Below are 144,179 nucleotides of genomic sequence, written 5' to 3' on the forward strand. Positions count from 1 at the left end.
CTCAGCATCGAAATCATCCATTTTGATATGGATCGTTTTCAGCGCTTTCTGTTGAAAAATACTGTACACCTGCATCCAATTTGGGTATGGGATACCTGGCATAAGGAAACAACTGGAATGCCTTAGATTTTTCTTGCTGTGACATGGTGGCTTTTGTCAGATTCCCTCTCCTACCCTTAGTGTTGGTGCCACGGCTCGGGCTGCAGGCAGAGCAGCACGTGGGCACCGTTGACTCCATCCCACCCATGCGAACGGAGTCCCAGAGAATACATTTCCCCCGATAAAAGATTAATGGATACTTTAGTGCTGACAATTCTGCCACACTCTCCTGCGTGAACAGGAGGACAACATGAGTAGCACTTTGAAAAGCACTAATCTGCTTTAGCACACTTCATTAAAATTGAAATCCAGTATGCTGAAATATGCTACATGTTAACAAAAGGAAAAGGACTCGAGGAAAATAAAACATTGTCTCAACTTGTTATTTACTAGTTTGGGTTTGCAAGAAGGAAAAGCCGCCCTATGGGGCATTGGCCCCCCACCCCAGTGAAGCACAGTCCTCGTAGCTCATTCCCTGTGGGAGGCTCTGGTTAGGAAGCCAGATGCAGGACAAGGAGGTATTCTCAATACTCTGCTCACTGCAGAGTTTTCCCGGGATGGGAATCGGCTCCCGCCTCTCACGGTCAGGTGCCTCTCACCGGCACTAGGAAGAAGTGTGCTATGGTCAGGCATGTGGGCAGCTGCTGGCGGCTACAGTTACCAGCTTCTAGCTAAGCCTTGGCCTCGTAAACTGCTATCTAAAAGAAATGGTATTTCTCTGAAGATTTTTAACATTTCAATCACGGGCTTCAAGGCTAGATTGGAAATAGCTCACGCAACGCTTTGCCCTGTGACCTGCCATTCCCACTGCAAAGGCGTAAACAAGCGCTGTGGTCACTCAAGACTCTGGCATTTCAGGGGAGGGGGGGGGCCTTATTACTTAACCAGTTCAAACTTTAGCAGAAATAAAGCTATTTACTTAGGGGTAATTTACCGCAATCATTAATATTAGTTTTAATTCAGAGGAGGTAAAGACAGCAAGTCTTCCTGTCCATTTCAATTTAATTTGTTATGCATGATCCAGTCTCTTAAATTTTGGTAAAAAGTGCTCTATCTAAACAGTCCACAAGCCTTACTGCAAAGCGTTAAAAACCTAATGGTCTTTATCTACTAACTTTTGATTTCTGTTCTGAAATGCAGGGCTTTATAGCAGCTTTGTTTAAATTGTCTGAGTTTAGAGAGCACTTAAATTCAGCCTTGAACTGACCTTGTTGTACAAACTGTAATTTTTTTGGCACCAAAGCCTCAGGCTGCAGTCTGCTCCTTGTTGTGTGCTGCACTGTATCTTTCCAAACACATCCCCTGAATGCATCCCCTAGATATTCTCAGCAAAAGACTTTTTCCTGCTCAAGTGCAGATGCTTGACCAAAAGTTCGTTCTCAAGTAAGCAGTGCAAGGAATTATCCCTTCTTCCAAACGGAATACCAACCACAAAATAATCTACGGGTTAAACCGGGAGCTCTTGGAGCTGTGTGGACGTATGAAAGACTTGGAAGTTCTGCCTTGGAAACATGAGAAAAATGTGACCTTCTAATCACCACGTGATCATACCATGCATGCCTGCAGACATCTGGTTCACCGCATATAGCTGCTTCCTGTAAAAAAGAGTGAAATTAAAACTTGTGAGCCTCAGGAAATTTGAATATTCCAGCATTTTGTTGGTTCCCAAACAGGAGGCAGCTGAAACAATGATCTCTCCTCTTCAGTTTAATGCTGACCCCACTCAAAGTGAGTATCTACACACTCCCTGGCAGTATTTTTGAGACTAAAATGGTAGTTTAATGGAAATAATGGAAATTTCTAATGGAAATATCTTTTTCCACTAGAAAAGAATATTCTGAAGGAAATTTGTGGTCCACTAATTCAGGTGTTGCTTTTAATTTTTTAGCTGCCTTGCACAGACTGTATCTTTAGGCACACTTCTGCCTAATCAATGAGTTTTCACCATTTTTGCCATGCATGCGCTACACTTGTTTATTTTTTTATCTATTTTTAAATAAGTGCTGCCAGTACCTAGACTTTTCATAGGCTTGCCCTCGGAATATCCTCTCCTCTCTCAGGTTTCCTGGGCTCCTGATATCATCCAGAGTCTCCCAGGAGCTTCAAAACCCGCCCAGCAAACCCTGAGCTATAGATAGAGCAGTGAAATTGTAATACTTTCAGGGTAAAAATGTCATCAGGAGCAAACTGCAGAAATGGCACTGTTAAATCCTGGCTGGCAAGTGCAGTGATTCTGTCCTCAGCCACCTTCCCCACCGATGTGGGAACTGCCGCCCCTCTCCCGGTGGAAGGCACATGGTCACCCCACGTCCTGCAATGAAACAGGAGGAGAAAAGGGATAAAAACCAGCTTCAGCTACTTGAAACTCTATCTGTGAATATAAGAAAGCTTAGGAAAAGAAAACAAACCAGGCATCTTTAATTAATGGGAAAAATCTTACATTTTTCCTAATGTGCAAAACAACGCACAGGGCACACTGGCATTTGTATTGTGATCTTATATCAACCTTCTATTTAAAAAGGTCTACATCTCTATACAGAGAGACTTTCTCAAACTGAGCACCTAGCATTACTAAAATCAGGAAATACGTGTGCCGTTTGACAGGGGATTGGGTTTTTTTTAATCTTGAAAAAATGCAAAGCTGAAATGCTCATTTCCATTTCAGGGATAAAAGCACTTCTATTTCCCCTCAGAAGATGACCACTATTACAGAAATGGAGATGTAAAAATGTATACAATATGTTCCTCCCCCTATTTTCTCTTTTTCTTTATATATATACCTATACATGGATCTAACTGATAATGAACATATACATGAAAATTATATTAATATACATATTATCAGATTATGTGTTAGAATAAAGCCTAGATTATCAGTTATGACTGTGTGGCACATGCTGGAGTAAGAAAAATTTGAACTGCAAGGTTTCTAAAAGCCTGGCATTCCAGAACTACTGGTGCGGTGGCACTTTGCCAGACTGATTTGCAGACAAGGCTCATTTTTATTTTTTCAAGCTGTCTTCTGCTATCACTCTGGATACCCAGATGTCATGCATTTATGAGTTCTGAAAGAGCTCAGAAATAAAGATGATGAGCTGCTTGCAAAGATATGCGATCTCTCATTAAAAACAACTACTGTTTCAGAGGGCTGGTGGATAGCTAATGTTTAAAAAAAGAAATCGGAAGTAATGAAAAGCATTAGTGTGGGTAACCCTTACATCTGTACCTTCGAAAATCTGGTTGAAATGTTACTTATAAATGGAATAACAAATTGTCTGGTATTGTACCAGAAGTGAGTTAAACCAATGGTCTTTGCAACGAAAAAAGCATTTAATTTTTTATCATAAGCTTCAAACTGGAAAAATCAAGTAATTCATAAAAGAACTGGATGACACAATCTACTCAGGTTTACCAAAAAATTCCTGTCCTGAAGTGTTTACTACATTAAAGGCAAAGCATTGTGATGAACCAGAAGCCTGGTAGGAAATGGAGTACTGTTCTAGGTTTACTTCTTAAAAGTACTACAAGGCTCTCTGTTAGATTAAATGCTTAATATATTTACTAATGATCTGAATGGAAGGTGAGCAGCGAAATGAGGCTACTTGCTGATGATGGAAAGTTATTACATGAGAAGCAACAAAGTTAATGCCGGAGGGAAATGTTTACTTGCCTATGTCCAAAAGCTTCAGTTTAAGAAAGGGAGCTGAAAATCACTATGCAGCTGTAGTTAATGACACATAAGTATCCTTTTCTTCTGCTTTATGGACATACCCATCCAAAAGTGAAACAATTTAACAAGTGGGTCAGATGATGAAGTACACAGGAAAAAATAATTAGACTTCAGAGTAAGGCTTCAGCTAAAAAAGATGAGTAGAATATTCATTAGGTCATTTTAGAAAAGATATTGCAGATTAAACACATAAGATGTTGAGAGAAGGGCAATAAGAATGGTCAATGGCATGGAAAAACCTCTCGTTTAGAATTACTTTACAACCTTTGGGACTGTTTCCCTTAAAGAAGTTTAACAACACTGGAAAAAGAACAGAAATATTTGAAGTAAGGGGTTGTAGGTAAAGAATTATATGAGAAACTTCTAAATTTTTCTGTGATTATTCAAAGCTATGACAATTTATGAAAATGGAAAACAGAAAATTCAAATTGCACAGAAGAGTATATTGGAAACTTGAATCTGGCAAGGTGGATTGATCATGACATAGGTTAAACAAATATTGGAAATTTTGATAGCAGAGATTTTTTTTTTTTTAAACATTGGAAAAAATACAAGTACTTCAAAGTTTTGGCAATCTCCAAATAGCAGGATGACTAAGATGAGAGCCACCCAGACACTCATAATCCCTCTGAGATGTTTTCTACATGTTCTCATGTATCTGGCTGTAGTTTGACATGCTGATTCTGCATGGCAGTCTCTCTGTTTCTAAACTACCTATTGCCATCAGTGAACGAAAACAAGCAAAAAATCTTCTCTTTCAAGTGTCAAATTTCAGCCTGACTATTAGAATAAAATGACATGAGCTTTACTCAAGGGATATGATGAGGCATCTTCTAATATACTCAACCAGCTCCTTAATCTTGATAAAGATGCTTTTATAAATATGTATATTATTTAGTTATGGGCATTTATTTTTTGGCTCTGTCAGGTAAGAATAAGACTGGAAATCAGGAGCCAACAAAAAATGTTTGTGGGAGGCATCCAGAAATGCATAGCATAATTGATAGGGAGAGCAGGAAATATTGCTGGTTTGGTTTTCTTGTATGAAAGCTGGTCTTATATTCAGTTCTGTTAGGATTTTTAGAACTGGGATGGGTGATCTCATCAAATCACTGGTTTCTTGATTGCTCTTTGGATCACCATCACAAAAGACCTATGGATGGAAGGGTATAGACAGAGGTTCACAGCATGCAACTTTGTAGAGCTAACGTAATTTGAGGAGCAGGGTTCTTCTGGAATTCAGGCTGGAAAAAGTCCAACATAATAAAAATAATATATGCAATGCAGGGGTATTACAGCACAAAGTTTACGCCTGGCAGTATTTTTGAAACTATTTTTCTGTTAACTTATTTAAATATCTGCCAGCTTGAGTTCTTATATACAGTGTCCCGAGGCATTAATCTCCTTAATAAAATGCTATGCATTCCCACAGAAGCCAGCAACACAAAAATAAAAGGGAACCTATGCTCATATTTCACCATAAAAATGATCTTAAAGAATTGCTGAGTGCAAGGTTTAAATTGTGTAAGTTTGCTAGCTAACCCCTTCTCTGGAGATAGAGTAATAATGCGGATGTCCTGTGAAAATAAGAAATCGCAAGACCATGCAAGCTGAAAACATAACTAGAAGAGCTAATGCATGATTATTGATTTTTGGAGTGTTTTTGCAGATTCTCTGCTATTGCAAGTTCCCATTGTCCCATTGCCATCAATATTGCCACCACCGCAGGATCCGTCCTTGTATGGTCAGAGAAAGAGCTCCAACGGATGTACGAGCACTTTTGCACGCACAAAAATTTGGACGTGCTCATGCTGGTATGGCTGTGCCTACAGTGCTACACCAGAAATTCGGCGTTACTGAATATCAAGGAGCCCTGGGGCCAGTTACAGAAATCCCCGTGCCCACGGCAGGCCCCACACGCATTGCTCCCCTGCTTCACCCCTCGCCTCGCCACACCGTGACCTCATCTCAATTAAAACCAGCCCAAAGCTCCTCCTTCCCGACCAAAAAACGCGACTGGTGCGTGGATACGGAGGATCGCTCCCTGCCACGTGCCTTGGTGCTGGACCTCCATCCCAAGCCATTGAGTCTTGCCCTGATGCTGAGGTCTGACAGAGGAAACACCTGGGCTACGTTATCGTGATAAAAGGACGCTGTAGTAAACTCCTCCTGTGGTGGGACAAAGGTACAAAGCTCGTGGGTCAATGGTTTTCCCATTTGTACCTTTTTCCCTGAGGAACTCTTTTTTTTCCTCTCTTTCTGACCATCGCCCCGCTGTATCGCTTAGCCACTTCCAGGCTACAGCAGAAATCCCTTCCAGCACGCAGATAGCAACTGCAGGTAGAAAAACACAGTTTCTGAAGGTGTGAGGAGGCAGCTGGGCCTGGTAAACTAACTTGTCAGACAAAAACGACACGGAGAGCTGCCAACGTGTGCTATGGCCTGCTGAGTACTGCAGGGAGCAAAGAGAGGAGTAGTATTGCGTGAAGGCTTTCTGATGGCTGGGCTCTATTTGTGTTCAGCACCAAGAGCAATGAAGGCATCTTGACACATCTGTCTGGTTCTTGAATCCTTTTGAATATTGCGACAAAGAGAGGAAATACGAACAATCATAAATTATTCATTTCCGAGGCAGACGAATTCCTTACTATCATATGTAAGATGCTATGAGGCGCAGCAGATTTGCTGTCCTTAATTTTATCCTGCCATGCAATCACATTCTGACAGAGACACTCAGAGACTAGTAAGACATATAAAAATGGAATGGGACTTTATGACCTAAACAAGACAAACAAATACAATTGGGTCATAATTTATATTAGATGATAGATCCTATAGTAATTTTCCATCAAATTACTCATTTTTACACTCCCTGGGACAATGCTTGTTTATAGTAGCCTGTCTGTTCTTCCCATCTTTTTTATTGATATAGCAGGAAACACGATAGCGTGGAGATTTGCTTGTGACTGATGTATCTACTGCATATGCAATGTGTGCAGGTCACACACAGTTGCAGAATATACGGTAAAGCATTTTTCTGTAGAATTTAGCAATGCAAAATTTCTTTACAATTCTTTTGCTTCCAAATGCCTTTGGTAGGGATTTGTTGTGGTTGGTGGTGGTTGTTTTTTTTTTTTCCCAAGATTATTTCTGGGCATAGATAACGATGCTATAAGCATTTGAAAGCTGTCATTTCTGGTTAGATGTCCATGCTGAAAAGGTTATTACATATCGGTATCTAGGCAGTTTTTGTCAGTATAATTCAGCTAATCAGGGAGTGGATACTCTAACTCTGCAAATTGTCACAGTCCCTGGACAAGTCACTCTGACTTTAGAGCAGGGTGTTAATAGCTATGGATGTTTGGTTTTAGTAAAATTTTCCTTCCTCTTTTTTTTAAATAAGAGCACATTATTTTCCTTATTTATTTTTTCCATTACAGGATCCCTCCCAGGCCCTACTCCACAAACAATCATTACCTCCAACTTTCAGGGAGTAATTTCACAGGTATTTTCACAGGCAGCCCAGTTCCGACCAAGGAGACAAAATGATCTCAAAAGCTATCATAAGCAGCACTACTCCTGTTAGCTTTGTAAAAAAAAGTGCAGTATCTCTTGCCGCTCTCCTTCCCTCAGGAGAAATGGCAGCTCATACCCACTTTATACATTTAAGTAACAAGCCTCTAAGCTGCAGATTTGTTTCAACCACAAAGCTGCTCAGCTTAGTAATGAAGCGTGGCACTGTCTCGAACAACTGGTCACGTGCAAGAGCACAAGGATGAGTCCAGAAGGACTGGTATCCAGGATTGTTTCATGCAGACAGATATTTGGTGTGACACTTACGTTTGAAGAATCAATAAATATTCATTGATTAGACTTTCCTTTTCGTAACATCCAAATGATTAAAGCTACTCATGTTCTTTGTAGCCCACTATTTTTTCCTCTAAGACATCAAGACACTCATATTTCTCCACCAAGTAAAAATGGCATAATTCCCCAAATGGGTAAAAATTCCCCACAGTTATTGCTAAGATTTCTCATATAAAAAGGGAAATTATGTTTCCAAGAGCCTGGGGATTGAACACAATTTTCTAGAGTCAATCAGGCAATCCTACTTTCCTATAATGCAGTGCTTTTGAAATCAGCCACACAGCATGGTATGTGACAGTATCCTGAATCTAATTATTTTCCCGTTTATAAGGGGGTGTGAAACAAACCTACTATCTCTTCATATTGCACTTACACTTCTAATTATATCTACAGCTTGTTATCAAAAACATAATTAGGCAAGGTGCCCATAGGTCATGGAGCTCGGTTAGTAATTGTGGCGGGCTGGCTAACCGCCTGCAGTTAACGCTCAGGCTTGATGCTCTCAAATCGTAGTTGTTATGGGAAATCCATGCAACCAATGGATGGTTGCTGCTTCCACAGCAGTCTACCATTCTGCTCGTTTCACTTCAAATAAGTTAATACTCTCCTTTGAAAGATAATTAAACAACGGCTTATGGTAACAGTTACCTCTGCTGTAGCCTTCACAGTTTCTTAATTAAAAAAAATACCCCAAATCTTACTTTCTAACAAGTAGGGAGTTCTAGCAAGCTCAAAGTTAGCTACTTGGATTACTGGTCTCTCTGGTAAAAATACAAGGACATGATGCCTGGATGAAAATGTAGGCGCTTATTAATTAGTTCCAACTCATTAATCACATGCATGTTCTGTGTGTGGTTTTTCTATCCAAGAAACGAACACAAAGAGAAGTTAGGGAGTGTGATTCTGCCACCTTTACTCTCCGCAAGCTCTCTCTATACAAGCACTCTTGCTCAACTCAGTGGGATTACTGGTTGAATGATGGGTTTGAGACCTAGATTTCTTTACAGTACATTTTGTAGCTGGAGTTTACCAATTCCTGCCAGAAATCACCTGGCCTTTCCTTGCCTTTTTGCTTTGAACTGAAGTCAAAGCTGCATGCAACCACACATATTTTGGCTAATTCTAAACTTTCCAGATGGGGACTCATATTTCATGAGTGCAATTCAAAGCAATATGTACCTTTGATCAGTTCATTATAGTAAGTAGAATAAAGAACCTCAAATGCAAACTAATTCAAGACAATTTTAACCAACTTAATTCACGCTTTCTTTTTTGATACTGAAACTAAGTCTACTGATGGGCAGGCCAAATCAGGGCTACTTAAATTCAGTCTGTAACCTGGAAAAGCCTGTCTTTATCAGAGATGATACCTTGCCTAACATGATACCTGAACATCTTTAAACCACTGTGCAGTCTGGATTCAGATCTGGAGCTAAACATTATGGGTAGCAAGTAGCTATGTGTAATTCCTGTACAACACCATCCTAGGAGTGAAAGGCATTTCGGAGGCCACCTTGTCCATCTGAGGAAGGCCAATTAGGTTCATATTCATTACATCCAACCTCTTCTTCAAGACGTTCAGTGAGGAGGACTATAATCCTGCCCAGGTGATCTATTTCAGTGCTTCCAAAACTTTACTATTGGCAAGCTTTTCTTACTGCCTGCTGTGACTCATTCTTATTCCAGTTTCAGCCCATTGTTTCTTGTCATAGTGAATCAACTTAAAATTCTGGTTTTTCTGACTTGTTATTATGATTTCAGAAGTAATAAAATGCTGTAATCGAGGACACTATTGTGACTTCTGTTTAAATGTATATTAGTTAGGCCTCTATAATTGTCTATTGATAACTGTGTATCCAGTATATTTTTCTAGGAACTAGCTAAATCATCACTAAATTGTCCTCTGATCTTGTCTCTGAGAATTTTGCATTCTTAAAGTATTGTATGTAAATGTAAGTATTGTCATTACATAAGCAAATGGAAATGTCTTAGTATTGCAGTCCATATTATTATCATATTAATCTCTCTTCTGTAATTGAGGGATCTTTTTCATTGTTAACAATTCCAGTTACAGTAGAATTGATTTGTTGGTCAGAGAATTGATTTTTTGTGTTGTTTTAGCAACTGCTAAAACTGTTTAGCAATTTTAGAGGAATTTTCCAAGTAGAAACATATTGGCTATGTAGTGCAATGTTTAGAGGTATAGCCAAATGTTGTAGTCAGTCAGTAGCTTACACATAACAACATATCTAAGAGAGCACGTAGAAGTAGCTTTTTAAAGATGTTCATGTTATCCAATTAGAAGTGTCTGACAAAATTAACCTTTTTGTTTCTGCAAAAAGCTATGATTCTAATATTGATCAATGAATATCCAAAGGATACATTTTAACTTTCTAAATAATGGGTTATTATATATATATTCAAAATTATAATTTTCACCATAAGATTGGTGAAGTCACTTATAAAATGTTGCTTCTGTTCACCAATTGGATTGATTGAATTTCCTCAAGACTTCTTGTATGTAGAAGTTTAAGTTATGCTAAGCTTTTTAATTATTCAAATCACCTGAGTATACTTAGGAAAAATGAGATTCAAAGTGGACTTCTAATGGATAATGCCGCCGGTGTGAAGACTTTGTTTCTAAATTGCATTTCTCATCACAATATTTTTGCATAACCTCAGCTGAAAATAAAACTTGCTTACCCAAATGTGAACAGACAAATGAGCCATAAGAAAACACATTTTTATACAGAATATCATTATCTAGGCCTAGTTTCAAATCCAGCTGAGATATGTCAGCCTATTCTGAATGTAGAAAGAAACTGCTGAAGATCACCATACATTCCACAAAGATGTCATGCTGCTAGGAAATTGCTTTGAAATACATTCTGAAAGGCAGAAAAATTAAAAAAAAAACAAAAACCACACACACACAAAAAAACCAAAACAAACCACAACCAGAAAAAAAAACCACCAAAACCCCTTGTAAAAAGGAAGTGCAGAGAAATAGCTGAGATTCCACCGATCTCCAAAGAGGGGACCCATCAGCTGGCGCGAGGGTCCTGGCAAACGTCTTGTTTTCCAGGCTCCTTCTCAGAGCTAACAGAAGGGCAGGCAGAGAACTGCCTCCAAAGGATTTTTTTTCCCTTCCAAAGATAATTGCCTAAGCTAAGTGAAATGCCTCTCTCCTGGACATTTCTCTTTACTGAGTGAGCTCAAACAGCTTTAGACAGATCCTAAATGACTGGTTTGGCTGAGGGACTTGCCTTTCAAGTGTATGAACATGCAGGGGAAAGAATATCATTCTCAGTGACAGACTATGAGAATGAAAAATCTGTGCGATAAGATCTATCTGTCTATCTATCCAGAAACACGAATCCCTATAGTCGGGGGCTTGCTTTTTTTTTAATGCAAAAGGCATAAAACCATCTTGGAAGCACAGATCAGGCTCCAGCCTTTTCCTCCTCCAGATGTGTGCCTTCAGTCACGGTTCCCCTCATCTTCTGCCCCACAAATCTCAAGCTATTTTCTTCAACCTCCAAGCTGAAGAATAAAGAACGTTCCCCACCTCCTGTAGGACAGTCTAAGCTGTATCTCAGTGACTGTGGCCCTCTCCTGTGGGGTGGGAGGTGGATCCCACCTCACCATAGCATTTCCAGAGAAAACAGTGAGTTAGTTCCCGGAGAGGTGACTGCAGCTGTGAAGCCGTTTTAGACTCTAACTCAAATTCCCAAAGGCATGTAAGTAAAAGCTATGGGTAAATAGCCAAGATGAGGACAGGGGAGAAGTTTTAGCTATCCTCCTGTCCAGCATTTTACGTCAAACCGACTAAAGTTTCGCTCTGCACAGCACAGAGGCTGTTTTGCATCCTGTGAGGGACTCGCCATATGTTGTTATACAGAGAATTTGGCATCTCACTCTGCATTCTGAAGCCAGGACCCAGTAACCTAACACCCCCGCAGCAGCAAGGCTCCCCGTTGCCATCCCCGTGTTCCCCAGTGGATCTTCGGACCTGCTTTTAAGACTAGTTAAGTATTTTATTAAATAACCCAAGACTGGAGCTGGCAACTGGGTTTGCTGTCTTTTGGCCACCAGCGGAACTTCTCCAGTCCAGCAGAACATTTTATAAGACTCAGCATTTTTCTAAATGGCGTTAATTGTTATTTCCCTTCTCAGCTGTGCACTACGCTTTGTGCTTTTTGTCTGCCAATTTTATACCAGGGCAGCTGCAGTTCACTTTTGCTGTTTGCAAAACAGGTCTGTCAGATGGGGATGGCAGACAGTATATAAATATGAAACGATATTGAAAAGCATACCCGGTTAGCTACTTGTAAAACTACCTGCCAAAGTAATATAACATTCCAGACACACTTGCATGCACATTAAAGGAAAAAACAAAGGAAAAGTGAGAATAAACTCTAAAAATAATGTGTTTAGTTGTTTTTCTTTATTCTTTGACAAATGTACATATATGATTTTTTTTTTGAAGGTAAACAGTTGTTAATCCCAAAACATAGTACAGTAGCATAAATAAGTCTTTAAATAATTAACATTTACTTTTTTCAATTATCATTTACAGTGAAGAACTGGGACTTTATATTCTTCGATCCTCAATTCAGACACTGGAGTATTTATTAAAGAATGAGGATGAGAAAGTTAGGTCTTTTCCATTCCCAAAACAAGTGAACTTGTGGTCCTGTGCCTAAAATTAATACAGAGTGTAAAATACACTTGATTCTGAACATCCTTTGTTTCAATAAATGAACATACAAACCAAATTCATGATGCAGCAGTAGGATAAAATAGACACTGTCATTACAGTCTGCAGAAGGAAAGCTACTTCCATTCTGCACGATTTCACAGTAAACAAATTTTAAGTTACAAAGCTAGTTCAGATGGTACGTGCAAACACGTATTACTCTTCCTATTTTCTCTTGTAGTGTAGCCACATGGTATACAAAATAAACGTGGAAGAAATAATCTTCGATCAACCAGAGGTTTCTCTACCATAGCCTAATCCCAAACCCATTGAAATTCATGGAAAGACTCCTACTAATTTATCTAGGCTGTAGGACAGGATAGTAGAAAATCTGTTTACATCGCTAAACTATTTTACAATGTGCTTAACGAAGGAAGACAGATGAGGATGGAAACAAGAATTCTTCCATTCAGCCTATAAACTCCCCAGGAAACAACACTGACATGAGCTCACTAGCACACATATTTTCAGTGAATCATGATTTTAGCTAGCACATATTTTGTGGGCTGTCTTCAGAGAAGACAGATAATGTAAAAGCCAAAATTGTAAGTTCTTTCTGCTGGGGCACTATTTCTGCTTCCCAAAACTAAACAGAAGGAAAAGCACTATGAACCTACTTTTTGACCAGAATAAGAGTAGATGTCATTATCCAGCCAGAACTAAGGCTTGTTAAATATCTCACACACGAGGACTGTGAACGTTCCTTTGGAAAAGCTTTAAAAAACACCCCAAAACTGTTCAAGATTACTTGGTCAATTATAAAGAATTTATTGACATTATTTATTAGTAATCAAAATTACTTTTCTGGTAATCATAACTTTATCCACTTAACTGCTATTTTGCCCAGAGGAAAGTTCATGGAAAAAATGTTTATGCATATAGAATTGGAGTGGCATGCTAGTGAGTCTCTTCACCAAACCGTAAGAACAAAGAGAATACTAAGAATATTAGACATGAATATAGTAAATCCAACATGACCACAACAAACATGTTTGCACAAATTAGGTAAGTAATATGTAAAAAAGGACAAAATTTGTAAAAAAAAAAAAAGCTGTAACCTCTGTTTGGCAGGAATACAATAATATTTTTCAATGTTTTTTATAGTCATTCAGCCATCTTCAGTCTTTTCTATTGTTCATTTGAGATCCTTACCATCAATGAATAGTGCAGATATGCATCTGAATGGATAGAATACTGTAGACACACAACACTTAAAAGCGACTGTATTTCTTTTGACTCTACTTTTTACATTTTGTATGGGAAAACTAAACTGAACTAAATCACTAGGAACATTGTCAAGGTGCTATGGTAATGCCTTTCATGGCTGTTGTGAGATATATATAATGCAGAATGTCCAGTGAAATGAAAATAGATTTGCTTCGGAAAGCAGAAGCAACGAGCTCCTTTAAGTTCTTTCTGTATTATAAATACAGCAAAGTATCCTCATAGGACCTTGAGATGAAATAAATGGTCCCAGGTGCCCTTAAGACTGTTGGAAATACTGAGAAACTTGAAAGCTTTCATATTGCAGAGCCTACACAAAACTGTCCCTCTGTGCACTCTTGCATCTGCACACAAATACACCTCACCACGTTAAAGTGGACGGAAGATAGATGGTGGGATTATTTGTAATATGATACGTGATTCAGTAATTCACATCACCTTTTCCAGCTGCATGCTATTTTATTCTATGGTCCTCTGAAGCTGGAGAGGAAACTAGAGTACGGAAATAAATTAACCTAAAAAAGATTACGCATTCTGCTAACAGTAAGAAAAGTAAAATGAAACTGCCAATTTTCCTCATTAAATTATCCCTTAAGATTTGTTTGACGACATATCATGAGTTAATTTTTAAGGTTTGTATTTTTTTCTGTGGGAAGTCTATCTGAAAACAAAATACTAATAAATGTGGTGGGAAGTTCCTGAACTTCCAGAACTGCAGCAGGAAATATTTGACCTTAAGAGACCCCTAACTGTGATGTTTTCATCAGGGAAAAATATCACTAAGCAGTGTCTACAGTAAAACTGTCTTACAACAGCAGTGTGGAATTTTAAACAAAATATGTCAAGAGTAATTAAAATCAGAAGAATGATCAAGTCTTAGTTAACATTGCTACATAAACAGCCACTACCAAAACAAGAAGCAAAAACCCCCAAAGATTATAGAGACAGTAAGCATCTTGTTTAAGAAAATTTAGAAGTTTAGAGTTTTTGTCTGAGTACATCCATCATTTATTCCACTTACATTTAAGCTGTTCACATTCACCATTTTGGGGGTCTTTCACAAAGTTTAATTACAGTGCAGTAAATAGAGGGAGATTAAGAGCATTTCTGTTGTGCAATAAAATTCAATTACTGACAGTTTTAAGAGGGATACCTAGACCTGTGGAAAGTTTGGAAGGGAATTTCCTTACACATTTTGCAAAAGCAAAGAATGCCTCTACTTAATCCATGCGAGCACAAAGAGGTTTTCCTGAAGATTAATGATAAATAAATAGATAACAATAAATAAAGTAATATTTCCATTTTGAACTGTCTTACACCTCTCAAGGCCGCATAGCAGCTTTGCTGTCTATGGGTCAAACCACCCTCCAGAAGCGAACGGTCAGAAAAGCCCAGAATATTTTGGAAGGGGCAAAACCGAATGCACGGGATTGCCTTGGAGCCTCGGTGAGCCACTGCTTGTCTGGCAGAACAAGGGCTGGGGCACCAACTTCACGTTACAGGCACAGTTTGTGTTTTACTCTCTTTTCCACGGCTACTACACACTTAGGGCCGATGAGCAACTCAGTGAAAATATGGTTTATTTCTTGTGACTGCCTTCTGGATGGGCCAGAGCAGACCCACAGGATGCAGCAAAGACGACAGTGCTGTGAAGAACAGTCCAAAAGCAGGGGAAAAAAAACTAGAATAAATCACTTTCTCAAGTTTACACAGTTCATATAATTAAACAATCATCTTCCTCACCCTATGAAGCTTTGGCACCAAGTGCCAGTGCCCTGAGATCACTAATAAGCTTTAATTGCCCAAGCAGCCCCACCTGGGACCCCCACCCACCCCCTGCCCCTGGGGGTATTTCAGCCCAGCCCTGGCCTTAGCCCTGGTTTGAGCAGTGCCACTGGGGTGCCTGCTCCCAGGGCTCTTCCCAAATTATTGCTTGGTGCTCCTGAAGCATCGTGTTGAATATCTTGTCTCTAGAAGCTCCTGGGTTTGCCTTCTGGATGTGAGTGTGGTGCATCGTTTCTTCTCAACTCCTCCAGGAAATGAGGAATTTGCTGCCATCGCTGTCCCTTACCTGGGTAAGTCCCAGCAACTGAAATTGGTAGGGGAACTGGAGGTATTTCATATTTGGATCTAAGATCTGTTGTTCTTTTAAAGGGAGTGGCAAACTCTAGGTCCTGATGCAATCCTAGTGTGATATTGAGAGGTCTTTCTGGCTTTGAGGGGCAACACATCTGAAACACCCAGTATTTCTTTCAATTTCTTCTGTTTGCATAAGATTGGCTTGCAAGGCTTTAGAGGTTAAGCATTTCAGGAAGGATAGTTGAAGATATAGTAAAAGTAAATGCTCATTAGATGGTGGAGGAATCATACATGCTGACAGTGTGTAAATTAGTGTGTTTGAATCTTTTTAATATGGCTTTGTTTATACAATAGATAATTCCAGCTTGAACAGTACCATTACAACTTATTTTGTGAAACTTTTTTGAGGAACTAGTGCCCGACTTCCTAAATTAGGATGGCTCCTTAAAAAAGACCTCATAAACAAGCCCCCATCAGAATGAAGTCTTCCTGATGTTCAAGGTGATAAATCCTACAGTTCAATTTTTCTACCTGACAGATCTTCCCAGTGAATAGCCATGTGCCATTTGCTGCTTTGGAAAAATTACTTATTTACTGGCATGAGGAAAAGCTTTCTGGAACCCATACATTGTTTGAGTTCTGCAGCTCCTAGTAGTGACTCTCTGGCTCTCATCTTGGAGTGTGCTGAAGGCAAATTCAAACCACATAGAGACAAATGTTGACAAGTACAAGATCAAATTATTGTTGATATCATTACTCTTCTCACTCCAAAGCATCAAAGGAAAAGTTATGGCTTTGTTGATTATTTTTAAATGCAAGACTGACTAATGAGAAAAATAATCACAACTTACAAAATCTTGTTTATTTGTATTCTAAAGGACAAAAGCTTCTTTAGATGTTTTTTCCAAGGTCAGGCTGAAAGCTTTATTTTGTATGAAAGAGAGAAAGAGCAACCCAAGCTGTGCAGTCTCCAGTACTTGAATTAAATCAAGATTCCACTGGAGATCTTCCAATCTTCTGTCTGGAAAATATGTAGCTTTAAGATCTCGTTCGTTCTCTGTGTGTTTTGTTTTGTTTTCCTTTGACTTGCATTTGCTAATGTAGAACAAAATCATCTTATTGCCATAAATTGCTTTAAGAAGTAATGATCTATGGATGTCATGAACCGGTGAGTCATACTAAGAATTATTTAAAACCTTATGTAGGTATAATGCTTTGCTAGGTCTCATAGAAAAGAACCAAGATTTAGAGGGGAATGTCATCATTTGCTTATCTGAATAAACCATAAGACATGATAAAAGAATTTGAGAGATAAAATATCTAGATTGTGAATGCAGATGGTTGATTAGTACAAAGACAAAAACATGCAGAAAGTGTATTGCAAATATTGCTTTCTTTCAAGATGTTCCTAACACAAAACACTATCAACGGGACATCATTAGGAATACTTTCTGAAAAGGAGACATGGAGATTTAGAAATTAAAATATTTTGTGGTTTTTAAAACATGAGTATTAAACCTAGAACTCATAAAATTTTGGGATATTGTTTCCATAAATAGTGGATGAACTCTTTAATGCAATGGAGCTGATTCAGTGTTGTATATGAGTAAGGGGAGGGTGTTATCAAAAAGAGCTTTGGAGTCCTGATAGCTACGCTGCATATTTATTGCTGCAGCAGTCTTGTTCCTGTATGTTCTGCATTTTTTGAGATGTTACACTTACACACGTGAATGTCCCCATTTAACTATCTTTGCAATGTTTTTCCTGTTGAAAATAAATACATGAAAAGTAGTTGTCAGACATCATGGACCTGTTGGAGCGAGTCCAGAGGAGGGCCACAAAGATGATCAGAGGGCTGGAGCACCTTCTGTATGAAGACAGGCTGAGAGAGTTGGGGTTGTTCAGCCTGGAGAAGAGAAGGCTCTGGGGAGACCTTACAGCAGCCTTCCAGTACCTAAAGGGGGCCTACAGGAAAGATGGGGAGGGACTCTTTAACAGGGAGTGTAGTGATAGGATGAGGGGTAAGAGTCTTAAACTGAAAGTGGGTAGATTTAGATTAGATATTAGGAAGAAATTCTTTACCGTGAGGGTGGTGAGGCACTGGGACACGTTGCCCAGAGAGGTTGTGGATGCCCCATCCCTGGAAGTGTTCAAGGCCAGGTTGCATTGGGGCTTTGAGCACCCTGGTCTAGTGGAAGATGTCCCTGCCCATGGCAGGGGGGTTGGAACTAGGTGATCTTTGAGGTCCCTTCCAATCCAAACCATTCTATGCTTCTATAATTGCATCAGATGGACTAAAAGGTATATGGGAATGCTTGATACTTACAATAGTATTTTGAAAGCTACTGTATTCATTGCTGTAAATGTAAAGCATGGTGCAAAATGATTGGTTGTCATTGACCTGAATTTTCTAGTAAATGGAAGTGCATTCCTGCCATAGCACTTCAGTCATGGCTTGGCCCTTTCCTCATTCATTAGGAGGCTAACCAGCGGACATCAATTTTATTCACTTTCTTGTACACCCATACCTGTGGTAAATTATTGTGTTTCAATAGACAGTAAAACTACATGATAACATCTGTAATGAGTGTCTCCCTCGGCATTCCTCAGGGGAAAATATCTGAGCTTATGTCAGTTGTGTGGCTCTAGGAAGCAAAGGCTGCCAAAAAAACTAAAAAGTGCTTGGACTGGAGAGTGCTGAGGTTTGAAACAGGCTTTAATTCTTCTGTAAATGAATTCCCTGCTCTTTGGACTACCTTCCAAGAAGACTGCAGCCTGAGATCAATGCCTTCAGCTGGCTGCAGTTCTGATGAAAGCCTGTGAGGAGTGGGAGGAATAGCCCATATTACTTCATTCCTCACATGTTTTGAATAGGACGATTGCACTTTGCCATCAGTCCTTCCCCTGGAAGATCTCATTCCCCGCATGGGATGTCAGCATACAGAAAGCTGCTTCAAATTTGAATTTGAGGTAACCCAATCAAAGGAAGCTGGAAGCCAATGAGCAGTGGCTGGTGATTCCTGTGGTGTAGGTGCAGACATGGAGCCAGCCGTGCCTCCCACCAGCACCCAGCCACCCAAATGCTGCCGAGTGCCACCCCCTCTGCAGCAGGCCTGGAAAGGCACCAGCTGTGCCATCACCAAAAAAATGCTGCAAGGCAGCTGGCACAGGGGGAGACCATGGGCTGGGGGAGGCTATGGCCAGAGAGTGGGGAATGAGCACCAAGATGCTTATCTCTGCTCTCTGAACCTGGAGGACCTACCAAACAAGCCTGTCTTCAGCTAATTGCATCTCTCCCTGCCTAGAATATTTCCATTCGGAAAGAGATAACCTGATGCTTTTGGTGACTGCCAGGGAAGGGCTGACTCTCCTTTATGCATACGGAGCTAAAGCAACCGAAGGGCTCATCCTTCCCAAGATCCGATCGTGGATGTAAGAGGTATAAAGGAATGCTTTGCCTCCTGCTTGTGCTCTCCCCTCGCTTCTGCTACAGCCCTGCAAGTAGGGTCAGAGAAGGAGCACATCACGCTTTCTGCTGTCCTCTGAGATGTAATTAAAGTAATTCTTGGTAATTTTGTGATTTCACAGGGTAGATTCAGGCAGCCAAAGAATCAGAAGCAATGCCATATGACATATAATCAGTCCTCTTCAACCTGCCAGATAGGAGTTTTGAAAAAGTAATGTGACTATTCTTCATGTGGTGGGTTTTTTTTGAGATACATCAGCAAGTTTTTTTAATCAAAAGGTAGTTAATTTCACAGGGAGGAATACCTCTTGTCTTCTGAACACAGTGATTCTTTTAAAGAGCAAATGTTCACTTAAAGAGCCTAATCATTGATGTTTCAGCCAGGCATTTCTGAAAATGAAAGACCACATTTGCAAGAGCACTGGGGAACCTAGAAGTTTAAGCAAGTGTTTAATGGGATTCACAGAAACTCCAGAGCAAGCAGGTAACTAATAAGCAAAAGAAATTTTACCAGTCCCACTTTGGATTCACTCATATCTTTTAAATTCTATATAATTTTTAGAAAACTTTAGGTAATATAAAAACCCAATTCTTCTTTTGAAGTCAGTCAGTAATACACCTGCATCTGGTTTACATCATGTACAGGAGATGACTTTCATGAGTTAACCCTTCTAGTGATTATTTGAAAATGGATTGAGAATGTGATTGGTCATGCAGTTTCTCAATAGGATGCAGAAATGCAAACCATTTAGATCTTTGTAGAATTATTTTTATTTACGTTTTGTAACTTCCCTTTTTACTGTCATTTAAAAAGAAGCATTCAAGTGTCTTCATTGCTTTTAATGTGCTCCTTCAAATTACCACAACACTACTTGAGACAGTTTGTGGCTTTTAATTCACTACCCATGGCAAAATTCCAACTCGTAATATAAGTGCTTTTTTAAAATTCCAGGTTTAGAAACCTGAACAGTATTTTGTTTGACATATTGACTGACCAAAGATGAGAAGTATATTGTAATGATGTTTAATTTGCTCCTTTCACATGAGCCATTCAGCATAATCTCTGAAGTTGGAAACCACTCAGAAGGGTACCTCTGAAAATCTGTTATACTAATTACTTATTTATGCTGTTAGTGAAAAAGCCAAACTGATTAACTTGCATTCTGTAGTGATTCTTCAAATTCTCATATTTAATATCCTCTTTAAGTCACTCTAAATTTGAGGTTGGGGTAAGGCCTAACAGCCTGTTCTTACAACCGAGTATATAATATTTTACTCCACTTCAATGGAACCACCTGTAGAATATAATGCAATTTATTGCTAGAAAGGTTATTAAAATCAAACTTTAAGTGCCCTAGTCATGTTCAAGACTTGCTTCTGTAGATAGAGAAGAAAATCTGTTCTCTGAGGTTTTTTTTAGAATCTCAAAACACTTCCTGGATTACTTTTCCAGTGGGCTTTCCAGTATGCCCCTGGAAGATATAAAAGAGCTCAAATACTGGAAATACATAATTCCTAAAGCATATATGAGCATGTAATCTTAATTCACTTATGTTATCATAGGTATTCTCAGACCTACTCTTGAAAAGTGAAACTTTATATTACTACAGGAACAAGACAGGACAAATGGAAAGAAGGAAGGGAATTTTACATTATTCCCTGGGGATTCTTTTCATCCTGGAAAAGGGATTTGCACCATATAATAGTATTAAATCACCTGTCCCTGCAAGTAAACTCATAAACCCAGGCTATTAGCAATGGAGATTGTAGATGTTAAAATAAATGGAAAGAAAAGATTTATTTTTAAATTATTCAGTTAAAAGTAACAAAATTGCTGTAACATTCTGAAATACTTTGTCCCATGTTATGCAAAGGTTCAAGGCAGAAAAGTGCAATTATTCCTATGAATTCCTACTCATTCAGCTGTACATGGCTTTTCCTTAGGAAGAAAGGTCTTTTCCTTGGCAGAAAGTAGTCTTTACCCATCCTTTACCCCTTAAAAACTGCTGGGTATAACTCTACTAGTAAAGCCTGACTTATGACAGCTAAGATTTAAAATGATTTAGCAAGCTCATTTCACTATTGCATTTTGCATGATGTCATTATGATACACTTATTAGAATTAAAGTTTGGTTACTATTTCAAAAAAAGTTGGCATGTCTAATGATGGCGTTAGAAATCTAAGAGGCTTAATTTACATGCTACATAATAACAATTGGATTCAGTTCTTCAGGGGGAAAAGTAATCAAAAGATTTAAGTATGATCTTCAAATCCTGGAAATGTAAAGATCTAAGGATATTTATCTTAGGAACCCTTGACAAGCCAGTAAGTCACATGAAAAAATTATTTCAGAGCAAATGAGTTACCTTATATTTTAATTTTCAAATGGAGAAAATGCAGCAAATCTTAAACTAATGTTCTTTTAAATGCTTCTATCAGTCTTCTATCCATGGCTGCAGACTAGGTATCTCTGGATGGTTGTTTGATATAATGTAATCACATGTTTCTTTAGCCTTATCTTCAGATATTTTATTTACGTTGGAACTGGGTAGTATGTTTTGCTGCTTGTCTTGAAAAGAGGACTGTATTTCTGAAAGTATGTACCTTCTTCCTAATGAGGCCTCCTAAAACAAACATGTCTCATGCAATCGGGCAATCTTAATGTCTGTCTCCAATTCATTATTTGTGAATCCATTTGCCACTTTATATCAGAACTGATGGAAGAGTAATAGCCCTAGAAATGCAAAGTTCTTGCAGGCTCTGTGGAACTAGCCAAATAAAGTATTAGTGACTGTGCTGAAGGAAGGGCTACAGTGTGAACTGAACCCCAGATAGTTAACATGGGAGAAACATGAATGTCTGGCTGATGGGGAAACCTTTGATTATTGCATTTTATTAGAAAGCAAAGCCATAGGAAACCATGTTTTCCTCCTGTTGCTATAATATATGTGCAGTTAGCTACTTGATTAAAGTCTTAAACTCCACATTTGCTAAAGCACATAGGTATCTGCCACTTCGGAGTGATCCAGAGCATACTAACTATCGCTCTGACCGGCGGTGATAGCTTTGCATTCCAGCTCTGTCCCCCACAGTGAAAAAAGGTTTGAAAGAAAGTACTTTTTCAAAGAGAATGGAAAATGTTTGTGGAAAATAGGAGGTACAAGAACATCTGTGCCATCAGATGAGTAGAAATAAAGATCTGAAAGATATATCATTGTAATTGAGATGTGACATAATATCTATGGTTATCTGTAGTGGTCAGTTGTGGGGGATTCCTCAGTGTGGTTTATTCTTGCTGTTTGTGCAGACCAGCACAACTGGGACAAATTAAATGTATGAGTTTTTGATGACTGGAAGAAGGCAACTCATTTTGCTCTCCTGCCTTCCACTCTGACTAAGCATTTTGCTTCAAAGGCTGCAGGAATGTTGTGACTTATTCGCTTCCAGATGTTTGATTCAAAGCATTTTCCCCCAGTAACTAGTAATACCTAACAATGCTTAAAAGAAGACTTTAGCATGTCCTAGAAGTACTTGACTGGTTTCCTGATATGATTTTTTTTTAACACTTAAATGGGTTATAAAATGCTTTCTTGGAAAACATGGAGTCTTCTAACCCTAACTCTATGTCCAGTCAAGTAACTCCTTCTTTCCAAGAATTAAACATACACATCAACACTGAGCAGCCAATCAGACATGTAAGTCAACAAAGAAATTGTGAGCAAATATTGCCATACCACTATCTGATGTTAGATACTACATATAAAACCTTAAATATAGAGGTTACCTTCTTATCTGCAGGTATATAAATGGGGATTTTTTTTTTTTCCTGGTCACACTACTTGCATGGGACAGGACTCAGTGAGAAACAGAAGGTTCATTTTACTGCAGATAGCTGAATTTTTAAGACTGTGACCAAGCACTTTACATGCTTAAAATACTTCATATTCATGAATGACCATAAATTTGTGCAGAGATAGCAAGGTCTTAAATGTACACATTTTTATAACCTTTCCAGACTGAAATGTGTGTGGGAGTATAATAGTTTTATTCCTCTGACCCCCTACAATCTATTTAGAAAGTGCCAAACAACTTTGTATCCTAGAGGTGTGAACAACTGCCTCAGAAAACTGATGCTGGATGTGTGTTCAGAGGTGGAACTGTTCTTTCACCAGTATTTTTGTCACAATCAGCTGTACCACCAACACCATGCATGGGTGGTTTTACTCCAGAGCAGATGTTGAAGGGGGTCTAAAGATTGTGTTCCAGTCACAGTGGACTTGAAATCTTGTGCATATTTTTGTTCTAGTTCTGTTGCGTTCACTGATGGTCAGTGTCTTTCTCATTATTACAGCCTTAACCATGTAACTCTGAGAGATTTAGGATGTGTGGATCATGGGATCTGTCCAGTCTCCTGCTGTCATCACCAGAACTATTTTGTCTTGTCTTGGTCTCATCTGCTTCTCCATCCAAAGTCTGTTCCTGTCATGGTTGGTGTCCTTGAGTAATGGACCACTGGCTACTTCTGACTGTGGTGGTGTCCCATTATATTAGGACAAGGTTCATGAAAAATACTGAATAGAAATATTACTCCAAGGAACAGTGAGATGCAAAGTCCTGACTAGCAAATAACAAGCCTTCGCTATGCTCCCTTTCCTGCCATTTAAATGATGGGCATTTTCAAATGTCATCACCAAGAACCTGTTGTTTCATAGTTGAAAAATAAATGCTTTTGTCAATGCACCTGAAAAGACTCAGTGATGGTTTATCACCGAGAACTCTGTTCAGATATGCTTTTTGCATAAAGATAGTGAACGTACTTTCTGATGTTCTGGCAGACTGCCATTTTAGACCACTTACCACTAAAGGCAGTGGACTAAGAACCCTGGTTAAAGTTAAGTAAGCATGTTTCTGCTCATGTTTATGGATGTAGACACATTTAAACTGTGTGAAGAGTTGGATCAATGCTTTAATTGCGGTTAAGTATGTAACAAGAGCAAGAGAATTAGTCTTTGCATGGGAAGAAAACTGTCCTGAATTGCCAAAAGTAGTGTCTGAGTTTTATCTGAATCAGACCATTAGTCTCCGTTTTCTTTCCAATACCTCACTCCAGACCTGGGGAAAAAATAAACTCCGAGCCTTACACATCAAGATTTTTTAGATTTTTCTTGGATACTGTGAAGTAATTTTAATTTTTTTGTTGCCTTTGGGTTCAACATAAGGACAAGTAGTCCCACTCAGCATCTGTCAAAGTATTTTCCTCAGAGAAATCTGCAGAGCTGTTACCCAAAATTCTGCTCACACATTTACACAGCTCTGCACTTGTCCTTGCCTCCTAGAAATAATGATTGATTTAGAGGGCCAGTTCTGTGTTTAATTAAAGCCTACACTGTCCTCCTTTTCGTATACTGTCTTCCATGTCCCAGAACTCTTTACGGAGTGTATAATTGGTGTTGTAATTAAATTCACCAATTCCAGGATCTTGTTTCTTGCTATTAACCATGTTTTTTCACCTTTAGAACAAAGCTTTGCAAATTCATTCATGTCCTTTAGTATAGACTTCACATTTCCCTATCAAGGCTTCCTAATTTTTCCTCCCCTCTCAATTTTCTGACTCCAAAGACTTTTGGTATATCAACAGCCTCGGCACACTGCTCTTGCCCAGACACCCTTGTAGCACACCTGCTTGTCACTTTGGGACCATAAAAACCACTTTTGCAGATACTCCTGTGTTTGGCTTCTCTATAACTCATCAAAATGCTTGCCTACATCCCTAACAGTAGTCACAGCCTTTCTAGTCTCACGTTTTTAAAGATGCTCTTGCTCTTGATGCTGCACTGCTGTATCGTCCCTTACTGCAGAGCATACCCTCACCGTCTTCTGATGGGATATACTTGTGCTTACCAGCATCTATTTAACAAAGGAGTGTTGGTGTTCACTGAGTGCTGGTTCATAAACATTTTTCAATTTCGCAATGCTGATGTGGGTATGTTAAGGGGCACTCATTCTTAAGCAAGGATTTGCTGGTTAATAATTTTTTTTTTACCAAGAAGTTTGTAAAGTCTTCCTATTTTTATTGTTAATAGACCATGACAGAACAAATTTGACATTAAGTGAAGTCTTAAAGGTCTCCAAATTTCAATGAAAATTCATAGTATTTTATGTATGAATATATTTAATATGTATAAATCTGAATAGAAGCATATACTAAATACCAAAAGAAAAACAGTTCAGCTTTAAGGATCTAATTTTTAATAGGTGTCCAAGTCATCCATGGTATCTTCAGTACAGGTATCCTTTCACAAATAACCTGGGTTCTCATAGGCAGACAGATGTTTTTGTGTGGTAGATAAGCATGCATTAAATTTCTGTCTGCACGTAGTTTCCTCTGGCACAGACATATATACTCACAAATGCTAGATATTACTCCACAGGCAAATATGCACATGTTGTTTAGGGTACGTAGCCAGATCCAAAACTTTGTGTGAACCTCATCTTCAGCTTTAGAGACACTGGTAGTCCAATAGGACTCTGAGACTACTCATTCATACAGATAGACGTGTGAGTAAGGATTAAAGCAGAGAGGCTACTGAAACACAGCTCTTATTTGAAATAAGTGGAAGTTTGAAAGTCAGCTGAAGGTTACTTCAGGCTAAGGCTGTCATTCTTCAAAATTAACTACACAAAGAGGTCTTAATGCCAATTTTAACGTGAAACCTTCATAAAAGATGGCATTTATGGTATTTCTTTTTTCAGACCACCACACTGAGAACGATCAGTGTAGCTTAATACATTTTTCATCCACTTTTATCTTTGTCTTCTGTAATCTGGTTCAGTACTTCAGTATGGGAAAAATACTTGGAGTTACACCATTCCCTCTGCTTCAACTTCTACTCTAAATATATAATCTGCTTAATGCAGCAAAAAGAACAGAACCAATAATGGATGTAAATTTTGGCAAACTTGAAATGCATCAGAAACCCTTCTTCCTCTCAAAGTATCCTAGAATTTTGAAAAACTAACTATAAAAAAATTATACTGTGTGGCTGACAACTTGAATTTTTCTCCCTCAACTTGCTAAAAGGGGGCTTTTCTAATTGCAATGACCACAGCTCAATCTGAAACTGATTGAAAGACAAATTAGTTTGATTTCACTAATTTAAATTATTTGAAGTATCAAAAGCTTAAATAAGAGAAAGCAGATCTGAAGTAGCATAGATGCTATTAGTAAAAGAATATAATTTTATAACTCCCTGACAATGAGAATCACACTTCCTTATTATCTCTGCTGGATTTAGTCCAATGCTCAACAATATTTGATGTGTATGTTCAATATATTGACAACTTCAAGGTGTGATTTGAATAAACTGAATTGTCATAACATAAAGTTTTTTAGAAGAAATGCTATTTATAGTTCTTTTTTTAAGCCTGACATAAGAATCTTCAGTGACTGTGGCAGAATTTCTATATTCATGACAACTGTGTCTCAAAAATAATGGCTAAATGTTTTTGGTTTTTTTTTCCTGGGTAAAGTAATCCGAAAGTACCGGGCAACTGTGAAGAATATGACTGGGAATCCAGCTTCCCTGGGATTTTGCTTCTGTAGCTACTGTAATTAATAATTATGCAGTCATTAGGATTGAATGAAAATGTTACATTGATGTTATTCTTAATGAAGTGGATTTTCATAAAGGTGACAATGTGCCTTGCTTACAAACCAGTGTTATGACAGCCCTTATATTTTTTTTTTGTGGCGACTGGTGTGGTCCAAATTTTCTATGCTCCTAGGAACAGCAGCAACATGTGTTTGAGTCATCTGGCTACATAATCAGAACATGAATATAATTATATACACACACACTCCTCTGACTTCATACCCGTGAGGTCTGCTGCTGCTGCAGTCTTTCTGTGGCATCTCAGCCTTCTCCCCTCCCTGGCTGCATGGCCCTTCCAGGGCAGGGACTGCTTTTATACTGGGGTCTTGCCCCATTGTGGAGCTGGAAACAGTTCCAGTTCAGCCATAAGCTATGAAAAATCTGGGTCTAGGTTCTTAAAATACTTGTGTTGCATTGTCCTAACTGCACTTGTGCTCATTAGCCCTTTTTCCTCCCAGATTCTCTGTATAAAAACAGGCATTGGCTTCAGCGTGTTTAAGGAATCTGATTTCCCGAGTTGACTGCAATTCTAACATAGTTAATGATGTTATTCAGAAAGCTGAATTGCCTAACTAATTATTACACATTTATAGTGAGATAATATTGAAGCTGTCAGTCAGCATCCAGTGATGCTGTATTTATTAAAAACTTACACTCTTCTGCTTGGCTTAAAATGGTGATTGTTTTAGTTTTATTTTGTTTTAACTGCACAGCTTCTACTAATCTAATTCTCATTAAAAGTGCTGATGCAAATCCTTCCTTTCTGATTTGGCTGGCAGTTTCAGAATTGTCTGTACATACAGTGCAAATTTTGCCTTTTCAATATCAACTGCCTACCTCCTGAGCATCTGAATAATCCATCTAATCTATGGCATTTGAAAAATACCTATTGCCATGGCATAATTAAATTTCCCGATTAAATATAATTTGTCTTCATTTGGAGGCAATTACTCTTCATAGTGTGGGTGGATCTCAAGGAGTGTTTAGAAAAACCAAGTTGGCTACTTAACAAGCTAGTAGAGGATTTAGTGGTTGTAACCCTCTGTTGAGAATGCAGTCAAAACACTAAAGAACATAACCAGCCCATGCACATGGTTAAGCTGCATGGCTTAAAGAAGAAAATGCAAGTATGAAATGATTGAAAAAATATTTCTACTAAATGAGAGTAGAGAGTCTTGCTGGATGATAAAGCTGGGACAATGGCTGTGGTCACCACTGCACTTGTATACTACTCACATCTGACTTTGGTGTATGTCAATAGGATTATAAAGCAGTTGATACACATGAATGCCATTACCTCCAGTAATAAGACTCTAAATTAGTAGTAAAACACTTAATCCTCTTCCACTGAATTTAATGCTGTGAATATAGTGCAAGAGAAAACACGGATGAATCTAAAACTCCTTGAAAACAGCCACTTAACTATTCACTTTCCTTAAAAGCTGTTGCAAAGTAGAAAGTGTCTACTTGACTTTCAGTGATTTCTGAAATCTGGAACACTTGTCAAAGGAGGGAAACAATTACTGGTTTTCTATTACGGCGATGATACTAATTAGTGTCTTAACATGAGGAGTTAATATAGTGGCTTAATATAGGGACATAATTTATTATTCTTAATTAGAAAGTCATTGAATTTATTTCCTATTTTTCTGACAAAACCTGACAGAACTTCTGCTAAACCTGGCTTTAATCTGTTCATTTTGATTTACTGTAAGGGTAATAGTGATTACCCTCTTGATTAGTGGTCAAAGGGGAAGATAAATACATGCTAAAAACTGTAGATAAACATGGCAGATACGATAAGGGAGTCACAGCCACCAGATAGATTCTTACCACTTGAGAAATACAGATTGATCTGAAAACAGTTGCAAAAGCATTTTAAAACAAGTCTCTTGGCGATGAGATTGAAAACTTGTTGATGTCATGAATATGTAATTGATTTCTTGCAGCATGTCTCTCTGCTGTATAGGCCGCTTCCTCAGTCGTCTTCAGACTACTTTCAATTCTCTCCATTATAGTAAGATTGTCTTTGCCATGGTGACTAATGACTTTTTCCTATGTCTGTCAAGGTTGATCTTTCTGCTGCCCTTTCTTTCACTTTATTAAGTCCCCAGTGAGACAGTAAAGGTTCCTTCTCTTCTCGCACTGAGAATTACTCCCCAGTCCTTAGATTATAAGTTTACAGGTAGACACAGCTCCAAGCATTTCTATCATTGTGACCGTGTCACATGAAGGGGAACTTATCTTACACCAGCAAATACAAAAATCCCTTTAGTCCCTGTACTTCCCCAGTAATTCACACCTGCCTCCCACCCAGATAATTTAATCTGTGGAGGCTTCAGGACTCCATTTATCATCTCTCCCTCTTCTCATTTACTAGATAGCTAAAGTTATCTCCACCTCCTCCTGCCTGAGTCCCATCACCCACTTAATCCACTTAAATCCTTCTATTACTTTTTCTTCTGCTAAATCCTCAGTTTCAAGGTCCTATGTGCCACCTCTTAATGCTTCTAAGTATATCGAACACTAAGGTGCTGGAGTGTTCTTGCTAAGACTCAGTAGAGACAGCAAAGACAATTTATCTTTTGCCCTTTGCTGCTTATGACTATGGAACAAAATGGACTTTGTGCTTTTCTCCAGTCGTCCTGCAGGTTCAGGATCACAGGAATTCACCTATAAGGAGATGAATAGGTCAGAAGGGTAATCTGTTTAGTTTAATATGCAATTTTCAACACAAACTAGTATTAGTTTTTTCAGAGGAACTGCATCATCAAATTAATGCTTTTTTCTCATTCAACTTCAACTCCATTTGTATTTTTTTAGACTTTTTTTGTGACTTGCTTCCAAGAGAAAGGTATAATAACAATGACTCTTGCTCTACATCTAAATATCCTTTTAGTTGTTCTGGGCATTGTATTCCATAGTCACAAACCATCGTCATAAATCATCTGCTGCATAAGCCAGATCTTCATCTCTTCTCACAGGTTTCAATTTCATTGCCTGCTTCATAAGAGTGTTAATAAGATTTTATGAAGATGAGGCACTTGTGGAAACAAGCTGTACCCAAATGCTTTGAGCTTTAAAGATATGGCCTGGATTTTTACTTCAGTTTGGATTACTACAGTATGCTAATGCAATGCAGAAAAGGCAGAGTATTTGGTAATGCAAGTTGAACAGTAGGAGATAGTTAACAGTGAACAGTAAGATATTCAGTAATGTATCATCACGCTCAATGCTGCTGAAGAGCTGTTTCAAAGCCATCATCATCACGTTTGTTTTCCAGGTTCCCGGTACACTGACTGGTCCAAAGCAAATTCCACTGAAATGCAAACTACTTTGGAAAAATCTGTCTGTCATTTTAGGAGAACTTTTTGCCAGTTACTGTAAAAGAGGACATTTGTGGAAGGTGTTGCTGTTACTGGTATTACTACTACTATTTAGGTTGCAGTGGCTTACTGCATGCTTCAGAGGCACAGAAAAGAATATTCTCCTGCTCCGACTGCTGCTTCTGCGGAGGAAAGCTACCCGCGTTTTCTATTTCATACTGCAGTGTTTAATGCAGCTCTATATGCATTTTTACTGATGCTATCTACATATCTGCAGGCACTGCCCTCTGGAGAACAGTGGGGTTTGTGAATTTCTACAAATACCACTTAATATCCAAAGCTAGTATCTGCCCTGAATCAACTTTATGTACTTCGTGAATGTCTCCTGAGTTACCTTCAGCTTGTAAAGTGTAAGTAAACCATTTGACTTCTGTGTTTGGTAGGTACAGAAAAACTGAATTTTACTATTATGATGCACCAAACTAAATTTTAGCCTATGAACCACCAATTTTCTCATGCTGGAAAATAGCAAGTGGAAAAGTTAGTTGCTTTGATATGAGTCTTCTCTTCCAGTACGTGCCTAAAGTTTTGAGTTATTTTACTGTGTTGCACGAGGAAACATGATTTTGATTCTTTATTCCCTTTATAAAAGGAATTATTTTGGATTTTTAAAATCCATTAGCACAGGTAGTCTGGAAGATGGAAAACAGAGCGAGTCCCTTATTTAGGGCAGGTGAATGAAATTCTGCTTATCAAAGGACATTAATGATCAAACTAAACTCCCCCACAAAATGCAAATGCTGTTTTTCAATCACCATTAATTTGTCTTTCTCATTTTATTTTCAAAGTCTAACAGGACATTTCTAGGAATATATTGTAGCTTCCCCTTCTAGATCCAGAAGATCTGCAATTAATCTAAGCAAGCTTCTCTAAAACATGCTCTAAAAATTCATTATCTCACTACGTATTCTCTCTGTGTTTAGAAATGTGTTAGAAAAGGACTAATCAAATGATTTCACAGATGCAGCAAAACAGATTTAAAAAAATCTCTTTTATCTTTATCCCTGTTGATTACAATTTGTCATGAATAATTTCATTTCCTGAGTGTCAATAACATTTCAGTGGCCCCAGCCTGTAAAAAAAATAGTCTCTATTACAATTTTTTTAGTATTATGCTGATGATTTGTATTTACTAACTTTGTAAGCATAAAAATAATTCTACAAGCAATGAGTTTGACTTTTCAAATAGACCCCAGTGTAGCGATGGAAGATGCTGAAGCAGTGTTTTACCCTCTTCTTCCCCGCCTTAGCCTGGGCAGGGCAAAGGCCAGAGCTGCCCTCTGACCCTAGGAGCAAGGTTGCCAGCAAGGGGCCACCAAGACAGCTCTGAGCTTGCTCTCTTCTGCTCCTGGCTCCTCCAGTGCTCTCACTGAGCTGTTGTACAGGCTTTGTGTTACTTGAGTCTCCTCGTAAGAAAGGAGGATCTGTATTTGCTATTTTAAGCATGCCTTATGTTGAAGAATAAAGATGGGCATGATTGCACTCCATATTATTTTCCAAAATGCTGATAACTCTGGAAGCTTAGCTTACAGATAAAACCAAATTTGCATTTGATAGATGTAGTAGTCTTGCAGCTAATGCAATGAATGGTAGAGTGCCTACCCGGCTTCGGATGGAGCGGGCTGCTCCCTGTTTGGGTGAAGTTTGTTTAAAGGACAGGCAAAATTAAATCCTGTCATTGACTCGCTTCTAAAACGATGACTTACGGAGCACCCACAAATTCAGAAGAACAGCAAGTGCTTACTGACCTGGGGGATTCTGTTAAACAGGCAGCCTGCCTGCATAAGGGCTGCAGTATAACATTTAAAATGCATGAATTCACAAATAACAAGAAACTGTCTTGAGACAGGGTAAACTACATGGAGAGAAAATGAGTTAAATTGACTCTTTACAGTATATCAGCATGACTTCTCACATAAAAGCTTATGAGCTACTATAGGCTTAGGGCAGAAGTTCATAAGAGCATATACAGCAAAAAGTATTTTGGTTATTTATTACTTATGGTTTAGCCTGGATCGTTGATGCCGATTCAATGACGCATCAGTCAAACTTAGCCAGTTAGAGCAAGTTTATGGCTACCTTGTGTTACTGAAGTGGTACAAAATATTTTGGCAAATCTTGCTTCAGCTTGCTGTTTGACCAGGCATAAGAAAGGAGATAGGAAAGATTTACTATTTTTATTGTACTGATGGGGAAATAGAAGCAGGTAAGGTGATGTGAGTTGCTCAAGATCACAGAGCAGGTCAGGGCAAGCGTTCAGACGCTGCCTGTAACACAAACTGATGAAAACAGTGAGATTACATGAGGAATATATAGGATGTATTTAAACTATTTGTACACAAAATTTCCCAAAGTTTACAGCTTATTAATTTCTCACATAAATCAAGTATTTTGTTAGATTTCACTAAGCTTAGACAATATCTGGAGCCAGCAAAAAGTCATCTGTTATTGTAGTAATTCTGATTATTCATATGAGTATTATATTCTTAGGCAACTAATTATCTTTTTCATACCCGGTCTGAGAATGATACTGAATAGATTTCTGGTCCAACTCACATAAAAAGTCACTTTCTTGATTTAGTTTTCTTTTATGGCTTACTGCTGCGGATTTTTTTCCTTCCACTCCATAGATGTTTTTGTGCCATCATTTAATGACACTTAAATTCTTCCCAGTTCCTCACACGTTTTTATTCAACAGAACTAGTTATCAACTGCAGCACCTGTTTCCCAGAATATTACACTTTACTATTAATTTTGACTGGCCCTATGCATTGTCAACTGTTATTAAATGGAATGGTAGTGTTATACAGTAATTCATATTGCACAAATATTGGGTAACATGTTAGTTCAAGGTAGGAGGAAGCTGAAGTATATTCATGTTCCATATAAGCAGCAACATTCAAGGTTAGAATGACACAGGCTGGACAGACCATAGCACTCCAGACCACTACATCAGCATGCATTTCTTAGATGCTAAAAGCAGTAGTTTGGGATTTTTTGTTGTTGTTCTTCAGCTGCCTAAAGATTGCAATGCATTTTCCAGACACCCAGCTAAAACCATGCCCAATAAGTATCAGAGGTTGAGTATCAATTATTAAATAGAAGATTCATCTCTTCCTAGTTCTGTGCAGATGCATGTTTGTGTGTGTGTATATATATATATATATGTATTTTAAAAAAAGATGCTGCAGCAAATCTTGAAAGCCAATGCCTACGGTTTTGCCCAAGAGGCATAAATGCGTCTCCTAGCCTATTGGCTAAATTTAGTGTGCAATCCCGGTACCTACATTGGGAGGATGGTGTTCTCGTGTCAAGAGAGGAGGAGAAAGGCTACTCCAGAAGCAATTCAGAGCACTTAAACCAGGCTCCTGTTTTGAATAGCCATCTGGGGAAGCGTTTTTCTTGACAGCATAATAGTGATGAGCAATTGTGCTACTAGGATGATAGTATCACATAGTAGTAGATATAATCACAGTTATAACTACACGTGATACAAAAGATAACCAAGCTACCAGGCATTCATATAATTACGGTATCTGCAATACTGCTGCTGTGTTTTGCTCTGGTTTTGGCAGCTCAGCTGGGCTGTACTTTGATGTATTGCTTCTTGCTGATACTCCAGCTCGGGTAGGCCTACCTGCCCTGCCTCTTTGCTCCTGTACTGCAGAGAAGGGTGAGCTGCCAGCTGGTAAGTGCCTTAAGCCAGGCAGTGTGGGTGCCTCTCCCCGCCTGCCTTCTCCTCCCACCCACAATCTTTTCCAGGCATGGGCAGCAGGTCTTTTGAGTTTGTCTCAATTCCATTTTTAAGCTACAAAATGACCGCCCACCATTGCTGGTGTATTCGATGCACATACGTATTTGCACATGGGATGAGGATATGTGGATGCAAACCTCTTCCCTTCCCTTTTCTGTGGCTACAGGACAGCGGCTGTTATTTGAAAGAGGGTGCAGATCCTGGCCCTTGTTTATCAAGGAGCAGATAACTGCCTTTTCTAACCCAAAGCACCGTAGCCGTTTTTCTACCAAAGTGCAACTAGAATATGTTGTGGTGGCAGTTCTGTAATGACCTAGAAATTAATGCTCTCAGCCTGGAAATGGGAACAATTTCCTTTGCAGGGGGAATGAGAATACAGCTCCCTCCTCTCCTGGCCAAGTGTTCCAGCAGCCACATTAGCCTATCCAGGATCTTTTGTTTAATTTTGCTTCAGCTCAATCATTCTTGTGTCCTTTGTTCACAGAGATCCAGTTTCAATAGATGGGATAGATAGTACTCCTACCCAAATTACTGGGTAATGAGGAAGGCTTGAGGAAGGAGCTGAAAGGAACTATTATACTTCCTAGCTATGTTCTTATGTAAAAGAACACTATTGCCTTCATCTATTGAAAATCACAAAGATGAGGGGAAGTCCCTGATAACTAGAAAAAAACAACCCCAATGTTATATTCCTCTTTAAAAAAGGCAAGAAGGAGGATGCAGGGAACTAGATGGTCAGCCTCATCATCAGTTTCTGAGGACCTCATGAAGTACATCCTCTTGGAGTCCATTCCCAAATATGTGACAAAGTAGTCACGACTATGATTGACTCTGTGGGTGATCAGCAAACAGTGAATGTGATCTAACCAGACCCTAGCAAGGCTTTTGATGTCCGCTGTAGCATTCTCATTTAGGAGCTGAGGAGTTATGGCCTGGAGGAATGGATGATCAGGTGGGTTGGAAACTGGCTGCACGGCTTGGTTCAGAGAATGGCACCTAGTGACTAGCGGGGGGGCTCCCGGACTGATACCGGGGGCTGATGTTTTCCAGCATGTTCATTGCTAGTCTGGATGATGACACAGAGTGCAACTTGCGGAGGGCATTATGCTACACAGGAGAAGTCACTGGCATAGCAAAGAGCAAGCTTCAATCTAGAGGGAGCTTGTTGAATTTCAAAACCGGACCAGCAGCAACCTTGTGAAGTTCAATCAGGAGAGGTGCAGAGCTCTGTGTGTGGGACAAAGCACCCCAGGCATCTCCCCAGGCTGAGAAGCAACCACTGGAGCAGCAGCCCTGCTGAAAGGGACCCACAAACATTGCAGTGGATGTCAGGCTGAACACCGGCTGCCCATGTACAGGACTTCCAGACGATTTTGTGGAGGCATCTTATGTGATACTGAGAGGACCAAGATTAAAGTGCGTCTCACCCTACACAGATTTTTGGGACTGAGACCTGAAACATCAGCATCGGAGAAATGCCTTTGCCTAAATATTTCATGTGATAAGACTTCCGCTATTTCCTTGGGATATTATAAAATTTTTACATTAATGTTCTTATGTTACACTAAGTCTACACTATCTTTATTTACCATCAACTTCACTAATTTTACCTGTCAGAGAATGAAAGTATCTGAATTAATACATAATTATGCATGAAAATCAGCAACTTAAAGTTAGAAAAGTAGTTAAAACGACTGCTATGTGTTTAAGTAGATAATACCGCCTCAGGCCCACCCTTGCAAAACATTTATTTTTGGATGTGAATCACTGCCTATCGAAAGCTTTACCAAAGACATTACAAGCTTGCAAGGATTTGCAGCTCTGCTCCCTTTGCATGCAGAGCTGGCCCCAAACTGGCTGGAACATGTGTGCGCCCAGACCATGGGACCGACTCATGCACAAAACAGCAAAGAGACAAACTAGTAATAGTGCTCCAAACTACGTAAAAAGCAAACAAAAGTCTACATATGCATACGATGGCTCAGATTTTGATGACTTTATCATCAGCCTTGCGCTGCCTTTCTCATTGTAATCAATTATGTTGTCTTGCCCATCAGGGTTGACTACTGTCATATCCAAATAACATCATATTGAAAGCGTTAAAATAATTGGAAAACACATAATAGTCTTTTCTAATGCTCTGAAAAAGATGTGGCAAATCATTTAGAGAGCATAATAGATTTTTGTTTAACCCACCCCCTCAGGTTTTTCAGTGTTGGTGCAGACTTCATAATGTTACAACATTTTGTGCAATCTTTTTACTAAAAATGTCTTCTTTTTCTTAGCCTTAACTAGCATTTAAGTAAGTATAAAACTGTACCTAAAGCCATGCGTGACACAAATGTCTCGTACTTTAAAACCAGGCGCTGCAACATGGCTCAAGTTAAGCAGGAAAGTTACTACAGCTTCAGACCACTGAAGCTAGAAGAAGAGTGGGGTTTTTTTCAGACAGGAAATTTTGATCTGTTTCATCTTCTATGTGTCTCTCTTAGGTCTTATCTGCCAGCCTTGTAGCCTGCAAGGTTCTTCTTTGTGTCTCTCTTAGGTCTTATCTGTCAGTCTTGTAGCCTGCAAGGTTGCATCCACTTATATCATGGTTGGTTTGCTATCTATGTCAAACTAAGTTATACGAAACCACAAAATAAGGTTTGGTTCTTATCCCGATACTGTCTCATTAACTACACCATTGCACAATTGTATCAGTAATATCTGACTCTTAGCTATAATAATTCACCAGGATGATGTCATCTAAGCTGTCACGTTATATACAGGAGGTACTATGCAAATAAACTTGATAACAAAATGCCTTCCTTGCTTTTGAAGGTTGGCTTCAGGGTCTTAGTTTTCTGTGTACAGATGAAAGATCCCAGCCGAAGCGGCTATGCCTCTTACTTCATGACAATCTCATTTTTTTTAACCCTTTGAACTCTTTTAGTTTGTTTGGTTTTGGTTTTTTTGGTTTTTTTTTTTTTTTTAGAAAGGATTTACCATCGAAAGTGTCTATATGCTTTTGCTTCCTAATAGTAATTCAAGGGGGTCAATGCAAGGCTGCTACCAACCTTCATCTTTAGGTTGTACATACATCCTTTGGAAAGAAGTGTGCAGGTCGTACTTTGGATCTTGCAATATTTTGCCTTTGGAACTAAAGACTAAAAATCCTACTAGTGATAAGGGTATAATTATGTTGTAGGCCTGCTGCCTTTTTTTTCCTACTTCTATTCCCCCCTCCCTTCCCCTCTCTTTATTCCCCTTGTCATTCCCACAAGTACTTAATACTCCTCACATCAGCTGTGGAAGTGATATCCTGAAGGGAAGCTTTGCTCAGATGCAGCACCCACAAGTTAGTTTTGTGGGGGTAGTTATTTTGTGTCCTCTGCCCCATGCTAAAATCAAACTATTGTCACCTGTTTGGTTGTAGGATTTATGTATTAGCATGGAAAGGTATTTTTACAATTATTATCTAGTACTCCGTTGTGATTATATTTAAATATCTCTGATTTTAGCAAACCATGCTATAATTCCTCCTGCTGCGGTATATCCGTATCTGATGTAGTGAAATCTGACAGCACCTTTTCATGTAAATTGGGTTTTCATTTGTGTCTTGGCCATCAGAAAAGCAGAAGCTGCACTTTCCCCTAGGTCTCATCATTGTCCAACTTCTTTTTTTTTTTTTTTTTTCCCTCTCCCCTCCTGCATCATCTACCAGTCTAATGTTTGTGCCTAAGATCTGTCTCTTGAGGTGTTGAATTTGCAATTATTTCTTGCGGGTTTTTTTACAATTTCTTTCCCTCTGTCAACCTCTGTTTTGTTTCTAGCCAGCTCAGCTGACCAGACCTGCAATTCCGTCACTTCAAATGTTATCTATCCCTATTTCTTTACTGTTAAAAGAAGAAAAAAGAAAAGATTTTTACAGTTCAAAGTCTCTTGGAACTTGTATTAGTGTCAGTTTTGGAAGTCTTGAGTTTCCACAATGTTTCAAAATGGAAGGGCAGTGCAGCTGGGTGGTGGGGAAGCCTAGAGAAGACTATTTGCCTTAAGTGCATGGTTAAGACAAAACCAACCAAGTACGAAAGCTTAAAAAAAAAAAACCAACCCAAAACAAAACAACCACACAACTTTTTCTTACTACTAATCTTATTTCTGTTTCTCCTCCACTCCCAATTGCTTTGCAAATTTGTAATTCACTGCTTCCAAAGGTTCTTCAAACTTGTTCTACTGGTTTTCAGAAGCGGGCAGACTTGTTTTTCTAAGCTCTTCAATATACCAGCTGAATTTATGTAATTTTTTCATGTTGCTACTACAAAGAATCTTGGGATGCTCCTTGAAGGGCCCTAATTCACTCTGTTGTATCATATGGATATACTCAGTGTGTGCTCCACAATACTTTAATTACCTGGTCTATGAAGCCATACAGAGCCATGCTAAAATGAAGGCACTATTTAGTAATCATTAAAGACTTCCATTAACTGTTGGATCAAAAAGTGCTTTATCATAAATAATGCAGTCAGCTCCAAGGGGAGCAAATTTTAATGAAAATCCTTTCCTTGCTTGCTGTTGCACAGCCAAAATAAAGGCGAGCTCTCCCTTTGTCAGGGGTGGAGGGGGCTTCTGAGGGGCCTCCTAAAGGTGTCCAGCAGCAAGTTCTACCCTATTTTTTCCAGATTCAGGTCCACGTTTCCAATAAGTTTGTAGTTCTCCACAAACTGTAAAGCTCAAAGGTCGCTATATTACTGTGGTTTAAGACAAGGGTGCAGGCTGCTCCCTGTCCCTCTGTCTGGGACCGGGCCCTGGCTGTAGCAAAGCCCCGGTGCTCACTCTCGGCAGCCTTGGAAAGAATCATTTTTGCATCTGTGCAAGGGAGGGGGGAAAAACCCCCTTCAAAATCGCTGTACGTTATTTTGTGAGGCTGCGCTTCCTCCGTCGGTGTGACAAAGTGCTGTCTGAAATGGGCCGCTTCAGGGCAATGCGAGACGAGGCAAGTGGTGTGGCAAAAAAGGGGGGGGGGGGTAAGCTGTCTGGCCCTCGCTTGGTTAAAAAAAAAGCAGAAAATCGGGTCTTGCGTTAGAGGGCCCGCGCACGCCGTTCCCGCACCAGAGTCGGGAGCAGAAGCGGGGCGTCCCGGGACTGTTTTTTTTTCCTCCAACCAGAACCCTTTTTCTTTCAGGTTTTGGTGCTCTGGGGCCGGGGCCGGGGCCGGCCCGCTGGCACCGCTCTCGGCTGCCCCCGGTTCCCCCTCCTCGCCTCCCCGGGGTCGGCCGGTGCTGCCGTCCCCGCCTGAGGGAAGCCGCGCTGCCGCCCCCTGCAGGGCCGCGCCGGAAGGATCCCTCCGCCGGCTCTGAGGAGAAACGGGCCGCCCGCCGAAGCCGGGACAAAGCCCGGGGCGGTGAAGGGGCCGCCGCGCGGCGGCGGCGGCGGCGCTCCGCCCGTCTCCCTCCGCCTAGGACTACTTCGCCCCAGATGTACGGGCGGCAACTCGCCGCCGCCGCCGCCGCACGCGCTGGGGAGGAAGGGGGCGGGGCGGGTGCCGGAGGGGGGCGGGGCCGGGGCGGGGCCGGGCGGAGGCAGCGAAGAGGAGGGGGGGGGGTCAAGGAGGCGCCGAGGAGAGCGAGTATCAAACGGGCTGAGGCGGCGGCGGAGCGGGGTGGCCGCGGCCCTGGCACGGCGGCAGCCGGGGGCGGGTAAGCCTCAGGGGTCCCGGAGGAAGAGGAGGGGCGCGGCGGGGAGAGTCGTGGAGGAATCAGTCAGCCGCTGGGGCGACGGCGGAGGTGAGCGAGCAGCGGTGGGGAGGCCCCTCGGCCGGCCGCGGGGGAAGGGGTAGGCGGCGGCGGGCGGGCTGCACCGTACCTGCCGCCTGAGGTGAACAAGAGGACTGACACCCGGTTGAGGGGGACCGGGAGGGTGGCGGGGGGGGGGGCTGAGGTGGCCGGGATCTTTGTGCGGAGCCGGGGGTCTGTGTGTGTGTGTGCTGGGGGAGGGGAGAGGGGGACGGGGCGTGGGTGCTCCGCGCCGGGGGTGCGAGAAGCTGAGGGAAGGCGGGGGGGGGGCTGCCCAGCTGCTCGCTTGACTTGGGGGTTGTTTTTTTCAAAGAGAGACGATCGGGCTGCCAGGGCGCTGCCGAAGTGAGTTTTGGAGCCGTCTGTGGCTCGGCTGAAAGGAACGGGAGCGTGGGGTTAAAGCCCGGCCCGGGATAAAAGGTTGTTTTTTTGGGGGGGGGGGGGGGCTGTCACGGTGGGGAGGCGTGAGGGGTGCCGTGGGTGGGTGGGGGGGTGTTAAACCGTGACCCCGCAGTCTGCCGGGCGCCCTGCTGCCGGCGAGTGGTGAACAAAGAAGTGTGCAAAGAGCCGTCGGCAGCTCTCCCCTGTAAAATAAACTTCAAAAAAAAAAAAAAAAAAATACCCCGCGACCCGTAGCCGGCAGTAGAAAAATTCGGAGAGGATTCGGTGATGAAGCCTTGTTAGGAAGAATGTTTCTAAGATGAAGGGGTATATTCGGTTCTCCTCGGGAGAGAACGCAAGACTTAATGCTCCTGTGGTTTTGAGGCCACTGTCATATCCGTTTATTGTTTTTTGGTTGTTTTTTTTTTTTTAAATGTGTGGCTAATCGTACCTTGTAACGCCAGATTTCTTTAAAACGGCTTTTTAGATAATTCGATTTAATAGTATGAGCAAAAATTGAGAATAAGAGCCCTCGACTTTACTCTTTGTTGTCTGCATTTGCAATTGACTGAATTATGACTTGCATGTAGGGTTAAAAGTGCTGTCTTCTTTATTTCAGAGCTCTAGGGGAAGATGTTGTCTCTTCTGACATCTTGCGATTAAGATACCTGAGAACAGGTTCAGTAAGAATCCGAGTTCCTGAAGAAGACACTTACGAATGTATTGAAATAAGAAGCTGTAAACGTGGGGTTTTTTTCTGTCGTCTGTACTGCATAAGAAACCATAATGCGAAGCACTTCTCAGACGCTTGCCCAGATGTATGAAGTCCGCAAAGCTCGCTGTCCGAACTGACTGTTTCTTAGTAAGTGGTACTTAGCCACATTTGTGGTATGTATGTAGTACTCTGAAGAAAAATCACTTTCTCTATAAAATTCCCAGAAGGAACATTTTATTATGGACAGCTTTTTCTGGATGTATATCCAGAGAGATTAATGCCTAGAGTTGAAAGGCATTTAGTATACACTGAAAAGTTGGCTTTCCCTCAGTTTTTCCAGATGTATTGTCTCCCCTGTATACTGGGAACACACACACCCGTGTAAACTACAGATGCAGCCATGGAGCTGTATGAACTTTTGAGCCATAGGAGAAGTATTGTTGAGCGTTGGTATCAGACACCGCTTCACGATGTCAGCTGAACTGTGATTATGTTATGCTAATCATAATAAAGCATGCAAATGGAGCGACGCCCTTCCTGAGAAGAGGCTGTTAAGTTTTACAAGAAAGGTTAACTGATTACCGTAACCTCTGTCAAGTTCTGTGCAGAAGATTTTTTCTGTGCAAGATGAATGTGTATCTCCCTACTCTGAGATGTTGAAGGTGTACTGCTGCTTATGACAAATCCAACAGAAGAAGCTTTATAAAATGGCTCAAACCAGCTTGCTGCAGGGAAAGCAGTTTTACTGTAGGGAGTGGGTTTTCCACAAGCTTCAGCACTGCCTCCAGGAGAAAGCTAACTGCAGCAGTAGTGCTGCCAACAAACCATCCCTTGTAGCGAATTCTGGGAATAATACCGGTGTTGTCTCTGGGAAAGGAGCTGCCTGGGGTGTATTGTTGGTAGGAGGGCCCGGTAGCGGGAAGACGGCCCTCTGTACTGAGTTACTGTGGCCAAGCTCACCTGCAAACCTGCAAAGAGGCTTACATCGTCAGGCTCTAGCCTTCCATTTCTGCCGGGCCCAAGACTCTGACACGCTGTGTGTTGGAGGGTTTATTAGAGGTTTAGTTACACAAATCTGCCGCAGTGGACTGATCCAGGGATATGAGGACAAACTAAGAGATCCTGCTATTCAAAGTCTCTTGCAACCCGGGGAATGTGAGAGGAACCCTGCTGAAGCATTTAAAAGGTAAAACCAAAAAAACCCTACCAAAAATAAAACCCAAATAAAAAAAAAATGCTAGCTTCTGTTTAGGTCTTCCTTCCAAAGAGTCTACGATGCAGATGGCTTAAACGTGTTTGTTTCATGCCTTGTTATCTCTGTCAGAGCTTGCAGACCTACCATGGAAAAATCTAAGTTTGTCCTTATAGTTGACATAAATAAATATTTACTTTTTAAACAAAATTTATTATTAATAGTGAATTTTTTTACATTTGTATACTAATACCCTCAGTTGTAACCAGTGTTTTGGAAAGACTTTAAAGTAATTGACTTCAGAGTGGAAGATACCTAGTCAGTGGCCTTCGTGTGCCATAAAGGTAGGGCAGTTGTCCTTCATAGACCATAGACCTGAAACAGACCTTAAAGGACCCTCGCAAAAGCTTCCAGTATCATGCTCTGTCTAACAGGAAACTGGACTAATGGATCTCTGGGTCTGATCCAACACATCGGTTTTATGTTTGTCTAAAAATATGTGGTAGGAAAATGTCAATTAACTCCTTATGTTACCTCTCACAATATGCAAAGATTTTGTCAAATCTTTATTGCTACTTAAAAAATACGTACTCCAAAGTGTTGAGTGGATCAGAAATTTGTCAGGCGGGCTCACCCTGCCCCTTAGAAGGTTTGTCAGCTATCTAAGCTGAATGAAAATATTTATTTTTTTACTTAGTGTTCCATAACAAACCAGTCTCTTCAGTATGTCACTCAGAATTTTGTTTCTATAAGGATACTGATGTGTGTGTAAGAGTGTATATCTATAGATCACTTAGAACAATGTGCTGTCTTAAGCACAGCCTTCACAAGCACGTGTCTATCGGTCTTTACTCCTCTGAGTCACAAATGAAGGAAAATTCAGAAAGGATAAGGCTTGTCTCTGGCAAGAGAGCTTCAGTTGATTGTGTTGCCAGTATAAAACTTCCCTGGAATATTAGTTCAACTGAAGTTCTTAAGCTTTGTGTAGTGACATAACTTTTTGTGGTACTTAAGGGTATATTAGATGATGTTTCCAGTATAAAAAAAATTCCTGTTTGTTTTTGGTTGTTTTTTGTCTGCCCCCCCCCCCCCCCCCCCCCCCCCCCCCCCAAGACTGGGTAAACAAGTACTGAGGTTGAACTGTAGTGCCTGTAGTGCTTGCTTATACTGTTACGGTTGTGTAAAAGAGCCTTCCAGTTCTGATGGCTGTTATGTCCTTGCCCGCTGAATAAACAGGATGCATGTCTACATTGTTCTCAGTGTAGTGTCTTAAAACAAATAGTCTAAACCAAGACTAACTGTGGATTTTTTTGTTCCTTGCGAAGTGAAGGTGCAACTTCTAGTGGCTATTAATGTCCTAATTTCAGAAGTATTAAGCCCTCTCAATTTCTAATGACTAAAAACTGGGTGAAATTAAGTGTCTATAAATGGAATAGCAGACGGGCTATCTAGCTTTAGGCAGTCTTTTAAAATCATGCAAGTGGATTAATCTGTTGAGTAAGAGCCTGTTTATGCTTGAAAGTATTACAAGGAAATCTTGCTCATTTAGTCCAGGCAAGCTCTCTCTAAGAGCTGGAATCCTTCCTCTGTTCTAAACATGATTGCCTTACTCCAAAGAACAGGGGTTAGGTAAATGTCTTTAGACAAAAATGCGATATAGAAATATAAAAGATACTTGTGAGTCAGACTCAGCTTCTTAGATAAGACTGCTTTTTATGAACACTGGGTTCAATGATGGGCTGTTCGAGCATTTAGGTCAATATACAGGGTTCTTGGTTTTGTACTGGAAAAATAAAATGTGACACAACATCTGGTACTAGTCTTTCCCTTCTCAAATTTTGCAGCAGTGATTGTGAACTCTTATTATTATTATGCTAAAAATACTTGCGTGGTAGTACAACAGCTTCAGTCAAGGAGTTGGGTTTGGGGTTTTTTTGGGGGGGGGGTTTTTTTTTTTTTTGGTCCTTCATGTATTCCCTTGCTGCCCACCTACCCTGATCTCCTGCTCTCAAAAGCAGCTATGGCAGATAGTCTTCATTCTCATATTGCAGATTTGAGGGAGATGAGGCGTTAGAGACAAGGTGCTGTGCTGGGAATATAAGTTTTCAGCACTGTGGCAGGGGACCAGGAGATGCTTGTTGACAGCAGTACCGTGAGCTTGTTCTGCTGCCTGTATGATACAATCACTGTCCGCAAACAAGAGGGACTTGGCGACCCCCTTCCCACCATCAGATATCTCGATCATTTGTTAATTGAACTTTTGTTAATATATAAAGCATGCAAGAAATGTTTAACAGAAATCTAAATTAGTATTTTTCATGGTTTCTAAGATTTATCACTGAGCACTTCAGTATTCTGGTCCAGTGTGTTATATAGGCTTACCATTAAGTGAAAGTTGTTGTAATGTGAAATGAGGTCTAGGAAGACTTAACAGCTGATTGCCTTTCGCATCGTGTAAAGGCACTGAAACAGCATAAAGCTCTTGTCTCAATGCTCCATTGATTATTTTTTTTTTTTACCTTTTTTTAATTTATTCAGTAGGAGAGGTGAAAGATCTTTCTTTAAAGGCACTGTCAAATTTTTGCTCTGCTTTGCACAGCTGCTGCAGACCCAACTATGTATTCATGGCCTAAAATGGAAAGACTTCTCTTCATAAGTGCTAAACAAGATTACACCATTCTATTTTTGTGCTAATTGTCCTAGAAATAGTAAGAAAGAAAAACTTTCTAATGCTTTGTAATGTGCCAGTCTATAAACAATATAAAGTTCATTAGTTAAAATAGTCAATCTTTTTCTGAAGAATGTTTTTTAAATAGCTTTTCAGCAGCCCTGATGGTCATAGTGATAAACGTGCAAGTGATGACCTGGAGAGTTAAGACTTTTCTTCTCCTCTTTGAATGTCTTCTCTTAAAAATTTCTTAGGTATTTATAATCTTAACGTGCCCTAAAAATTCTTCCAGGGGCAGATCTTGCAGATTTGAAGAGCTGGAAGGGCTGATCTACACAAATGTATTTAACAAGCATTTGTTGCTGCACTGACAGCTGAGAGAAAGAACTGCTACTTACAGCACAGCTTCTGAGGCACTTTTCTTCTCGGCATGCAGTACGGGAGCAGAAAGCAGGCTTAAACGTAAGGGAGAGTGCTGAAGCCTCACATGCGAATTTTAGGTGAAAGTGAAGCAGAAAGTATAAAGGAAATGGCAAAGAGTGTTACAGACTCCAAAAGTAAGAAGAAATGATGTGTTAAACGGAAAGAATTTAATTGAAAAGGTCTATTCTTCCCTGTGTAAATAGAAAAGTCAAAATCCGAATAACCCAGATTTTGCAATACTATCTCTAGGGTTGTGAATGGGGGTTGATTTTGGTTTTGCTACAGCAAGTTTATACTTCCAGTGATTGGTAGGAATACAGGCAGCTATCAGTTATCCAAGGCCATGAGGACATAGAGGAACTCTGATATAAACCATGGATAATGCTGAAATTTGTGCAGACGAGGCTGTAAAAAGACATACACCCTTATGATCCTGGTTTACATTTTTCAGACAAAGGAGGTGACATTAAACACCTTCAGACAGTAGGGGAAGGCACATAATTCCTACGTGTTGTGCTGCAGTTAAGTGGTGGAAGGCAGAGCTTGCTTAATTCACATCCCCAAAAGTGGACGTTACTGGAAGTGTAGACCTAGTTTACCCTGCAGAGTTGATTTCTTTTGCAGCCATTGCTCTGAGTCTGAAAGACATCCATGACCAGAGCTCCTGAGTCAGTTTCAAAGAATTTAGAGATAGAATGTGTCTGTTAAGTAACATAATGTTGTTAAGCTTGTGCTAAACTCACCTTTAGTATGCATTGGTCTAGTAAAACTTAAAGCAAAATTTGAATTTTGCTTGGGTGAATTGCTGAAGTTAATAAATTGCTGAAATTAATCCAAAAAAATGGTGAATTTCCACATCTCCCAGCAGGTTGGTGAAGGTATTGCTGCTTTGCTATCACTCACAGATGAAGTTTCTTGCTGTCTTCTGCATGTCTTTTCAAGAAACTTCAAATCTTGTGAGACTTTTCACATACTTACTTCTCACATATTGAATTTGGGTCAACGATGTTCAAGTGTTTTTTCAGTTGTGAAGTGTCCTAAAACTTCATTACTAAAGTATTTCTAATACAGTTACTTTAGTGTAAGATGGTCTGGTCAAAGAGATTTGTACTGGGGGAAGAATGAAGCTATGAATTCAGATTTCCACTTATTTGCATTGCTGAAATTGCATTCCCATGCAAGTAGCTGTCCCTCATCGGTAGGGACCCAAGAAAAGAAAAATTTAAAAGAAAGAAAGGAAAAAAAAAAAAAGCTGCTGAACAAATCTGTCATTGTATGACAATTTCACAGAAGTTTTCTCAGGCTGATGTTACATCTTCTTTACCAAAAATTAATGTAGTGGAAACTATGCCCCGGAACATAAAAGTATCCTTTTTTCAGAAAGGACACCAGATTTATTTCTTTTTCTATGCACGCTAGTGCTAAATTTAGTGTCATGGTTCCTTTTGCAGGTTCCCAGACAATCACAGCTTTTCTTCTATTTCGAACTCCTGATCTCTGCTACTCGTATTTGTAAAGGGAAACCCCAAAGAGTTAACTAAGCTGGACAGGTGACAAGAGGCATCCACACCAAAACTTTAAAATAAGAGCAATAAAGAATTGTTGGATGTTGCAGTTTCTCCATACCCTAGTGCTCTGTGAAGCTGCGCTAGGTATCAGTGGTACAGTTCCTATGTGTCTGCGTGCACAACAGAATTGCATTGTAATGGAACATGAACAATAATGCTAAGTGATACAAAAAGTAAAGCAGTTTTCTAGACTATGCAAATATCTGTAGACATGATTGTGAAAAATGTGAGGGGTCATGTAAGGTTTTACGCTGACTACAAGTTTGAAGCAGGGGTTTTATGTTGATTAAAATTGAAAGCCTTCTTGGATGAGTCATTCCCTTGGACAGCATTAAAGTACAACAAATCTTGTGCCAATAGCTGTTATCTAGGTGAAGTTACTTTTACCTCTTTGGAGGAGAACTCCAAAGGATCAAGCCTGTGGTGTTTTGTGTTTGGCAGATGGAAATATCATAAACAGCAGAATTCAGACTAAAAAAACTGGGATTGTCAACCAATGCTAACAAGCATTTCCTCCCCCCCTGGCCCTTCACCTGTATTGGCTTTCCATGCTACTAATTTATATTTTCTTTTTTCTTCCCTCTTTCCCTCAAGAGTGGTGTATCATCAGAAAGTTGCAAATTGCAGGTGATTGAGAGTGCTTCTACCCTTATCTAAATGATAAGGTGAAACATGTTTTATTTCAAGTTCTAGATTATTTGTCTGGCAATGTAGAAAAAAGCAGGTTGTTCAGCAAATCTTCTGTGGCTGTTGTCCACGGACTTTAAATCTGCAGTACTGAAATGCCATTTTTCTTGCCATTTATTTAGCATAGATGAAGGAACAGGTTTAGAAATTGAGTTGTATGTGATAACAGATGAAGTATGAAGAAGCTGTTCTTTTTAGAGGTCCTTGTGCGATCTTTGAAGCCAGTAATATAATTAAAATTATCATGGATTGTGTAGGCTTTCTTGAACAATTCATTGGTGAGCTTTTCACTGTTTTGGAGTAGCTTATTCTTAATTAAAAAAAAGGAAGTGGGTTTTGGGGTAAATCTGAGAAGTTGAAGGCCAGCTCCTCTTTAGTTCTTTCCTTTTCTTTCTCCACACCCCCCCCCCCCCCTTAACTATTTACTTTTGCATTGTCTTTAGCTAACAGAAAGTTTCAGATCCACTTTAATGGCTGAGATCAGAGATTAGAGTATCCTGACTTTCACGGGGTTAGTCTTTGATACTTTACCTTACAAACTTTGAGCTTTCCTTGCTAGTGAATTAATGACAGTAAATGCTTCTGCTGCTGTTGGCAGCACCCAAAGTTCTGTGACTGCTGTGAAAACAGGCAGTATTAATTTTGCTCAGGAGGGGGTGAGGTGGTAGCACGTGATATTTGAGCTTCATTCTCTTGCTTTTATATTTATTTTTTTTAAATGACATGCATTTAGTAAAAGTCTGGTTTTACCATGAGCTTAGGAGGTATTGAAATAAAAGATACATTGAGAGGCAGCACATTGGAGACAGTTATAGATGCCTGAGCTTGGGCTACTGGAAACTGAAAAGCTGCTGGGATTTCTATCAATTTATTCTGTAAGACATTAGTTATTCAGTATTAATCTTTTCATAGAGAAGAAATGTCTTGACTTTTCTCAGCCAAGTCTCAAAGATTGTCTGGAAGTGATCTACATCTTTTTCTCTGTTCTTCTCCTTTCTTCTGGAAAGGGATGCTACACAGCCTTTCCCTCTGCTTCTGCAGCTTCAGTACAATCTTGGTAGCTGTAGTTTTGCAACGGTTACAAGGAGGGTGTGAACACAGATCTTGTCAGACTCTCTAATTTTGTAGAGCTATAAATGGTAGAAACAAAGCCAAGGACTAACTGTATCCTGTTTCATGTGAAGAAAGATCTGAATGTGTAATGAATTAATTTACAAGACCCTTTAAAGAAGAAAGTTGTTAAAACTTCCAGTGTGTTTGTTCATTTACCACATGTAAAGCTCAAATGTGCAAGTGACTGATTTCGACCTTGAGAGAGAAGGTTGGAAGGGGACCTCAGAAAATCAAGTCCACCAACCATCTCCTTCCCCAGGCAGAAGAAACCAAGTCTGTTTCTGAGAGATGCTTGCTTCATCTGCTCTTATGCTTCACAATTCTTATCAGAAAAAAATTTCCATATGTCTAACCTGAGGGTTTTTTTTCTTGCTATAATCTAAGCTTGTTACTACTTCTGGTGTTCTCCAGAGACATGGAGAATAGATTCTTTCTTTCCTTTTTGGGACAGCCTTTTACATATTTGCATACTGCTTTATTCTCTTTCATCTCATCTTTAAATTAAATAATTCCAACTTGTTAGTCTTTCCTCAGAGATCACACCTAAGAATGTGACATTAAAAAAATCCCTTAGCTAAATAAAGGTTTCTGTATCTAAAGGGAATTTTTCTGAGCAACATCTTAGATGTGTAAATACGCAACATTCTACTTCTGTCCTTTCTCATAATTTTGTCCATTCCTACATCTTTCACTTATGCTTGACTAGAATCCTGAAGGGAGTTGGATCCTAGCCCAGAGGAGCTTGATCTGGTACAAGATTGAATTCTGCTTATAGTAGGAGCCATAACTATTTTCAGTTAAAAGCAAGCTGATTTCAGTTAAAAGCAAGTTGGTTTGTGGGAGGTACCTTTTTGTAGACTTCTGTGGTGCATCAATGGGTGGTTCAACATCTCGGCACCTACAGCATGCCAAAGGACAAGTGCAAGCGGTGCTCTAGCAAGCGAGGTTCTCGGTGGTCTCTCCCGTGTAGTCTTCTGCCTGTTTCTAGTCTCAGTCTGCGATTCCAGAGAAGTTCAGCGTTGGAATGACAAGCTGTCAATTCTGTGTGATTTAAGGCTAGATTCATGAAAGGATTTAAGTGTCTCTGCTTTTTGAAAAACTTAAGTCTGTCAAACATAGTCATGCCAAAACATAAGGAGCACATGCCTCCCTTTATCACTGACAGTACTATGTACTCAATCATAATGGCATAGTTACAATTTGATTTTAGTATCTCATTTCTGGTGAAAAAAATCTGTGTCAAAAATATGTACCTTCAACATCAAGTGGCTGAGGTACTTTTTAATTTTAAAAAGTTGACTCCTATGGATTTCATCAGAAAGACTGGACAGTTTTACAGTCTTTAGCTCTCTGGTAGATGGATCTTCATACTGTGGAGGCCTACACTTAGTGATTGTGTAGCGAGAGACATAAAATATTAAAAATAACAGACAGATTTCACGGCACAAAGCCTTTTACAACTCTTTATAGGAAGCAGCTACATGTAAGCTGATGTCTGCAAGATCAAAAGATCTTTTGAGATCTAATGAAGAAAAACGGTGAACAAGACAGTCTGTATGAAAGAAGTAAGGAACAGTACAAAAAAAAAAAAAAGTATCGCACTGAACCTTAATACTGTCTCCTGGGTGGTGGTGTACTGTGAAGATGTGAATAACTACAGTGTATTAATGCTAAATGTGTGGTAAAATGCTCCTTGTCTTCAATGTAGCTTACTAGTTAGAGCAGTTCAAGTAATTATGAGTACAGTTTCTGTGCTGACTTTTGTGTGGTATGAGTCTGTTAATTTATAAGTATTTACATATTTCTCCTGCATATTATAGGGACTTCTTGTAAACACAACATTTGTCTATTTTAATTGTTCAGTAACATGATTTATTTTATAGTCAAAAATGATAGAGGCAGGACACCAGCTGAAAATCATACCTATTCATGGGTGAGATGAGAAACTATTTTTGTAAGGCATGCACAAGAGGTTAAACAGAATCTGCCAACTCAGCTTGTATTCCCAGCTCAGTGAAAGTGAAGTTGCAGAAGGTAAATTGGTTTTTCATAAACTCGCTCTTGTGGGAGCATCTTCGCTCTGATGGAGCTTCTGATTCTTAGTATGTACATGTAATGTTTAACTGCTGCTTTAGACTTTTAACTGACCCAAGGTTTCATAGAAAACGCTGTGTTCCGGCGCTCTCTAGACTATTAGAAAGTTGAGCATTGCCTGAAGCTTAAGTACTTTGTGGCATGTTTCTCTTTAGGCTTTTCCTTTAAATCTCTGGAGTTAACGGGTCACATAGCAACAGTTAGTGTTGCTGCAAGAGCAAGTTGTATGTTCTTCTTTCATTGTATGGAAGCATTGCATACAGACTGAACATAATACCATTTAAGGTTTTAACCTTTTCAGTTTAAATTACCATAAGAAAGTTTCCCCAAGGCATTTTAATAATGACAACTTACATAGACCTTTTTGTCTTCTACTTGTATAGGCATTAACATTTTGCCTTTAATCTGTGTGGCTCAGTCTTAAACCTTACAGGTTTTCCTATAAGCTGTTTAGTTAGATGGACCTTCATAGCAATTCTCACTTGTTAATTATTTCCCTTCCCTCCAGTTTTCTATGCACATGTTCATAGCTTGTGCAAGGGTTTAAGTTTCTTTTCTTTTCTTCCTTTTTAATGAAAAAATGAAAAGGATTTGGCGGATTGTGAAGTAGAAAGGACTTAGTGTGTCTAATATACTGGGAAAAGATAGTATTGAAATATCGCCTCCTGAAAGTGTTAGTGAAGCAATGTATTGAAGAGGTTTCAGTTTCTTCTGCGTGATGATGTGTACAATACACTGGGAATGGTGAGAAATCTAACTTTGTCTAGGAGTAGGAATGTTTTGAATAGTTAATGCAGAAACACTTCATGATTGAAGAACTACTGCTCAAAGAGAAATAATTAGGAAGAAAGGCAAGTGTTATGAAAAAAACTTAAAAATAATTATGTTGAAATAAGGGTTGAATTGTATATAGGTGTTCAAAGGTATTGCAGAGGAGGTGCTGCAAAGACTGTAGGTGGGTATGTTCCTGGTACACTTGATGACATCAAAATGTGATGGGATAGCATGAAAGAAGAACTGAAAATGAGATCAAGAAAAGAAGGCAAGTGGAGAAATTTACATAGCTGATGAAGTGAAAAGAGCAAAACAATTGCAATCGAAGTCCTCTCTATGTTGCATGTTTGCAGATAGCTTCACATAAAGCAAGGACCAAAAAGCCTTTGCTGTTGATAGAAGGCGAGCAAACTTCTTGGCTTGGTTTTGGATGCTGTTGTTTAAATTGACAGGAGTGGGAGGAAGAATGGGAATAAAGGATCATACGTAAGTGAACTTTCGGTCTGCGGCCCATCAATGATGTCGTCTCCATCTTTTTTCCTTTGTTACATACTAGTAAGAGTTGGTATACTGGTGCGTGCGTGAAGAAGGGGAGATGAGTATCTGGCTGCACAGATGCAAGCTTGTGTGCTAAAGATCCGCGATATCTTAGTAGACGAAAGAGATTAAGAGGAAGGGGGGATGGCAGCATCTTATTTAAGGTTATTTGAAGAATCGTGGAGTTGTCCTGGAAGAGGCAGAAAACTGTTCAGAAGCTCTAGGTTGGTTAAGGAAAATACCAGCAGTATAGAGATGACAGTAATGGGCAGATATGAATGAACCTCATGAGGAAAAACTGTTAAGAATGGGATTACAGCATGATTTCCATCTTAAAGCACTTAATTAACCAATCTTGGTTTAACTACATTAGCTCTCCTGCAGTGATGGTGAGCATGATACAATCATGAAGCTGTCTATCCTTTTTCTACACTTCCATGAGGTAGAGTTCAACAGGACATTGGTAAAAAGCTCTATTTGTAGGTAAAGTGCAGCTGATCCATGATAAGAGAAATTGTGTCCTGTATGATTTTAGATTACTCTAATTAGCAGAATATCAGCTCTGCCTTCTCTAACAGATGGAAACTTAAGTAGACAACAACACGAAGAGTTTTAAGTAGGAAGAACGTTACGCACTCTTCTGTTAGGTTGCCTCGCTGTTGCACTGGTGTACGTGATGGCAGTGGTACCAACACACGTTAGTTTGACCACTCTAGAAACTTTGGTAAACTTTCCAAACTTTTACTGCATTCCATTGACAATTGTATGCATCAGTTTGCTTTCAGGTGCCTTATTTTGTATTGGAGAGTGTTGTGACTTCCTTTGCTTCAGCTTTGTTCCGCTTACTTTCTCTTAAAAAGTGAAGAAAAAACTATATATTTTTTTTTTCCCCAGGTGATTTGTAGCAGGTACTGCACATTCACATTAAGTTCAATTTTTATGACTTCAGGTATACTTTTTTCCTTAGTATCCCCATCTATTTTAAATTATGATAAAAGTTGCCATCCACAGTAAACATGTTGTGTATAAATTGTTGCGGGGCGGGGGGGGGGGGAGAGGAGGAGGATATAGTTTCTGTCACTTGTTCTATTGTGGTTAAGGCTAAAAGTAGATCTTACTAAATATAAAGATATAGAATCAATTCCAACGCTAAATGCATCACTGCTGTAAGATAATAGAATCAGGTTCACATGGTGCTAACCTAACAATGTTTTTTAAAGTAAATTACAGAGAAGGTACAGAAAGGATCAATACGAGATTTACAGTCATATTAAGAGAAACTATATCTGGTTGGGGCTGGGGGAGGAAAAAAAACCCTAAACCAAACCACAAGGTAACTAATATGGACCCAGAGTGATGCATGAGGAACATATGCTGTGGATTCTACTTTGGGGAGTATGGGAGAGTAATTTTGAATGGGACACATGAAAGCTGCTCCATCTGTTGCCTCTTCAACTAAGACAGTACAATTAAAGGTTGAGATAGTCCCTTTCACTTGAGAAAATAAGATGGAAAAAGATATGTGGTAATGCAAACATAGGAGGAAAGCTGTCTTAAGTGCTTGACTAGTAAGGTAAAATCTTAACAGCTTTTCATCTGGTATTTGTGCAGAGGATTTTCTGAAAATGGGGTTGAACAGTATAATCCTGCAATCAGTTCAACAGTTGACGTGTGGGGTGCTTTATGATGATGTGCAAAAAATGAGAAGGGCAGGTATAGAGCAACTTGATTAGGGAATGATCAAGATTTCAAAATGTATATTGTTGTTTATCCTGGTTGCTCCAGGCAGGCAATTCAAGAACTCCCTGTTCTGAAGAAACAGCTCACTGCTGAAATACCCACTGCAGCACCTCTTCTTTGTGCTTCCCAATCAGTAATGTTTGGGGTTTTTTTTTCTTCTGGAATCAAATGCATAGGAAAAATCTAATTAATTTGGGGATTGTCAGACTGAACTGCAGTAATAACGGTGACTGTGTTGTATCATGTGCGTTATGCTATTGTCCTTTGTTACACGGTCATGGAATAATAGAACGTAGGGCTGGCTGAACAGTAAACTAGAATGTAGCCTGACAAAACCCACACAATTGAATGTATTCCGTGCAGTTTTCTACCTGTCTCATCTGGGGTTTTTTTTGTTTCTTTTCTGGGGCTAGCATTTCTCTCATGTCAACAAATACAATCGTACATGTGGAAGGCAATATCTGTTTCTTCAGTTGTGTTCATGCTCTGCATAAATTGAGACAGAAGAAAGAAATGGATTTTGTCTATCTCCAAAACGTAGAATAATACCAGCAAATTCAAATGCCTGTAAAGCTATAAGAATTTCAATTCAGTTGTATACTAATGTGTTCAAATAACACTGCTCATAGAAGAAGATACATTTTTGTTTTAACAGAAAATTATTAATTCTTATATGGCCAAGGAACCAGGTAGTTAATAAGGAAAGCTGAAAAGACTATACATTTCACTTTGGTTTCATAAATGATTTAAAACTAACTTTGTAATTTTAATACCTTCTGTTGCATATATAGACTTGTTAGTTTTCTTATTGTGGTACCCCACTCCTACATGTTGCATTTCAACCACAGACTTCTGAATATTTACAAAGTAAGTTATTATCCTAACTTTACAGGTACAGAAAATAAGGTGCAGTACAGGTAATTCTCTCATTTCAACTAATAATAGTTTTCAGTGAGTCTGATTTGATGCTTTCATCTCACGCATTTGATGTAAACTCTATGTTCTTTGACGCTCCCCACCTTTTTTTTTTTCTTTTTCTTTTTTTTTTTTAAGAAAGAGATTCAATTGTGGAAACAAACAATGAGAATTTAATTGATGCTTAATACAAAGAAAAGCAGTGATTTTTGACCCTAATAAAAGAGAGCTTTTAAACAACAGCTGGTGGATAACAAATCCCAGGAGTAAATATAAATAACAGCAACTTAGACAACAGCTCAAAAACTGGGGCTGGAGGAGCAGAGGAAATAGGTTTATTCATTTAGGGTCATGGGATGGACAAAGAGGAAGATAAGTGACTTAGTAATCAAATGCCTTAGGTGTCTTTATACTAATGGAAAAAAGGTATGGGGTGAACAAGCAGAACTGGAAATATTAGTACACAGTCAAGACTGATTTAAATGCTCTGAGATCTGTCAGGAGAACTTGTATAACTGGTATGTTTAAAAAGAAGTAGCTTGTTCAGGGGTTGTTTTGTATGTCGTATGCTTGTTTGTAGTTGTAGAATAAACTAAAGAAGTTAAAGCCATTGAAAAATCAGTGGATAAGAGATAGACACTACATGTGGTGATAGTTTTACATGCGTGATATCTACTTAAAGGTTTGTTGGTAAAAGTGTTATCTTCTATGGACTGTAAATAAAACTGCCTAACAACCTATTAGACCATCTTGTGTATCTAAAAGCTTACCTGCTTTGGCAAGGTATAGTAGTTGTCAGTAACTTAGAGAGATTCACACCATTCTAAACCATGTCTTTCCTAAAATTCAAATGTTTTACCCTACCAAACCAGCAAGATCAAGTAAGCTAAGCTTCTCTAAGATATCAAATGGAATTATCCAAGGCAAAGAATTTGGACAATAATGTCTACATAGTTGAAAAATTTGGATAACAAAACAAGTAGGAGATGAACATCAGCTGGGAAAGCATGATAAAAGCAGGAGTCTGTCAGTGACCATATTTCTAATGTCAAAGAGGAGAAAATAGCTAGTGGGAGGACATAAATTTGCTTCAATCAGATTGGAAAGAACTAGGTGAGCAAATGAAAGGCAACTTTTGGAGATAGTGCCTATGAAATGATCTTAAATGCATGATGTTTAGAAGAGGAGGGGAAAGAAGGACAAACTAAGAGCAGTGGACTTGGAGATGTTGGTGACCTCAGATAATTTGTGGGTGAGATCTAACGAAGAGAAGTATAATGAAAGAAAGGAATTAGCTGGAAAGAACACTGAAGTCTCAAAGCAGTATATTAGATGTCCAATTTAGTGAACCTGGGCTCCTCATCATTCATGTGTTAAACTTCAGAATGAACACTGCGGAAGGGAGATTGACTACTGAATATGAAAGTAAAAGAGTAATGTGAAAATGAGGGCAAAACTGAAAGTTCAAGGTGCGTTGTTCATGTTTCCTGCAAGGTGTGTTTTGTTTGGTAATAAGAAATAATTCCATACGTACGTTAGCAGAAGGAAGACAATATCCACCCAGTATTGGTCTGCTATTCACTGGGGAGGAAAAACTGATAGCACTGGGAAAGCCAAAATGCTCAATGATTGTGTATATTGCCCTTTCTTAAAAACAGTGCTTTTGCAGTCAGCTAACTTAATTAAAACTAGCAACAAAGAAGTAAGAACACAGAAAAAATAGCCTGGACCAAAAGAAAAAAAACAAAACAAAACAAAACAACAAAAAACCCAACCAGAAAACAGCATAGGATAGGTGCGATATTTTCAAACTGTTCAGCCTATGAACTGTTACTGATTATCTTCAAAGGACAGGTTATCTTTATCAGGATGGCTGAAAATTCAGACTTGAAAGAAAAAGATGTATATTTAGTGCCTTGCTTTAAAAAGGGACAAAAAGAATAGAAGCGTGTCAATTGAAATAAAAAATGCCAGAACAAATAATCAGACAAACTATTTGCAAGCAGCTGGAAGATAACAAAGAGTTGAAAAACAGCTAACACAGTATGACATGATTTGGTTTTGACAGATCTAATCTAACCTCTTTTTCTAAGAGACAGAGTAATAGTACTTGTGGATAAGGGATATGTCATTTTGACTCCAGGAAGGCTTTGATGCTTACATGAGACTCGTGCAAACAGGCTATGTGCAAGTTAGTACTATATTTGGCTACGTGCAAAAAGAGTTGAGTAACTGTACTTAGAGAGTAATTATCAGCAGTTCATTTTCAAACTGACACAGCACATCATGCTGGATTTCATAGAGGTCTGTCCTGCATCTGTCTCTTTTCAGTGGGTTCCTTAATGGTCTGGCTGACTGAGTAGAGGGAAATGGTTACAAATTTTGGATGCTACTGGCTTCCTTGTAATGACCCTTCTGTTATCCATGGGACACAAGTAATAGGGCAAGAAGTACAAGGTTTAAATTGCAGGAAGACAGGTTAAGGTTAGACAAAGGGGAAAACTTGCCAATTACAAGAATATTGAAGCACTGGAATAGATTGCTTGGGGAGACAGAGTATTGATCAGTGGAAGTCTTTAGGAATGCCTAGACTCTAGTATCTCTCAGGGATGACAGATGTAGAGCTGATGCAGCTGTAGGCAGGGAAGTGGACTAGATGACCTCTCAATCACTAAAAAACAAAACTGTGAGAGTTTGTGTGGAATAAATTACTATTTTATATTACGTGTTCAGGAAAATGTTTGCATTGTTTCCTGTACTCTCCTCCTCTTTGCCTTTGGTAGGGACTCAGATTTTTGTATGTCAGACTCTGAGTAGTGCAGAACATATTGTATATGTTAGCACATATGGCAAATATATTCCATTTAAAAATATAGAGGGTGTCAACCTGCTCGTGGTAGCAGGTGTGAATGGTTTTCAGCTACAGTTGTCTGTCCTTTTTAATAGCTGAGTTGTTTGCAAACTGTTCTAGGCAGTCCAACTATTACACCAAATATTTGCTATTAAGGTTTCTATTTTCTGAGATTTCAAGTAAATCTACCGGTAGATCCACTGACAATGCTTTAGAGACAAAAATCACCCCTATATTTGTATGAGACAGTAGGAGGTCTCTAATCAATACACGGGGGTCCAGCGTGCGCTGTTTATGTGTGACCGATGGCGCTGGTTCTAAGATAAAACTCTATTTTTGTCTGCGCTGATGCCCTAGAGCTAGCTTTTGTGCTCTCCTTGTTGGGACTGCAAGTCTGCTTTACAATTAGAGATAAAATTCAGGTTTCTACAAGACATTGCAAAATCAGGTACTGAATTGCACAAGACTTGCCTGCTGTTTCTAATTCACTGCTTCTGAAAAGACCAGACCCTGGATTTGCATGCATGTACTGTACCCAGAGCTTTCATAATAGGTGATTCTCAGGGTTTTTTTTTTCTTTTCTGCTTTCTGCCTCTTCCTTCATAAGACTAACCGTAGTTGGGTAGAACTGCTAGAGCCAGTTTGTCTTTCTGTGCAGCCTGTAAATAAATAATTTACTAGAAACAACAATCTATATTATACTGTAGTCCATGAGTGTGTATAATTCCAGTATTGCACTTTGTCAGAAAGTCATAATCAGTTGCAGTACACTTTATCATGCTGAAAAATTACAGAACAGATACCTCAATAACCTGATGAAATCCATCGGTATGTACACAGGTGTGCGCACATCAAACTGGGTCAGTTCACTTTCGCCATACTTAGCCATATGTTTTATTTTGCAACTTTTTAACTGTAGAAGTGTTCTATGCTTCACAGCCCTTGTATTTCTCAAATATTTCCATTGTTAATGGTCCTGTGTGTATATTTTTCAGGATGTTATTACCAGTATGAGCAGCTGGGCAATTAGTAAGAAGGAAAGGCCTGTATTACGCATGTAGATAGTGCCAAGAATTGGGGTGATTATACAGAAAGCAGCTATTGGACTTGACCATTAGAATTTCCCTTTTAATCATTAGCCAGAATGCATTACGAGGCAGGTAAATAAACTGTTTACTGTCAGTCATCTGTAAGGCATAAATGTCTTGTCATAGGACAAAGTAAAACTTACTAACCTACTAACAGTATGGCAAGTAATTTGTAAAGATGCTCTGGTTTTTGTTTCTGTGTGAATACAGCTGCTGAAAGTCTTCTCGGAAAGAGGGTAATATTTCATCAGCTGAGCAGCAGGAATTGTCAATTTTATTAGAAGTGAAGTTTACCTTTTCTTCTTTTATTGTGACCTATGCCCCATATGCAGTTTGGAAAACAGAAAAATTCAGCTGCTGGCATACGTCTGTCTTCGCTGCAGCTTCTGACAGTCTTTAACAGTTTTGTCTTCACTGGCTTCATTCTTCTAAATGCAAATTGGGGGAGCACATCCTTAATGGATTGTATTCTGCTAACCAGCCCCTGGATTATTATAATATACAAATAAATGTGTCTGTAAGCTCATGAGGCAGTGGAGAGCAAGGTGGGGTATTTGCTGTCACTTGTGAGAATTTTTTAAGTACCTATGATTAAAAAATGTGGAGTTTTGCATTTTGTTTTCTATTCTTACACAACTTAAATCTTTTACGTTTTTTCCATTAGCAGTGGAAGTAGTGAAAACCCCATTGTAGATAGATTAGTGCCCTTAAGGTACCTTGCAATGGCCTGGACTCCCCTCCGTAATGTCCGTATACCGTAATTCCTTCCCTTTTTGCTGTCATGCAGCACCTCCAGCTCTTAGCTGCCCTAGAGAGCCTTCTCCTTCCCTACATGTCCCCAGCAGTGGGCTGGGGAAGATGGAGCTTCTGCTACACCTGATTCAGAGCTGGCAGAGGCAGCATCAGGTTTCCACTTACTGGTTAGGATTCTCTGGTTAGGTCTCTGTGTGTGATTTTTAGGCAAAAATCCCACTACTTCGTATGTTGCTGGCAAAAATTACTACAACATTATGTAAATATAGTTGGCTTATTTACAGTTTCACTATGTACTTCATTTTCTGTATTTTCTGATACAAACATAAATGGAAATGAGTGTCTTAAAAATTACATGGTAAACTGCTGTGATATATCATGTTGTAGACCACCCATAAGAAGGAAGATGCTTGTTTGGTTTTCTGAAGATTGAGACTAGCGTTTGAAGAATTGTCTATTTTGTTATACACTAGGTATCGTTAAACTCTTTATGTATAAATATATATATACACAAAGATATCCATCCAATATATATAGGCATATTCCTCCATTACTTTAATCTTCAATAATTCTTTAGATCAAATGTGCAAATGAGCAATTTCCTTGTAAACTCTACGAGGCATTCAGATCTCATCCAGAGGATGGCACTGCATTGTCCCTTGCATGTAAGGTGAACGTTTTATAAAGTTCTATGGCAAATATTTGCCAATAGAATAATAAATTCAGGTAAAACTCGATGTAACCTTCATTGCCGGTGTCAGTTGGTCAATTCCACCATGTTGCTAGTAATTGCCAAACCTATTCATCCAAGGTATTACGAATACATTTTTTTTCAGCATATGTTTACAATCCTCAAGGAATTACTTCAATTCCAAGGAATTACAATCCTCACAGCATTTGCGGCTATTTTCTGTTATTCCGTGTGATCGCCTACTACAGTTTCTTGTGACTCAGAATAGTGGCATTGATACTAACTTAACTGTAAATACCACATATGAACCTTCTCACTGGCAATGAATATTGCTTTCCTTTTTGAAATGCAGGTAGGCTTTAGGAAAGAAGACGTTCTGCAGGGATCTCAGCAGGGAGGTGCTGGTGAACTCAAGCAGGAGAATGCCAACTTCCTAACATTTCAGAACTCCCAAAGACAGAGAGGGGCAGATGAGCTGAAGTAGAGCATAAGGGCAACCTTACCTGACAGCAGTAAACATCACTCAGAACACTTAGCACCATTTTTAAAAATCCATTTGGGATGTTTGCCTTCCTTTTCTTGTGCTCATGTCCTGTAGTGGTGTTTTTTAACTTGTGGCACTGCTGTTCTTTCCAACCTGACAAAATGCAACAGTAAAAAATATGACCCGAACAGCGGATCCAGCCACATTCCGAGTGATAACATTCCACGTGGTCCAAACCAGAGCAAGCACAGAGCACAGTGCCGTTCTCTTGGTACGTAAGAAAAACTCAAGCAGACAGAGTGGGAGAAGAGAACAACATATGCAAAGTCTGAGCATAAGCTAGCTGCTAGTTGAAAAGTAGTTGCTGCTTGCGTGCTTGGGGGTAATATGGGTCCTTTCCTGCCAGCCAGCCTCATGTAATTTGTGTGTTGGCAGAAGTGTATCCCTGACCTGTTCGATAGCATTGGCCTGGTGTAGAAAAGAGTGTGTTCCGCTGGGCAAAATCAGTTTCGCATTCCACCTTTGCAAGAGCTATGGGTGCATGCCCACTTTCAGAATTAATCCTGAAGCTGGCTCCCTAGCTGTAGCTTACAGAGATTATTTCCTCTGAATAAAAATGTTTGGAGGCATCAAATACTTTAAAATGAGGAGGAGGAGTTAACCCCTCAATAATTAAGGAAGGAAGTGGAGGCGAGAAAGGCTAATTTAATATGCAGGGATTGGGAATATGACAAATAGCTGGTGAATTTGCACAAGGAACCTGGTGTAGAAGCATTTACAAAAAAGCAGGAGGAGAGAGCAAAGAAGGCTATGTGTTGGATAATCATGTTGTCTGCTTTTTTAAAAACTTTCTTTGAAAAGAGCAGAGTTTGTAAATTCCCAGCGTAGACCACTGGGATGATTCTTCTTGGCATCAGCAGCTGTAACTGAAGTACAGGTGTTAAATTAAAACCTATTGGTGAAAAGGTGGCTCAAAAGGCAGTTTGTTGAAGAATTGTCATACTGATGTTGAAAAAGAAACTTAAGAGCTGTAGCAGTAGTTAAGCAGATTTCCATATCAGTCATTTCTGTCATGACATTTGAAGAATTTCAGGTTTTGCTAAAAGTAGCAGCACTTGGACTTTAACAAATGGGGGGTGGGTGGGCGTGTTGGGGTTGGTTTTTTTCTTTTTTTCGTTGCTGCTTCTGGCTTAAGTTTTATACACTTGTTCTGTGTGTTTGTCAGTAGCAAATGCAAGCAGCTGGATAGAGAAAAGGGAACCCTTTTAGGGATGAGCTATGTTCACGCTGTAACAGGCATCAAACGATTTAAGTGGGGACATAACTGAATTTCCTATTCACCAGAGACAATCCAATATAAGAAACACATTCATAAGAAACTAGGATTTATAACTTCTTTTGCTAGAACCACTCATTAATTGTTATTTGGCATGTGTGTGTTTGCCTTTTTCTTTTTGTTGTTGTTTTTTAGCAAGTATGTGCATTCCACTGTGACTCTCTTTTCAGCCTTTGTGGACAACGCCGCTATCTTTCTACTTTGTTCTGTTGTGTCTTGGTATTTTTGTGGATCCAACCTAAAAATCTCAAGGATAATCATAAGCAGAACTTCAGCATAGTCTGTATGTATTCCTTCCATATGTGGAAAATCATGTTTGCATGGGTTCAGTCAACTCAGTAGCAATCCTGAAGAATTCTGTGGGATGGCTCATTGTTCTGAGGACTCCTTATTTGCTAGAGAGCATGTGAAACACCTTTGCTCTACATAAATAAGTCATTACATTACATTGCCATTAAAATGAATTCCATCGTTTAAAATACCTAATTGTGCTGTTTTCTCTAGAGATTTTGTATTTTTACTGACTAATTAATTTTGTTGTTTTAAATCATGATTTCTATTTCAGAAATTTTCTGTAATGATAACCTCTTTTATATCTGCATTGAATATAAAAGTTATAAAGATAAAGCTGTTATCCTTTTAGAAGGTAAAGAAAATCAACTAATCTTTTGAGAGGCACTCTGCAAATTAAGCAATCTGTTACAACAATCTGTAGGTGAATCACCATTTATGGAAGTACTTTATGACATTGTTAATTCCGTGTTGCTTTATGTAATTTTCCTATGCAAGCAAGAAATTGTAGGGGAGTGGAATTACTAAGTCACATTATGGAGGTAAACATGACGTGACTTCTGGCAAGTTAGCACAGCACTTAGCATCTCTGAAAAGTTTCACTATTACGTTACTTGGCATCTACTCTGAACTAAAGAGATATAAAACATCTAGGAGGAACAGAAGCTTATCAAATGGTTTCTAAGCGCACTTTAAGAGAAAGCCTTATCAATGTCTTGTCAATGCCACACTTTAATAATATTGCTGTAAGCTGGGAGAAGTCATTGTGCCTCATTTCTTATATGCATGTATATATATGTATGCGTGCGTATATTTTTCCTAGTGGAATTTAAGTTATGTTAAGGTTCAGAAATACAAGCATCGTGAAGTGGAAAAAAGCAGAGTGCAGGGAGACAAAGGTCTGTGGAATAGCTTTTTATGAAGCACCATCACTATGCTAGGACTCTTTTGCCTGGAAAGAAATGGCTCAGAGAGACTGTGGTACAAGTCAGAAGATGACAAATGGCATGGAGAAGGTGAATATGACATAATTGCTCACCGTCCCTTCCAGTACAGATGCTGAAGGGTATCAAATGAAACAAGAACATTTTGGATTTTAAACTATGAAAGGAAGGGCTTTTTCCATGCAGTGTGTAAGTAACCTGCAGAAGGCCTTGCTGCAGGATGTTGTGGATGCCGGAGGCTTAAATCGGTTCACAGAAGACTTGGACAAATCTGTGGAAGCGTGGTCAGTTAAGGGATGTTAAATGCAAAGACTCAATCTCTGGTTCAGAAAGTCCCTGGAAGCCCTGTTTGCTGCAGTCCCTGAGAGTTCTGGAAAAATGTGGTTTAGTGCTTTCCCAGTGCTTACATTATTTCTTAGACATCTGCTTTCAACCCTGTTTGGAGCCAGGGTGAACCCTTTGATTTGACCTACTACAGCCAACTGCTACATGCTGCAGGAATTTAGCAGCATGATTTGCGACTCTTTCCCGGACTTGACGGTTAGCTTTTCTTGGTGGTATTCCCAACAGGTAAATACTGACACAAGAACATTGTCAGATGCTCGTAAGATATTTTGTAGGCATTTTGTTAGGGTCACACAGATTTTAAGTGAGATTTTAATTTAAGATACCATTACCATTTCTTCATATCTCATAGTAACATTCATACTCAAAAAGTAATTTCATATAGAGAACTGTGTGAAAAGAAAATTGGTTTTGATAGAAAGAGAAATGTTGCAGGGAAAAAGCCTTGACATAAATAGCTGAGGGGGCAAGGCAGCATTCTGCTGGGGGAAGGGGTGGAAAATGTGGTCATTTCCATCTGCCTCCTTTCATTGTGGGATTGGCATCACTTAGGAAAGTAATTTTAACCTTATGGCTACTTTAATTTCCTGTTCTCTAAATTGGTAGCTGCTTAACTTCCCAGCTTAGTTAACAGTGATTTTAGTTGTACCTCAGGCATCTTCTGAAAGAGTAACTGGCTGTGGAAGTACCAAAGAATTCTCAGTAGTCTTGTGCATCTGAAAAAAAAAAGGGGGGGGGGGGGGGGGGGGGCAGTGATAGGGATTTAAAATCTATCTAATATTGAATACTTTCAGAACACAAGTATTTTGTACCTCCTTTTTATACCTTTGGGGAAATCTCTCCAAGTGTAATAGATGACCTAGTCTGCTCTGCTAGATTCTACTGTTACTGTTGGACATGAAAGGTGCGCCACTCTCTTTCCATTTTGCATTTTTCTCAGTCAGAAAACCAGAAAATAACAAACCTTCCACTAACAGGGCTTACAAATAATTTCTGAAGTGGGCTGTGTTCTTCCATTAACAGGCAAGATTTGCCTATATTCCAGTTTGAATGCTTGGTAGGTAATAATATGTTGACCAAAGTCTTCTGAAGATAAACTCGTTCAGTAAAATAAATGAGAAAAGATTATTATGGTCTTGAGTAAAACAAAAAGTACTTCTGAAGTGCTTGCCTTCTGGACACGTGCAAATAACAAATCTACAAAAGAGAGTAAACTGTTAGATATGTATTTTTCTCACCTTGTTTCATTTGCTGAATCTTTTTTACTATGAAGTCAAAGTTGACTTGCCAAAAAGGATTTAGTCAGTGAAACTTACGGGCCTAAATCATTATGAAGTTTCCCAAAAAACAGCATATCATGGAAATACTGGAGAGACATGACAGTTTTGTAGTAGCTATTTAAAGATACATGTAAGTGCAGAGTTAGATATATTTTTAAGGAGTACCCTTAAGGGTGGCAACAATACATGCAAATTTGAGATTTTTAGCTGCACAGTCAGATGCACTGGTATAGATGATAGCATCCTGACGATACAGATAATCCTTTTCCAGTAATAGGAACTTGGCAACTTCAATATAAATAAAACTAATACATGAAAGTCACTATCAAATGCCTCAGTCTGCTGCTAAATTAATTTGCATTTCATTTGTGAAGGTATGGCAGAAATTCTGTCCTTTGTAAAACTGTTATCCATTCAGACTTGAACTCTTTGAGCTTTGATATTTCATGTGGCTTTTATTTAGATTTTTGTTTCATGACCAACTAGTGTTCGCTATTAGTTTCTGATAAGCAATAATAACAGCTTTGACAGAGTCAGCAGTAATGAAGTCCTTAAACTTTAGGCCAGGTAGCTTCCTTCTTAGTGAAGCAACATTCTTCCAAGTCTTCTAATCAGCCTTGAACAACTTTAGATTGTTTTAAAGTATTGTTATAAAATATAAATTCATTAAAAAGTAATACTGCCTAAGCAAGATTTACATCACTGACTGTTCAAACTGTCTCTGCTTCTGTTAGTTCAGTCTACCTCAGTATTTTCTGTGCTAACTACTTTAAAAAATTCCTTAGACTGTTTAAAAAACAACTTTGCATTTGAAGTTGATCATAGCTTCAACTTGAATGACTATATGATAGTCAATGTATTGTTAAACGCATTTAAAATCCTGATTTTGTTTCATGTTCCTTACAGGTGCATTCTGCTCCCTCTCTTGGGAATGAAGCCCCCTCAGCAGAGCCTCTTCCTGCTCGTAGATTCGGTTGACGAGGGCTGTAACGTTTCCGAGGGTGAACAGACTTCTACAAGTTTATCTGGAACAATAGCGGAGCTTTTAGCTGGCCACTTTGAATTCTTCCCTCCCTGGCTGCTGCTCCTGTGTTCTGCCCGCAAGCAGAGTAAAGCTGTTACAAAAATGTTTACAGGTGAGTACAGAGCACAGGACGTGTTTGTTACCTGCATCTGTAACTAGGACGTAGTATTTACAAGACCCTTGGTGATGGTTGAAAGCACTGATGCATGCTTAGTTCTAAAAAATGACAATCATAAAAATGGTAATTCTAAAAAACACACATTCCAGTTTACTGAGGACTATAGAAAGCTTAAGTCAGCCAAGTGTTTTAGAGGTAAATTACGTCTTTGCAGTACATCTGCAAAGAATGTGGCTGCTTTGAGTTTTCCTCTTGCTTTGCTAGTTTTATAGAGCTTTGAAACAATGTAGGTGATGTGTAGGTACATAAGTATGTCAGCTGTGTACACCCATTCCTTATGACCTCAAAAGATAGGTTTTTTTCATCTCCCATTAAAATCTCTCCCCTTATTTTCAGAAAGTGGGGAATAATCTTTGAAGGTGGAACTTGAGAGGGGAACAATATAGATGCGGATTCTTGGAGTATACTTTTGGCAAAGGTTGCACCATAAAAAAAATTCTTTACAGTTTCTTCATCCAGCTTTTACTATGTCATGAGAACATTTCTTCAGTACAGTGACATTGTTACTGGAATTTCTCTGAAATTTAATAAAGGGCAATATCTAGACTGGATTCCAAGCCTATATATAAAGCCTGTGTGTATTAAGGACACAATTAGGACAAAAATGTGATTATAGAACATAGAGCCATAGGCTTGCTCGTTTCCACAGTAGCAAAAGGTCAATGGGATAATTGCATTTTGGAATGGAGTACTGTATTAATCAGTGGCAGACATGAAGATTGGTATTTGGGAGTATGTGAGAACTAAAGGAAACTTCAGGGTAGCTTCACAGGGCTCCTTTGGACATTCATATGGGAATAGTTTTGTCAAAGCTTGGCTGATTAGATACGTTGTCATTGCCAAAAAAACAGACAAAACTTTCTTCAGAGCTGTTTTATTTCCTTTCCATTGAATCATATAATGTTTCAGACTAGTCCTAAAAAATGGCTGTTGTGTACTAAGTATGTTTCCAGATGGAATTCCTGACAGGAAAAATCAGCAGAACTAATGGATATGCCTTTAAAATAAATTTAATTTGAATGAGTTAATTTCTCATTTCCACAGCGAATGACTTGATGAATAGCATAAAGGAAGTTGGCTTGTGATATTATAAACCCATCTTCACTGTGTAAAAGGTACAGCAAAGAAGGAATGAATCCCAAAATAATTGGATACAAATTGGGAAGAAATTTCAGAGTCTATTTGGAGGAAGTGGTGTTGTATCCACTATAAAAGAAAATCGTGACATTACAGCCAATGTGACAGCTGCCCGCTTAATACACTGTAAGATGACTTTCCTGTTTACAACCAATATTCAAGTTTGTGCAAGGTGTAGTGAGGATGTGAGGAGCATGACTGAAGCTTCTGTTAATTTCAGATACATTGCAACTTTGTGTTGTAAAACTTGAGATAATGTTGTTTTCTTTTCTGGTTCTAGCCTGAAAAGGATAGACTATCATTAACATGTCTACCGGGGCAAACTCTTCTCCTCCTTTGTGATATTTGAATGTTTACTTTTAGGCCAGCCAATTTATAAAGCTATTTAATTGGTCAGCAAGCAGAATTCAAGATCAACAATAAGTATTTTTTGCACTTGTGACTGAAGAAATAAATGGTGTATAATGTGCGCTGCACTCTGGGACACTGTTGTACTGAACTTCTAATACTTCTAATTTCCCAGCAAATAAATGTTTGCAGCCATAACAATAATATATTCACTGAACATTTTCTTCAAATATGTTTCTTTAATTTGGAACCAAAAAAAAAAATCAGTTTCACTGTAACTTAGTAAAATAGATTGGAATCCTTTTAGGATTATTTTAGGAAAATGTGTCCCATCTGTAGTTTTTTTCCGCTAATTTAGAGTACGATATTAAATATATATTAACCAATATTAATTTGTTTACAATCAGTTTATCTCAGTTTTCACTTAAAATTTTAATGCAGTGAAAACTTCTTTCAGATATCTGCTGAAATGAGAGCTAAACATATTTGTCAGAAAGTCTTATCAGTGACTGGGACTAGAATTGCTGCAGTGGCCTGGTCCCGATGATGCTCTTTTTTGGGTGTCCAGTACAGATGAGAGTTCTGCAGGCACCTTCCTAGCCAAAAATAGTGATGACGTGGAAGAAGGAGTCCAGTCTTTCTCATCTACTGTCATCTTGCCACTGCCAGTGGTGAATACATCATCCCTACCACTCTCAGAATGAGAAAAGGAGAAGAGGTGTTTATTCTGGTCCTCTTTGTTCCTTCACTTTTGTTGGTGACTTACTTATGAAAGTTGAATAGTTGTGCCTGCATCTGCTGCAGCTTGTGTTCTGGGCCCTTCTGTATTCCCAGATTCTGTAGTAGCACAATGTGCTACAGATTTTTCCCCTTGCTCAGATTCTCAGCTTTCATTAATTTTAAAAAAAAAAAAAAAAAAAAAAAAAAAAAAAAGGGTTTTGCCTCTTGTGGCTGCAGAGACAACCTCAAAAATATGAACCAAATGTGAAATGATGCCTGCATGAGTCTGCGGTCACCCTCCACAGTGAGCAAAAGCCAGCCAATTGAGGAAAAAAAGGAGGGGAATAGATAATGCATGTTCTCCTGCCTTCTCCTGCATGTGCACTGTCACCAACTGCCACATCATTCCTGTTTGTTTCTCTTACGGACTTTTTCCCTAAACTTAACAGTTCTCTGTCTGGCACCCATAATTATCCATACGATCTCCCACATCATCATCTGCTGTCATTTGGCTACAAGTATGGACAGTCAAGCAGCTACATTAAACACAGTCTTTCCAATCTTTGCATTATAATGTTAGAAAAAGTTTCCTTGTATTTCTAAATAAATGAAAAAGCCCTCTAACCTGAAAGTACCACAGAACAAAGAATTTTAATTTTTGTTGTGCTTCAGCTAATTAGCGAATAAAAATGCTGCTTCTAAAATGAGGCTAAACCTTGAAAGCATAGCAGTTGTTCTTACAAAACTAAATTCCTTTCTTAAAGATCCATCATATTAGTTTAAAAACTTTAGGCATTTTAAAAACAGGTGATTTTATTTAGGTGAGTTTGAGTGAAAAGCAGATAATTTCTCACTAACAGCGTAAAGGTAAATAGACAAAAGTGCATATGTACAAATGCTCTATTTATTGGTTTAAAGAGGCTTTTTTCAATAGACATTTACTTAATTGCTTCTTTTTTGCTACACACATAAATCAAACACCTGTGGCATCTAGCTTGATTATACCCCTCAATTAAACACTGACATTCTTCATCCAAAGAATTCCTTCCCATGCGTGAGGCATTAGTGCACCAGTGTGGTACAACCCATGCAGATGTCACATCTCGGGGAGCCGTGGTTTCCATAAAGCTATTGTTAGATACTGGAAAGATACTGGAAACTACAATAAAAAGAATCAAAAGTGGACGTGAAAGGGTTCAGTTTAGTCTCAGAGGCAGCTTAAGCTCCATTCACCCACTTACCCATAGGCAAAAGCAGACAATCTGTCATTCATTTTTCACTCTTCCTTTTATCTATCATTAAGTTCCAGACAGCCAAATATTATTAAGAGCTGATATTTATCCAAACTTTTTCTGGATTAGAAATCTTGGGAGCGTAAGCCTTTCTTGTATCTCTGCTATTTGCTGTTCCTGGTCTGAATAGATGTGGAGGGTTGTTTTTCTTGTAGCCTTGCCTAAAATTAAAAAATAAGGAAAAATGTGAAAGCTTTAGAGGAAGATGGTAAAAATCACAAGCCAGCTTCTCTGCGCCCAGAAAACTCATACTGTTTGGTAATTGAAGCTACTCGGGTAGTCGTATTGCTGAATCCCCAAATCAAATCAGTTGCCTGATTTGGAACTGAACCTTTTCTCATTAGCTGCCATTCCAGAAAATAAATGGCATGAGACCACTTCAGGAGAGATTGCTTCAAAAAAGAAAATCTAAGTTGTCCTCTAATTTTTCATTGTAGGTTGGAATTTATTTCGGTAGTTTCATGTTACTTTAAAGTCTTTATGGGAGTTGGATTTTTACTATAAAAGATAATTTTTATATATTTATGTAGTTGTAAAATTTACTTCTAAAATATTAAAGCTTTGAAAAAGTGTATTTGTTGTTTTGGTTTGGTTTTGGGAAAAGAAAATATTTAGAAGGCTTGGGAAATAAACTGGGAGCTTTTAATCAGTGTTTCCTTTGTTCTCATTACCACTTTCTTCTGATAACCACTTTGAAAACATGAATTTCAGGGAATTTCATATTTCCTAATAAAAAGTGTGAATTTTGAACTTCTTTGCTTTGTAATTGAAGAGGGAAGACTAAATTGTTTTAAATGGTCTGTTACCTGTAAATCTAACTAAACAAACATCTGTGCAATGACACGGACCAGTGAGAGCAGCAGATTTCAGCCTCAGTGTCTCTTAGCTTCTGGGGTAGATGCAGTGAAATTTGTTATGCATAGTGTACTGCAAATGCACTAAAAGCTAAGTGTCCAGCTTGAGTTTTCAGGTGCATTTTACTCTGCTGGATACAGTACTCTTTTTGAGCAGGTGTGCATACACGGCCATAGAAATACCTAATTTAATATATGCTTAGATCAGCAGTGTAAATTATTAATGCCAAAACATTGCCATGTTTTTAATCATTTAGATTACTTTAAACTTAACAGTTCAGTTAAATGAAATATATTAAAATGTATTTAAAACTTTTGTAATTTACTTATGTAAATGTATTTAAAGATATGAAAGTAGAAGGATATTTTTAAATATTTACTGGAACATTCTAGTTAATAGCTTATTTTTTCTTATTAAAATTTGAAAAGTTTTGTACTGTAAAAGTATTTATGTAGCCAAGATACTTTTTTTTTTCTTTTTTTTTTTTTTTTTTCCCTTTGAATGACCCTAGATCTTGCCAAGAAATACATTTGGAACTGATTTGTTTACAGAACTGCCAGGAATTTAATAAATCAGGAAAATCCATATTGGAGCTCCCATTGGGTTGAAAGTGATGCGTTGTAAGAAAAATTTTAACAATGCAAAAAGCAGGGTCGTGGGACTGCAAGTTCTGTCTACTGCACTCCTGTTTTGCTGAGCTTAAGTAGTTCATGGGAATGCATCTGAAACAAAATGAGCTTTCTCTTAATGTTTTGGTAGTTCTCGTCCATGAAAGTGACTTATTGTATCTGCTAGGGTTGAAAAGCAAGTTTGCAGGATCTTTGTTTGGAAATGTAAAATGACCTCATTTAGATAGATGTTTGGGCAAAAAACCATGGCTTTGTTTTCCTCCTTCAAGCTAGCAACAAGAATTTGAGGTTGAAAAAAAAAAAAAAGAATTCTATCTAGAAGGCCTTTTTTGAGTTATTTGCTTATTATAGTATGGCATGGTGCAGTGGTTAAAATTAACAACCTATTTCTGTTCAAAAGTCTGTTACAATGGCAGTGTGTTAATCCCAGCCCTTTAAGAGCGTATCATCCCTGGCATGCGCGAAGATCTGTATGAGTGTAGTGTACTTCTTGCTATACAAACTTGTCTTCAGATACGATAGATAGGATCTCATTAACAAGGGATATTTGGAAATATTGCAAAAGAAAAGAAACAATTTTTAACTTCTGTAAACGTACAGCCGATCAAATTGTTTAAATTACTGACTTCTGGAATATTCACTGCTCTGAAGTCTTCTGAAATTTATTTGCTTGGCTGAAGTGCTTAGACATTTGGTGTGTCTCAGGTAAGTACAGAGTAGGGCAATATTTTTAACCCTGATATGGAACAAAGTAATGATACAGCCTCATTTAAAGAGAAAAAAAACCCCAAACACACAAACCCTTCCTTTTTTACTTTTTTTGGAGGGCTTGGGGGTTTTTTATCACATCCAAAATGGCTTTGTTCACTTTCCCACCCATTTTGGGAAGCAAAATGAAAACTGGTATTCAAAGAACATTGCAAGATAAGCAAGAGTCTTCTGCTTTTGAAGCATGCATGCAGGGAGGGGACTGAGACGCTTAAACAGTTATCACACTGCAAGTTTTCGTGTGAAGGCTAGGAGTCAAGGGAGGTGAAGTGTAGTCATTAGTCAGGCAACACTGAACATTAGCTGAAATCTCAGGATTGCTGTCATGTGAGTCAATCAGGGGTGTTCTTATTGGGGGGAAATGAAAACTACTGTAAAAACTGAAAAAACACTTGAGTAATTTAAAAATAACTTACACATGCAGATAAATATTGGAAGGAAGGATGTGGGCATGGGATTAATGTGAGAGACTGGGGATGTTGTAAGCAGAGTCATTTATGACTAGGAGTTTGCAGAGCTCTGTACCTCTTCTCATTCACCCAGCTGACCCATACAAATCTGTACTAGGAGAAGCAGAGAGGTTCAAAGAACCAGAAGGTGAGTGACTGCTGTGGTTGCATTTGCTCTGAATTGAGCAAAACAGAGCTGTTCCCTGCACACACGAGACAACCAAAGGGATGCTTGTGTCTAATTACAGCTCTGTGTATGCATACAACTGTGAATGCGTGCACCAAGCAATGCCCTGTTTTTAATGCCTCTGTTTTCACTTCTGTATCTTCTGAAGGATCGTAACCTAGAAACAGCCTTTCACTTGAAGTGGAAGCTTGAGATCTGCAGAATCGCAGGGCACTGTCTCTTCCTACTCAGCAAAGTTTCTTATTTGGCTTACGTGCAAGAATTAAGGGCTTTACAAAGTTACATACAGACTATTTTAATCAAATGCATAGTAAATGGATGAATTATGCCATTCTGCAGGTCAGGTTAGGAGATTACTTGAGGTTGTGACAAATTATGATGGGTAAAGATGTTTCTGTGTTTCTTTTGAGAGCAAAAAATAAAAGCCTTTGTGGAATGGAGCAAGGTCCCCTCAAAATAATTATTTTCTGCCTCCTGGCCTTCTCATTCAAAAACTTTCCAGTAGACAATCTTCTTAGTGTAGTCTTAGCCTGAGAAGCGACTCTGCAAAAGTGTTCCTATCCAGTGATTTTATTTTGGGGAGAAGTATGATTTTGTTTTAGGTATTCTATTGATTTAGTTCCATTAGATTCATAATGCTACCGTAATTAATTAAGGGAAGCAGAAATATTATAGTAACACTGCCTTAGTTTGCCTCTCAGTTCTAATCTGTTGTGTTTGTACAATGCTCATGGAGACTAAACAATTAACAGAGTGAGCTTAATGTGACATTCAGAACCTCTGCTGAAGACACTCGGGAACAAAAAACAGAGCTCTGTTATCAGGCTGAATTCTCAGTCAGAACAAGCTCACAGGCTGAGCAGTTTGATCCACAGAATGTTTAAATACAATAAAAACATAGATCTGAAAGTAACATTATTCAGAGCCTCACTTAAAATTATTTGTTCCGTGGAGATGGGGCCAAAATGACATTGAAGGCGTTGCTCTATGGTTGCCTTTCCTTCAAGGTAATTTGGAGGTTAGTAACTGCTTTGGTTTGAAAAGCAAAGTTGGGGTTTTTTTATGACTAGCTGAGCTGATTGTGAGGCAATGTGTGCAATCTGCTGCACTGGAGGAAGAGATTACAGCCTGTCCCTGGAGAAGCGAGGTACAGTTCTGGCCTAAAACACAGTAGTTTAAGCTGTTGTGTCTGTGACCTCTGCGGTTTTCCCATAGCTTCTGGAAAAGTAGTGTTCAACCAATGTAATGTGTCATTAATCAAAGAGGGTTGGTCTCAAATGCTTAACTTTGCACTACCTAAGCAAATGTTTTAAATGACAGAGATAGCCGTGTAGTCCATACAACTATATCTTCATTCCGCCTCATATTTGAGAGCCTTATGGCCACTGAGGTTGCCCTAGGGACTTCTTCGCACGTGCTGCACGCTAAGAATAGCGTTCTTTGCTTGGGAGTGATGTTGGTGTATGTGTATGTGTGTAGGGAGGAGATGTACACAGATGCACGTATGAAATAATTTCCCTTTTTCCTCTAAAGAGTAAACAGGTTGGAAAAACAATGAGATCATATGCCTATGAGAAAACCTGTTTCCTTATATAATGAGTCACCTACCAAAGAACCAGGGTATTTATCTAAAACTCAGTCCTTACTTGAAAAAAGTAGGTAATTTTCAGTGCACAGAGGTGTAAAGATATTTAAAACTGTTTTTGAGTGTCTCTCTCTCCTATATCTTAAAAGCTTTTAAAAGAAACTAAGGTGATCATGTTACAGTGATTTATGTACATTACATCATGCATATGCACCAGGTGTGAATAACCTCTTCTATAATTATATTAATATAATAGTTGTCTTAATCTAAATAGCTGAAAATTATTTGGAATTCCGTTGTTAACCACATTGGAGAAGGGGTTATTCCTTTAATAATATAATAATACTTAATAATCTTATTTTGGTTGCAGTTCTGGTGGTTTTTGCTTAGGTGTTTAGTATTGTCCAAGGTAGACACACAATGCCTGATTCAAAGTGATTTTTAAAATTTTCTTCATTAGTAGCATGTATTTCTTCTTACAGTAGATGATAAAAATGCATCTATTATCAAAGTTGTCTCTCCCATTATTATTAATTTACATTCACTCTGTGTACACACCAAATGTATTATTGTGGGTGTTCCCTACACAGAAATGTCTGTCTTAGATAATTTTTTTTTAGCATTGAGTTAAGCGAAACTAGATCAGAAATAATAATAACTTTCTTTCCTTTTAATAGGTTTTCGAAAAATAAGTCTGGATGATCTGCGAAAGGCTTATATTGTGAAAGATGTGCAACAATATATTCTGCATCGTTTAGATCAGGAAGAAGCACTGAGACAACATCTCACAAAAGAAACTGCAGAAATGCTGAATCAGCTTCACATCAAAAGCAGCGGTTGCTTTTTGTATCTGGAACGTGTCCTAGATGGAGTTGTGGAGAATTTTATTATGTTACGAGAGATCCGTGATATTCCAGGAACGTTAAATGGCCTGTACCTTTGGCTCTGTCAGAGACTTTTTGTGAGAAAACAATTTGCAAAAGTCCAGCCTATTCTTAATGTAATTCTTGCAGCCTGTAGGCCGTTAACCACAACGGAATTGTATCATGCAGTGTGGACCAAAAATATGACATTGACGATGGAAGACTTTCAACGCAAATTGGATGTCCTGTCAAAAGTTCTTATTGATGGACTTGGAAATACGAAAATCTTGTTTCACTACAGTTTTGCAGAGTGGTTGCTAGATGTGAAGCACTGTACGCAGAAATACTTGTGCAATGCAGCAGAGGGACACAGAATGCTGGCAATGAGTTACACTTGCCGAGCAAAGGATTTAACACCATTAGAAGCTCAAGAGTTTGCATTGCATCTAATTAATTCAAATTTACAGTTAGAAACGTCAGAGCTGGCTTTATGGATGATATGGAATGGCACACCTGTCAAAGACTCCCTGTCGACCTTAATTCCTAAAGAACAAGAAGTATTACAGCTGCTGGTAAAAGCTGGTGCTCACGTCAACAGTGAAGATGACCGCACATCTTGCATTGTTCGCCAGGCTCTGGAGAGAGAAGATTCCATTCGCACCTTGTTAGACAACGGAGCATCAGTAAACCAGTGCGATTCCAACGGGAGAACGCTCTTGGCCAACGCAGCGTACAGCGGCAATCTCGACGTCGTTAACTTGCTGGTTTCAAGGGGAGCAGATTTAGAGATAGAAGATACTCACGGGCAAACAGCACTTACCTTAGCTGCTCGGCAGGGCCATACCAAGGTTGTCAATTGCTTGATTGGATGTGGGGCTAACGTTAATCACACTGATCATGATGGCTGGACGGCATTGCGATCTGCAGCATGGGGTGGGCACACAGAGGTGGTTTCTGCACTCCTTTACGCTGGAGTCAAAGTGGACTGTGCAGATGCTGATAGTCGAACGGCGCTGAGGGCAGCAGCTTGGGGAGGACATGAAGATATTGTGCTGAATCTGCTTCAGCATGGTGCTGAAGTTAATAAAGCCGATAATGAAGGCAGAACAGCTTTGATTGCAGCAGCGTACATGGGGCATAAAGAGATCGTGGAGCACCTGCTGGATCACGGTGCAGAGGTAAACCATGAGGATGTGGATGGAAGGACTGCGCTGTCTGTCGCTGCGCTTTGCGTACCAGCCAGTAAGGGACATGCCTCAGTGGTTAGTCTTCTGATTGACCGTGGGGCTGAAGTTGACCATTGTGACAAAGACGGCATGACTCCACTGCTGGTAGCTGCTTATGAAGGACATGTAGATGTTGTCGATCTACTTCTAGAAGGAGGAGCTGATGTCGATCACACGGACAACAATGGTCGCACGCCACTTCTGGCAGCAGCCTCCATGGGCCACGCTTCAGTTGTAAATACTCTCTTATTTTGGGGTGCAGCTGTTGATAGCATCGATAGTGAAGGGAGAACAGTTCTGAGCATAGCCTCTGCACAAGGCAATGTTGAAGTAGTACGGACTCTGCTGGACAGGGGGCTGGATGAAAATCATAGAGATGACGCGGGCTGGACACCTTTGCATATGGCAGCTTTTGAAGGTCACAGGTTGATATGTGAAGCTCTTATAGAACAAGGTGCTAGAACAAATGAAATTGATAACGATGGACGTATACCTTTCATATTAGCCGCACAAGAAGGTCACTATGATTGTGTGCAGATATTACTGGAAAATAAATCCAACATTGATCAGAGAGGCTATGATGGGAGAAATGCCCTCCGGGTTGCTGCTTTAGAAGGTCACAGAGATATAGTTGAACTACTGCTCAGCCACGGAGCAGATGTAAACTACAAAGATGCTGATGGCCGGCCAACACTTTATATCTTAGCATTAGAAAACCAGCTTACGATGGCTGAGTACTTTTTAGAAAATGGTGCAAACGTAGAAGCAAGTGATGCTGAAGGAAGAACAGCGCTCCATGTTTCCTGCTGGCAGGGCCATTTGGAGATGGTACAGGTGCTGATAACATACCATGCTGATGTGAATGCTGCAGATAACGAGAAGAGATCTGCTTTGCAGTCTGCTGCATGGCAAGGTCACGTGAAGGTAGTGCAGCTTCTCATTGAGCATGGAGCTCTGGTTGACCATACATGTAATCAAGGTGCTACTGGACTCTGCATTGCAGCCCAAGAAGGGCACATTGATGTTGTCCAAATATTACTGGAGCACGGTGCTGATCCAAATCATGCCGACCAGTTCGGGCGCACTGCTATGCGTGTTGCAGCTAAAAATGGACACTCTCAGATTATTAAATTACTGGAAAAATATGGTGCATCTACTCTGAACGGTTGCACTCCATCTCCAGTGCACACAATGGAGCAAAAACCCTTACAGTCAGTCTCCTCTAAAATGCAGTCACTAACAATGAAGTCAAATAGTTCAGGGAGTACTGGTGGGGATATGCAGCCTAGTATGCGTGGCTTATCTAATGGGCCTGCTCATGCCTTCAGTTCTCCTTCAGAGTCGCCTGATTCTACAGTTGACCGTCAGAAGTCATCTTTATCAAATAATTCCCTGAAAAGTTCCAAAAATTCTTCTCTGCGCACCACGTCGTCGACTGCGACTGCTCAGACAGTTCCCATTGATAGTTTCCACAGCCTGTCATTCACAGAGCAAATACAGCAGCATTCCCTGCCACGCAGCAGAAGTAGGCAGTCTATTGTTTCTCCTTCTTCCACAACTCATTCCCTAAGTCAAAATCATAATTCACCAAGTAGTGAATTTGAATGGAGCCAAGTAAAACCTAGTTTGAAATCAACTAAAGCTAACAAAGGGGGGAAAACGGACAACTCCAGCAAATCTGGGTCAGCTGGAAAAAAAATGAAGCAAAGTAGTTCCTCCCAACCCAAAGTGTTAGAGTATGAAATGACTCAGTTTGACAAACGAGTACCTATTGCCAAATCTGGGACCAGTGTGCCACTTAAATCAATGCCGGCAGAGCCGCAGTGCAAAATTTTGGTCCCGCCAGCTCAGCAAGAAGTTGGTCGATCGCAGCAACAGTTCCTAATTCACCAACAGAGTGGAGAACAGAAGAAGAGAAATGGAATTATGACGAATCCAAATTACCACCTTCAGAGCAATCAGGTTTTTCTCGGTAGGGTTTCTGTCCCACGAACAGTGCAGGATAGAGGCCATCAGGAAGTACTGGAAGGCTATCCTCCCGCAGAGACAGAACTCAGCCTTAAGCAAGCCTTAAAACTTCAGATTGAAGGTAGCGACCCAAGTTTCAACTACAAGAAGGAAACACCATTGTAAAAGGTAACCTGTCCAGTCACAAAGGAAGCGAATGCGTGTATTTCATCACGTGCATTTTAAATACGCTAAAATTGCATTTCACTGGTGTTTATCATCATAATTGCTTCCTTAATGAAAACCATGGATGTTAAAATCTTAACCTGCCAAGTATTTGTTTTGCTGTCGTTTAAAAGCATCAACCGTAGAGGAATTGGGTCACCGTCGTATTTTCTGTTGAATTCTGATTGCTCAAATCGTACCCCACTGTCCTTGATATGTGACGGAATAAACCAGCAAGTTTCGTGTAGCATTGAATTCAGATTTTCTTTTCAAACATAAGGACAGCTGGGAATTTTAATATGTGATACTTTCAGATACAGTAATTATTTCATTATTTACAAAAGTGCTTTTCAGGAAGCTTCTGAAGATTCTTGTAAGTTACAGGCAACCACTTCTGTGAATTTGGATTTTAAATGTGAAATCTCTAGCATAACTGTCTACAAATTAAAAAGTTAAAATGCTACACTAAAGCTTTGCTTTTATTTCTGTTACTGTGAAGGTTACAGTACTGTAAAAGAGATGGCATTCCTCAGAGCAAGATTAGAATCTATGTTATGGCACCAATTTTCTGACCATTCTGTAGTTCTTAATCAGTGGAGTTCATTTAGATTTCTCACTTTCTCTCCCATACTGAATTTTAACCTGAAAAAGGAATTTTACGTAGCTTTTTCAGACCTGAATTGTCAGTGAGTCAGCTAAAACAGAAGCCTTTTTCTCCCTCTTCCTGAGGAGGTTTATCTTTTTTAGGGTATTGAGAATGTGTTAATAATTAATATATTTTCCTATTTGAATTTCAAAGCAGCAGCATCTTTATGAAACGTAGGCACATCTGTTATTGCTTATTTGCTTATTTTTGAAAACACAATTTTTGTTTGTGTAAATGCTGTATTTTTGACAGATCAGACTGCTGCTCCTTAGAACACGAATGTTCTTGCTAGCTGACTCAGTTCTGCTGCAAGTCATCAAAACCTGCAGATTTCTAGGACAATTGCAGGCGGTGCAGAATCCACTAATGGGACGTTTTCGGCTGTCAAAAACACATAGACAGGGCTTTTCCCTGAAAATGGATTTCACTTTAATGGAGTGCATCTCTAGATATCGCTGAGGTCTCTTGTGAATTGCAGAGTGTTCGAATATTGTGCAGGACTCTTTAAGATGTTTCCTTGGGGTTGGCATTTTGGTTAAATTAAAATATTTGAAACAATACCGTGTTTCAAAAAGCTATATGCTAGAGCCTGAACATTTGTAAAATGCAAATATTAGCAAAGGGTCAGATGAGGTGTGGGGCAGGCGAAAGTGAAGAGGCAGGACAACAGGAGCAGGCATAGAGAGGAATAAGCAGGTGAGAGAGAATGGGCCCGAAATGTTCGTAAAAGTCAAAAGGACTTTAGATTCCCACAGTTCTACATCGTGTCCAAACACGATTTAAATTTGTAATTTTTTTCCTGCCTCCATAAAACATATTAAAATGTATAATTAAGAATTGTATTTCCTAACTCTTACGTACCTGCGCCTGATGTTCATTTCATTGCTTGCTTTCATGTTACACTTTATTGTAAGTAAATTGTATAGTTCTGACCTAGGATGTCTTGATTTGACCTAACCTGTCATCAAAAGATTAGTTTTGATTAATTTTCCATCTTTGTTGATTTTAAAGTATAAACAAAGCATGTAAAAAAAATTTGAACATTCCACAGGTAATACTAAAACTCGAATAGGGCTTTGCTTTATCTGGAACAAATAGTGCTTTTTTTTGAAAATTCAGGGGTTTTCTCTGTGAAATACTTAGTTATGCAAGTGGCTAAGCCTATGAGGTGATGGATAACTAAATGGTTCCTTTTGCTTTTTCTCCAACGATTTTTCATAGCTTTATTTTAAATATGGAAGTTTAAAGCAATTCTGTGTGGATTATGAATTGCTTGGCGCAGGCTAGAATTTACCTCCTCTTTTGCCAAGTCTCGAGCACAAAAACAGTAATTTCCCTGACCAGTGAATAAACTAGTCACCTGTGGAGAATCACATCAGAAATACTCTACCGGAGCACCCGAGGAATGGCTTTCCTTCCCTGGCTGCCGCTTCTGAGCTCCCATTCGGGAAGCTCTCCTGCTGTGGGGACCTTGTAGCTGTTTTGGATGGTAGAAAGCACAGGGAATCAATCGTGGGATTTGAGTTAGGCAGAAAATACTTTTCATCACCAGTATGTTGTTGTGTGCTTTTAACTTTAATTAGAAATGATACAGCTCTCTTTCTGATAACACTGTTCGTATTACGGAGTATTTCAAAACTTAATGTTTTTATTTTGTACTTTTAGGCCAATTCCATGATGCTATGAACAGAAGCGCTTCTGCTCCGAATGATTTATCAGCTGGCTGGGATGAAAGCATACAATGCTTGTTTAGTCCACCTAGAAATTCAAGAATGTGATTACTGCAGTACAGTTACCTTAATTACTGTAATGTGCCTACATTTTCAGGCTGCCTTCTCAGTATAACCCTCCGTGCTTCAAAAATTTATTTTGTGTACTTTGTATTTAATACACAGAATGAGCACTTTTTTTAATTGCAGAAAGATATATGCTGTATTTCCCTGACAACAGCTGAAAATGGTAAGAACAAGGAATTCTGATTTCCTATTTCAGAGCGCTTGGTAGAGGTGCATGTGCCACAGTGAACTGTGTATGGAAAGGCAGTGCTTTTTGTATTTATTTTCTTGTGGCTAAAGAAAATAAGCAAACAAGTTTGTCACATTTGCATTGTTGTAATGTATGGTCAGTTCCCTGTGTACTTCAAAAAGTTCTCTCCAGAAATACAAGTCTTGTAACAGTATTTTATAAATACTGTACTTGTGTGTTCTGTCTGTGTAATAGCTGTTCAGTGGTAGCAAAGGCGTCGGACTGCAACCATCTGCAGTATCTTTGGGATTTTTTAAGAGGCAAAATCCACTGTCTGGTACTACAGCACCAAATCTGGATGGCAGACTGTGACCACTGAAAGCAATAGGCAAATTTGCTCTTGGACACTTGATCTTAAATAGCCTCTGTGATTGTTACGGTAATGAGGTAACTGAATATGGGTATGTTTTAGGTGCTAAAGTAAAAGGTCTGATCCTGCTTTCATGTATAACTTTATACGTTAGAAACAGCTCTTTCTTTTTTCCAAGGTAAAGGACCGTATTGAGAATATCTAATGGAAAATACAGACACTATGTTAATGAGGCTGAGAGAATATACAGTCAGAGTACAGTGGAAGAGCAAATGGTTAGTAATACCGTTGTCTGCGGAGTACAGAGATTACTGAGTTAGCCCTGTCCTGAGACAATAGCTCTTTAAAGCACAAAATTGTATGAATGTGGTTACTGCTTCAGATGGATTAGGTAGAGCCAGCGTGAGTATCTCTGTACCTGGAGCGTGGTTAATCGGCAGCCTGGATAGTCCATTTACGGATAATGGAAAGCTGGTTCCCTATTCTTACAGCAGAAAATTTTGCTTAGATGAACGAGAGCAAAATCAAGGCCATTGTTGTGAAAGTGAACAGTATGAATTTTTCCTTTGAATGTGCACATCTTACTTGCACAGCTCTGTGAGTGATAAAATGAAACAAGTGGGTTATTTTCTCCTACAAATGCAAGCTATATTCTGCTATTCACCGTTACACAGCCTTGCTCTTTAGAAAATAAGCCTATTTTTGTATGTGAGTATTTCTTCTAAAGGCTTGGGTTTCATCTTTTTCATACTCAAATTCTGATCATTCCACAAATAAGGTGATAGAAAACTGAGGTTATTTTTCAGAGAGGATTAATTAGATGTATGGCTATCCTTAAACTTCGATAAATGGCCCCTGGATGTATATGTAGTGCATATTATGAGGCACTAAAGGGCTCCGTGTCTTGTTTTATGATTAACAATCATCAGAACTTTTTTTTTTAATATCTTGCACCTCCATTCTTATTTGCTTGTTACTAAATGTAAAAAGAATGTTTTATAGTCAGGCATTCAGCATATAGTAAAATTAGATGTTAAAAGTTGACACACGGCAATATTGATTATTCTGAATGTTTCATGTATTGAATTTCTTGTCCCCGTGGGACAATTATAAAATAAACATAACAGGAGTCTGGCAGAATGGCCTTAAGAGGGTTAGTGGCTCAGTAAAGAGAAAGTACCAAAACGTTCTCAGCAAACTTGTTCCGAACCTCAAGTATAGTACATTTGCAATACTGTGCAAGAATACAACTTTTCTTAGTTATTAGATGTATGTTTTGTTCTGTAGAAAGGGATCCCTGAATGCCGACGTTTTTCTACTGACCTTGACTATCATTGGGGTTATATTTATTTAACTTTATTGTGTTGTTATTAATTGCACCTTGTGGACAGAGGACGTAAAAGTATGGCCAGTTTCACAAGGGGCCACAACTTATAGATAGCCTGATGGTTTTTGTGTGAAGAATATTTACATTTGAAACAGTTGCTGGGGAAACCTTATATCCAAATCAGCAGAAAGTAGACCTGTTGAAAATGTTTTCAGAATGACAATTCTTACAGATTTTGAATATCACTTTGGAACAGAGCATGAATTGCTTTAAAACATCTACTTTCTCAGAAGGTCTGTGTAATTCCACATTGCTGTTGCGTGTGATTTTTTAACGTCATCGTTTGTGAGGGTTTTGCATACAAAGAAAAGTTGCTGTTCCCCCTGTTGTTGGCTCTGTTCTGCTCTGCTTTTTCACATCTGTACAATCAAGTGGAGGTGAATGGAGTTGCATAGCTGTGACTCAGCACGGTTTCTTCTGGCAGTGTAACAGTTCTCATAACCTAAAAAACCTGAATAAAACATGAATCCTGTTTCTCTTCATCCCATTTCACTGGTCCTTCCAAGGTTATCTCCACAAGACGTCTAAAATTCTCGATGGGAGAGCTAGGGAAAAAGACTGTTTCGCAGACACGGATATCAATACTGTATGCATGTGGAAAAAACCCTTCAGAAGAGAAATGCATTAAGAGATACAGAGGCACAATTGATGCGTTTTTGTCTTCTCTGTGATCAGTATTGAAAACATTACCATTTATTTAAAAATAAAAAGGTATTTTCCCTCATCAGTTACTCTGCTATGCAAATGTCTGTTATGCTTAATACTCCCCATCTGAACTCCTCGGTTAACTTGGTTTGCAGATAGACTGTTTTTCCTGGAGTGGGTTGTAAATAGCCTTTAATGTACATTGAATGAATTTCACATTGTAAAATTTTTATTTTATTCCTTGTATTATATTAAGCGAAAATCCCTGTGTATATGAAAGTGCATAATAAATATATTTGCTTTTCAGCAGACATCTAACTGTTTTAATTTTACTACCTCATTTCCTGGGACATCTCAGGAAAAGGTTATTAAACTTGATTAACTTTTGTGTAGTACTTAATGAAACACCATGTGTGTGTCCAGTAAGGAGTCTAGGCTAGCAAAACTCAGACCCCGATGTTAATGCCTGTCACCCTGCTTAGCACTCAGCTGGCCTTTTTCAGATTAATCTGAGTCAACCTTAGCATTTGCAGGAGAAAATTCGCTGCATGTTGTATTGTTTAAAATGACCATTATATACCATATATACCAGGAGGGCCAACGAATTCAGTATTTCAGTTGCCGTAAGTTCTTTAGCACTTCAAATGGTATTTGTCAGCTATCTCTTTGATCAGTGCTTCTCTATAGTATTTTCAGTTTAAGCAAAAGCTCGCTTACTGATGGTGGCTACTCATTTTTCTTGAACTTGTTATTAAAAAAAGTAGGAGAGAGATGTTTTCCAGTCATTGCAATAGTCCCATTTGCCCTTGTGATCTTGTCTCACTTCTGCTTTAGATTATTTACCCGTCGTGATTTCTCTGCAGAGAGTTGTGGAGCGTGAAGGAAGAGTGTGGCTGTGCTTTCTGCAAATGATGGTTCAGGTTTACCTCCGTGTATTCTGGTTCACGCTGCTTCCAGCTGTTGGTGCTCACGGGTCGACTGATTAATAAGGTTAGGAGAATGACAGGCAAAATTGTCGGTAACTGTTGACTTGTTTTCTGTGTATTTCTGTGGTTTCTCACAATAATTATTGACCCTCTTTTGTTAAGTTCTTTATGTCTGAAATAACAAAGTATGAGATGCATTAGTTCAGTGGCTATTTTTCATTGAAGCAAAGAATCATTCTCACTGAATTAATCTTTGAGTAAGTTATATTACGTTCCAGAGACACCCATTTTCCTCAGATAATCACTGTAACAATATTTAAATAAAATTATTCAACACCTGTTTTTAATCTCTTATTCTATGGAATATAAACAATCACTTTGAATAATGCTTCACATCTTCCGTGAGATCTTTACGACAATTTGGCATGTGTATTACATGTATTTTCCAAAAGAAAGCTGGGACGAGTTGGCACAGTGAACTAAAGCTTTTCAGTTGGAGGCCCTTTGAGAGACCGCAGTGAGAATTTGGCATTGATCTAAATCCTAATCATTTTATGCTACAAAGAGTCACAGAAATAGGGAATGGGACTGAGAAATCTACTTGGCAAATCATTTTGTTAAAGAAGTCTCCAAATTTATATGTAGGTAATATAAACAAATTGACCTTTAGAACGAAAATCTAATTTGCTGGTGTCCCAGAAAGACCTACTGTTCTCACTTCTATTCTTTTAAGTTTGTGTTAGACCAGCCAAGTCCCAGAACTACAATTACAGGTAGATTTTAAGCTAGAGAAAAATAATTTCTAATGGACTCCTGTGATAAAATCTTGCGTCTTCAGGAATTTAGTTTGCTTCCTGTAACCATTTCTGATGGATTAAGAACACGGTAAAGGATTTTGTGGTTTGGGACCTTTTTTCATCTCTGTGCCTCATTAGTTCATCTTGGACTCCCCAGTCTGTTCCGTAGTTGCCTTTTGGGGCTTGCTCCAGTGTTTGCGTAGGGGACTGTCAGAGCTACGGGAGTTTTCAGCCATTGCTCTTCTGTCTCCTTCAAAAACCGGGAGATGGGGAGGATGATGCAGGGAACAGCCACGCCAGATGGAGCTAATCAGAAAAATAATGGCTACTTCTTCAAATCTGGGAGGTTTCAAGGAGTCATCTCTGGTTTAAGGGTTTCTTTCAGTTGAAGCACTAATTCAGGTTTTCTGTCTGAATCACTAACAGCCCACTGGCAGAAAGGCGTTGGATCTTTAGCCAGAGGGCAGACCACCCAGTGCCACTGGTTGTATCGGGTGGATGTGCATTTCAAGTGAGAGTCGATCTTTGCTGAAGGACTGTATTTATTCAGAACACAGTCTGCTGTTTCGGGGGGAGGAGTAAATTCTTCGTGAGAAACTTTTTGAAGAAAATGGTTTTACAAAGAACCAGTATGCAACTGGGCTGACTAGCCTGTTTGGGGGGACTAAAATCTTTAGCTTCCAAGTCTACAACTGTGTTCAGAATTGTTCTTACTGCACGTTAGTCTACTACAGAGGTTCTTCTGTTTTACTTGTTGGCCTGTGTTAAATAGGTCAGGTTACAGAAACCCTCATCCCACTCTGTTTACTATTCCTAAATTTTATTATTATTTTGTTTTTTAAATGATGATAGGTCACAGAGTTAAGATGAGAATTCTGACTCACATAATGTGGCAAGCTGCTGCCCCTTAAAGAGTGGTTTTCCAACTGTGGTCTGCAAAACCCTCATGATTCATGAATGAATTTTAAGGCTTCATAAAAAGGTAACCAAAAAAAAAAAAAAGGCAAACCTATTATCAGATGACTTGAATTCATAAGGGGGCTTTAGGCATTTGCAAATCAAAAAGCCTGAAAACCACAACTCTAAAGTTTCAGCTAAAGAAGTTAGTGGGTTTAAGGCTAGAAATTTGTGATTCACAAGTTGGTTTGAGAGCAAATACAAATGCAGAGTTTGAAAGCTGTCCCAGGCACCTATTCCAGTTTCTCCAGTCCAAGCCTGGCAGTTGGCTTATGATTTGATTTAAAGATACAGTTGTATTGCTAATTAAGTTTTGTTCATTACAGACCTAGGACAAATCATAAATGCTTCCTGCTGGGGAACAGCACCTGTACATAGGCTGATACCTATTTTTATTTCTGCTTGCAAAGCTGGTATTCCCAAAAGAGAAGAAAGTATACAGAAACGCGTTGGTCAAACTGGCAGGTGAGGGGCTGTTCATAATATTTCTTTTGCCCATGTTAAAGTCTTTCCATTTTTTTCACTGCTAGAATGGTGATGATAACGTACATTGCCAGATCTGTATTGAGAAAGTCTATTTTATTTGGAACTGCCGGAGAGGGCAGGAAGTTTTTAAAGAATCCTATACAAGTTGCTTGGAAAGGTGCTTTAGGAAAGGAGCTTGCCAGCAAAGGAACCTCCCGGTTCCCGTTGACATTACAGATTTCTTGGTGAAGTTGATACTCTGAAAATACCAAGATTCCAGAAAGGAGAGTTTGGGGAACAAATCAGAATAAGCTGTTGGGGTTTGGGTTTGGGTTTTTTCCCCCTTTAACTTCTTCGATATAACTTGGTTTTAGTCTGCATCTGCGAGGGGAAAGAGATTTTATTTTTTTTCTTTTTTTTTTTTTTTTTTAAATTCAGGTAAATAATAAAATTCTCTTCTTTCCATTATGACTTATGGCTGTGAGGACAGCTGTTGTGTACTTGCTGTGTCTTGGCGAACATTAAGCAGCCACATAGGGAGACTCTATTTAAAATTCAAAGCTTTATTCATAGATGACAAAGATAGAACGGACCTTTATTATGGTTTATTCTGTCTTCTTCCATTATAGTGGCTATTCATTTTAGCGTTGTATTTTCCCCAAGTTCAAAAGAGTCTTATTTAGCAGTATATCTGGACAAAATGCAATGTCGCAGTGCTCGAGATTGCTTTAATAATAACGTAACAATTACATTGCTGTTTTTCCATATCGCTCCTCTAGAAGGTGTTACTTTTCACCAGTAAATCCCCAAACACTTTATAGGAAAGAGAAGAGGAATATTGAGATAAACGTTTGCCCTGTCAGTCACTTAACAGGCCAAAACCAAAGTCAGGAAAAGCCCCAGGGTCTCTTCCAGCACTCGGCAATTCTGCCGCCTTGAATAACCTGTTGTCTGGCATTATTAACTCCTCTCCTGCTTTTTTTAGTTGCTTTTGCTGCATTTGCAGTATAACTCCCTGGCCGCTGGCCACGCAGCTGGGTGCCGCCAGCTCGGGCTCTTTGGCCAGCCGTTTGAGCTGTGTCGGAGACGAGTCAGCTCCGATTCGGAGACCTCTCGGCTAGCAGGTTTGCGTTAGGTTGGGCAGAGGACTACAGCACGTGGGAGAGCTCGCTAAGCTCTGTCTGTGGTCATGCTCATTTTTGCTACTGCAGTCAGGTCTTTCGAAAGCCCCTCTTGAAGAAAAATTGGCCTTATCCAGGAACCTGATTGACAGGTGTTGAAAAACTCTGGGGTCTTTCCAACTTTGTGAGGACCAATATTGAGCATGCATCCCAGCCTTCGTGTTCTGGTACCAGTTTTCTCCTAATGCGATACTCTGAATTGGGTGGAAGATAAAGGAACGTGAACGTTTCTCTCTGGTAACATTTAATGTCTCCCTTGTGCCTCAGTTAGCTGTAAAGTCTTTTGACAAATTAATGGGGCTGTCTGTTTCTGAAGGCTGTCATTTGATTGTATTCATGGTGTTTGAGAGACAGTATCTTTTTTACAGGCACGATGTTCAAAGCATAGAAATTTTTCGGAAGCTGGATGGGACCAAGCTGTCCACGTATCTTTCCACTTATACTTCTCTGAAAGGCAGGAGCAAAAAGCACAAGAAGCGTTGACGTACAAGATTTGGTTGCGTGAGAGAAAACGTGGCGGGGGTTACAGGTTCATGTCATCTCAGAAGTCTTCAAAACGCAGTTCACTCATTGCCACATCTAAAAAACTTACTACTAGAACAAGCCTTGAGATTATTAGTGGGTGCATAATTAAGAGCAAGAGTCCTCATTTGTCCGCAGGAGGTGTTCATGGCAGACCCGGGACAGGGCAGAAGTGCCTTTGCTCTGGCTCTGTTGCAAGGTTTGCCCTGGTAACACCGTAGTTAATTCGGTCTACTTTTCTGTCAAGATTTCCCACAAGAGGACTGGATGAAGTTGTTTTTTGAAATGATTTTGCTAATTACTTTTTTAACGTGTGAAATCAATGAACAAAATTATTCAGGGCCACTCTTATTTACCTGGGGTAGAGACTCCCTCCTTGAGCAGTTACACCGATTTCCATAGCACCACTTTAAGAGTGCCGTTCCCTTCGCTTGAAGGAAAGGTAGCAGAATCTGCGCCTAAATTGATACTACAGTGCGTTTTGGCTCACGCTGCCGGCTCATTTACATGAAGCCTGCTTTTATAAAGGGTAAGTCTTTCCCCTTTGCCAAGATGGGATGATGTATTTAAGAACAGCCATTTCAGGGCGCATCAGAAATTCACCCAGCCCAGCAATCTGTTACTAGCAACGACCAATATCAGATGTGAATGGAAGAGTATAAGAACAGGATAAACTTTTAATGTTTTTCCCTCTGAATGCGCTCCAGCAGTTTGTGGTTCAGGGAGTTCCAAACCGAGAGGCAGTGTCTTCGTCTTTCATATTTTATATGTCAGTCAATATTAACCAAATCAGCCAGGAACAAGTGGCTGAGATGGAAAAAACACATTGTAATTTTAAAAAAGTATTTAATATTTGTTCTTTAAGGGTAGGACCACTGAGCAATCAGCTACTGAACACAAGTTTTAATCCCTAAGTAGATTTATACCAGAGCTTTATATGTCAAAAAAATCTTTTTTGGTAGGGAATAAATGTGGAGCACTTGATATTGACATTATACAATGCCAAAAGTAAACATATTACTTGAGACAAAAGAAGTTCCTCACATCTGCTAAAAACCTGTTTTGCAACAAGCAAGAAAAAACATTGCACTGCTCCAGATCCTTGTAGGGAAGCTAGTAGGTCTTTTTGCATAGAGACAAGACAATCCCAAGAGTGAAAACATCAGAGTTATTGTTTCCTTATTACCAGTTAACAACATGAACAAACTTGAATATTGATTCACTGTTTCTTCAACTGTTAGTCAAAGCCATCAGATGTCAGTAATAAGGAATGCATACTCTCAGAAGTGAGTGTTTTCAAAATTAAAAGTGTGCACAAAGGGGAACACAGGTGCAAGACAGTATTACCTTCATACTTCTTGTCAGTACTGCCATGCAGCACGATAGTAACTGGGTGAAAAGGAAAATTAATCTAGCAGATATACTCCCTCCTAAGCTCCCAGTCTGCCAAGCTGTATTCCCAGGATCAAGCTCTTACCCTGCAGAAATAATGACTGTTTGCCTTTTCAGTCTGTTTTCATTTTAGACTATGATTTTCATAGATCACGTGGGCAATGACTAGAAGTTGCCAAGTAGTGTCAAGCTGGTTTAGACTTGATGTTCCTCAAACTCCTAATCTACTCCTTTAGAAACAAAACAAGTTTCCACAACTTAGATAACACCGTGGTCAAAGTCCTCCTTGGCTCCTCCAGCTTTCCCACTCCAGCAGGACCACTAGGTTGCTGGCACTGTTCTTCACATGGCAAAACCACAGTCTCAATTAAACCTGCTCTGTTCTTCACTTAGGCATCCTAATTAGGGGGCAAAGTGCCGCTGGGCATGGAGGTGGACAAATGGAACACCACTCTGTCTCTCGCCGCAACGGTACGTGCCAACCTCTGGCAGAACGTAGACAGCTCCTGCACAAGGGAACAGCATTGATGACAGTATTTAATTATTATTTTTTTCCTAACAGATGAAGTTTTATTGAATTTTGAATGCTGCAAGGTACGAAAGATTTTTAAGAATGGATGTGGAAGAGAGAGGCTTGGTCTTTATATGGATTCTTAGTACTCTTCCAGGTAGTCCAGGAGGAGGTGCAAAATACCTTGTTGGAACATCCAGCTCCATGGTGGGCAGCAGCAGTGGGCAGCGCCGGCTGGCCAGAGTGACAGGTGACCTTTTAATGACAAATGAGAGATGAGAGTGGGAATCAAAGCCTTCAAAACCAAACACAAGCGGCTCATTTTTAATATGGCAGAGGAGGGGATGGCAGTTCAGAGAAAGCTGGCATAGCAAGAGAAAATTGAGAAAAAATTACTAGAAAAAATGTCCTTGAACATTGACTGAGGATGGATATAGCACAAGATGTGAGATATGGGAGTTTTACCTTGTGAGAAGAGAGAAGCGTTCATATAATCCAGGAGGCTGCTGAGACTGACAGAAGAGGTCCTGCAAAGAAAGGTCTGAGTTGAAGACCAAATTAGTGACAGGATGAGTGTACACCTTGCTACTAATGTAGTCTGGGCTGTCCCCTGTTTGGGAACGGCCGGTCTGAGGATGTTGTTTGGCTATCAGGGTGCTGTCATAGCATTAAGGTAGAAAGTAGGCTAGCACATTGTGACTGCTCCCTTAGGATGTGGACTTTAATCCATGCGTTCATTAGTTTGAAATTACGTAAGGCTATTTAAGTGGGTTTCTTCTATTTTGGGGACGTTTGCCTAAGTCTATTGCTCAATTAAGACCAGCAATAGCTTGTTGTGTGCAGCACGGCTGGGACTGCGGCGTGGTCGCTGCATCCAGCTCCGGCAGCCGCCGGAGCAAAGCAACCTTCCAGATAGGCAGCCTGTCTGCAAGGAACTCCCAACCCACCTCCCCTTCTGCAGGCTGCCGGGAGGGTTGGCTCTCTGGGAATAAGTTCTCTCGTTCGGGTTTATTCAAAGAGCTTGGGCCTCTTTCTGAATGTGAAACGCGGCCAGGTTATGACACAGTTGATTCTCTGTTAGTTAAGATTAATAAAAGACTGGGACTCTCCAGGTACGCTTCCTCAAAAGTTAATACTGCGGGATGCGCGTGGGAATGCAGTTGCGCAAATGTCCGCGTATAGGCCAGCAAGTTTATTAGCCCCGAGGCAGCACTGGCTTTTCCTGACCTGTGCTGGCTCCTACGGGGAGAATTAATGCAGGCAGCGAGCAGGCAGGAGGAGGTAGCCAAGGCCAGGGCTGCTCCTGAACTCGCACGATGTCCTCGGAGAGAGGACCGAGCGGAGAGACCCCCGCGTATCTCAGCCCGTCCCCCTGGGCATCCCTGCTCCAGCTCGGCATCGCTGCCCCGTGCAAAGGTGTTTGGGTGCCTTTGCGCTGCCTTGCCCGGCTGGCTTTTTTGGGTCCCTGCGCCGGAGCCAAGAAGTTCCCGCAAGTGCTGTGGAGCAGCAGCGTGGGGCCAGCACCGGGCCAGGGCTAGCCAGCCCGTGGGACCTCAGGTGTTTCTCTACGTGCCACCGCCTTGCGTTCCTTCTCCTGAAAACGGAGAAACAGCCCGCCTGCCGTTGGAGGGAGGCACCGCCGGGCGATGCTCCCAAGCTGGTCTTTGAAGCGGTGGAGACCTGTTGGTGCAGCTCCTTGCCTGGGCCAACACGCCCCGTCCCATCTGCGCCAGCCCCGTTTATGTGACCGAGTTTAAGCCATGAGACCTGGTTGCGTTGATCTGGGGGTGCTGGAGCAGCGCGGGGTGCCTGGGGTGGCCCCATCACCGGTGAGCCCCTTTCAGACCCTGGTGATGGCTGCCTCCATCTCACGTAGGCTTTGCACCAGGTCTTCTTGTCTCAGTTTCGCCCACGTTTTTGTGGTTCACAAGTAAAATTAGTTGCCAGCGAGAGGTGTGTACCGTGATTAGCATGATGCCCCGTCTCCGCTTTCTTTTCGAGGTAGGTAGTTACTTGGCAGAACTTCTCCTCTATCATTAGGTTGTTTAGGAGAAACCAGAACAACATATCTGCTCATTTTACGCACCACTTTAATCCCCAAATATCTGTTCAGAATCGAGTTTACTGTAAAGTGAGAACCGGTTTACTTTAAAGCAATCCAAATGGAGTATGATTGAATACTGCTTAGCTGTGACTACGTCAACCGGTCACCGGCTGGCAGGGGTTGAAGGATCTTTACGAACGTGGAAGAGGCCGACTAAAAAGGAAAGCTACTTCACACAGCAAGAATCTCCATATTGGTTTAAAAAAAAAAAAAAAAGCAGCAAAACCCAAGCCCCTTTCCTCCCACCACGGGAGGATGCATATCAGAAAGAATAATGCAATATCATTTGTAAAAACGCAGGCGTCACTCCTGAATGTTTTCCCTAGCTTTGTTTTTATTGCTGCATTAGCAGCTTATGAAACATTAGTGTAAAAAGACTCAAAACATGAGTCTGAAAAGACACAAAACCCAATAAACTCAAGCCCACGTGAACGGCTCTGTCGCTGTGCTTCAGTATTCTGTTGTTCAATGTATAGGTGCAGAAATAATGACAATCGTTTATCACTTACTGATGAAATTGCTTTATTACTAGGCATTAGTATAGGAGTTCTGTAATTGAAATTCCACTGAAAGAACAGTATTTTGCTGCTGAGTTCAAAACCCATGAAAAAATACTCCGAGAAACATTTTAGTCTGTGACAAATTACAATGGAATACTGTTTGGACAGTCCTTGGTATTAACCAGATGCAGTGGGATTCAGGCTTCTCCATTGTACAAGAAAATGACTCACATATTCCTCTTTCATCCTAAGGGACAGATGAAAAACTGATTGCAGGCTCTCTCACTGCTATCCTTTCATGCTGTTTGGCCCATCCTGTACTCAAGCTGGGTTTAAGGAGAAGAGAAGATGCTTGTGTCTAAGAGATTAAATATGTTCAGACTGTAATCATTAGTTAGTCCCAGCTGTGGCGCTGTGCTAAATTTGCGGTGTATCCCAATCCCGAGGCATGATTACAGAGTGAACCCCCGAGTCTTCGCTCCATCCCGCTTTTACCGTGGTTTTGCTCCGCTGGCTTTGCAGGCTTTCTTAACCGCATGGCATCGGAGACTGCTCTGGCAAATCACTGCTGCTTTAACCTAGATTCTATTTCAAAGATAAATACGCTCTCTTTTCATGGACCTTAAATCTACTGGAAGTTTGGCCCAATGAAATAATGTTTATGTTACAGTATTTTGAGAACTATAAATGCTGATGAGACTCAAAGCCAAATATAACTGCAGTCAATACAGACCCAGAGAAATTGTTTTCAGACTCATGCCAACAAATTGTGATTAATTTCTTTGTTGTGGTGCAAGCTCGTTTCTGAACATGTTCCCCATTAGCTCTGTGAGCATCCAGTGCAGTCACTGGCACGCTCTGCGGTACAAATCCATCCTCGCCTCTGCAGTGCTGACTGCAAAATGCAGTACCGATCTCACTGCAAAGCCCTGCGAAGCTTTCTTCACTCTATCTTTACCTCCAAACTAGGAAACGCTTCTTTTTTAACTGCTCTGAGGAGGCATTTGGGACCAGCAAAGATGAGTGTCATTTGTCGTCCTGGTCTATTTTCTAGTAGTATGACTGGCAACAGACTATGTTAAGGTAACAGAGTGCTATGCTGACAATTAAAAAGATGCCTCTGGGTAAAACTGATTAGTTCCTCAAATTCTATCTTGATTCAAGTACACTCAGAAAGTCTTGGAAAGCTGCATATCTCAGCCAGGTTTTGTTGCTGAAAACACTGGGGTTCCTGGAAAACCCAGGGAAGATCTAGTTTGTTTACATGATTCTCTTGGACGTGGCAATTCATCTAAATTGAAACTGTTCAGCGGAAAGCACAGATTCAGAGAGACCTCCTATTTCAATTTTCTGCAAAGTTTGAAATCATCGAAGCATTTTCTGTTGCAATTTTGTTAGTTCAGTTTTTTAAAGTAAAACTTACAATGAAAACAGAAGTAAAAGACAAGCATAAAAATCTACAGCTTAAAATGAGCAGCCTGAATTTTTCAGCTGATCTGTTGCAGTTTCCTCCTCTTTAGATTTCTGGGTCTGGGTAGCTTTCAGATATTGATCCCAAAGTCTTCAAAGACCAAAAGTTTAATCTGCACCCAACTTTCAATCTCATGTCTTTTCGCCATACGGACTTCCTAAATCTGTGGTGTGCCAGGTTTTCCACAGCGTAGGTTTTTGCCTCCTTTTAGCTTGCTGTTTTGTCCAAATCTCTCGGGAGTATGAACAAGTGTATTCCAGTCTCTCGTTGCTCTGCTCTCTGACTTTCCTCTGGCTGCATCCATTACAGAGAGGTAAAGAGGCACAGATACGATTTGGCTGCACGGGAAGCGGTGGTGAGGTTTTAGAAGCGAGACAGGACCAAAGAGCACAGGGGAGGAAACTCGTTTCCTTCTCTTGCACATTTTTCTCTTGATTTAATCATTCCAGGGAACCTATAGATATAAAATGTGATCATGGGCGTCTTACCTGCTGCTGTATAAAGTTTCAGAGCTTCTGCTCAGCATAAGCAAACTGAAGCATGTGCACTTTCCCAGAATATATTAGTTCATATTTTCTTGAGCATTTCCTATCCTCCTTGGTCAAACCGAGGGGAGTCAGATTCATGGCCATAAAAATATGTAAGCCTGGAACCTGGTATGTCCAACAGGCAGCGAGTATAACGGCTGATGTTTTCCTTGTCCAGGGACAAAGGTACATGGGAAGATCATCTCAGATTGCCAAGAAAACTCCTCAGTATTATAATCCTCGAGTATACCAAATTTCCTTTATACTACTGTACGTTTAGACTAGGTTCATTGAAGTTAACTTTAGACTGATGCATGATTAGAACCAGCATTTAAAATCAGTGGTAAGGAAAAGAAAGGTAATCTCTATTTCTAGGAAAATGTTATGGTGAACTCTACTGACTATTTATAACAATGGGAAATAACGTCTTTGTTCCTCTAAAATAAACATAATTATCCGTGCTTATAATCACAGTAATCTGTCTGGAGCTAACTGCAGAAGGACATCAAGTAATTGGTGTATGATCTCAGTATGCATGATTCAGTAGTTACATTCTTTTGTCCTAAAGACTCCATCAGTACCAGCTTCCCAACGGTTAATGTAACTGGTAGAAGATCACACAAATTTGGAATCTCGGGTAGCTTTAATCTGACTGAAAGTTGTGTTGTACGGAGCTGCTAGTGCTGTTATTTACTGCACTACAGTAATTTTTCTCTCTTACTTAGAGCCATGACTCTGCCTTAAGTCATATCACCTTATGCTGTGATCAGATTTCACAAGTTAAACAGAGTCGCACCAGATCTGTGCGTGGATGGGAGTCCTTAAAAATACATCTAGTGCTGCAGGCGAAGGCATCTGAGTCTCAGCTAGATGGTTATGCTGCTTCTTGGGGTCTCTCTAGATGGATGAAAAATTATTTTCTGCACACAAGCACAGCTGCAATAGGAAGGGTACCGGGAATGCTCCCTCTCTTTTCAATCCCTTTTAAACCTTTGTAGCTGGGTTCTCGGTAGCTGAGGAAGTTCCTCATCCTCATAGACAGGAACTGTCGGTTTGAGTCTCTTCAGACTTACGGCCAAAAATAAAAAACAACCAGAGGAATGGGCCGAAAACAAAGGGATCGCTACGAGTGCAGCTGGCACCTCTCAGCACAGCCACACCAGGGGAAGCAGCAGCTCCACGGTGTCTCTCTGGCAGGGGAGGTTGTCCTTCTGTCCATCCCGTGTCCAAACCTGCCTGCAACGCTCTGTAACCCCAGCTGATTTGCTCTGCTCCCTCCCCAGAAATGCTAAGGCATGCGCCTCCCTCCCCGCCGGTGTTTCTGGATTGCTCACCGCCAGGTTTTCGGCAAAGAGAGACGCAAATTTGCAAACCTAGTTGCTAGTGACATTGTTATTCTTTATTGTGGTCATTTTAGTTAAGGACGCACGTGTGTTCTTCTTCCTAGCATGAGGTATTTAGAGGCTCACTGCATGCCTAAAACCTACAGAAGATGATAGTTCACATCCTTCTGATTCCTCGTTTTATTAAAGAAAGTGTTACAGCTAATTATATAGACTCCTGGGCAATTACTGGCTCCATTCAGAAAGTGGCAGACACAATGAGTGTTAATGAGAATGATCCTTTTTTTCTTCACCATAAAACTAGGCCTGTTGCCTCCAGGTCTCAACTGCATAAACTCCGGCGTGTATTTTTATATCTTTCAGTTTGCTTTAGCATTGTCTTGCAGAGAGTGTTTGACAATAACCTTTAATTTGGGGAGAATCTACTGCAGACTGTAATTAAGGCAGCCATTTGGCTTAAAAAAAAAAAAAAAAAAAAAAAAGAAGTAATCAACCAACAGCAGTATCTTTTTAAAGAACAGGAGACCAGGAGACCTCCTCCTCGTTAAGTTGTTTTGATAGGATATTTTTAATTAGGACATCTCCCAGAGCTTTTTTCCTCGAGAAAATAACCTTCCTTTTAAATATATACAAGGTATTCTACAGATATTCTTATTGAAGGTGACTTCTTAACAAGTCTTTACTGATGTAACAAAAACAAGGTTGGGAAGTGTTTTGATTATAGTGAGGCTGAAATTTCATTTTGAAGGGAAACAGTCTTTTGATTATTTCTTAAATAATTGCTTGTGATAATACCGACTCCTTTGTAATGTTTAGTCAGAAATAGTTTATATATAAATAGAGTCATTTAATCTAAGAGTAACCTGATCTTGTATTTTGAACAGTGAGATACTTCATGCCCTACTATAGGATCAAAAGGTTCTCATTTCAGTAGATAGCTGTTTAAAAAACAATTTTAATGGTAATTGAAGGCCTAATTAGTTACTTTGTAATACTTAACCAATATCTTTACCACTTCAAGAATTGCTAAGAAAGAAAGGCAGTATCTCTGACAATTTAAGCTAAAGGAATTCATATAATATGAATTTAAATGGGCTGTTTAAGAAAAAAAAAAAAAAAAAGGAAAGATTCTCTTATTTAAAAAAAAATGCTTTAAAAATGAACTAGATTGGGAAATAATTTCAGCCTTCAAGAGCTTCTGAGAGCAGCAGTAACTGCATCAATGGATTTCAAGACAAACCACAGAGGAGGTCAACATTGTGATTCTTGTTTTACAGAGAGGAAAATTAAAGTGTGGAGGAGGGGGGTGAGATACCTAAGATTGCCCCAGTGACCATCAGGAGACCCAGGAGCAGACACCAGGCCTCCCGCCTCCCGGTCCGGACTCCGTCCCCTCACCCGTGCTGGTACGAAGATGTAAAGCCCAGAAACGACGAAGCTGCGGGTGCGTTGCTGCCCTACAGCAATGAGCGTGCTAGCGAAGTCGTGCCGTCCAGATGCTAAGGTAAGAACAAACGACCGAGTTCTCACCGAGTCAATACGAAGGAAAGAATATCAGTGTGATCTCCGTCTCTTTTGCACCCACGGACTTGTTACATCAGTGAGGATTGCCAGGGATTCTGACACGTAGCAAGAGATTTCATAGCAATCTAATAAGATGGACTACATTTAGCATTGCTAGGAAGGTTTCTGGGTGTAGAACAAGGAAAGATGTGAGATTTATGGTGCGGAAACCAATACCTAGCCAAAATTTTCAGATTTATTTTATCTATGCTGCTCAACAACATTACAATCCCTATTTCTGCTACTGTGCATACAGTGTTCCTTGGAAGGAAAAAGAAGAGAGTTAATATCACATGCTTTCTCCAAAACAGGCTTATCCTGGTAATGGAGATATGTGCTTGTGCAAAAACACATGCTTTTTTGGAAAACATTTTTATTTGTAGTGTTCTAAAATGTAATCTACGTTGTTATAAGATGAAAAAAAAAAAAACATTCATAAATACGCTTCGAGAGGGATTTCTGGTCTGCTAGGAAACAGGTTTAAAGCCTTCAAGCTTCAGCTATCTTCAGGATTATACAAGTTGAATATCTCTGAAGAGACTTCTGGTCAGTAGCTTAACGCTTACAGTGCGCTGTGTTAGGGATTATGAACTCCCAGTTGTATTGTGCTAAATTGCTTGTGACTTGGTTTAGCAGAGGAAAAAAGCTTTGACATTGCACCAGCTACTTTTGACGTAGACATAATAGATCATGCCAGCCAGCTGAGAGCCATTGTGTAGGAAAAATAGCAAATGAGATGGTTTAGATGTGAAAGCAAAGCACTGAAGAAAATTAGATACAGCAATTATGATATATGTATTTTTAATTAAATTTCATAGATTTTAAATGTCATTCAAAGAGAGGAGAATTCCCAAGGCTAGCAATTATTTTACACAACTTATGATATCTGTAAAGTACTGCTACCTTTCATCAAGCCACAGCAAAAAAAAATCTTTGAGCATATTCTGGGAAGATTTATAGCACTGGAAATGTTGCAAGAATGACAGTGTTGATATCCAAACTTCAATTTCAGCGATGTTTGATATTCATTTAATCTTTTTGCTTTAATCTCTGCAAATGATATCAACTTAAAACCTCTGATTTTTGTTACTATCCAAGCTAGTTCTAGGTCCAAAAAATCTGTGATGAATATGCCTGAAGGATCATAGAAATTACTCTGTTTGGCATTTGCATTAGTGCAGGGTGTGCTTTGTACTATATATGCAAAAGTGCTACTGGTTATCATCAGATGCAATCTTTTTCTATAATTTTTTCCTAGTGTTCTTGTTTATATTTAATTTCTCCTTGGTATGTATGGAGCACAACTTTCCAATAGCAATATTCAGTCAGCCTGTTAAAGAAAAGCCCAAGGATATATTTCTACTAAGGAAAATCTCTGAAAAGAAAGGGACAACATGTAAAGTACCCCCACAGAAACAACCTCCCTAGAAGATTCTGCTATTGAAAATATATAATTATCTAATCACTTCCATCCTGGTATGAAGCATACAATTAGCTGACATCTTCCCTTCTCTTAGAAGAAAACAAATGCTGCATGGATTCAATTAGAAAATTATTTAATAAAAATATTGCTGGAGTTCAGTACAAGGAGAAACCTGAAGGATTCAGATACTTCTTTTCAGTATTGCAGCATATAAAACAATCACGCCAATTGTACCTTTTAACTTGCTCAAAACAAGAACTCTAGCAATACAGGTAGGCGAAACATGAATCAGGAAAACTGTTGTGTAAATAAGCCGGAAGACAATGCCAACCAGAATACATTTAAAATAATTACGTTAGGAATGACTCTTGTTCACCTCTGAACTTGAGTTTTTTGTTAACATGGCCAAGAAAAACTATCTGAGCGAGTTCCATGACCTCTTTATCAAGAGTCATTAGACAGTATCATTTATATCACTACGAACTGGATTAGAACAGCAGCATACTGAAAGGTGGGAAGGCTACAATAATTTTAAAAAGCTAGTAGTATATGTGGTATATAATGATTTGTTGAATTTGTATAATGAATCATTATATACTTCAGATATATAGTGACTGTGACTCTGGCAAGTACCAGTTTATAACTTAGCTGTAGTGAGATTGAAATTAACGGAAAAACTATTAAGAGAAGAATGTGAAGTCTTCCAGAAAATAATGCTACCATGTGCAATAAAACGTACTGAGCCTTTAGCCGCTCATCTTTTCCTTGGCTTCCTCATACCTGAAGCAGATCTTTTGCTAAGTGAATTAACGAAATTAAAATGGTAAGCAAAAGAGAACTGAAAGAGAAAATATTCTTTTAAAGTTATTTGTATATATGTGATATATAAAAAGATGAAAAAACTAAACCAATTATAATTCAATAGACTTTGCAAAACAGATGCAGCTGTAGTAAGCTTATATTTGCATATGGAGGTACAAGTAGTTAAAATGCCATACGCAGTTCACTTCCGTAACCGAGCAATCACAGCACTGGAGTTTTGTGCCCAGCAAATCCGTATCTGTAATCCGGAGTCAACGATGTAGCCTGTAAAAGTATTTTTTCCATAATCCCAGTTATTATTCCGGCACATGAGCTCTGAACCTGGTTCCAATTTTCCTGGCTGTGTGCATCAAGTATTATTCCCGACAAATATTCTCTCTCTAAATGGCTGACTCGGTCTGGCATCGCCGTGTGTCAGCAAGACCCACGTGGTCTTTGACAGCAGTGCCCGACTGCAGGCTTCAATTCCTCAGCCAAGTGGAACACAAGAGTTTGCGCTCTAAGGCCTCTTTGGAAAATGCCAGGTATATCTATACGAACAATACAGACACAGAGACTTACACGTAGATACGTACATATACCTATGGGTTTAGGTCTGTGCGGTACACAGATGTAAGAAAAGAAATTGAGATTATTCCCTGAGGAAGCCTGCGCCGGCGTGGGCAGCCTGGAAGACCTGGGGCAGCGGCACTTTCCTACGAACCCAGAGGTGCCCCAGCCCGGCAGTGCCGAGCGAGTTGTGTTCACAGTGATAACTGTGGGATTTCTGCTGGCATTGTGTTGCTTTACTACGAAAAGACTGCCTCTAGCTTTTAAGATGGGCCTGTATTAACCTTAAACTTCTAATGACTTGTTTCGAAGTTGGTAAACACAGTTTACTGGGTTAGGTCGGGGGATTTCTGTAAATACCGCACCACGCCGGTACAACGCTATCTGTTGCGCTGTAGGTTTAAAACAGATTTTGTCCTGTTGTAATTTCTGATTTTTCTTCGCTCGTACCTAGAATTTTTACTTACTGTAATGCACAGAGCATCTTAAGAAAGGCACAGGAATATTAAAAAGAATGTGATTTTATGACAGCTGTAAAAATAGTTGATTCCATATACCTTTATGCCTTGCAAAGCATTAGTAACTGGATCCTGGCTACAGCATGTAATTACATTGCTTGTTGCGTTGTTGGGCATTAGTAGGATTCCTTCCATCTGTCTAATATTTCCCATCCAAGAATACTATCACATTTTATTACAGCCATTTAAAAATTCCTGGTGCTTTTCCAGGCTCACTCTGGGTGTGACAATACAGAATTTCACCCAAAATATTTTAAAGGAAAACTAAGCATTATGAGGCAGACAAAGACAGTATTTTTCTTACCAATGTTTATGCTTTTGGTGGCATGAAATAGTTTGGGGTTCATTAAATATGACCAATATTTTTATTATCCTTTTTATTTTCTCAGAATGAGTAGTCAAATACGAACACGCTTTTCAGAGACTAAGGGCTTCACAAAATAAAAAAATGAATTAATCCATATTCTCCCGCGGTAATTATCTATTAAATTAGCTCGCTGTATAGGTAAGCAACTTAAAATCAGATCTGAAGAGGTGTCAGTTGTATCAAAGGTATCAGTTAGTTTCACAGAGGAAGGCAAAAGCCCGGCCCCAAATCCCTCGCCCTCCCTCGTCCTTTGTTCCTCACGCAGCAGCTGGAGGCACAACGTGCACCTGAGTCGAAAAGAAAAGATCCAGCCTTTGCTCTCGGTGTTTGAGGCATCGTGATACTTTCCAGGGGAAATGCAGCATTTTGTGCTCGGGTCCTGGCACCGGCAGGGAGGTGAGGTCTTGGTAGAGAGACAATATTCCTCTAGGCCGTACTTCTCAAAATCCCTCCGATGCCCCCATATGCCGTCAGTAGCTGTGCACGCAAGTCTGTCCTCTCGAGGGACCACCAGCCATACGGAGGCATGGCTGCCTGTCCAACTACAAATGACAGCTTGTGAGTAAGGGCAAGGACAAATCGGCCTGCATAAGGAGCACCGGAAAGCAAATTTGTTATTATTCCTCATTAGGACTGGGCTGGCCTTTGGGGCCAAAAGGCTTTACGCTCTTTTCCCTTTAGCGTCGCTTCCCACGGAGGTGGCTGTAACTCCTCCTCTGCGGGTGGCTCCAGACCTTCTCCGTGCCGCCCGGTCTGGCCCTGCGCCGCCGCCGGCGGTGGCGAAGACGCACAGCGCTTGGGCGTTTGCTTGCTGCCAGCCTCGGGAAAGCACGGGAGCTCCTGGTCGGGGGATGCCAGGTAGGTGCCAGGGCTGGCTGTGTGCCCTCGGGGAGCTGCCCGCATCCCCTTCCCTCCCAGGTCTTCTCTGCCACCAAGGGAGGGTGGGAAAGCAACACCGATGCCGTAGAGGATGTTGGTGTTGCCCTGATGGCAGCCGGCGAGCTCAGCAGCCGGCAGTGGTTTGGTCAGAGCTACAGATGGTTTCAAATGCTTTTGTGAAAAAGTCGAAGGCGTGTTTCTTGCAGACATTTGTGTTTTAAATTTAGTTATCCAATGTAAAAGAGAAACTCCAAAACCTATTGGTGTCGGTTGCTCTGCAGGAGATATGACTCCTTAAAAAAAACCCCACATAGACTCTTTCTCTTTTCTTCTTTGGGATAAACCGTTTTAAAATTTATTCTTGATGTACCACTACAAATTCATTTCAGGCTCAAATTCCTTTTTTCACTATATACCCCCTTACCTTTAAAGTTATAGCCCAGTTGAGAGAAAGAAGCAAAATACATTCACTGTGCATTTCTGCCCTACCTGGACAAAAAATAGCAAATATCCACAAACTTAAGGACTAGACAGCATATCAAATCCTCACATTACAGTAGGCTGACAAAACTTCAAGAAACTGCAAAACAGCATCTGCTTGTTATCTGCAGTTAGTATACATATAATGGGATGAAGTTTTCGTTAACATATTAAAGTGGCGTCTTTCTGCCCCAGATGAGGGAAAGCTGGAGCAAGAATTGTCTGATGTTATCTTTATGCACAGATTAGTCAGAAAAAATCTCTCGTCTCAACTGGCAAAAGAGAATATTGCATGTATATTTTGGGTCATGGAGATGGAGGTGCTAGATTTCCTGCACACCAACTTTTTATGGAGACACCCATCTTGAATGTGGAAGTATCATCATGTTGCTCCATTGAAATCTGGGCGGGAATACCCTTTCCTGCCCTTCTTCTCAGTACTTCTCCTATTGTTTCAGCTGTCTCCAGTGTCTTGCTTTGAATCGTTGATTATAAATGACCTAAATTCTCGGATTACCATTTATGTATTTTCTTCAGGAAGCTTCCGTCAGATTCCAGGACAGAATATTTTAGGAAGAAGAGCTTAAAATAGACACATATGATTTTGAGAAATAAAAGATAAACACTGCAGTCTGTAAAGCCATCTGAATATAAAAATGGTTTGTCTTTTGCCCACTCTAATTAGACAATCAAAAATAGAAGTATTGAGCAGGGCATATCCAATTAAGTTTACCATTCATCAAGCTTGAGGCTTTCTTACAGAGACTTCTACCATAATAATAAGGAGATGGAAAAAGAAAGCAGTCATTAGCAATGCTCAGGGAATTTGGTTTTCTTGATGTGAACCACTAGTGTGGTAGATCTGAGAGGCAGCAGTACTTAGTGGCTTTTTCTTAGACAGTTCTCCTTGTAGTGAAGAGTGTAATGATGGTCGTCTTCTAGTGGCATCAAAGTATGTTGATGCTACTACTGAAATGGTTTTGCAGACTTGAGAAATCAGCATCCTCGCGTTCGCTAAGCTGTGTATGATTATCGGGTTGGAAGGAACCACTTAATTTTGATGGTTCCCATAAAGCAAGGGTCTGGGGTCTTGGAAGAGGTCAGAAGCCTCCCAGGATTTGGTGGCCTTACTGGCAGAGAAGGCGCAGGATGCCTTGGTTTATTGACAGCAGAGGGATAAGATAACAAGTTTATTTGTGTCATCAAGTCTTGCTTTTCTCTTCTGAAGCTGGAGTATTCTCAAGCTGCTCCTCCTGAGGTATCTCGTACAGGACACCTGAGAAGCCCATTTCAGGAGTGAGTGTTTCAAAGGAGAGCACCTCTGGCCACTCTCCTGGGCTTGGGTTTTGTGGTTGCATGGATATGAGAGAAGAAGGGTTGACCAAATGCCTTCCAGAGGTCCCTTCCAGCCTAAATTATTCTATGGTATTTCTGTAAGACCTCGACCTGATGAAGGATTGCTTGGAGATGCGGCTTCATAATCATCCTCTCATTCCTGTAAGATCTCTTTGCCCAGTCCATGTTGTGGAGTTCACTCAGCGCCACTTTAAGTGAGCAAGTGTTGTTTTCTGAATAGTACTAGCTCATGCCAGAAAGCTGTCATTTGCTAGTGAAACGATGGCTTACTGAGCAGTATGATTATATCATGATCTTTAAAGAAAGAAAACCAGTGCAACCTGTGTGTGAGTGAATGAAATGTTGTAGCCTGTAAGACAGGTTGAGAATTGTTTTCTAGTAAGTGTCAGGAAATTTTGGAAGACAACATGTCGCTGAGAGATTAAGTATGAGACAGAGGAACAAAAGAAATTCTGAGACATGTACTGGTAAAAACTTACCTGAAGTAACCTTTATAACCCTAAGACTAAACAGTTTATCAGTGCTCATTTGCCGAAGGAAATTGGTGAATTGGTAAACTATTAGGGTAATTTGTAGCTACAAAAATAGTTCACCAGTTCACAAAGAAGAATATATCATACTGAAAACTGGCTTGCATTTCAAACTGTGGATTAATAACTGAATGCATGCTGGCACATAATTTAGATTCCAGCCATGAAGTCTCTGAATTGTGAGCTGGAAACTACAATAATGTATTTCATAAATACAGCTATTGTTTTTGCTGGCGTCATGTTGCATGTAGCAGTTATAAGAGCCCTGTGCAACATTTAGCAATCTTAAAGGCCAGGGAACAGTCTGAAAACCTTCTTTGCATTATTTGGGAGATTGAAAAGTTGTTCCGAATCAAACTAAAATGCACAGATAAAATTGCTAAAATGGAAAGTGTACCTCGATGGTTTTGAAGTTTTCCCTAATTTGAAACTCTTATTTATAAGGGAATATTTTATTAAAACAAATTGTTCTTAAGATTGAACATTTATATAAATATTAGGCTGCAGCTTACCCTTCCAAAGAAACATTTGCAGATGTTGGAGCTTTGGTGTCAAGGGCAAAATGAAAAGGAATCAAAAGGTATCACCGGAGTGAACAATTGCTGAACCCAGGCAACTTCATTTCTCTCCTCCAGTGACATTATCATGGACCTCCTTACCAAATCACAGCTTTTAGAAATTAAATAAATTTATGTTTGCTTGGGTTTTTTAGACCTGGGATCAAAAACGTTGCTGTTGAGCTTTACAGCAAATTTCAGTCCAAACACCATAAACTCTCTTTTAAATGTAGGCTTTGTAGGTGTAATTCTCTGTTAAGGCTAATGCAATTTCATTTTAGGTATGAGGCATATGTGGAGAATTGAATAAATAAGTACCCCTCTTTTGTTAGAAATAGATTTTTTTGGCATATTCTTCTTAGATTTTAAATCAGACAAAATAACAAGGAGGACTGAAATTCACTTTTTCACAGAAATATTTTCTATGCATAAGCTTTTGCATATTTACGTGAACCTAAAATGGGGTTTAAAAAAACCTTATGTTTAGATTTTACTCATCTATATTCCAAGGCTGATGAAGGAGCTTAGGAGTAAATCTGATGTGCTTAATTTGGGGAAAACAGAGACAAGGAGGAGCAGTAGTTCTGTTCCCTGAGTAGAGATTAAAAGAAGATTAGCTGAGTAGGTGTTGTCCATCCTACTTGAAAAGCCTCTATTGATTTCTGAGGGAGCTCATGCTGACTTTTTTCAAAGAAAAACAACACATGTTACAGGAATAGTGCCTTGATTCCCGTGAAGAATATTAGGAGCTTAGTGACTCAAAACACAGAAGCTTTGAGCAGTCACACTGTGAGCTCAGATTCGCGCAGCATTTATGTTGCTGGAGCCAGTTGTTTTACCGAGAAACTTTGACCTAAATGGCTTCAACCCACACAAAGAAAAGTCATTAAATTCACATGGTTTATAAGTCAGGCTGTAGGCTCAGGGTTGCAACACACCTCGCATTAGCAGCAGGAACACGTAGAGCTCCCACCTCCTGGACTAGGTAGGTTCCTATGTATGGCTTATGATGCATGGGAAGAGTTAGATATCTGAGAAGTAAATTCAGAGAAGACTGTGCCAGGAGTCTCTTAAGTAGCAGCAGGAAAAGCCAAGAGGAAAATTTTTGCTTGCAGTCCATCTTTCAAGGAGAGTTGGAAACCTAATTCCAGGCTAGAGAGATGCATTTAATCCCAAAATGAAATTACAGCTGTGAAACCTTCTCTGGAGTTAATCACTGCAACTGAGATGGTCTTTCTCAACATCCACATTAAAATACCAGGAGGCAGGTGCTCCCTGTTCAGCAGGGTGCTCACTAGGGTTGTGACAGATCCGGGCTAAATTTCTCCTTGGTTATTGGATATGAGCCCATTTCCCAAGAAATATGATGCCCCGTTCTTGTACTCCACTCTCCTGATTTATCCTGGTGAAGCTGTTCTCCTTTATAATAGGTGTAAAAGAAAGAGATTAGTTGGTTTAGCCCTTTTTTTAGGATACTGGCTCAATGCCATGTCCTAGCCCTTCCTCCCACTGACTGAGCAAAGCAGAACATCTTCCCTGGTACGTCCTGAGCACAAAACACCCGGTCAGTTACTGGCCTAAGGATTAGGGATAGCTTGGGATTGATGGCAGTAACCACAGATGTTTGACTTGGTGTTTGATTCTGGAGAGAGCCTGATGTATTCCAAATGGTTACAGCAAAAAAGTCATCAAGAACTTCTCATTAACTAAGATTTCTTCCAGACGGAAATGTGAATTGCAGGTCTTGCTCTGAACTATGCTTCCTACTTGCCCACATGACACCTATTTGGCACCTTAAAATATCCCCCTAGATGACATCTTAAAACAGCCAAACGTCTACCCAAGGAAAACCCATCATACCATAATAGTTGCACTTATGATTATTTCTAAGTGTAGGGATCTAGCAGCTTTTTCTTTGTTACATTTGTTAGACTCTCAAAATTCAATGTAAATCCTGGTTTAGTGTCTTTGTCCTCTGCTTAATTATGACTTGTTTAAATTCTTTGAGATCAGGATAACAATGATAAGAACAATGTTTTTGAATATATCTGAAGCATGCCGATCTGCAGAGTTGGATTTTCCTCCACCACGTGTTGCGTGTCAAAGGTAGTCGCATAACTGGGTGTCTGTGTGACTGTAACCAATTGCAAAATGGGGATCTTTGTCTAAAAAAGCATCAAGAATTCAGCCTTTGCATTGGGATTTATGCTGTTTCTAGCTGAACTGAAAAAGCCTTGAGAATAGAGCTTTCCATTTCGTTGGGCAGAGGAGGAGGAAAAGGAGAAGGAAGATGTTGTTTTGAGAGTTTCATTTTTATTTGTTTGTGAAGACTCTAGTTAATATTTTTAATAATCAGCCTGAGCTTTGGAGACAAGCTCAGCAACTGTGAATATTTCATAAAAGTAATTTTAATCCATACAAATGTAGTAAACCAAAAATTTTAACACTTTGTGTTTTGAAATCCTGGTGACAATACAGTTACCAGTCTTTTAGTTATAGGAAATGAAGAATTTGTTACCAGAGAGGGGTGAATGGGTTGGAATTAATCGTATTGAATCGCATGTACAAATGCATTGACCACCTTGCGGTTCCCAGTGTCAACTAATTATATTGCAAATGCCACAGTGCCTTTATCCAGAGGCATACCTGGTTTTCTGTATGCTGTTATAGACGTTCAGTAGGGTTCTCTGTCTTTTTTTTTTTTTTGGACACTGATTGGTAAGAACACAAAAGCAAAGTAAGCGCAATTTTGTTTACTGATTTGGATATTCAACATGAGCAAATGCAATCTCCTGTGACCATTCCAAAGCTGTTAAACTTCCTTAGCTTGCCAGTGTGATTCCTGGCAAAAGTCAGAAATGTAACTTAAAGCAAATTAGTTATTTACGCTTGAACACTCAAATGAATGACTGGTAAACACATCTGGATATATTTACCTTTCAGTAACCCCTGATTTGTTTCTCTGAAGTATAAAACAATATTTGTTGCATTCTTGTTTATTGGGGTTTCTAACCGAATCAAAATCACTGAGGCATGAGGGTAAGGTACACATCTCTAAACTTCATTGCCCATGAAAAGCCACACTTAATTTACTGATCTTCCAAATTGCTGTGTCCAGGCAAGGATTAATGGAGCAGTCTATCCGCTGCTTAGGAACTTCTCAAGAACACTTTGAGATTGTTATACCGTTGTTTTAGTTAATAATAGGAGTATTAACTTACTCAGTGGGAGTATCGATTTCCAGATAATTTACAGGTGGAACTTGCATCATTATGAATGTATTCATATGAAACATGAGAAACATTCAGAGAAGCCATCTGGAATTAACAGCCAATACACCGTTGGGAATCCAATTGCTTCAGTTCAAATCTATGAAGTTTGAAGTATTTTGTAAGCAGTATAATATTTCTGACGAGGCACCCTCCTCCAGTAGTTTATTGTGGCAGGGGGCCTCCCGAGCTGCTGCCTCTACTCTCTTATTATCAGAGAGAAAGCTACTTCTCTATGTGCTCTTCCCATTTGTCCTCCAGACCATGTACACACACTTCATCCACAAGAAGTGATTCATGAAGCTGAGTGCTTGCAGCTCTTGAAATCAGGGGACTGAGTTTTCTGGTGTGTTCTAGTTTAGGCTTGTTTACTAAATACATCATCGCACCAGGCTATGGCTTAAACATTGATTCTTCACGGCTCAGAAAGCACTCTCAGCTCTTCTGTGACATTTGGACAAAGCCAGCGTGGCTGAAATTTATGGAGTCCGGCTGCAAAACTGTGATTGATCAAATAGTATCAATCTGACAGAGTGGAGGGAGAGAACGAAGGACACATAATAAATAATAGACACGGTGCATATATTGTAAGGCATGCTGGGAATTGAGTTGTAAATGTAAATCCCTTTCTCCCTCCGTATGAAACTGCAAAAGCAACCAGTAATTGGAATTATCTGATAAATGTTATTAAAGTGAAGAAATGTTACAGCTTGTAGTGCCAAAGTCTCCCAGAGCACGTTCTCCATGGACCTACTCAGCCCTAAACAGGTCAATAACCTTTAATGCAATCCATTGGGGAAATAGAAATGTCAGAACTATAAAGTAGCCTGTATCAATTTCAGTCCCTTCCAAATAACCAGTTTGACCTATGAATCTAAATACTGAAAATAAATAGGAGTCTTTAGCCACTGAGATGCCAACCATCTCCCCGCTGCTTGGACTTCAACGAAAATGACCATTTTGGTAAGGATCCCAGTTATCATTCAATAGCAATGAGTGACCGTTTTTCATTATTATTACTTTTTAAACATTGCAGGACTGCTGTACTGTCCTCAGAGTCAGTGACACATAAGTCATTTGGCTGACATTTTAATAAACATCTGCTTTTTTCAGAGCAAGCCACAACAGTAATCTTTGTTAGGGTTTCCTGGCGTTCTAATGTCATCTCCATGGATATTGCAGTCTGTTCCTGCAGAAACAAAACAAATATAAAACCAACCAGCCCCTCCAGAACTCGGAGTGGGATGGAAAGACCTTGAGAGCTTTCATCCCTCTCCGTTCATGCTTCTCACCCGCAGCTCAGCTTTGGTACGAGTTCACAAGAGGCTAGCATTTGCTTCCTCAGGTGGTGATGTCTTCCTGATGCAGAGCAAGATTTCTGGACTTTCTAGGATGGGAAAACTGTGGGTGATCAGATCAGGTTGGAAGGGTGATGTCCTTCCTCATGACAATTGCTGAATTTCCAGTAGCCCGAGGGGCTGAAAGTGGGTGCCTCAGGAAAAGGGCTTTGATTTATTATTGTTACATTATGATACAGATATTAACTTGTGTTTAGAGTTTAAACTAATGCTAGTCTCTTGCCCTAAAAAATGCACGTATTTTTAACAGTGTGGGATGGTGGGAGTAACACTGTTCAAGGTGGTGCGAGAGAGAGACTGCTTTCTCATAAATTGCCAGCTTAAGTAAATAGTGAGTGTGCCAGACAACCAAACCTGTAAAAATAGTTTTGTTTCACTGCTTCTTAATCCATACTAGCCAGGAAATATTGAGAGAGTACGGTAGTAAGAGCTGTGTTATACTGTGGAAATATGCTGTTATGACTTAGAGTTCCTGTCAGAGAAACTGAAATTTTTTCTGAGGTCACAAGGTGAGAAACTTTAGAAAGTGAGAAACTCTCTTTATTTATGAAGGGATATGGGCTCACATTAAATGTTTTCATCTGATAAGAAGTATCGTTAAATAACTGGGTTTGGAAACCTCAGCATTTTTTTTTTGTATTAAAGTGCAAAAATACATGCTGGAAAACCTAAACAGACTATTTAATCGCTGAGCATGTGCTCTTGGAAGTGTGAATTTATGTCGTCTTTACTCTTATCAGAAGTTATAGAGGGCAGGGGTAACAGTAACATAGTGTCTCTGGACTAAGCAATCTCAAAATGTAATGCAGTCAGATAGCATGCCCTGAAAGTTATAAATAACCTCCTACATGCATATACAGAGCAGAAACTAAATGCAATTTATTGTATGAAAATTCCTAGTTGTACTCTAGCACTGACCCTGATCACTTCGTCACAGAAGGTCCCGCAGCTGTCTGCCTAAAGCAATCAGATGAGATACTGAACCCATTTTCCAAGGTTTGATGAGATCCTAAAGGAGGTTTAAAGTGTTGGTTTGGGGGTTGGGTTTTGGTTTTGTTTTTTTTTAATTTATGTTAATTTCTAGGATATACCACTTGGCAGCTGCCTCATACAGCTGGGTGTACCAAGTGAGTCATCAGCTGTAGAAGAGTACCTTGGAGCTGTGCTGGCTTTTATGGTAAATTCAGTAAGGAATAGAAATGGACCAAATAGCTTAAGGCATCTGGAAGGTTACATAATTCAGGGAAAGGGGAATCTCTTCAAAAAATCAGAAGGAAGGCAGGGCCCCAGATTATCCTGAGAGTAATTAAAAAATAATAGTGTCTAGGACTTACAGGCAACTTTTTGGCGGTGGATTGAAACGTGCCTGCGAAAGGGGTCAAAGACTTTATCCGCATTTTTTCAGATGGAGAAGCTGGGACGGTGAATGGTAGGCGATTTGCACGGTCCACGGGAGGTCACAGTGCCTGTGCAGTCTCACGGGTCCTCGTTCACTGTGATTACAAAAGCTGCACCTAATTTCTAGGGCAGCATCTCACTCAAGAGACAGGTAAGGGTGGCTCAGGGCCAATAAAATACAAACAACTCAACAAATGATACCGCCGAGCTTAGAGGAAAATTAATGACGGTATATTAATTGCTGCTTTGGCAAAAGTTTAATCTTGAACTCTCCTCCAACTCCCACCACTGCTCTGAGCAGGCTTTCTCTGCCTCATCACATCACGTCCATGCTGAACTCTCGAGCTCCGCTTTGTACGTTGCAGCAGTCGATTTTAAGACTCCCATCCACCTCCTAGGAATGCCATCGCTCATCCCTATCTCCTCTCGCATGACAAACTATGAGGTTACTGTGAAAGCTGCCATTTTTTCGGTGCCCCTCGAGCTCTGTATCCGCTTGGCAGCTTTCCGTGACATCCAGCGAGACCTAACGAAAGGCGTATCGGTAGGGATGCCGTGGAAAGGTAGCGATGTGTTGCTCCAAGTGAAACCCCTCAGCCAGTCTGATGCACGCAGCTCTGCCTCCCAAGGGTTCCCTCTGCCCCCCGGTTCCTCTTCCAGGGAGGAGAAGTTAAAGGCTTGTCTGCTTCTTGCTTGAGCCAGGCAGCCTAATGCTTATCTAATGTCCGCGATCCCAGAAGATGGTTTGCTTCTTAGAGAAGTGGTTGCGTTCTGTGGAAGGGGGGAAATAAAACAGGTAACACTTGCATTTGTTTTCTTGAAAGCGTGTTTGGCTCCAGAATCCTCCCGGGAAGGACAAATGCTAAATGTCAGGAAAATGTTTGTAATCAATGATTTACAATGACTGTACGTTCAAACCAGTTGTAAATCCAGTTTAGGCGATAAAGGAAGAGAGGGGGAAAGCAAGTATATGGTATATGTGTGGGCTTTCCCAAGAGCAAGGACTGATCTCAGGCTGACTGGCTGGCAGGTACACACCCTGGCTGGCTCTCATCATCCGCAGTAGGGTTAAGGGTAGATCTCTTTGTAGGTTCTTCTGCCTGGCATGTCTAGACCTTTCCATGTGGGAACTAAAACAACGCAGGGCAGGGGGGTGAAAGGGGAGCCACCAAATGATGAAATAGTGAAGCCATCCGGACCTGAGCAATCTAGCACTACGCTGCTGGAAGAAGCTGTAATGACAGAAATTCAGCTTGGCACAGGGGTGATAAAGCTCTGCTTTCACCTCTCCGAGCAGTTTTAAGCCACCTTTCCGAGGGCAAAGTTTCATTTTGTGCATTGTACGGGAAAGACTATCTTTAAAAGGCAGTGTCAGCAGGCACGGACTGTGTCTGTGCTCCTGGAGGAGAGGTAAGCAGAAGAGACAGAGCAGCTCTTTCCGTGTCTGCTGATCAAACAGAAAACAGAAATACTGTCAATTTAACCTCCAGTTCTCTGAAAAAAATCAGAACCTCCTGCTATGAAGAGGTGGCTTAAAAACAGTTTGGGACAGAGGGAAGGTACTAATAGGGAAACAAAACCAGCTGGATGAGCTAGCACTACCTGCCACTCTTTCCTCAGCTCTAATTTCTGCCTTTAGAGTGTAAATACAGTTAACAGCTTAGAACTGCTCAACTGTTGCAAAAACAGTATTCCTGAACCCTCACCTCAGCCTGAAAGTGGTTCAGCTCCAGCCCATGCCTGCTCTTTAGTGAGGAAGGCGTACACCGCTAGCTTTTTGGAAGAAAAATAATTGGCAGTAGTTATCACCGTTCACCATTTGTTGAGGTATTAGTATGTATTCAGCCAGGAAGCACAAAAATACTGCATAACTGAAGTGTCCACGTGGCATGGAGGGAGAATAATTGGAGCAAACAGCTTGGGAACTGACTATGCGCTGAAAAAATGTTTTCCTATGCTATTCAGCAAGGGTTTATGAATAACAAACAGATTTTCTCTCATCTGAGCAGCCTGAAATTACTTTCTGATGTAGAAATAGCATACACATTTCAGATAATTTATGTGTAATAAATTAACCAATAGTTCTGCTTCTCTACGTATAAGGGCTAGCAGACCCCTCGCAGACCCAGAGTAACACCAGGGAGTGATAATCTAATCAATGCATATAACCTACTTATATTGTACTTCTTATAACCAGGATGTGGTGTTTAAAGTTGATGGACAGAAGTTTGGGAAGATAAAGGTCTCAATTAGTTTGTCAGCCTGGAGAAACCCGTCCTTCTGCCCACGAACTATCTAAAAACATTGCGTTTTTCTAATCTGTCAGAATTAAAGCTGCTTTTTCCTTTATGGAAGCGCTCCTCTAGCTATACATGCACTTTGTAAAACTGAGCAGCACTGAGCCAAGAGGACCATTCGTTGCCTAACTTCTCGGTACGTCGGTGATTCCACCCACATCTGCTCAGATAGGCCTGAACATGATCCCGGCTTCACCGAAGAACCTGAGCCGGCAGGAGATTTTAGACCAGACTTCACGTATAGCTGGTTTCCGAGACAAAAAGAGCATTTTTTGACCTGTGCTCTTAAAGGTGTTAATGTGAGGTAATTCCAGCTGTCCTGAGACAGAGTTTAAAAAGGTGAAAAAACATTTTTTCGGTGGCTCAGTTCCAAACTGAACTGCAGTAAAGTAGGGCTATATTAAGATATGAACACTTCACAGCGAATCTGCTCTGCCATTGGAAATTGAAACCAGCTGCAGGATCTTGTGAAAATTGCTGGTTAATAAAATTGATAAAGATCTGAGTTTTTTCATCGCATTGTTTAAAAATTATTGACATTTTTTAAGAGATCCTCATTTTTACAACACTTAGTTATCCCCATTAATGTGTTTTAATGCAGCATGTCTTAGCTATGTACTGATAGATCAGTGATGAACTTAACATTTAGTAATGAATCTGGCAAAATAACTACATTCCTGGAAGTCAAATGGCTTTTGTTTTTTTTTTTCCAAAACTTCATAATAAATAACTGCATTACTATCTATAGTCTCAATATAGTTAAAATGGACATCTGAGGATTCATAGCAGAAGTGAATTTGGACCAGTCTGCAGCTGAGCTTTTAATTTTGCAGATTATTCTCTTAAGCAGAATTCAAAGTTTACAGAATAATCTGGAAATTATCAAAGCAATAACAAGCAAATGTGCTGTATTTTGGGGACAGGACAAAACGCATTTATGCTTCATTTTTGGAAAAAAAACACCACATTTTCGTCAAAAATAAATCTCAACATGGAGAGTTAATTAACTTTTTTTTTTTTTAAATGTCACTGTTAGAACTCTGTGTTTCTTAATCATTCCCCAGCGTTAGCAGTGTTACTTCTTTGAGACTGGCAGGAAGCATATTGTATTCAACGTTTTCCTTTTGCGGCGCATGGACTCTTGCAGGTTTCATGATGTGGCTTTCACCCTTTGCTGCAGTTTTTGAGGTGTGCCTTCCACGAGACAAGGTAGAAATGCAGAACAAATCTTCTGAATAGAAAACTGGGCTGACAAGTCTGACATTTCTGTGGTTTATATTACCTGTTAGTGAAAACAAACAAGCAAACCCCAACCACATCAGGCAGGGAGAGAGAATAATATATGCATAAGTTTTCAGTCTTCCAGCATTTTTAATTACCCAGGTTTGGTTCTTCACTTCTCATTTTCCTAGATTGAAAAAGCGCATGTTAATGGTCTCTACTAAATACAACTATAAATCCTTCTAATCATTTTCCATTTGTTGCAATTACATCAATTGTGTATGGATTGTTATTCCTTAGTAGAAATAAGGAAAGCTTTCATCATTCTTTTGTATCAATCCCCTTATGATACATGTTTCAGTATATCGGTGCAGAATTGTACGTAGAAGGATGCCAAAGCCAAACACAGGTTGTAAAGGCTTGATGGCCGTGAGCGTGGGTCCACCGCTGTGTTACACACACGTAGTCAAAACACACCGGCCGGCGTATTAGAAGTAACGCTTTAACACTCATTTCTTACATCTTGTTTGCAATGATCTGAAGGCTGCGCTCCTGGAAGTGAGTGGATCCCTTGTTTTTGGAAGAGGGAAGGTTGCCAAATGATTAATAAGGGAATGACTGTAATACCGCAGCAATGTTAATTTCTTTCAGATGCTAAAAGTCAACATTTGCAAGACAAACACTGCAAGTACACAACCTGCAGCTTAGAAAACATATTCATAGTAAATATCCTGCTAACCCATAGCAAATGATAACCAGTAAATTCTCTAAATTTGTAATGTTAACATATAGTTTAAGACCTCAGAAATCACTCTAGTTTACTGTGGGAGATGCCCGGTGTTTTCACGTACGAAAGCCGAATTAGACACAGTGCCATTTAATACCTGGGGTCATTCAGATATGGGAGATGTTTTTTCCTTTTTGAGAGCAGTGAAGTACAAATACCTTCTGTACTTATTTATATATATTCCGTATTGATTTCCAGTGCCTTCTATTTTTCATTTATAGTTTGTTTCTGCCTGTCTGACTCTATAATGCACTTCAAATACACTCAGCTAGGTGTTCTCTGAAAAATGAATGAGGGCAGGACTTTAAAACTTTATGCAAGAAAAATGAGTAGAAAATGAAAGGGTTTTCCATATTATAGAAAGTATGGCTTTTCTTATAAAAGCCTAATCTTATAAAATTACAGAATAGTGGAAATTAATTAAAGATGATACCTGTGGAACAGACTATCAGTGAGGACATAAAGTAGGCTCCTGTCACCACCACCTATTGCGCTCAAATCAGGATCAGATGCAATGGAAATGGGGTATGAGAAGGAAACATTGTGGAACTGCATACAAAAAAAAAAAAAGAAGGAAAAAAAAAAAATCCCCCGGACCAGCTGATGAGGAAGTCTAAGGGTGAATGAGGAGGCCTGGTGATGAGATGGCAGGGCTCCAACGTCACCAGGCGGGAATAACTCCTCTCTGTCAGATGTCCCCGGCAGTCGATCCTTGCCTTGGGTGAAGGAGCCTGTCGCTCCCACCCGCGGTGACGGGGTTGGGTGGTGAGGTCCATGTGGGTGTCCGAGGCCGCTGTCACTGGTGTAGTTAGAGGGAACCACCCAGGTCCTGTTACGTCCCTATATTAGGCACGTGCTCACTCAGAAACTGCCATTGACAGCTGCGCTGGGACGGTCTTTCTCTCTTTTTCCCTCTTTTTTTCCCCAAACCTTCCCCTAGACACCCACGTTGCTGTTTCGGATGGTTGTCGGTGCCTTCTTGAGGTGCCGGTTGTTCCCCCCGACGCGTGAGGATCCTCTCCCACCCTTCTTGCTGTGCGCCCTGGGGACGCGGGGTGCTGCCCCCGGGGGTCCCCCTTCGCTCCCCCATTGCGCGGCGGCTGGCTGGCAGCGTCCCCTTCTGTGGCTCCTGGGGACGACCGCGAATCGGAATCGCTCACGGTTTTAGTGTGTCGGTAACAGAACTGTATCACCATGGCAAATAACATAAACGCTTCTTCAGACACGTCAGGTTAAATGACTCACCCCGACCAAGTTTAGAGCCTTTTGCAGCTGAGGAAACGCCACGTAAAGCAAACGCCACACAGAGCAGCTGCCCGCGGAGAAGGTGCCTACAGGCTCCGTCCAGGGCCCCCGACCTCCCAGGTGGGATGGCACGGAGGCAGCCAGCAGCTCCGGGCCAGCTTTCTCTGGGAGCAGAGGGGAGTTCTTCCCGGTCACCGGGACCAGAAGTTGTCCCTTCTGGGGACAGCAGGCCATGTGGCTTCCACCCCTTCTGGGAGGATGGCCACAGTTAGGACAGGTACCTCAGCAGGGGAGAAAGATATATTAGCTTTACTGCTAATTCCCAAGCTTATTTCCCAGCTCTTCCCTGATTTCCCCAGTAAAATTGCCTTTTAGTTGTACAAAAGAATTGCTGTCTGTGCAGGGAAAGCGGTTCCACCTTGGAGAGGGGGTAATTAATTTTGCCAGACTCTGGGAGCTCGATTTGTTGTTTGTTCTGGCTTCAGAAGGAACCTGACCCGTCTGCTGCTTTGCTGAGCAGAAAAGATAATTTCTTCTGAAAACTATCCTTATCATGAAACCCGCCTTGAATGTTGATCCAATCTATGTCAGGCAATTCTTTTAGTGCAGAAGTAAAACTGGAAAGTTATCTAAACAGCACCATCATTTGGAGAAACTGCCGTGACCTTCTTTTGGCAGAAATATTTGTTCTACCGGACAAGTATTTTATGCTATTGCTCACCAAGTCCTCCAATTCTTGTATAAATCGGAGGGATGATGTATTTTCACTTTGCCAGAATATTAGAACTACCTCTGGCAGCTTTAATTTCTGTGGTAACTTTTTTTCCAACCCAAAGTACTTTTAATTAGATTTAGATTAATTTAGATAGTATAAACATGTTCTAAAAATGTAAGACAGCTGCTCTGTGTCATATGATAAGCGAATTAAACAGGTCATGTTTTCATTCATCATGGCCGAGGATCAGGTGGCAGGGATAGATTGCAAAGGTAAGATGGTTTCTTTTCTAGCAGATGTTGGCAGTGTGTTTGAACATGAAAGGATGCCATTAAACTGCTGAACCTTAAGTGACAGCGTGGCGTTCCTTTGCACAGAGGAGTTGTCTTCTGGCTACGCTGACAACAGAAAATGTGCATGCCGTCAAGAACGATCTGTTTCTGAGCCTTTCTTATGAGCACGGAGGCGGTAGCTGAGCATAATGTATCTGAGGCAACTTCTTGATGGCTCCCCTTGCGGAGACTAGAGACTTTTGGAGGGAAAAGGCATGGAGAAGGCGACAAATTACAGATGATGTAGTACCCTATTGATGAAAGTTATGGCATTCATATGGGCCTAGGAAACAGGATGTAGGTCCTCATCCACATTTTGATTCATACCAAACCTTGGAGAAGTTTCCATCTGGGGCTTTGGTTTGGCACCATACGCAGATCTGCTTCCAAATGTCGTTCTTAATCTGGATCCACTGTGTGAGCAGCCCACTTTTCCAGGTTACGCTAGTAGCTTCAGTCTGGACAGTTACTAGTATTTGTGTCTTCATTCTGATTTTAAAAACGTGACTGAGAATTTTTTTCAGGTTCTGTTTTCATTGACAAAATAGACTGCAAAAATAAAAAAAACCCTTTGTTTTCATCGTTTTGAACAAGAATGTTGAAGATGCTGATGCTGCCTCTACCATTAAAGCTGGAGTGTAGCTCTAACTTTTTTTCCTATTACTCCTGACAAAGAGTCTGTAGATCTCATTAACCTGGCTGTGAGCTTGAGATTTCTAAAAAGCAGGTAAGACTGACTCCTTAGGTGCCAGGGAAAGCTATTTTGTAATTGAGTTTTCACTTTGTTGGTGCATATCTGTGTAAGGAATCTGTGGCTATCATGGATGGGCATGTGCTGTCTTGCATTTCTTGCATGGCTCTAGGTATCTGTAGTCTCCATTTTGTGGTTTCTTTAAAAAAAAAAAAAAACACCCAAAAAAACTTGCTTCCTTCCTTGCCACACATTATGAACAATAGCTCTGACTAATTTAAAAGGGTTTTATTTCTTAGATGCTGAAGAGAAGATACTATAATGAGAAAAATCACTAAAAGAAACAAATTTTACATTTAATTCTGCATGCGGTAAAGACATAGCTGTCTCCTGGGAATTTAATTTTCTCTTCTGGTGAGAACAACTCCCAAGAAACTTTGTGCATAGATGTCTTTTAATGTACCGCCTTTATTATTCTATAAAACTCTTCTAAAAATGAGGACAGTAGCTATGACTGTTCAGCAGCTTTTTTCTATATTATTTCAGTATTTCCTTCTTTAGGATTTGGAAACAAATTGCATCCTATAATAATGCAATCTCCTGACAGCATTGGCAGTGGCAAACTTTAGAGATGTACAAAAACTGTGCCTTCATATTGTGGATGGTGTAGAAGTTGATAAGAAGCTTAGAGGAGAAAATAGCTTGGGGGAAAGGAGGATTAACCTCTCTTACTGAGAGTGGAACAGATACCAAGAAATTCTATTTTGCCTGAATTGCATTCCTAGTTTGAATGCATTCAAATTCGGGGGAGGATGTTCTGGGGGAGGGTGTGAGGGAAGGAGCTGTAGTTCTTGTATTTTGCACTCTGGCTGCGTTTGCGGAGAAGACTCAGTAGCTGATATGGACCTGTTTTGCTTAAGTAATGTCTTTTTCTTATTGGGAAGAGTAATTAATTTATTGGGGGAAGAAAAAAAAAAAAAAAAAGCCAAAGAAAGCCTCCTCCCTGCACCTCCATTTCTGGCAGCTTTTTCTTCCTGATCTGCCCTGTCTTTCTTTGGGCTGTTCCTCAGAAACGGCTCCCGGCAGAGCGGCTGGCCCGGGCGAATCCACCAGCAAACGGCACAAGCAGCCGCGGCTGACTCCCGGCTGTTGATCTTGGACAGGACAAAGAAACGCAATCCTCTTTTGTGGGGGATTGGGACTCTGATCGTTTTGGTGCCGTTCCAATCCAAACCTAAACCCAAACATTTCTGAATTCTCCGCAAAAGGGAGCAGAGCTTTAGGGGAAGGGGAGCTTGCCGGCTCTCCTAGAGCTGTGAGTCTTCAGCTTTGAAGGAGGCTTCACGGTGGGCTCTCCTCAACCGGCAAGAGCCTGTGACCACCGGCCCCTGGGAAGCGGGGTTGCCCGTCGATCGGGTTTTCGTTCCCCCGGCAGGCGAGCCGGTTGGGATCTGCAAGCCCAGAACGGTGCCGGGGTGCTGGGAGAGGAGCTCGCCAAGAGGGTTTGAAGTAGGCAGGCAGGGAGCCGGGCACGTTTCCAACAGACCTCTAATTCCCAGGTAAGCGGCAGCAGGAGTTTCGTGGCGCTGAGACCGTCTCTGCCAGGGTCGGTCTGATAGATAAGCTGTCGAAAAAAGTTCAGCGGCTCTGAACTGGGCTCAGGATTGCAACGCAGAGGGGAGGATTTCAGGCGATTTAGCTGAAGTTCCCCAAACACCCCACCCAGGACGCTGTGGGCTCAGCAAGCCACTTAATTAATCCAGTAAAGTGGTGCAAGACTGAACTGGGAGCAGCAAGGTTTCTTCGGAGCAGGAGTGAAGGTGTAACTTACCACTGAGAAAAATACCTCCAGTACAAGTATGAAGCCTACACTGCGAGTGCCCAGCGGACTGGAAGTCTCCTGCCCGTAGCAGCGTCCCGGGCACTACAGCGGTCCTGCGCCTGGGCGGGAGGCCAGGCTCCCCGCATGGGTGACTGGGAGAGCACGATCCTCTTGAGGCTTAGAAATCCCAGCCCGAACTCCGCCTCTCCAGGGAAACTGCCACGTGTTTTGGATCTGCGTCCCGGCACGATTTCCTCTTCCTCAGCAGCAAGCTGAGGGGTATAGCTAACAGGGAAATTTAAACTTCGCTGCTTTGCCTAGCACAGTAGTTGTACTGATGGTGCCTGAGAGACGGGTCTCGGCGTTCAACCGCAAACCTCGCTAGTGCGAACGCGTCTTGTCCTTGCTTCAGGGAGGGTCGGCGTTCTCCCCTTCCCTCTACTCAGGACTTTCTTATCCCATCCGTGGCACAACTCCGGTTGCCCTATTAAATGTTTTAGAAAACATCACTTCAAATAAAATCTCCAAGGCTTAATTTAGACGAGAATATTTAAACTTTTCCATAGACATGAAGTCACCAGTTGGCACTAATCTGTGTTTATAGAAATAAAATCCGCTGGTTATTATTTGCTTTTCTGTAGGTTAAGCTCCTTTAACCCATGCTGCCTTCCACACTGGCCTCTGTTCAGTGGTAGCCTGACAGGTGGTGAGCTTCTAGATCGGTTGGTATTTCAGTGGTTGAACAACTTCCACAACCAAATGGCTTAAAAAGTATCAGTCAGACCTGAACCATACTTCTTGTGCTTGGCTTTTAGATTAATCGCCTCTGGCTATGCCTGAATCCCTCTCCTGTGGGAATCCCTTTCCTCAGCCCCTCAATTTATGGAGAGCAATGGCTGGAATTTAAAGCAAGTATTACAGAATAATCGTGGGAAACAAAGTTTGAGTTCATAATAATTGCTCGTATCAAGAAAATTATTTGGAAGTCATATTTAATCAGTCAGCAAAGAGAATTACACCTTGGGCCCCTCTCACCCACCCGTACAAGTTACATTTGAGAGACTTAAGCAGATGCAATAGTCTATTCACAAAGGAACTCTAGATCAATAATTAAGTATGGAAAATATCTGGAAGATATTTATAAGAATTGGCAATCAGACTCTCTTGGTTTGTGATGCAAAAACAGAAAAGGTGGAGAGAAATTAAGATTACGATGCAAATGATTTTGCATTTTTCACCTGTTTGTAATAGATTTCCAGATATTTGTGACAAGGAAACTGGGAGGAGTAATAAAAAAATTATATATTATTGAAAGGTGATCAAAATCTAATATTCCAAGCTGCTGTTCCAAAAGAAGATGGTAATCATGAAAACTGACCCCTCAAAAAATTTTTTGAATACAAAGAACCTGTCTTGAATGGGTATCTTAAATTGCATATTTTTTCTGTCACTTTCAGGAATATCAAAATCAGCATGCTTTTTAAAGTAATGTCCAAAGGAGAGTGAAAGGACTTCATTGTTAATATTTGTGCTGTAAATGTTTCTAAGCATTAAATGGCAGCCTATGTTGTTTATATTGGATTTAGATCCAAAGCAGCTCTTGACACTGTTTTGTCAGGTGTTAAACTGCATGTAAAGACACCACATTACTGACTATTGCAATTGTACCATAAATTATCAGACTATAAGAAGAGGACAATACACCCTTATTGTAAAGAAGAGCTATAATGCATACAAATCTTCCACAGTTACCAATAACATGACAGTCACAAAACTAAAGTCTGAGTATTTTTATGTTGTCTGGCTCAGGAATGTGAGTTTACCTTAAATGTATTTTCTGCCTTGTGAGTTGTTGAGGTGTGCAAATATCTATGGTCGAATGGATCTGAGGCTGAGCACTTGACCCGATCCAAGACCTCGGAGGTCAGAGGAAAAGTCATCATTTTTCTTCTGTCTACCACGAGGTTTTGGGAACACAGGTATTTATATATGTAAGGGGGCATAAGATTTTTGCACTATAAACTTGTCATTTTCTAGAGGTATCCAGAGTGGTTGTTTACTTTAAAATGTATATCAGAAGGCATAAACAGACAGTAGGACTGCAAATTCTAACCGACAGATTCAGTATGAGACCATGCACCCAGGACAGATATTTCAAAGCAGATGAAAACTTTTGATCCCTATTTAGCTACGGTTTATTTGCAGGCTGCAGTCGAATCAGTTAACAGCTGATGCAAATTGTTATGAGTGAGCAAAGGGCCCACCCTTCTCATACCTCTACTGAAACACAGAAAAACTCATAGCAAATACTGCTTGGTATTTTGAAGAAACCATCCTGTAGCGTTCAGTTACTTTTTGTTTTAATCCTGTTCATATGCCTAATGCTTAAAGGCAAATAAAGTTAAGCAAATGGGAATGTTTATAATTTTCTTCTGCAATCAATACATGGTATTTTTGGTTGTGTTGTCCTGGAAACCTAAGTCATGGCTTACATTCCCAATATCATATAAGAGACTCTTTAGATGATTGCATTTTTACTGGCTCAAAGTGCATGGATATTTTGAAGTGGCAGCATCCAGCTGCAATCTCTATAATCAGCCAGCAGTACATATCCCAAAGGAATGATGTCCAGAATGAAAATATGTTGTTTAAAATCATAATAATATTACTGAACCTTCCACATGTCCTTCTAATCTCTTGGGAAACATTTAAATTTAGCTTAACATTCAACCTAGTCAGTGTAATTGGCCTTGCCTACCTTAGGCTTTGGCTACAGAATTTTGGATCTCTGTGAAATATATTCCTTGTGGCTCTGGTCTTTCCCTTTTCTGACACCAGGTATGGTATAAGTTTGGACTGCACAAGCCTACAGCACGATTAGGAAATTTTCATTCTTGTTTTGTCTTGACAGAGGTTCTATTATTGTTCTTAGCTTCATTGTACTGAATTGCTAAAAATGGGAGGAACTTGTGCTTTTATGTTCAGGTAAAGAAAATTTCTCTAAATCTGGCTAACAAAAGCACATAGTCCTAATAGTTGTTCCTTCACCACTACTGGGCTGTATTCATCCTTGTTTGCAAGATGGGTTTTTTTCCAGGATTTCACAAGGTTTTGATTGCCTCACATGGAACAATTTTGAACTTTTTTTTTGTTGTTAGTATTGTTTAAATTGTCATATGCGTTATAATCAACCCAGCTATTTGGGTCTGAGCGTGAAAGTGAACTATCTAGATAGCATCTTAGTTTCTACTAACTTCAGTGGAGGTATGCGTCATAGTTCTTAAAAAGATCAATCTTATAAAAAATTCAGGAGCCAGCAAAGTTTAAAAGAAGATTTTTTTTTTTTTTTTTGTGGGTTTGTTGGTTGGTTTGTTTGTTTTCTAATTCTCGCTTAGGCTATCCAAAGAGTGGTTTTTAATAGTAAATGCTAGGATGCTTCTTGTACCAGAGCTGTGCAGCAGCAGTGAATTGAGAAACTCTTAGCTATGCGTTAGCCAGGGAAGAGGCGTACCTAGGAAGGATTTCATTCTCTGTCAGGACTGTTGGAGTGACATCGAGTGAGGAAGAATTGGGAAATGGTGGAATGAAAAAAAGGGGTTTCTTCTTGCTCTCTTCCTTTTGGACAACTTTTTATTGCTCCTCAAAGCCATAAAGATGGGCCAAAGATGATTTAGGAAGTGAAATTCTTTCCTGTCTTTCTTTCCCCTTCCTGGATGATACCTTATGGAAGGATCCTTCTGAATTAAAGCCCTTTTTTCTATTTCCATGCTGCTTGATGCTGAGCCTGGGCTGCCAATGAAGAATTCAGGGAAAAGACTACTTTTCACTACTTCCTCTTGCTTGTAGTGTCTTCTCTAGGGATTAAAGATCTACTTTCCATAATCTCTGTCCTTAAGGTATGTTAAAGCTTTATTCATTCTTCCAGCTGACACTCAGCTATTCTTAATAGAATGATTGGAGATTGTCCTTCCTAAGCTTGTTATATGTTTGAAGAATCTTACAAGGTTTGTTGTGGTTCAGGAGAGCAGAGGGAGTCTTGAAAGAAACATCTCTTCCAGATCATGTCTATGCAGTCCCTTGCAAAGGGGCTACTTTCATGTTGCTTGCGGGCTTGACTGTCAGTTTATTAGCCGGGACAGTAAGCTCAGTTTCAGCACTACCGTACTCATGCTTTTAATGATTTAAATGTCCAAAAATATTCTGAAAGTGAGGAAACAATTATATTATAGGATGGACAATTCTGAGGACATCTAATATGGAAAGATTAACTCTTTCTGACCTTATATGTCTATCTCATCTACATGCCAGAACTGGGCTTATAAAAACAAATTGTAGCCTGAGCTATGAAATCATTACTGTGAGGGTGAAATTTGGCATCATTAGCTGGGGATCACTAACTGAGACAACTAGCAATCAGTAGTGGCCTTAACCTGTGACTGTCAGACCACAGTTTGGTCAACCACATGAAATGATAGCAACAGCGCACGTTACTGCCATAATATCAGCCAAGGCTGATATTCATCAGCCCCATCAATTCCTAATGAGGCAATAACAGGGCTGACACTGAGGTGACTTCTTTGCATTTGATCAGAGAGGCTCAATGGTTCAAATTTGCCCTCCCATCTGTGGGTAACTGAGGAAAACATGCCTTCCTGCTCTAAGTGTTGTTGGTGCAAGAGGGAAGGAAAATGTTAGTCACCCAAATCTCATTGACTTCCAGCAGAAAGGCGTCTAATACCCTTCTCTCCCAGCCTGCATTCGTAGAAAGGCTCACCAGTTGACTGGGGATTATGGAAAACTAGGTTAGGTTCACGCATTTTGCTTCTCGGAAGTGTCATTTATCCTCTTTGGTAACAGGCTGGTAATAGTGCTTCATTTTCTTTTAAGCACTACCCTCTGTTCGTTTAAATGGTAAATTTTGCTACGTACATTTAAGGTATTTAGGATCAGTAGGCCATCTGGCATTACTGCAAGTAGTAAGGTTCTAGTTAAAATGTAAATAAGGTTAAAAGGGACCTGGTAAAACTAAATAGCAACAAGTTTGGTTTCCTTTTGCAAAACAAAAGAAATATTCTCTGCTGATATTTCCCACAGTCCTTATAACTTCACTGAAAGACTATAGTACAATGTAATTAGTATACATTGCATTTAGTTTGTATAAAATGCTATTAATATCTATTTGGTTAATGGAATTGCCAGCTACAGGCTTAGAATCAGCACACAGATGCTGCATAGGCAACCTAATTTCGCTCCCCCAAACCCTGTGGATGCTCATTTCTGCAATGTCCCTGCAGTAAATGAAGTTATTGGGGTATGGGCGGGGGAGACTAAATCCCTCCTATGTAAATCTGCAAATCTCCATTTGGGTAGGTTTCTATCTCACAGAAACCAGCCTGCAGAATTACGCAGGACACTCACCCTATCCCATTTTGTATTAAAAATATACTATTATGAACTTAAAAGATTAATATGCTGAGGTGTAAAACATGTTTTGTTATCTAAATTGTTTGCATAGCTACTCGGTATTTATTTTTATTGTACTTTCATTTTCTTGTCCAATTTTATAAAAAGCTTTATAAAACCCGCAGTGTTTTAGCACAAACATTTCGCCTAACTACTATCAGGAAGCACTTACTCGCTCTAAAAAACGTTGTGAGGTGATCAATGTAATAATTCTTCCTGACAGGTAGAGGGTTAAACTCATAGAAAGTTCCCAGCACTAAAAAGGCAGAGGATTTATTTTTGTCTGCTGTGAACAAAGTAGTCTTGAAAGAGAGAATACCAAGAAGCTTTTCGGTCATCCAGAACATCAGTCTATTTGCCAGGACCTGCACAGACTGCTCTAGTATGAAATTGCAATAGCTGAGCTGCTGGTTTAAAATGTCTGGAAGGAATATAACTGTTGGATTATCTCAGCAAGCAATTACTAAACATCAGTAATTCATAAGAGGGATTGATTCTGCATTTCTCCGTGGTGTAAATCCAGAGTATACGAGTACGTTTAGAAGAAATTTTTTCCTTGAAAGAAATAACTTGGCGCTATGTATGTATGAAAACTAATTTCTTCTTGAAGCTATTCAGAACAAAAGTGATTTTTGGTCAAAGCATGAATTTCCATTGAAATACTGATCAAAACGCCACCTGGGTTCAAGAGACAAGTGCCTGGGGTGGACTTCTTTGTTGGCATCGTATCTGGTGGGCTACCCCGCATTGTAGGCTTCCAGGGACAACAAATTCAGGCTAGTTCCAGCAGGAGATGTCCCTGGCGCTGCCAGGTTTGTGGTTTTGAGGCAGCCCCACCATATTCACACAGTTACATGCTTTTGTCGTTAATGGTTTCCTCAGAATTCTTCCTCCGCAACAAATTTCAGGGACTCTACTTCTCATCCTGACTAGGAGCTGAAACTCCCAGATCTTCCTGGTCAAATGGACATTCTGTGTTTTGAGCAGACTCACTCTGCTGTAACTAGGCTTTATTTATCAACTCTAAAGCTTGCATTGCTGTTTCCAGAGGGTACAAAAATGACTAACCAGCTGGCCGTTCTGAGTATGTCGCTCTACACTGATACCTATTGCACGTGGGAGTGATAATGGTCCGTTGCTGACCCGCTGAATGAAAACTTGTGTAGGTGATGCTGCTCTGAGTCTGTCTGCAAACAAACAAAGAGCCGGCAGCAGATATGCCTGCGAGGCAAGACTATAGGCTGAGATTTGTGTAGATCATTATGCGTGTGTAGGCAGTTAAGATATTTGCGGTGAAATCATGGCCTCATTGAAGTGGGTGGCAGCTTTCCCACTGCCTTCAGTTTGGCCAAATACTAGCCTTTCTGTTGGTATTTACCCAGAACACTTGACTGAGTTCAATAGAGACTAAACGGCATAAAATTCAGGACGATGCTGTGGCCCTACAGAACGAGCTCTGAAATCAGTTGACGTACATAGGGTTTGTATTTATTCCGCTGTCTAAATTTTGCAGCAGTTTTCACTCGCATTTGTTTCAACTCAGATATGTGGAGATTATCTGTAAATTCTCTGTAGGCATTCACAATTGTCTTGCTAAACAGTTCCCTGAGTAATAAGTATAAATGATTAAATTCTCTTATCAGGCTGGATAAAGTCCAGTAATACGGCAAAACACGTAGGCTTCCAGAGCAAGATGAGCTACAGATGCATGATGGACTAAAACACATTTTCAAAGCCTTTCTCTTTCATGTGTGTTTCCCACAGAACATGACTGATAGAAAGAGGAAAGCCTGATTTTCGGTATTAAGCGGTAATGTCCATGTATTATGTGAAGGCAGAACTTGGCTCCATGTTTTTGTGTTGATCTGAATGTGCTGAGACTCCTCAGGGTTCAATTCCAGGCAAGGAAACACTCTCACATAAAGTCTATGAATTATTATGACTTTATAACTGTGGGATATAAAAATCCCAGGCATTTCTGTGCTTTTAAAAAATTGCAGGTTTTCCAGCAGTGTATAGCAAGGATTGGTGAATCTGTGTGGAGAGGGCATATAATCTCTGGAAAGAGGGCTATGTAATTATCGCCCTTAATACTGTTCAGTAATGCTGTCCCTACCATGACATATCCATCTTAGATTGTAAGATACATAACTGTGCCTTATCATCAAAATCTATTTCAACTGGTATGGCTTAGATCATCCTGTTTTCTCATTTGTCTCTGGTATTTCCCGGTCTTTAAATCTCCAGACCACCTGGGGCTCTTAACCCCCTTTAATAAATAGGTCCATCACATTTTCCCCATGTTCAAAAACATCACAGCTGCTTTCAATATGCTATGCAGGGATCATAAAAATAAGTACAGTGTAAAACATTGTTATAGCCCTATTTCCAGTTTCTCCAGCATAGCTCGTTTCAAGACATTAGCCATTCTGCAAGCTCTCTGCTGTGATTATTCCTTCCGATCACTCTGTTTTAAAATATCCTGGTCAGATGCTGCTACCTTAGGCCTTAGAGTAGCCGTTTAATAGCCTCGAACAAATCTGCGTCTTTAAAGAAGGCGGGCAGCATCCCATCCTCAGAATTTTCCATCCCGTAAAGCAAGCTGCTGCCGCTTCTGCCCGGGCTGGCGTTGCCCACGTTGGGCGCAGGGCAGCGTCTGCCCGTGGTCGGCGATAGCGGCTCACCGCCCGCTACCCCGCTTTCGGTGTCTGCAGGCTCCGTCTCTTGCGGCTGCTAACCTCTTCCACTAATGGGTCTGGACAGAAAGGAGCCGTGGCTTTCAAACAATATTTCTTTGAAATACTGCCTGAACCCGTGCCGCGTGTGTGACCCGGGTTAACAGAGTAGCTGTCAAAAACTGGTGCGCGTTGCTTGGGTTTTCTATTAGTGATCCGGTCATCTCACATCGACGGAGATGACATAAATGTCTCTGCAGAGCCCAGGGTTTTATTCAAACACATCGCAGGCTGTTTTCAGGAATTGGCAGAATGTGGGCGATGCTGGCCCTGTTGGGGCTCAGCAGCAACGCTTAGGCCGACTTCGGCAGGGGTCAGGCGTACCTGCCCCGCACATTATTTACAAATGGCAAGCAGCAGAACAGAAGGAGCAAACAGTTAAGAGGTTCCTAATTTGTATTTAACCTGCATTATAGGCAGACATCTGCAGATCATCATACAGAAAGAAATGCATCGTGTATCGGATATAGTAAATGTGACTTTCATCCGTCATCTGTTTTGTTTTCATTGTAGTTTTTTAAAATCACTTCGGAGATGCTATTACATACACTCGAATCAACGTTATGTGCTAGTCGACAATAATCTTTTTAGGCTATCGTATTGATATTTCTTCCTCCCGGAGAACAAGGTTGTGTATGTGATTTAGGAAGCAGAATGTGCAACAATAACGTTCTGTTGGCTCCCAGGGTCTGATGACTTACATCTAAGGCTGTATGTGGCATTCATATACTTTAGCTGGTCCTTTTCCAGGAGCAAGATGACATTTTAGGCCCGGTGCCTATCAGCATGCTCCTTCGGTGCAGACGGCTGCAGCATCGCCGTTTCTCGAGAGACATCCCCCTCCCCAGCGCTCTGTGCATCATCCCTCCGGCAGACCCTGCTTGCGAAGGGTCTGACACCCACTGGGAGTTACTACTCCTAAATAATCTGAACCGGCAAACGGCAGCCCCGTACAGCAGAAATGCGGGCACTGCCTGAAGGAGGGCTTGCTTTTTTTTCCTGGCTCTGTTTTCCTGGTCCGGGCTTTGGGAAGGGACAAGAGCAGAGGACCTCAAAGGAATTTCCATCCTGACACGTGCTGTTGTCCAGGCAGAGCAAGGATTTGGAAGTTTCAGGAATGAAACATATGTTTCCAAGAAAGAGATGGATTCCTTCTCTCGTTTTAAAAGCATGAACTACATGCAAAAACCCCATTAATAACAAATTACTGGGGGCCTTTTCTGTTGAGGTAAATTTGAAGTACATAACTTCTGCAGATAATTCCACCTTCTTTTCACAGGTCATTTTTCTTGCTACGTGAGCTATTTTTCAGTACCGTCGGTGACTAAATAAGGGCTTTAACCCTCACAACAAAACTTCTCTCAAGTGGTCCCATTCCCAGCTTGGCGTGCCCAGTCTGGGAATGCAGACACGTTGCCGTAGCAACAGAGAGTGTCATCATAACGATAGGCTGTGACCTCGCAGGGGCATCACAAAGAGGAACAACTGAGAACTGGATACAAAAGGCCCTATTTTCACCTAAATATAGCGTAATCACAGACGGCATGGAAAACAAGAGCTGCAAATGATATTTTATCTCCAACAGATTATTTTCTTTCCAGCTTTGCTTCTCTGCATGGCAAACTGCTAAGATCTTTTTAAAAGCCGGAAATGTGGTCTTAATCCAGTCCATTTAGGCTTAAGTATTGCTGCAAAAGCAGTTCATAACAAATGGATAACAAAATGATCCTCCCTTAGAAGTACTTCTGAAAGTTTACCTAGAGAACGACAGGGTTTTCAGATGAACTCTGTCATCTTTAACTAAACCTTCATCATTATTTTAATGTTTCTCTTTGCTTCACACAGCCAAAAGGCACCGATTACAGATCTAATCACTGATCAGGTGGTCCAACAATATCCCCAGTAAGAAAAAAAAAAATCAGTTCCTTGAGCTAGACTAAAAGTTACAGGTTTGACTATCAGAGTGATGACTGATAAATTGGCAAATAGGCAAAGTATTTTAAGAACTTTTAACAGAGAGCCAGACAGAAATTAATGGAGTTATTTTAGACATAGGGAGCATCCACAATCCCAGTTTGGACCAAGATTTTCAGTAGTTTTTTAATAATAGATTTCCATGTTTTGTCTGAAGCTTGTTTGCAGGATACAACTTAAATACATATTCAGTAATGAAGGGGGTCATCTTCTGTTCTATCTCCTGCTTTAGTCCTGGTTTCTAGACTTGTGTTAAGACTGTCTAAATCCCACAGTAGATTAGATATTATTATCAATCATCCTAAACATTCCATGGTCTCTCAGAGTAAAAATGGTATCAAATTACTTCCATCCATATCTCCATTTTCCAGAACATGTTTGCACGATTCAGCACGAGGAGTGCGTCTCATGAGCTAATTGCAACAACCTAATGCATCCAGCAAATCTGGCTCCTTTCCATGCACATGAATCATTCACAGCTAGACCTGGATCTCTGCGAATGTGTACAACCACTTATTTTTAGCAAGCTCCTTGTCAAGAAAATGTTGACTTCTTTGCTGGGTCCCTTGGGTTCTCCGGCTCTCAAGTGCCAGCAAACCTCCAGTACCACCAGCCACAATGTTGCTGTGGTGCCTTTCCTATTAGCAAGGGTAATGTGATGAGCAGCCACTCATGGTTTTCAAAGCCAAGAAACACTAAAACAAATCATCTGTGAACTCTGAAAGATACTTCTTGTTGTTGTTGTTGTTCTTGTTAAGCCCGGGCAGCTCTGGATTGACAGGACTCCCTCTCCATCACTAGGAAAAAAAATTTTCTCTCACTTCCAAAAATGGTAGTGAAGCTGGAAAAGAGGACTGTTTTGTTCTGATGTGATGATAAAAGTGAGAGATTTGCTATGTTTGCACATCATGCTTCTATTCTTGAAACGACTGTTTTATGAACAACGGTAAGGAAATTAAACAGGATTTGAATTTGCCCTTTGGGTTATAAACAGCTCTAGTATTTACAATGCACGTTGCACTTGACTCTATTGTAGCAGGAATGTTAACAGCAGCTAAATCAAAGTTCCCTAAAGATTTCCATTAGGCCAGGCAAGAGAAATTCATAAGTATGTTTGTATATAATCTTTGATTTACATGAAAAATCAAATAGTTATTTGTTGTAATTCTTGCCATATTCGTTTTTAGATATATTAAAAAGAAGCTCAAACTTTTCAGTGCAGGTCAGCTTTTGGCTCCAGGTTTCTACCTTTGTTCCTCTTTTGGCTGGTTTTTTGAGATCAGGAATTTTAAGAAAGCTCTGGTGTGAGGCTTAAGCTTTGAACAGCCACAGCTATGCATGGATTTGCAGATGGTTCAGCGCAGACCACTGGCTGAGTAAAGAGCACTGGGAGAAGCTCACTATCTCCAACCTCCTCATGCAAGAGTCTCTGGTTGACAAAATGAGTCCTAGGGTCTATGATTTGTTGATTGTCTTGGGTTGTTATTTGGGAGAGAACTTTTTTGCCTTCAGTTTTTGTCTTATCAGGAGAGCGAACATTTGTAGACGCCATGGCTTTTCCTCTGGTGGTGTGCTTTTTTTGCTTTAAAAATAAAATAAAGACTTTTGTTCTCCTGTACTTGTAAGAATAAGACTTTCAGATTGGCCTAGTTAATTATTATAGGAATATTTTTAATGTAGAAATGAGATTCTTTTTCAATCTCTCAAACAGTGCCTAGACAATATAGTTAAGACATTAAGTGGCCTGAGATTAAACTGTCACGCTGTTTAAACCTAGCATTATAACTCAGCAGAAGCTGGGGAACTGCTTTGCCTGAAAGTTAATCTTGATTTATAGGTAGACCTGCCTTGTCAGGCAAGAGGGAGGCAAGGGCAGAAGAGCTATCTATAGCTCATCCTCTTGTGCTTACACGACAGTCGTCTCCAGCTCCCCATGGTGTTGGGTAAACTGTAGGAATCTGGGTTGGTGAGCCTTTGAAACTATAGGCAAGCTTCAGAGAAGCACCCTGAAGAACTTCAACTTCACCCTCCTTCACCATCAAGAGCAGTGGGCTCCATCCATACACTCTGAAGAAATCTTTCCTCCAACCCTAAGCTCCAGCTTGGGTCTCTCCCCTCTCGCCCTAGCGTTCCATTTTATTTGCTATCCAAATATCTAATATCTAATTTGAGGAACAACATAACTGAGAAGACAATCTAGGCTTTCTTCTGTTCTACGATTGAGTAAGTGTCTTTAAGTTACTTAACTTTTCTATGCCTCATTTAACAGATGCAAAAATGGGCGTACATTGCTTTTCAGTCTTGAATTGAGGTACCTTTGCTCCTGAACTCCACATCCCACCACAAGCACTACTGGAGGCCGTGCAAGAATTCTGCTGCTTGCAAATGTAGGGCCATTTACTTTCCACAATTGGCCTTATCTGCATCTCTAATAGATCATGGCTTAAATCTTGAAGTACAAAAGCTTAATTATTAAAAATGTTCTCAGAACTAAATAAAAAAATCTGGAAACTTTGGTATTGATATAAATATTCAAAATCATTCTGAAGATTGCTAAATTTTTGACAGCAGAAATGCCAATCAGGTCAAGTCCCTGGACCCATAACCATCCTTTATGTCTTGCAACTCTACACCTAAACTTTCTCTAAAGTGCCTGCTATTTTGTAATATCCCATTTTAAAAAGGACTGCACAATCCTACACACACCGTGCTAGGTGAGACCAATCTACCAGTTCAATGTTAGAATGTCCTTCGCAATATTTTACCATCCATTAATTACAGAAATGCTGTGTGGCCCAATGCATCTGAATGAGACACTGGTCATGCATTTTTTTTTTTTTTTCCTATAGGTTACACTACCCCACTATTTGCTGTTATAGCAACAGATACTTTGCATATTTAGTTAACATTATGTGGTTACAAAATGCGATATGCAACTACTTCACCACTGCAGGTTTTGCTTCCATTAAGCCTCACCTATCTGCAGCCAGAAGATTTACTGTAAGATTCCTTTTTCAAAAACTTAACTGAAGAAACAAAGCACTTATGGATTGTGGTTGATATGTCACTGGAATGTGTATTCTTGACAAAATCAGGTTAATCCAGGAGAGTTTATTAGGTGTATTAGCTGTGGTCCCTCTCCTCGGAGTAGCAACATGGAAGGGGACTAGTATTCCTGAAACACTGATAGAAATTGTACGTGGAGGAAATGCTGCATTTCCTTTGTTCTTTACATGTTCTATAAATATTTCATGTGTTTGTTAAAGCTGTGTTATTTCTGGAAGTCTGCCTACTCTCTTGTTTAATTTTTCCTGAATCCTTCAGGGCTGTAGATAGCTTGGGATACACAGAGATTTAACATTCCATATTTATGCTCTGTTAATAGGCACCACATGAAGATTAGGAATGTAACCGGGTTGTGAGGAACAGAGAGGGAAATTTTTAGCATGTCTAAAAAAGGACTAGACTTAGAATCCTTTCGGTGAAAGTCATTTCTATTACTCGTACTTATGACTTCCCATCCTTCTCACAGAGAAAAGAATGAGAAAGGTCATCAGAGCATCCTAAACTTGATCAGATATTGGAACGGTCCTGCTGAGTCTTGCATCTCGACACCTTGAATTACAACAGAAGAATTTTTAGCAACAAGCCTTTCCTTTTCCATCTCCGTGTATTCATTTATCACAGCCAGTGGTTGTCCCCAGCTCCTTGATCATAGCCAGCTTCTTCCCCTTGCGAGAAAGTATCGCCTAATATAAAAAGCTTCTCCATTTACCTCTGCAAGTAAATATAACCTTTTTCTTGCCACAATACTCCTAACATGCCCCAAAGATGAACAATTGTAATGTTCTGTCTATGGCAGTGTGTGCAACGAAGGTGCTTAAATATCAGAGAGATATATAAAACTTTGTGTCCGTTAATATACTTAGAACATTGAGTGAAAAAGTTGAACTGCTTTCAGAAATGACTCAGAGCTTGTACCACCCATTTAGAAACACAGGTCAACCGTTGAAAATTTGTTTGAATCACAAGCATAAAATTGTTGAAGATGGGTTTTAGTGTGCTCATGATGTATAAATCATTCTTTAAAGCGGAGTGTAGTTCCTTAGGACCCAAGTTCGTTAGGTGCTTAAGAAAATTTTAATCATTATGTTTCTGTTCTTCATGCTCTTCCACTATTTGTTTGTTTAAATATACATATCGAGAAGTCAGTGAAAAATGAATCATGGATAATAGTTCTTTGATCTTTCAAAAATAGTAATAATGCTGTTTTGAAAGGAGTCATCCCAAAAAAGCACTCGTTCTCTCAAGCAGCTCCATTTTACCTCAGGGCCCCGTATCTTTGCCTGGAAATTCAGCGGTGATGCTGGTTTGGTAATGTCCATTGGGAGTCACTAGAAAAACACAGAAAACCTGGGCATGAATAGATTTTCCAAAGCAAGTGGAAAAAGAATGATTTCACCTTATGCTGCCTGAAGAGGTGAAGTAGTTTAACTGTGTCCTGAAGTCTCAGAATCATACGGTTTCAGAATACGTTTTCCTTGGTTATTGGCATCTTTAAGCTGAACTGATAATGTACAGGCTATTTCATACAACACTAGATATGTGTAGGGTGAGATTTTGATGGCATTACATGCATGAGGAGTCCCACTAACAGCAATGAAATCCCTCACAGCATAAAATGCTGAGCAGAAGGTATAGGGCTGCCAGAGTGTGGTTTCTTGTGTTTTGAATTCCTCCTTCTACCAGGTAGTTAGGAAAGGTCAGGTGTATATTGAGAAAATGGGAGGCTGGTCAGTGTAGCAAAACCCAAGGCCCTTTTTTCCATTTCCAAGAAATAGAGCAGGAATCCCATGCACACCCCAGAAAATAAAAGTCCCTGAGAGCAGAGACCAGAATCTTCTGATCTCCCCAGGGATTCAACATTTTTATTTGTAGTGATGATATCTCTAAGAAAGTAAGACAGCGGCTGATTCACAAACCATAATGGGAGTTTCAAGGGTATTTGCTCAGTGAGCGAAATCCTGAGATCATGACTACAAGTCTTGGCAATTGCTCAATTACTTTTATTGCAGTTGTAAAACTCATCTGTGCTATTTCCCAAGTGAAAAACAAAGCCCACGCAGGTTCTTGTGCTCTATTAGCATTCTCCCACTTGAAGTTCTAGCTCCATATGAGGTCCCATGTATCAAGATGGAGATGCCAAAGAAAAACTAAAAAAATATGACTAAATAAAATAACTAAAAGAAAAAAAAAAAATTAAACATCTTTGCCTAAAAACTCATTGCCTTAGGGTTTTGGTCTCCACATCCAAATGCCTGCCAAAACTTTAACTGACAGTAACTATGTAGAGAGCATCTTCTCCCATAAGCCTAGCGATCGAAACTGAATTTAAAAAAGCTTTTGAAGCAATCACAGCTCTGCCTCCTTCAGCAATGCCACATGAAACTATTCAAAGTAGACACCTTTTAGAGTCAACAGAAGGTTCTCCTGCCAACAGAGGTGGAGGAGGATCGAGCCATAAAAGAGGGAAAACAAATTGCCCTGCGCTAAAACTCGTTGGCAGTGACTGTGCTGGAGTCAGGGCCCGTTTGCCTCCCGTCGTGGGTAAATGAGACTGACGTTGAAGGTGTCAACACTACCAACACAGCTGTAACCTTCCTGATGATCACCATTACTGCTGCAGAATGTCCCCCGAGAGTCTAGGCCCTTGAAACGTTAATACCCTGGGGAATTTCCTTCAATAAAACTTTATCTGGATACAGTAGCTCTGGGGTTTTATGTCATTTCCATGGGTTGTCTTCATGGGTGTGAATCTTTCCTGTGTTTTAACAATTCTTCATTTATGTTATCATAATGTGTTTTGGTCTTAGGATACCACGTGGGGTTTTTTTTTAATTTATTTTAAACGTTTGAATCAAGAACTCCTTGAATTTAATAGTCTTTTTTTTTCATTCACTTTTAGAGAGATTTTCCATCAAGTTCAAAACATTCTAGTCAATGCTCTCTAAGTACATTCACTTTTAAAAAAATAGAGTGATTTAAATATAAATATTTTTTTAAATGACTCACCTTGAAAGGCTGAAAGAATTACATCATTTCAAACTCTGCCCACTCTTTTTAATTTCTACTGGACTTTCAGGCTGACTTCAGAAATCTGAGATAATTTTCTTTTTCCTGCAAATTCTTAGGTCTTTGCAAACATTTGTACCGGTGTTTGATCTGTGAAATCTTGATTTGGACTTCCTGGCAGATTTGTACTGAACAGCATCTCTAATCCCTTTTAGGACATGTTTTGTAGGCTGAAAGAAAGGGATTTTTTAACATAGGCAAAATTTTAAAAAGGGCTTTACCCAAAAGATTTTCCCCTAACCCAATCCCCTTTAAAACACGAAACCCAACACCAAGTAGACACTAATTCCAATTTGTAACAAAACCAGGAAAAAGGGGGAGTGCCAGTGGTTATGCATAAGTCTCCATATGAGCCAGACAACTTAATAACACCGCTTATTAAAGAAGCCTTAAAGGTAATCCCATTAAAGCTATTCAGCAGAACACCGATATTTTTCTGAAATCTACTTGGAAGCAGACAGGATTACTCGAATGAAATGTGAGCAGCTTTCCAGTAAATCTCATCCCCCCCACCTCTTACTCCCGAAGGCTGCAGACCTTGACGCTCCACCGTTCTCTCACTTGATGGAAGAGGTGAAATTACGACTCAGAAATAGGGAGGGATGGAGAGGTGGACGTACAATCTTCTACAGCTCTTCTCGTCAAGGCACGACGTGAGACCTTGCTGACACTGCCACAGATTTCTTTCCTGGCCCTGTATAGTGGTAATTCAGGTAAACTAGTCAAACTGTGTGGCAATTAATTTCTGGCAGATAGTTTTGGCTTTCGAGTGTATGGGTACAGCAACAAATGTTAGGAAGACCACCGCTTATTATCCAGATGGCCTTGCATGGACATTGTTCCCCCTTATTTTCTTTATGCTTAGCTCTACCTGCCTTCCCATCCAAGGAAATTCTACGTCTCGAACGTGTGAAGTGTCCCGATGATTCTACCCTGTGTGTGAGCTACCGGCCGGGTTGTTAGTTGGTGGTGAACCCTCGCGGCTGAGAACAAGCGGTGGTGGTTTGACAGAGGTACAGAGACATTTGGAATGACAGGAAACTATGATCTCGTTTGAACCTAAGAAAGGGTGAATTTCTGTTTTAAAGCACCTTATCTAAACAGTACTTAAGGAAGGAAACCTTGTGAACTCTTGTTAAAAACTTATAGCTGTAATTTAGAAACTCCTTTCATCTAGCATGAAGGGTTTTTTTTGCCTTGAAGAAACAAGGATGCAGTGTTCTCATTTGCATGCACTGTGTCAGTGAAATAGGGATACTTTCGGCAATGCTGTTTTCACTTCTCAATTATCCTCTTTTAAATGTCTGTATTTCTCCTGGATTTACAGAACCCTTGAAGATCCCCAGATAAATTCTCCTTCAAAAAGAGTAGGTTTTTTCTTCTTTTTATGTGAGCAATGTCTACTTTATTTGGGTTTAACAATAGAAGGAGATAACTGTGCTCTGTGTAAACACTCTGCAAGTAGTTTAATCCAAACCTACAAGGATATCTGGTTTCTCTAAAGGTGTCCATAATTATATGGCAAAGCTCTGAAGAATGTAATTATTCATTTTAGAAACTGGGCTGGAACATTACACGACTGTCTGGTTTAGTTTTGGAAAAGGGAATATCATGGATCCAGAGGATTCTTTTTTGGGTCAATGCCTACTTTGGTTTGGGGTAGTGTACCAGTATGATAGCTGGGGGGAAGTTTGTGCACCAGTGAAACCACCAGTTCAGTGACTCCTCCTAGACGTTATCAAGCCACCTCTGCCATCTCTGCAAGGCTCTGGGAAGGGAATTTTTACCTGGCATTTGGCTGGGTGCTGGGACTTGTTTTTTTCAGTGTGTTGCTTTTGGAGTGGTTGCAGTATTGCTGGCGGTAGCAGTGTTCCCCCCCCAGGCAGTCGTTGGACAAAGTCACTTTAGGGTCTTAAATGATATTTCCTAGGACAACTGTTTAACAAGTTGACCTCTGGGTAACGACTTCCTTCTTGTCAATGCATAACTAAAAGCAGCGCTCTGCTTTTAGCGGAATGATGGCTGGATGGCTCTTTCCCTTCATGGCCTTGCTGAACATTGGCAAGGTACTGGGAAGACTGGAAAGTTTCGTTAAGTCTTCACAGGATGGCTCCTCTGCTGGCTAAAATAGATTAAAACCTGCTCATTCAGTGGTCCGTGATTAAAAAGTAAGGAAGAAACGCTGCTCTATTTCTGAATGGTGCCTTATAGTCAGGGGTTTAATGTGCTTTAAAAATCACTGTTTCAGTGTATTTGTTTTGACTTTCCTGGTTTTCCCCTCTTAGACTTGTCCTGACACCGACACCGCTGCGTCTGGTGGCTTACTAGGTATTCCTGTAAAACACCCCTGATATATACCTGAAACACTCAGAGCCTCTTTTAGTGTTGTAGTAGCAGCTCTGTCTTTACAAATTAGAGAGAGGAATGTGTTGATCATTTTCCAGTTCTCGCATGAAAACACAGACTTTCCACGCCCTCGTGTTAATTCTGACCTGCATTTTGGTTCTGCCCTGGGTATTCGGGTAACCTGAGACCACGTTTACCGGTATGTACCTCTTTCTTCTGCTTGCTGTCTCTTCCTTGATTGAACTTTGATTTCATTTTGGCCTGAGGGAATTTAGGTAAAGGCAAGGAACAAAAGTTAGTATTCCAAATATTATGGTGAACGGAAAGGAAGGAGGGTGTTACTTGTCTTGAAAATACGTCAGCTGTGTCCACCTGCATGCTCTGCCTGGCTAATGACAGTATTAATTTTGTGGGGGTTCCTCTGTTGGGTGAATCCATACTATTCATCTATGCCACACTGGAAATACTCCCATTTTGGTGGCTTTAGTATAATTCCTGCATTTCAGTACATTTTAGGCCATTTCTCTGCCTCTCAGCATAAGGACTTTACTTCCAATTTGCCCAGGAGCTGTTGACGTTAATTTGTATTTGTGGCAACTTTTCCTTTACAGTGAACATTTCAGTTTGCCTCAATTCAGATGTCAGATTTCTTACAGCTGGAAGTAAAATGGTTCTATCTGATTGTTCTCTAAGTATGCAGAAATACATGTCTTTCAAGTGAACCTGATTCTTGCTACTGTAGCTGTTCTTCAGAGGCGTAACTGCCCCCAGATTCAGCAGTCTTTTATATGCGCTGCAGAATTAGGTCCTTTCAAAAGAGAGCAAAATAAGAAAACATATCTGGCTTCCAGAAGGCTACAGCATCTCTAAAAAAACCTGAAAAGGACTCTTTGAATATCTAGTGAAACCTGATGTCTTGATGTTTCCTTTCCAGGTGCATCAAGAGAAGAACACAAAAACTGTCAGTGCCTTGATTTCCTCTTCACTTTGCTTACAAATCGGGGTGGGCAGAGTCACGGAGGGGCTAACAAAGTCAGCTAATTGCTCATCATTTGAAAGCTCTGTGAAATACTTCCAGCAATAGCACGCACACTAAAAAGTAGAGCCTTCGTCATCCTGCAGCCATTTATGAATAGACGCGCTGCACGGTCTCACTTGGGAGGAAGGGAGGGGAGGAGGTGCTGCAGAGTCGCACGTGCACTTGTAGGGGTTACAGAGGTTCCATCTCTCCGCTGAGGCATGAGGGCAAGGCCAGAAGAGGGTCATGAATGCTGCCTGTTGTCAAGAGTTTAAACCCCTTTGCTGCTGCCCTTTTCTCCGTCCCATTCACATAGCATAAAGAGTTATCTAAACTCTGGGTGCCAGCTACAGAGTTTAACCCGATAGCCAGATGGTAGAGGGCTTCCATAGGGCAGGAAGGGATGTAAGCTTCATCAGCTAAATTAAACTTCACTTACAGAAGAGGGCAACGAGGTTGTCCCTTCTTTTGTCACATCGCTCCTATTTTCTAACCACCGAGCAGCTGGATGACCTGGAAGCAAATGCTCCTTGTCAAAGAAATTAATATCTAAATCATTGTTCTCCAAAGCGGAACAAGAATGTACGAGGGTTTCCGGGAAAGTTCATTTTGTACACTTGTCACACGTGGTTCCTTTCATTAATATAACAGATTAATTGTTGCTTTGAGCTATTTTTCTTTACTCTCCTTCAGGCTATGCACTTTTGATTAGAGGTGATTGAATATTTTATTGCAAATTGCTTATTGGAAAAGGTTTGCTTTGTTTCGTTCCATCCAGAATAATGTATTTTCAAGTGATTATTCAAATTATTGTTCAAGTGATCCTCTGAATAGTTTCAGTGAAAAATTCTTGGTCTAAAGCTTACTTGGAAACAGGTTTGTCACAAAAGAGGTAAAACCGCCAAAGAGCATTTTGATATTCAAGACTGTAGGCTGGTTTGGAATGGATGAACAGGTCTCTTATTTTCTTCCACGCCTTGACTGGCTGTTAACCAGTCTGTTATTGGTTTTCTAATGTAAACACACTTGTGTTTTACAACATTCATTTTGTAAGTATTCTCCACAAGTCATTGAAAATGTGCTATTTCTATAAACATCCCTGCTACTAAATTCATTTGAAGTGATATTCGCTGGTAAATAAATGTAGACGGTGCAAGAAGACATGAAAGAAAAATCCCTTGGGGAAGGAGTGGGGGTAAATCACAGAGATAACATATCCTTTGGAAGCTTTTATATAAATAGACCTACAGATTTCCACATATTTAGTCATTGGAGAAGATTAAAACGTTTGATGTGCAGTTACGATTTCACATGAAAGCAAAAGGTAGTTATTCAATTGCATTTGGTCCTTATAATTCAAGTGCTGACAATCGCTGAAAACCTAATTTAATGAACGTTTTATAAGATCTTCAAGTGCTCTGTGGAAATTCCCACCTCCCTTCGCCTGGCTGTGCATTCCCTCTTGCTGCGGTTTCATGTCCGTAGGCCCATTCCTAGCAAGCCCTTCGCATGCCAGCGGCTCTCCTCTCCCCTGTTTGCTCTCTGGAGCTGCTCCCATCGCACTCGACATGCCTACAGCTGCTCTGCTCTTCTCAGCTCCGTCAGGGTTATTTGTTTAATCAACACAATTACTTGTGGCTTGGTCAGCACAATAAGGTGAACAACGCTGCCAGTCTCAGGGCTTGGCTCGTCGTCATCCTGTCCCTGGGGACATGCCACTGGCACAGCATAAATATCTGCGCCCTTCCAAATGTTTGCAAGGTCCCACTTAAAGTCCAGCCACAGGTCTAGGTTCCCCACACCCTCCCGAATTCTTCCCTGATAGATCCGGCTGCGTTTTGCCCCTATTGCCAGCTGGCCCCGTTTCACTCCCTTCTGTCTCACGGGACAGGTACCAGCCTTCAGGAGGGCAACTGCTCTCTGCAGCCTTCTCTGTAATGCCCCAATTTTTGTTGTTCTTAGCAGGGTTTGCTTTGTCTTGGAAAGGTGAGCCGTGAGGTCTCGGTGAACAGTCGCCAATCAGTATCCCTCCAATCTTCCTCTTGTCTCTCCTGTGCAGAGAAGGCTCGTGATACGAGGTTGGAAAGGCAGGCGGTGGCAGACCGTGAAGGGCACGGATAATTTTCCCTGCTGTTGGTCAGCAAGTTGCCCTCAGGGAAATGCCTGCTTACCCCTCTTCTTCCCTGTACTCTGAGGGACACAAAGAGGTGCAATTGTGGGTGTAGCAAAAAGGTTCCTCGGGAGCGAATTGCTTTGCAAATTCCTGGGAGTGCTGCTACCCCAGCGGGGTCAAGCAAGATGTTTATGGCCCTGACTGAAGGAGGAGTTTGGCTGTGTTCAGGAAGGATGCTGCATTCAAGGGGCTAGGGGAAGCTCCGGGAAGAACTTTTTATTTCTTAGGGATTCTCTGCAACAGGAGCCTCCGAGCAGCTCATTTCCCCAAGGCAATCCTGGGCTGAAATGGGCCAAGTGCGTTAGGAAGAGCGCAGGAAAGACAGGAAGCTGGTGAGAGGGTCAGGAGGAAAGGGAGGCTGTTGGTTTCCTGGATGACCTTAGAACGATTTGATTGCTTGTGTTAATTTGAGCATTTGCCAAAGAAACGGTTGCAGCAGTCCACAAACGCTGCATAATATCGCAGAGAGGACGATTTAACGAGAATAACAACTTTTCCTGCGACAGCAGTCAGAAATTGTACCTCACCCCCACCACGAGACAAAATCCTCTCGCAGGCTTTTCCCGTTTTATCAGGACACGTATGACTTGCGAAAGGCAGCGGGCCTTCGGCAGAAAAAATCGTGCTATAACAGGTTTTTAAATGAAAAAGAGAACGGATGCTTTGCCCACTTCCTCGCACCGCAGTTGTCAGCTGTGCTGGACCGGAGCCGAGCAGGAGGCGGGGGGTAGCCTTGCCACCAGGCAGGGTTGGGGCAGATTCACCAGTGCAGAAGTGCTGTGCAACAGCAGATGTTTTCCCCAGGGACTGCAAAAGTGCTTTAGCTCTTTTCTGTGGCTTTTGAGAGACCGGTCCCACCGAGGAGATGGAGGGAACTGCTCTTTGCCGGTTACGTTTTAGAGGAGGAAACCGTCTTGTCCAGGTGGTCACGTTTTGTCAAACCTGTAATTCTGGATGCGCCTCTTCAGGACGCTTGCAGGCAGATATGCTTTTGCTCTGACCTGGCCTGAAGCCATGCGAATGCCGTGAAAGAGCTACTGAGCCTGAGGCACGGTGCTGAGCTGTCAGGCTGGGTCAGATCCCAGCCGGGGTAGCCCCGTAGCCTGTTTCTGACAGAGGCTGGGAACAGATGCCTCTATGCAAGTCATGCAAGTAATGGAGCACGTAGGGTGTGATCCTTCCCCGGTCTTGGCCGGCAGCCGTGCAGGGCCTCCCTGAGCCTCCCAGCATAGGAAGCACCCCTACGTCTGTCCCCCAAGAGACCCAAGTGGTCTCCATAACGTCCTCTGGCAGCGAGTTTCACAGATCAAGTTATTCCCCGTGTGGAGAGAAGGGGTCATCTCACGTATCCTCTCCTTCTTTCAGATAAACGAATGATGCCGTAAATGCAATTAACAAGGATTTTTCTTTTAAATCTGGAGAGAAAAAAGTAGAAAAAGTCACCCTACAAATATTTCACAAAAACTTCTTGGCACAAGCGCATGTATTTAAAGACCAGAAGTTTTTAACATCTTGGCACTTTTTAATGAGCACAAGTGCAAGATCCAGGACCCTGAGTGCAGATTTTATGTGGAGGTTTCAGTAATTCATTGGAGTAATTTCAGTATTAATTCCCCAGTGAAAATTCCAGATACAGAAGGAAGGTTTTTAAGGACAATCACTGCTTTCCAGCATATTACAGCATCTCTCTTTTTTAGAGTGGCTTTTCTTTTTTTAATGCACTATCCCTGTTCTTGGGACTCAGGTTTCCTTCTTTTGTTCTCTTCCTCACTCCACCCCTACCTCCAAAAATAATGTGCTTCTGTTAACCAATGTGCCTCTGTTAAAGTGATATGAAATACGGAGAACAGATGACACGGAGTGCACTGTGTGATAGCCAGTGGTCATCTGGGGTGTGGTAGTGAGGTTGTGTACACTGCGTTTCTAAGTTTAGCTCAGTAGCTAAACTGAGTGGCATCTCTTCTCTTCACTCAACTTAAAAAGGAATATGGACTCAAGCCTGAAAAAGTCATTCCAAATTTTCCAGCATCTCTTTTATGAGCACACTTCACTTTCCTTAATGCAGAGAATTGTTTAATATTCCTGTTTGGTTCGGTAATCACTGGGATGCATGCCAGCCTTCTTCACCTTTATTTAATCTGGGTCTTCCCACTTTGTACTCATTTCACTCAAGTTTAGTAGATTTATTTCCTCCACTGCCCCACCAATCCACCTTGTCTCAAGACAAAAAGAGGGTATGAGATATGAAAACTCACAAGTGTGGTGCCAGATTCTCTTTTTGATTGCTATGCGACCGGTCTTTTGTGTGCTTGTGTCCACGCTATGCATTCTAGCATCACTAGCTATGCATTCGTGT

General features: G+C 40.3%; 1 protein-coding gene across 1 annotated transcript; it reads left to right on the forward strand.

Moving 5' to 3' along the window:
* Positions 1 to 39,623: 39,623 nt before the first annotated feature.
* Positions 39,624 to 84,375, forward strand: ANKRD50 (ankyrin repeat domain 50). Its single transcript, XM_030017953.1, has 5 exons — positions 39,624 to 39,782; positions 40,792 to 42,073; positions 65,568 to 65,797; positions 74,511 to 78,058; positions 80,406 to 84,375. Exons 2-4 carry the CDS (start codon positions 41,595 to 41,597, stop codon positions 78,053 to 78,055), a joined length of 4,254 nt encoding a protein of 1,417 aa, XP_029873813.1. The 5' UTR covers positions 39,624 to 39,782; positions 40,792 to 41,594; the 3' UTR covers positions 78,056 to 78,058; positions 80,406 to 84,375.
* Positions 84,376 to 144,179: the final 59,804 nt, after the last annotated feature.

The sequence above is a fragment of the Aquila chrysaetos genome, chromosome 1 (assembly GCF_900496995.4).
Source record: "Aquila chrysaetos chrysaetos chromosome 1, bAquChr1.4, whole genome shotgun sequence".
Classification (NCBI taxonomy): domain Eukaryota; kingdom Metazoa; phylum Chordata; class Aves; order Accipitriformes; family Accipitridae; genus Aquila; species Aquila chrysaetos.

Coding starts and splice junctions, on each gene's coding strand:
- ANKRD50 (XM_030017953.1), top strand. CDS start 41,595: ATGGCTCAAACCAGCTTGCTGCAGGGAAAGCAGTTTTACTGTAGGGAG. Junction 42,074..65,567: donor CCTGCTGAAGCATTTAAAAG/GTAAAACCAAAA, acceptor TGTTCCTTACAG/GTGCATTCTGCTCCCTCTCT. Junction 65,798..74,510: donor TGTTACAAAAATGTTTACAG/GTGAGTACAGAG, acceptor TCCTTTTAATAG/GTTTTCGAAAAATAAGTCTG.